We start from the raw sequence: 144,179 nt of genomic DNA on the forward strand, positions 1-144,179 counted from the left end.
TCTACATGTTCAAAAGTGGCAAAGAAGAAATGTTCTTGTATATTGTTACATTACTTATTCAGGGGAAAAAAATCAATGTAGGGCAAATAAAAAAAAATATTGACCTTTAAACACTAAGGTGTAAGAAATGAGTAACATTTCTTTTAAATCATGGTTAAGGATAAACATTTCTTAACTACGATTCAGTAAAAAAAAAAAAAGTTATCTAAATATCATATGCTCTGTTCTTTTCAAAGGGTGGCAATAGTTTCCGGGTCAGTGGTAGGCATTTGTCAAAAAAAAGTATGTTTCAGGTTTTCACTGATGAAACTAAAGTATAGGAATTGATACAAAAACATAGCCTTGTGAGACCATCCTGATCTTGCGAGCTTTCAAGGTGTCACTCGCAGATCAGTCTGGCTACTCTCCGTTAAAGAAAATTTGGAGCAGTTCACCAAACGAACGTCCAATCAGAGTTGGCTTTGAGGCGGGTTGAGGTGTGACGCAACGAGAAGCGTGACAGTTCAGTCTAAAGAACATGGCGGCTTCAGCCGATGAAACTAGCGTTAGCGTGGCTATCAAGCAAGTTTTATCGGAATTACAGAGCATTTCTTCACTGAAAGAAGAGCAAAACACTGCTCTGGAGGCTTTTCTCAGAGGAAAAGATGTTTTTGCTCTTCTCCCGACTGGTTTCGGCAAGAGTTTGATCTATCAATTGGCTCCTCTTTCTATGCTGTGAATCAACCAGAAGGTTCATAAACTTTTATGACCTCCAGTCAGAATCACACGGTTGTGTGACTTCCATCCAGCCAGTTGGTCAATTCACACTATCTTGTTACCTGCATCCTCTCAGACAATCATTACTGGGCCTTCTGTTTTAGGCCCGCCTGTTTGATGTTGTAAACTGTTAATAAAAGGCTTTGCTATGAAGGGATCTGTGTGAGAAGGTGATGGTTTTCCGAGCCAGCATCTTCTCTCCACCCGGCACACGCTGACGTCACAAAACCCTGTCTCTGTGTTGATCATTTCCTTTAAATCTTTTAAACTCAAATTTTTCTGGATTAAAACCCAACAGTTATTATCTAACTTTGGGCCCTGGCTCTCAATGACTGGGGTTTCCCATCTACTCTAGAAAGGGATCGTCTAGGGAAAATGAAACCTGCAATTGGTGTGGAATTGATTCTACTTGACTCATACAACCCCCCTAAGCATTATTACAGATGATGTTCACCCTTTTATAGAATGCCATCATTTGATAGCTGTGGTCCATTTAAGCAATGCAATACACTGCCACCAACAAAGGCTAAATTATTCAAGAATGGTTTTAGAAGCAAAACAATCACAACTCTTTTGGAAAAAGTACCAACACACTTTAAACATATACAAAATAGGTGAAAATATTTCTGGTATATATTCGATTATGTAGGTTAAATCATTAAAGCAAAAACTCTTTGCTATATTTCATTATATATATTCTCATTGTATAAATAATCATATTTTTATGGAAATATCAGTATCGAAATCTATTAATTTTCAATATGCAGCTATTGCTTTGACAGCTTTTGTAGTTGCTTTGACAGCTTTTGTAGTTTAAAGAGAGTCAGTAGAGCAAAGTCCTTTTTTCCCTCCTTACACATTAATGTCCCTTGTCGGATGATTTATTACCAACAATCCTACTCAACACTGACAGCTGGGTGAGAGACTTGTGTGATTCTTGTTGCACATGTGTAACCTGAGGGCACTTACCTTAGGACATTGTTTATTTATTTTTAAACATGAAATGTACCTTCAGCACTCTTTTGTATACTGAATGTTGTACAATACTTTCAGTTCATGCAGCACTGAGCTTATTTGTTGGTTTTCTAAGAGTTCCCCAGCAAGGCCACTAAATGCTGTGTAATGTGCACTTAATATATCCGGAAGTTCAAGTCAAATATAAATAAAAACAACTATTTTCATTTAACATGTGTATTTGCCTATTCTTAGTTTTTCAAAGTGGTGCTCTAAGAATTGATAAATGGTACAGAATAACAAAAACATTTGTTATAGCAGACTCTACATAATCCTCAAGCAAGCAGTTATTAATCCTTATTAACAGAAACTAAAGCAGAGAAAGGACTTACGAACTGCACCATCCTGCTAATTACAGCCTGTCATTCTGTGCAGAAATGCAGCCTGCTTTTTATTGTCACAAACTCACATCTTTCGATATGTCATGCATTTTGAAAAAGTTTTTTTTTTTTTTCATTTATGTGGTTTGTTTTGCAACCACATACCTGACATTCTGCCGTGTTTAGATCCACTGTCCTGGGTCATTGCCTTGAATGTGCAGTTGGCACAACATGATTACAAATAACCTTGTCTTGAGTGACAGCATGTTATTTGATACACCAAGGATGTCAGCAAGGCAACATGAAAAGCACAGAAAGGGTAAAAAACGACTGTTTTATTCTATATAGACAAGCATTTGTACAAAATTACTGCAGTTTTCTGTATATCCTATAGACTTTCAATCAATCCTAAATATACTTTATACAGATTGTCAGAATTTAGAGATTTGATTATGGTTTTTATATGATTTTTTGCTGTTGTCTTGTTAGTTCTATATTCTTACTTCTGCCATTTGTTTTTTTTTTAATTTAGTTTCTCTTTTGTTTTTTAGTTTTTGTCATTTTGTTCTCATCTTTTGTCTCTTTATTATGGTTAAGATTTTTAATTTCTCATGTTTTCCTGTTTCCTCTTTGTTTGTTCTTAAAGCAGATTGATCAGTTAGTGTATTCTGTTCACCTAAATTTTTATTTTTAACAAACTGGACCTCTTTTTCTCTGTACTTAAGCTGCCACTCACCTGTAAGCCTTCCCAGGATTCTTCGTTGTATTTTCCATTCTCAATGGCCACATTTTTGACAATTATATCTCTCATTAAAATATCATCAACTCACCATGTGGCTTCACTTTCATGACAGATGTAGGCAAACCGTACAGATATTTTATTACGAACAACTGATTCTCCTGGTCTCTCTGTCTGGTATTTTAACTGTAAAATCAGAAACTTATGTAAATTGTGAGCAATGCACACTTATATTATGTGATAATGTGCATTCCGTAACATAACCCCCCCACCAAAATTAATCTGCCCCATGTATTATACAGTAAAAGGGAACGTCAAGAGCTAATAAACTCAGCAAAAAACACCGCCCCAAATCCTGCTTTTTCATAGAGGGGTATAAGCAAACAAGCCGTCACTAGGCTTTCTCCAGTGCCAAATAATTCAAAACACATTGCTGTTGCACCCACCACTTTCTCACCCTGTCCTCACATAGCTCCAGGAAGCAACCTTTCAAGCAGTCTTGCCCGTCAGTGATAAGTGCATTGTCACTAACCTCACTGTAGTATAAAAACAGTCTGATGACCTATCTTGCAAAGAACCAAAGAGAGTAGTGTCAACGAAACTGCAGTAATCCTAATGTTAGTCAATGAATATTATTGCCTCCCTCCTGTTCCTTCCTTTTTCTATTTTTAACTAAAGCTCTTTGTGTCATACGATCACAAAGAAGCATTAAAGTCTAATAATGTTTCAGGGAACTCGGTTTGAACCAAGCAAGCAATTAATGTCATTTCCTTGTTTACATGTTCTTTTTTCTACTACACATTTATAAAAATAGCGAATGAAGAATATCATCCAGCAGAGTTGATCTTATTTGAGGAGGCAGATGACGCATGAGAAAGAAAAATTATCTGCAATTTGATTATATGGTTCAAGTAAGAGGGATAAGACTTTCTAGTATGATTAGAGTAATTTCCTTCGGTTAATTTTGATGATTATGATTTGCCCCTAATAGAATTTTCAAATGCTCTATTCAAGTGTTTTAAATTTGATTGGAATGTGACAACCCTCAAACCTGCAAACCTTAAAAACTACCCAGTAGGTTTCCACTCACTGTGAGCTATAATTATAAAAATGTACAGAAATAAGCATTTGAAACTCACCACTCTTAAAGTCAAAAGGAGTTTTCCTTTGCTGAATCTATTGACTGAAATAATTAAATTTTTAATTTGATTTTAATCTACTGCGATGTGTTTAAGAGTCTGAAAAGTTGATGAACTAACAGGTCTGCATTTTAATACCGACCAACATATAGTGACTATTTCAACACAGAGACCAAATGTTCCTGGTGGACATGTGCTCTACTAGCTGGTAATATGAGGGAGGCAGCCTGAAGTGATGCAAAGAGGCCAGTGCAGCAATCAATAATTCTATGTACTGGTCAATAATGACAAATGAGACCTTTTGATAACATTTGTTTTGTTGTTGTTATTATTACATCACATATATAATAACAGTGATTGATGAGTTGAAACTTAAGCACAGTAAAGTTTATCAAAGAACATAGTGCGGATTGTTAAAGACTGCCACCACAATAAGCCTGCGCAACACTAATTATTATCATTCTGCACCAGTCTTAAAAGGTCCCCTAAGTCACTCTGTTGTACACTGTGTGAAACCCAAATATTTGTAACCATGCAAACTAAGCATTCAGACTGTGTTCAGCTATTGATCATGCTGTCACCCAGAAAAAAAGGGGAAAAAAATAAAATAACAAAAAAAAAAATCACACTAGATAGAGTGGGCAACAGTTCTAGGAAATCTTATTTATCTTTTCATGAATAAACATCATATTAATTAAAATAAATAAATGATTTCTAGCAAAACATAATGTACAACGCTTTCCTGGTTTGCTTTTAGTAATTAATTGCTAAAGAGATTTGCTCCACAGCAGTTAATACCTTATGGAGATCTTACTCCTTAGTTGCACTAGATAATTTTTTGATTAAAAAACAGCGAATGTATTCTTTTTCAACAGCTTAACCTCCTGTCTGATGTTGATAACTTTTTCAGCACCCTTAAACTGATTCCCCCATTGGCAAACGGAAAGCACATTTGCAGTTATAAGTCCTTGGTCTAAATAAGTCTCCATGAAAAAATCTATTTCTTAAGAAAGAATCTGAAAATTGCACACACAAAAAAAATGGTTTCACAAGCATTGTAAAGTTATTAAGGATTTTTAGAATGTAATCAGCTTCATTTCAACAACAAATCCAGCAGCTTTAAGCTACACTCCACAAACTGATCTGTAACAATGAATGATTGTTGATTATTTTTGCCTTGATATCATCACCTATAGACCTTAGTGATGGTGTCATCTGTGCTTTAAATACATGTTCAATGATTTGCTCATTTGATACATTATCTAGGTAGTAGTTGCCATTTTGCTGAGAGGAGGGGAACTCATCTATTTTCCACTTGGAGTGTGACTGCATCCGGACATCAATCATAGCCAAGGCTATTGTCTGTGAGTGAACTTGTGTGTGGCGTTTTTTGTGTGTTGTTGCAATCTTATCAGCCCCCTACATCATAATATGGGCCAAAGCACATCCGTGAGTGTTAATGCACTTCTACCCGACTCCCTGGGACCTCTTTCCTTCCATTCAATGCTTACTCCAAAGCACAGTTAAAATACCGCCTTCATGTGTGTGTACATGCAAGTGTGTCGCTAACTTTTTCTATGATGATATCACATCTGTGTCTGACATCTGTGTAATGGCAGTCTCCAGGCAGTGGGGAGTGAGTGAGGCTCAGGGTGACACGGTGTCAGATATTTTATGGAAAGATCCCCACAAACAAAGAGAGATAGCGACAGGCGGGGGAAGGGGTTTCGATGTCAGTGCATGAGCCAATGAGTAAGAAAAAAGCAACAGGAAGATTGCATCCATACACGTTACGCTATGATTGGCAGATACATTTTTTTTTCCTACACTTAAAATCTCACTTGTACTGTGATGTTGGTCCTTTTTACATTTGCAACATTATAATGCACAACTGTGCTGTCACTGCAGTTAAACAGTATAGAGCCCTAAGTGGTTGCCATAAGCTAATATAACTAGGAGTTCATAATAGCACCAGATAATCAACTGGAAATACCAATTTGCAAATGCAATAGTCAAAAGATGATATCTTCATTGATGGGAAGATTATTTAAGTTTTTGCTCATTTGTGTTAAAATAATACAGGAGCTTCAGACATCAGGGAATAGGCCGACCTTGATAGATTTCATCTATATAGTGTTGGAATCTCATTATGGCACCTCGCATTTTAAAATTTAAAAAAATGGATTTTATATTATCCAACAGTGCTTTGCCCTTCAAATGATTTAACATGACAACTCCTGTAGCATTTATTCATCATGAAATTGTGAACAACTTTTGATAATCTGAACCCTTTTTGATAAATTTAATCCTTAATGTACTGTACTGTAGCTGAATGGCTACAACTAAGATACTGCTATATTGCTGTACATAGATGTAGCTGAATGGCTGGATATAAGTCTTGTATTTTTAGACCTCACTGATGGACGGGGAGCGCATTTTTAAGGGGTCTGCAAGTGATCAAAAATGGTAACTTGCCCTATAAATTGTTAAGAGACTACACCTATTAATATATCCAAAATCCAAAGAATAATGGTTAGGCTAACAGAAATGTAGACCGAGGTTGTTTGAAGGTAAGTTGTTATCCTAAGAATGAATTTCTGTTCAGCACCATTGTAACTTCCATATCCATGGCCAACCTGATGTTTATATTTTCACAATTTCCAAATGTGGGGTAAATAGTCTTGTCCCTAAGCAGGAATGTGCAACATGCCAGCTAAAGGTCGTAAGCAAAATAATAAGTGAGCCCATTTCTTGACTGGCACTATAAGATATATATAATTGAATAATTTATTTGAAGCATATTTGGTTAGAACTCACTATTTATGTATATTTTTACTTGGTTTTTTTCATGATATTTTGACTTGGTCATTTCCAAAGGATAACTCATCACTCAAAGGCCACGACTCCATTTCTTTGTGAATAAAACTGACAGATGGAGGACAACTCTTGCGTTGTGCTGCATAATAAAGAGTGTGTACTTGAATGTTTGGGTATGTGTGCTTGAGTCGGTGGGAGGAATGAAGAGTATTAATAAAACAGAAAAAAGTGTATGGCCAAGTACATCTGAATGTCTTGATGTTAGTTAGACAGATGTGTTCCTTAGCTATAAGCTTATTTCTGTAATTAACATCTATAACCTCTGTAGTATATAACAGAGAGCATAATGTACATGTTGTGAAAGTAGGTGTCTTTGACATGAAGCCAAACACTTGACTGATGCTTCGCTTGTACTCACTGCTTGGAGAATGCATGCGGCCCTCCACTTGTCTTCAATGCAATTAGGTTAAATAATGATACCACATAAATTCCCAGAGCAGGAAAAAGACTCCCCTGCCCTTGTCGTCCACTGATATATGGTTAAGTCCTTCATGAATGGAGGCTGTGCACAAGTTTGTATCAGAACAGAGGAAAAAATTATCAAAACGAAGAGCTGAGAAAATTACATTACAAAATGAATTGCATATATCAGCAAAAAATCATAATGAGTCACTTTCATTTCGTACGGCTTTTCAAACTCTACATACATATTGCATACACATATACTTCAACCATGGTGCATGGATTTAGTTTTACTATTGTATTGAGAATTATGACAAGATATTGTCGAGGTGGTAGTTGGTTGAGGACCCAAATACAGAGATGAGTTTTGCTGATTTAATGAAACGGCAACCGAAACAAAATCCAGGAACCAAAATCCAGGAGACCAATAACCAGGATAAGTCAGAGGAAAACACACATGGGCAGCCAAGTAACAACAAGAACCCAGCAAAGATTAACTTTGGTTTATATAATGTATATAATAATATGTGGTGTATATAAGGGACAAAGAAACAATGGGAGGACTAATTATCTGATAGGGAGCAGGTGTAGAAAAGGAGTTATGAGAAGGAGATAAGGCAAAGGAGCCCGGCACATGTTGGCAACAGAGAGCAACCCAACAACAAAAAGACTGCTTAAATATAACACAAAGTGGAAAAGAAACCAATGAACAAGGAAACAGAATAGCATAAATCAAAGTGGAACTGAAAACTTGACAAGAAACTCAAACAGAAGTCGACAAGGGGAAAACCATCACAGATATGGCAAAAGAAAACATTCAAATCTCACGTTGTTTAATATATTTTGTCCCATCTGAAAATTTTAGATTAAGTTCAAATCATAGTCTTTCCCAGCTACTTCAAGTTTTCACTTTGTCCTAAAAAAAACAAACAATGGTACTCATTTTCACTATGCAGATGACACCCTGCTGTATAAAGCTAAACACTACAATTTCACTATCCTTTCTTTGGGATCACTTCTGTGAAATTAAATGCTTGTTATCCTTTCCAAACTTAACAATACAATAATTTCCTCTTTTTGACCTGATGTACACTTTAACAAAATATAAGTGTTAAATAATTAGAGTTGATCATTTCTCTCCAGTCTTGGGGTCTTTCACTGTAGCCATTTAAAATTTTAAGCTGACTACGTAAATCCTCACCATCTTTGGCATTATCCTTGAGGACAGGTATATTTGTGCAGACTTGAAGAAGATCAAGGCCATGTAAGTACTGAGGACACCCTATACTTGAAAATAATTACATCGCTTTCTAGGTTTTGTTAGCTTAAATTGACATTTAATCAAAACATAATGGTTAACAGCTCTTACATCAACCAAACACTACTGATACCGATCAAGACTTCAACAATCTCAAGACCATTTTACCAAACATCCCATACTAGTAGAGCCAGAAAAAGTTCATTTTAGAGGTCAGTTCTTCAAACAAGTTGCTATAAAATCAAAGCTATACTGACCCAAAGACGAACAAAATAAAGACTAGTATTAGTTTGCAATAAACCGTCTGGTTTATTCCTCAGTTATTCATTGTTCCTCTCTTACCAGAGCTCCTCGTCTCCCACCCTGTTGCCGTAGCCTATTGTTATTTTTATATTCCTTTTCTGTACAATACATTTTGTTTGATTCAGCTTTTCCTGAGAGTCCTCCATGTATGCAGGTCAGAAGATTAGACAAAACAATGACACCTCTGTGGAACATTTCCTTGATATTATTTAGTTTTTTTTTTTTTTTTTGTATGCAGTTCACACAGGATGGTCAAGATCTGAGCCTATTTGGTGAGTTAGTCCAGTGAGCTTTGTTTGTCTGCCTGCCTGTTTATGACCTGTTTCTCCTCCGCAATTCTCTGAGCCTGCCAAACCCTAAATGGACCTGATTGTTTGGGTTACCTGGATCTCTGACCTTTTTTGTGCCCTGACCCTGCCTCTAGATTTTGCCTTGGATTTTCCTGATACCTGGATTACTGGCTCTGACCTTGTGCATGCCCCTGGACCACTGCTTATCTGCCTGTCCGATTAGCTGGATCCCTGATTGTGCCCCGATCGGATTCCAGATCAAGAAGATTATCACTAGAGACATAACCTGTCAGCAGGAACTTTGGCATTACCTTACAAGTTGATTACCGGATTGTGAGAAGGTAATCTCTTGTCTCTGTTGAACTTTCCCCTAGTCTCTACCTGGTCACTAACCATCCATCTCCTCTCCCAGAGGTTCCTGTCTCCAACGCTGGTGATTATTCTCCAAACTACTGCTGTACACTCAAATAAAGTGTTTAAGTCTATCTGTTGTCTTTGGGTCCTTTGGTTCAATTTGTGACAAGGAGATCACATACAAATGGCATATATCTGGAAATGTGAATAACTATGCAAATAAATCTGATTAAAAAAAAATTTAAAAAATCAGAATTGAGCTTTAGGGCATGCAGTGTGAATGTAGCCTTATCTTCCCTTGGAAATCATTTTCCAAATGTCAATTTATCATATATTCTATGACAAAATGTTTTCTCTTGAAACTTTTACTTTTAAAGCCCTCAATAACTTGGAAAATGTTTTCCTTACTTCTGACTTCACACCTTGTCTTCCATTCATCCCAAGCATTCTGTCTCCTTGACAACCGAAAGGCCCGCACCCTTCTCCTGTACTCACCTCAGAATTTCTCTCCCAAAATATCTGCTCAGCTCTGTCATAAAACCCCCTCATTTAGAGTTGCTTATCATGTTTAATTTATGTATTAACCCCTAATTGGGTTTTTCTTTTGTTTTATTGTGTTTTTCTCTGATTGTGATGATTAACTCCTGTACTGTTCCTCTATCTTTTCTTGTACAATAAGCTTTAATTAACTCAACTTACATCTCTTTATCACTTTAAAACAGTGTATACACTTTTGTAGAATGTTCATCACAAATGTAAGAGAAAAATTACAATTATCCTCTTTGCATTTGGAAAATAAAAGAACACACAGCTCCTACTTGTAATTTAGGTGGAATATATTAAACTTCATGATATGCTGGATAGGCTCCTGCAATCACGTTATAAAAGAATGTGTTGGGTAACAAATGTAAACGTTTGTAAATTTCACGTAGTTTGTTGTTTGACAAACAAAAGAAAAGGTTGGAAAAATTCAGACTGTTTTTTTCAAAAAAATTGTAACTTTTGTATTTGAAAAAGAAAAATCAACTTACTGGTTTATTCTGTATTTTGTTTCTCTATTTACACTTGCCACAGTCTTAAATGTTGCCTTTGTAAAATTCTAAATAATGATCCCATAACCTGCATCTATTTACACCAGTAAAAACAAAATATTAATTTTGGAAAGTAAGAATCGTTAGGGTTATGACGTTTGACTAATGATTATTTCTGCTGCTTTGCTTGCAGAAGGGTACTTACAATTTAAAGAACCCCCTACTGAAAGGATATCAATATATAGGGATTCAAAAAATAAAACAAACAAAGAAACAAAAAGATAGCAGGAAAGAGACATAGAGGACAAGGAGAGGAGGTAGATAGAGTAGATGCTGTGATGAGGTCGGTTGCCGTGGCAACTAGGGGAGCTAGCCAATGATATATACTGTCCCCCATGAGAGAAGAAGAAGGGAGAGCAAGTTGAAGACGGTAGAGAGAAGGAAAAGAAACAAAGGGACTTAGTGGTCCTGATTAAGTACAGAGAGCAGAATATTTGAACAGGCAAAAAATAAAAAAAATAAAAAACTGAACGGAGAACACAACACATAAAAGGAGAGTCTCACAACGACTGAGCAGGTCTGCCATTACTGGGACAGAAAAGAGGAAAAAATGGATTAAAGAAGTCATGATCTCTTTACTTTATTTTCTAGACCATTCATGTGATACAAGCCCATGCTGCCCTGGCTCATCCCTATTATGACAGATCAGCTTAGCAAGACAGCATAAAATGAGTTGCAGGTTAATACCCTTGCTCTGTACAAGCATGCTGTGGCTTACATAAACTGACATGTGAGCATACGTGGATGTAGGCATGCATGGTAGGATTACGCAGATGCCTTCTAATTAGCAGTTTGCTCCAAGCAACAATATTAAAAGGCTGCCTTAGAGACACCTTGCACCAAATTTAGTCTCCAACAAATAGCAACATCCAAGCCGCGTATTGTTTTGAAGCTTATTGATAATAACCATAAACATTTGTTTGGGCCTCTGTCAAATCCTTAGTCATAAGTGACACCATCATTGTCACATTAACCATTTTCTCCTTTCTGTTATGGCTTTATTTATGGCACTGTTACATATTTTGCCTTTACATCTCGGACACATTCACTGGATATAGAAGATGAGAGGGTTAGATTTTATTTCAAGGTAATTGCATGTTATCAGATGCATTTAAGTGTGCCATCTGGAGTTGAAAAGAGGAGAGCTCTGACAGAAGATGACAAAGGCATTTTAATACATAATTCCTCTGACCTTACACTGCCCTCACTTGTTTATTTCTTGCCTTATCATGCACGCATCGCCTGCATTTCCAGAGCTTGCCCTGCAGAACAGTAAATAAATTTAAAAATATATATTTTATGATTAATTTGGATGATTCAGTAACCTTTTATAATCACAGATTATCATAAATCTGTGAATTAGAATATCATGGCAAATTCTGTGTACTTTGGTAACTTCAAGTGCTGTTTCTTTTTATTCATTAATCAAATGAAAATGTGGTTTTCAATTAAAATTAAAAGCTATTAGGACAGTGGTCTTACTTTCCAAGAAAGATGAACTGGCACAAGCGTTGTGAATTTACAAACTCCTAAAAAAAAAAAAAAAAAAAAAAAATAAAAAAATAATCTTAACAGGAGCAAGCAGCTGTGTTTGCCTCAAAACAGAAATATTTTGGACCAATGAAATGCAATGACGTATATGAGGTCAACGCATCAACCAGAGTCAGAAGGCTGATGCAAAATAAAAATAGCTGTGCCAGTGTTACATGTTACACCCATTTATTTCTTTTTCAAAAGCCAAAAGGACATGATTTTTGCCTTTGTGAATGGAAATATGGTTGGGTGTTTCCCCCAACTGGATTTCCTGGCTGCCTTTTCATCCTTTTTGTAAAAGAGAATTACCCACTGGTGCATTGCCCAGGAATCAAACAAGGACGACCCCTGTGGCATGCGAGAATTCTACCAATCAGACAACATCCAGGATTCACCGTTCATCTCGCTGATTGTCTGGGAAGGTTTATTTTCAACAAGGTAGTTTGACAAACTCTTTACACAGTCAATGCATCCAAAGTCTTCCCAACTCTCCACAGAGAATGCTAGTCTACTTATCCCTTTCTTATCATGGAAGCATATTTGTGTGTATAAATACCTGCCTATCAACATGCCCAAGAACCCCTTTTTGTCTGCAACAATGTTCTTCTGTAATTAATCACTGCAGATTAGCACTCAACTGTCCTTTCTAAACAGTTCTCAGATTATATTCCACCATTCTAACTCCAAGCTGCATTACTGGTTCGGTAACGTGAGAAATCAAGGGGATCAATTCCCGCAGCCCTCTTAAATTACCTGATCCCATGCCACTCAGCAGCCTACCGCCTACATATTCCCGCAGCCATCAGCTCCTGAGTCATTAAGAAAATACCATCTAGAACAGCCAGAGGGTGTCATTTTGACCCCCCGGTAACACAGCATTTAAACATATAGAGTTGCCATTTTAAAGAAAAATTTTTTTGGACTTGAAACTTTTCTTGAAATGTTTTGGTTGCAAAAAATGTACAAAAAAAGAAGATTATGCTACAGTGACGAGACAGAATACTGCATGCAAAATTGTTACTGGAGACTGTGGATGAAAAAATAAAAAAATAAATAAAAATCATTGGTCAAAAACAAATTGTTAAAAGATAAATTAGCCTAATGTAGGTCTTAAATGTTCATTTAAAAAATTTATTATTTAGTCGACTAAAGCAAGTTTTAATCAGTTTGTTCAAGTATTCACTAACTGATTCAGATAAATGGTTATGGAAACACATGAAGATATATGGCCTAATCCTTATATTCAGCAGTATACACTTTGGTTATAAACTGACCAAAGACTACATGCTGTAACTGAATTCATTCATTTGTAGTTTTATTTTTTGCACAGCTGCATTTGATACCGCAGTCTTCTCATGCATGATGAGCCCGCTTGAAGGTGGTGGCTGTGATGGTGAACCACACTGCGTCATTCTGCATTAATGCAGCTCTAGTAGAGAACCCGTGTATTAAGTGCTATGATGTTTGGCAGTAGAATAAAAAGTGAAAAGAGACACTTTTTTTGCTCTAGCTGTCATATTTCGCTCTACAACTCATAGCCCAGCAATGCTGGTGTTGTGATGCTGCAGCTGGTCTCAGCATTTTACATTGTTTTCATTTGAGTAAAAATGAGCCCTCTGGATGTAAAAAGGATGACAGTGTTTTTATTCTGTCACATACATACCAAACATCTGAAATTGCCAAAAATATACCAAACATCATAAAGTGCCTAAAATGGTAATAAAAAAAAAAGAAATCTGACACAGAGTTACTTTAAGGAGAGTTGCAGCAATTTCTAACTGCAAACCGTCAAGCTCCAAGTGAAGCATGTCTTCAAACTCTACTGCACATGGTTCAAGAGATTTAACAACATTTAAACACTTCTAAGGACTACTTCATAATCAATCTGTTACTCTCCTGATGTGGACAACCTTCCGTTTGTCTGATTGTTTTGCGTAACAGTCTCCCACCTTATAAATTGTATTAACACAAGAATTGTAACAGTTGTAGTTCGTGCCCTGGCTATGTCTCACTGTATGAATTTGGCTGCTGTCCAAGCCTCATAAATTCTCCTTAAACAACTAATGGGCTTTCATTTTGCTAAACTTCATATTAATGTTATCGCGAACTATTGTGGCTTACCCTTCCTTATGGTGAATGTCAGTTATCAAAGACTACACTAGGTTTGCATTACCATGATGGTGATGAGTTGACCTTATGACATGTAAATTTATCAAAATCATTCAAAGCTGACATGCTTCGATCTTACCATACAACTACCACTATGTTCCATTAACCTTATATTAGTTAATCCTTACATTAGTTGGCTGGCACTTCCTGTTTTGACTCAACTCTAAGAGAAAAGTTTCACTTCATAACGCTTGGCACCTTTGTCCTCTTTAGCATATGTCCCAGTAAACAAGGGAAATAACTTAGGAGTTTTTAAAAGGCATGTGAATGAACATATGGCATGTAAGAGTCAGCCTATATGAATATATATATAAATATATATTTATTATCTGAATGGGCACTATTACTATGAGAGGACATGACAGGTGATATTATTGTTCATGTACAGTTCACCCCCAAGCAAATGTGTCCAAAGAGAAAAATAACTAACAAAAAACACTAACAAAGCCTTATTTACAGTATCTTTTTTGGCAAAATTTCACCTGGGGCTATTACCTACAAAGAAAACAAAAAACATATATTTAAAATGTTTTCTTAGATAAAGATATTACAAGGAGAAATGTATTGTTAAAGATTAATTTGTTTTTATTTTATCTTTTGTTTTAAATAAATGTTGCATCTGTTCACTCAAAATGGATATTCTTATGCTGACATACGGTGACCAGAGTGGCTCCAGCATCACCTTATATCGTAATGCTGTAGGTTGTGTGAGAAATGCTGGGGGCTTTGGGAGAGACACCTCCTCGCTGATTGTTAGATAAAATGGGAAATTGTGCCAAAGCTCTCTGCCTTTCAGTGGGGTCTCCCCTGAATGGCCAGAATGTAAAGGCCTGATAGAAGGTGAGATCTTCCTCTGTAATTTGTGATTGTGTCAATTATATTGTTAAACATGAATGGAATAGATAGTTTTGTCCTTTGTGTACACCATTTGAGAAACAATACCTCCTCAGATTTGGACCGGATAAAAAAAAGGGTTAAATAACAGAATCTCAGTTTGACATCAAAAACCTGGTTTTGATGGAGCATTCAATATTTATAGAACTTATTTAAATCCATCCTTAAGTAGGATTTACAATCCAACTAAACATTGGTATAAAGGTCACAGCTTTTGGTACCTACCTTTACACAGTTTTCCTGCATGATAAAAGCACGCAACATCTCAAAAGTGAAAAAGTGTCAAACTTAACAAAATCAGTGAGTCAAGCATTTAGCAAATTGAGCAGACATATAACAATATTCCACAATAGCCTCCAAGATGTGGCGTATCAATGAGCTCACTGTATTATGAGCTGACATAAGATATAACATACCTATAACAAACCTTTAAGAAAAAAGGGGAAAAAAAGGAGAATAATCTGGACAACAAGAAACATGTGGAAATGTCTGGTAAGTTTCTGCAAGGATTTCTAACAAAATTTCTAAAAAAAAACATTAAAATACTCTCCATTTCCATCTGTTTGTTTTTCCCTCTTGAAGACAATCGCTTCTAGGCACAGAGTGACATGATTTATCATTTAATGACTATTCAGGTTTGGCTCATTTAACTCCTCATCTGTATGGAAAACCTCTTGGTTAGGTATATCGCTGCTCATATAATCCATCATCCGTGACCTGAAAGATACGCGCCCATTTCTGTGCAGCGCCGGGCAGCTTTGGGCCATGCCGGAAATGTAAACGTGTTTAAATCCTTAAGATCATCCACAGAATATATAATTAATTCTTCTAATACCATATACTATATTGACATTTGGACGGTATATTCCCTGCTGTTTTCCCCAATACCACAGATGAAATTTGTATATGGCTTATCAGAAAGGTGAGGGTGTATTTGCATAATGGGTTGGATTTGCATTATGGAGCTTCAGGAATTGCTGTTTTAGAGCAAATTATTAAAGAAATGCAAACCTTAGAACCTTAGACTTTATGACCAACAAAGGGACCAGAAAATTGGTGGCTAACTTTCTAAAACTAAAACAACTTTTGGATCTATGGTTTTCTAAAACAAAAAAATATCTATATATAGACATTGTTGTTATGCATATAATATATGAGCATGAATACTCATTATTAAAAATAGACTATGGCCACACTAGATGAAGTTTGAAGTATGCAAAATCTGGAGAAATGGGTACTTGGGCCCTGTGTTGTAAAAGAGATTTTGAAAGCGAGAGGGCCAAACCCTTTTTTTTCTAATAGCACTGATAAAAAGAAAAGGTTATAAAACTGCAACAAGAAATTCTTTTGAATTCACAAATATAGAGTAAAATATTAATTATTTCCATATTTAAACCTATAAATAAGTGTGTATTCTTGAGCACAGGCCCTGAAGCCTACTTACTTTAACCTTATTTACACCGTGAAAAATAATAATAATTAGCTATGGAAATAACATTTCTTAAGAGAGAAGATCATACAAAATACACATGAAAATACATGAGAACAACTATAGGGGAATAAGTAAAAATGAATTAAATTACAAGGATAAAGAAAATAAAAATAAAGTTTTTTTTTAGAAATGAATATTTTGATGGCTCATAGCATATTTCCCTTATTGTTTTATATGTTTTTATTGTTTTGTTATACTTATCTGAAAAACATTTAAAAATATTATTTAATGTGTGGCGAATTTCCATTTACACTAATGGATATTTGAAAATCAAATGGGCCAACTTAAAATGTCAATGTAGAATCTGTGTAATAATTAAAATGTTTTAATGTTATTAATCATGACAACCAATTGTGTTCTGTAAGACTAGAACACTTTTCATTATAGACTCAGTAAATACACAGTTATTTTCTGCTTAATTTAACAAAATACATGTACTTCAAATGTGGTTATTTTCTTTAAAATGTATAGATTGATTTGATTTGTAGTTTAAATTGGGTCTCTTTAACTTTTGGAAGAAAAGGGCTCTATAATACATTCCAAGTGAATGCTACTGAGAGACACTGAAAAATTTTTTTTTCTATACAGTACAAGGTCATTTTTTGAATAATTGAATAGGATAAGTTTTACTGAGAGATTAACTATAAAACCATACATTTATTAACAACAACGTGTCCTATATATTGCCATTTAATTTTGGAAGCTTAGAAAAATTTGTAGAATAAGTGATAAGTGATCTCATTTAATTGAATTTAAGGTTTGAGGAATGGCTTTGCATATTTCATCATATTTTGATTCAGTACATCTATCTAAGTTTATATTTATTTAGGTTGAATAACCTAAAAATAACTAAAAATTACCATTAACACCCAATAAATCTTTAACAGAAGTTAATCTGTTGCACACCAATCTTACCTTTTGTTGCCAATTGTCAACAGAAAATTTTGGAGAAAAATTATTGACTGAATATCAATTTAGAAAAAAATAATCTTTTTATGAGTTGTAAATGATTTACAAGGGACCTTTATTCTCATCAAGACGAAACATCAGGGCACAGGAACTGGATCATCAACATATTTCTGCATTTTGCTCAAAATGTCAGATAAGCAACACATGTGAAGTCCACTTTGATGCATGTTTTGCCTAAGTGTTCATCAAGGGAGTATTGGGAGGCAGGGCAAATTACAGCTATGGAGATTTGGGAAACATTACTCAATAAGAATAGGCAATTCAACTACCCAAGCGCAGAAGTGTGGGTATTGGGGATATGTTTTGGACATAATCTTGTATGATAAAAACAAACAGGTAACAAATTGGTGGCTACTTATTGACAATACAAAACAAACAAACAAAAAAGATTGATAACTGTTACAGTACCACCCCCTAAAGTTCAGCTGTGAAGGAAATGTGGGTTTGATTTAAACTCACAATATGGTCAAATCCACTTCAGTATAAAAGATCTGGATCACACATGCAACTGCTAGCTTTTTTCAAGAAATCTTTTTTTGGGACTAAATTCAGGGTTCCTACAGCATAAGGCAAGTTAAATTCAATACTTTTTAAGACTTTTTAATGCCACTTGAAATAAAAATTTAAGACCAAATTCACAAGAAACAAAAGAAAAACCTGCTTGCGACAACTTAACCCAAAGGTTTATTTGAACATAAACCACTGCACTAATGTTTCAAATTTTGAAAGACTTCCCATACATGAAGAAATCTAAAAACACACAAATGACAGATATATTTTTACAATTATTTAACTGAATTCACAAACTTTGTTTTAGAAGGGAAAACAAATCAGCTTTAAAGCCACAACATAACCAGTGCTAATTCTTTTTTTCAGCTATTTTTCTTTGTATCCTTTTCTTAGTATGTTTCATTTGGTGATAAGTGGAGGCACTGCAGAGACAAGGGTGGAACAAAACTGAGAAATACCGGCTGTTTCTCGGCAACTCAATTTTGACGCTTTGTGTTTTGCGCTTCGCATGTGCGACTCCACTGCCTTAATTCCCATCGTTCCTTGCTTGAATCGCATCTTGCACTAAATACACTGTGCCTCATGTATGTTCCCTGGTACTGGTTTTAGCCATGGAGAAAACTCTTGGCTGGAGCCAATTTTCGTTACATTTACACTTGAAAAAAGAAATTGTCAATTTTAACGTTTTATTTAGATAACAAAAATAAATTGTAATAAAAATAATCCTATTTATGATGTTTTAAAAATTAAGACCTACGAAAGACTGATTTAAGACATTTTAATACCAATTAAGGCCTTAGTTTTATTTTGAAGAATTCAATGCCTTTGAAGGAACCGGGGGGAACCCTGTAAATGCAGTTTTACTCACGCCTTTTGTGAGTAAAACTGCATATCAAAGGAAATTAATAGCCTCTCCCACACCTGCATGGATGTTATGAACATCTTAAAGAAAACCTAATAGCTAAGTTTTCTGAAATCAAAGTGTTTGAACTGTGGCAGATTTAACAAGCAACGAATCCTGGCAATTTCTACCTTTTTTTGGTCTTAGTTTTTGTCATAAATCATTATCAAATACGATGAAAAACTCCAGTTTTGGACAAACCATCCAAGCTTTTAGATCTCTGTGAAGAGGGTCAGTTTGCTCCTCTCGCCTGCTGTCTGATAATCCTTCTCACTGTTTTCACTATAGTTCTTATTTGAAAAATCCCCAGCTAAATATTCAGCTATTGCAATTACATTTAAATTGGTGTTACATACATCATTACTCTATGGCAAATTTCCTAAATGCCTTAAGATTGTCCTTTACCTTCTTTCTATATTTATTTTAACTTCAAATATTAAACTGTACAAAGCTGTACCCATTATTATCCATTCACTTGTTAAAGTACTTGCTCAGAATTTATCAAAAAAAACAAACAAAAAAGAACAAAAAATACTATTTTTATGCTTTAGCTAAGATTTTCTGATTTCCATCTCCTGCCTTGCTCCATCCTTCATTTCTTCTTTCATGGAACCGCTAGTGCAATTTCCACCCCTGCCTCCGAGGTCAAGACTTCTCCCCTCCCGATAGATCACACCATGGAATTATAAAGACAGTGTCACAACCTTCCTCGAAGCCAAACCGTCAACTGTTAAAAGAAATATTAGCTGGAAGACCTCAAACAAAATGCTGGCTGCCCTTGGCAGCACGGTAAACAGGTAATATCCCCCATTTAAAGAGAGCCCTATGGTATAACAAAGCTCTCTGAGCAACTGCCCCTCACCACCCAGACTTCTTAAATACATCCCTGCGGTGATTGCTTGATGCAAATGCAGAGCTCCATGCTCATATCACTTTGGTTTCCATTACACTGAGCAAAGATTGGTTGGCTTGTCGGAATGGGAAATCGGCCTTTAATCATTTATGATGGCCGTGTCTAAGTTGGGTATGCCCTGAAGTGGTCTGTCTCCTCTTTTTCCATCCTCTGATGCAGACTTTCTGCCTCGATCTACATCAGTCACTGTCTCTGCCTTTTTGTCTTTTCCCGTTTCTCACAGTTTACCTCATTCCTAAGGGGAAAAGAAGGATCCCTGTGTGAACCTACCAAACAACCATGTGTTCAATTCTTAAGGGGAGCAGAATAATGTTTGAGCCGTGCCATGTCAACATGACTGTCAAAAAGAAAGTGATTTGTAAACGCCTTGACGGTCAAACTTGGGGATGTGGAACCAGTGAATGTATTTGATATACTCCTTATGAGCAATCGAAGAAGAAAGCTTTAAGGCATTTTCACTTTGGTTTTGTAAATGTTACAATCAGGTGTGAGCATGCTAAGCCTATTCAGTGAGAAGCTCTCTGCTTTCCTCTCAAGCCAAAATCAAAGCAGGTGGGAAAGCTGAGATTGCATGTCGAGCTTTTTAGATATCACAAGCAATAGCTCCCTTTATGAAAACGGGCGGGGGAAGAAAACACACATATCTGTTCCCTTTTCTCTCCTTCCCTCCATACACACACAAATATTCCTGTAATAATTACTTCAGTCTTTGACATTATTTTGCATGCTATTTGAAATTATATTCCTCTTGCCAAGTCACACTGTTGTTTGACAGTTTTCTTTTTCTACATCTTTTTGTCTTTTCAATATTAAATTTAATTTTATTTTTGGTAAACACTGGAGCCCCCATCTTCTTTAACATGATGGCATTTACATTTTAGTGTTTTATCTTCTGTCTTCAGAAGCAGCAGTGCCACAGACAGTATGCCAGAAATGGATATCCTTGTGTGGCTGGAAAGCATAGATACTCTGCAAGCCTGTGTAAATTTGAATGCCAGATCTTAAGTTTTTCTAAGGATTTAGAATTAGATATATACTGATGCTTAAAAGTTTGTGATTCATTTGGAATTTACACAGTCATTACTTCTGAAAGTGAAAAAATATAAAATGAATCAGTAAGAAAGTTACTCAGTACAGCAAATCAAGAAAGGCAAAAGAATGCACATTTTTTACTGCCAAATTTATTTAGAAAAAAGGCCAAATTGGATCATAGAGGTTTGAAATAATGGGTTACTACTATATATGCCTAACGTTTCCACTTTCTAAACTTCAGCCAGTTCCTTGTTTCCTGCCATTCATTGCTTGACAAACTGATTACCGGTGAACGAGGTCAAACGCATCTGGAAAGGATTTCCTAAAAAAACATGGGTTTGAAGATTTTTTTCTTTAGACAGACAAAGTAAGATGTTGCAATAACATCACATTCATGCTATGAGTTAGTAAACAACTATGATTAGCATAGGAATCTTGAGACCAGCAAGTAGCATAAGTGATGTTTGGAAAAAAGCAACCTCAAGTAACACATTTCTTAGTATTTCATTATTTATGTGCAAATTTATATGACATACATTAACTTGTAGGTGACTGATTTGATGAGAAGTAAATCAAAGAGTGTTATCTACGTAGAGTATTATCTGTGGTGGAATATTTTTTATATTATGCTGTAAAACCAAGACAGCTTAACTAAGTACAACTAAGAGAGCATTTCTGGGAAAAAATGTGCAGCACACAGGTGGCCAAACATAGTGTTTTTGGTATGATAATCATTGGCAGCATACATTAGCTGCTTGGAGGTCTGAAACATACATGTTTGCCAAATATTGTACATACAACCCCTTGACTTCAGAAAACCAGGCTTTCAGACCGTTATTGAGCAGCAGCTTGCCAGTAAAATTAATATTTCCATTCCATAAAGTGCAGCAGTGGTCAAATGTAAACAATGTGGGAGAAAAAAAAAACATGGTGCAAAAGGCGTTGTTATGAATGTTCAGAGCATTGAAGAAAAATATATATGGTGCAAATATGCAGTATTTTGGTTTGTTGTTATCAGTGTGATGCAGAGTCTGTGACTTGACTTTAGAGTTTTTTTTTCTTTTTCCAACAGTTCAGCTGTGCGATGGCAGTGGAGAAAAAGCTGTTGCAGGATCTGCTGGACTTGCATCGAATGCTGTGAAGCCTCTTCCCAGAGGGCAGCAGGGAGAACAGTCCATGTGGGGTGTGAGGGGGTCATTGATGATGTTAGGGGCTCAGGACACACACTGCTGGGATAAAATGTCTTTAATGGAGGGAAGAGGAGCCCGGTGATCCTCTCTGCTGTTCTCACCTATCTTCTCACTTCGCTCTCTATCTACAGTGTATCCCTTTCAACAAAATATATTTCAAGTTTGTTACCATTAAACTGGGTATGATTCTTATTGATTCTAAACTAATGTCTTGTTTAAGTTTTCTGCAGTGTAGTATATGAAGAGACTGCAGAATCATTAAGTTTGTCTAGGTGTTAGAGGGGAAAGAGCAGTGGGAGGGCATGGGAGTAAATTAAACCAAAAAATAGATACTTTTGGTTAGCTGGGAAAGTCTACGGTAGGAACAAGTGAGACAATGGGCAAAAAAAGAAAACGTCCTGTTCAGGATAGAGCCTGGGGTCAATAAAGTACAGTCTTGTTTGGAAGAACGAGTAGTGTTGCAAGTTTTATGAGCATACCAACCCCCCCGTCATCAGGGGGTGGCTTCTCAAAACGGAAGGAAAACAACTAATCACTAATTGAGGAAAGCAGTAAACACCATGTACGGTACACACAGGCTGTCCAAAGGGAATCCCTTTGCTGTGAATTGGCTTGACTTTTGTATGCATTTAATGTGTTCAAGTGCATTTATTTATTTGTTTTTGTCCCATGCTGACCAAAAAATGCTACATTACAATATAATGCAAGTAAAATGTAGTCTTTCCTACTCCACTTATTCTTATTCTTATGGTCCAAGCTGCTTTTCGTAAAAAAAAGAACCCTCACTCATAAAAAACATACCTAATATTAATGCCAGTTTTTCCAGAGAAGAATTCTTACCCTTAGCATTTGAAAAGGCAGCTTATTTGTGGACTTTTCGGGGTAAAGCCAGCTGAATGATTACACCAAGATCCAATTTAAATCCTGTGTTTTCGGCTTGATGTGTGAAGATTGTAAAACACAGCAAAGATAGCTCCATACAAGAATCTCCAAAGGCATTTATATGTTCATCAAGATGCAGAAACTTCTTCACTAGGTTTCACGCTTTATGCTAGACATAATATTCTTTTTTTTCTGCAAGCAAACCCTCTAAAATGGTTTTCATTATGTGTGCAACTATTTGAAGATTCTAACCTAAAGAATGAAATCTAGAATTTATTTCAGTGACAGACTCTAGGTTGTTATACATAATGTAACTTTTTGTAATGTTTCCCTTTGCTTGGTATGTACTTTCAAACTTTTTTCTTTGTTTATTATTCTTTTCAAGGTCATATTTCAGAGTAAGGACTTGCCAAACTTTACCCATTTGAAGCTGCTGAAGGGGTGATGGGACTGACCCTTGAGGCATTTTTTGGGTAAGTACTATAGGATCATATGTGCAAGGGATGCTTTTGAAGTGCCCTTTGTTCTTATCAAAGCAAAAAGCTGTTTTTTTTTGTTGCTTTTTTAACTTTAGCAGTGTTAGACTCTATGGCTTTGTGATGTAATGGTGGTGGACAAAAACTTATACAGTTTGTAGTCCTCACAGTTCCATCTTTGCCTTTGGCAGACAATAAGGTTGTTTTAGCATCCTCAATCAATTACCTTTAGCATTTCCCATAGCAGTTCATAGAATTTTTATGTGGCAGGGTGATGAAGTCATCCTACCAATACCATGTCCCCGGATCCAATTCGGACCTACAACAGTCAAAAATCCATAAGCCCAAATAACTGAAAGGAGTAGTATGGGATTGCAGAACAAGTATGTTGTCGCGTGATACTAAGAGGAGACAACTGGAACAGCAGTAGGGGTCCAAAAGCATTACAAGAGCAGATGCACTTTATTATCTTCCAGTTTCAGTCTGACCAGACACTTATGTAGCTAAGCAGAATGTGATTTAGATAATACCATTCAGAGGATGGTGCTAAACCACTTTGCTGGTATCTGAAGCACAGAAGAGATAAAAAAAGCTTGCAAAAGGATTGCAACATAAACTCACAAACCTCACATATTGTTGGTGGGGTGATGGTGACCAAGGTGGGGCTTTGTACTCTAAACAGCGCATTGCTGGTTCAAGACCACGCTTCATCCGTCTCAGTGGTTGATTCAGCCATGTGAATGTGTGCATTAACCAATGAATGACTCATTTTAGTTTTAAAGGGCTTTGGGGACTTGATGAAGTGCTGTATAAGTGCACGCCATATTATTTGTTCGTTAAATAAATACTGAATTGTCGACTACATCCCTTTGATTCTCTAATGGAAGCACATGCTGTGTAAGCAGACAAGGCCTGTAATCACTTAAGAAATAGGCTAGTAGGCTGTGTTAGTAGTACACCATTTGAAAGTAATGGCTTTCTGCTAGATAACCGTCATATCAGCAGCATTTCATAATGTTTTGTAGACTTTAGGATGGACATTGGATTGCATTAAGTCTTGTATTCTGAAATCTTTTTTTTTTTTATAATTAAAGCAATCAATTTACTGAGATGCACCTATACATGAATAGGGTTGTGCACAACATGCTTGTGGGTAAAAGTGTATTTGATTGTTTGGGTAACAAAATAAAGGAGTATTTAATCTATCTGTCATTTTTGTGCCAAAGCAATAAAAGCTGCTGAGACACAGCTTCAGGTCAGCCGAGCTTTGTTGGGGGGATTAGTTGCCTGTTGGCAAAGTCAAAGCCTCAGAATCACTTCACCCCCCTCAGGCTTTTTTGTTGCTGCACCGCTAAAACAGACACAGCAGCAAGCAGACGGCATGCCCATTTTGTTCAGGACCATTTCCTCTTTCTCAGCTCAGTAGTACTTGCTTACTATTCCTGCTGCATGTAGAGCTACCAACCCAATATATATATTCATGTTTACAGCTTCTATTATATGCTAAATAGGTTTTCTAAACTTACTTTTTTAAACCAATAAACTGCCGAGTTTTCAAATAAGCTGACCCCCTAAAGTTTGAAATTGCATATCTTACATACAACTCCATAATTAAAATAAAACAGCCAGCTGAAAGTGACTTGCTGCATTTGGCGGCCATGCCAACAACTTAAAATGCTGGTAACTGGGAAAACCACATGAAATAAAACTAAAATTTGTGTCTAAATGTGTTAAATTAACTTCTTAAATAAACATACATCACTATGAGAAGTCAAAGTTCAGCATGAGGTAACAAAAAGCAGCATGGAAAACCACATGTGCATTTGTTCTAGTAAAGGTTTGTCTGCACGTCGAATAGCATCAGGATCTTGTCAATTAACTAGCAAAAACAATCCCTCACTGCCAGTGGGGGTTTAGCAGACAATGAAGGCAGAGCCAGTTGAAGGGAAATTGGATGTGCAGATAGGCTGCATGATGATGTTCAGGTGCAGCACTAAAATGCTCATTAATTCCTGGTACCTGGAGCTAAAAAGCATTCCTGATGAGGCCGATATTTGAGGATTTTGTATAAAAATGTCCTTACTTAAAAACAGAAGGACTGTAATCTCTGCATGAGTGTTCTATTTGTACATAACGATAAAAGTAGTGGAGAAAGACAAGGGGTAAAGCAGCAATGATTGTTTTTTTTTGTCTTTTTTTCAAGTAAAAAGAAAATGTAAGGCCAAATATTCACACTGACGAATACAAAGATCTTTTGAGTGTAAAATTTAATAAGTTTTACATGGGGTTAAATGGATATGGATGCTTGTGTTATTTCATACTGTAAAGCATGTCAAATACAAATCTTGTCCAACAATACAATTTTTGGAAAAAGAGAAACTTTCACTGCTCTTTCCAATGATGTTAAAAAGAAGGACGAATTCAAGACTTCAAGTTTTGACGGTTTTAGCATAAGGGGTTCCCAGAACTAAATCCTCCTTCTGCACCTTAGAAAACCCTCCACAGTAGAAGTACTCAACAACAGGTGCCAAATTCCAATGCAGCATATCACTATGCACCAAAATAAATAAAAGTGTGCATTAGTACTATTAAGAACTTATTTGAAATCCTGAAAATGTGTATTTTTTTTTGTGTGTGTTTATACTTGCACTAAATGTTTTATTTTCAAGCCCCTTTAGAAATTCTTATGGCTCAATTTCACCTGCCTGAACTCGATCTGATCTGTCAAAGTACTATGAAGGTCTTGGTGAAATTCACTCTTTCCAACCTCGATAGTTTGAGAAAAATTATCAAACCATGAATTCTACTCCCCAACAAGAAGTTGTCAATGAGGGGTTGACATTTCCCCTGCACTTTTTCAAAGTTCCGTTTTTGTCCGCTGCACTTTTTACTGTCCAAAAACAATGATATGTTACACTATACCGATACTCGTGGAGCACTAGGACCCAGCGAAAAACTGCAGCTCAAGCTGAAGCCCATTTCCCTGAATCTAGATTGCTTCCAAGCTCCTGATTGGCCCTCCGTCTTTTCTTGTGTGATTGGGTGTCACCGCTGTCACTCCTGAGAGGCCTACTTTACAAACATATGATGCGCCACTGACTCGCGTCTGTGATTGGATGGTCACAGTGCAGAGAAAGTTGAGGAAGCAAACACAGAAGATCTACAAGAGTGATATAAAAACTTTTTTGCATCCTCCGACTTCTGAAATAAATTTTTTTTCCATGTGTGGGGTGATCCTAAACTGAGCACTTCATGTAATGCTAGATTGTGGTGCACAGTGGCCCCTATTGCAACTGTTAAAAGTGCCCTCTATGTGGGGGTCAGTAGTGCCTCCTCCATTTCCTCTCTCCATATTGTTCAAAATGCTACATTACGCCTTTTCACCGAGTAGTCTTGCCATCATCATACTTCTCTGAGCTTCTACATCTTTATACACCTACTCACTCTCAGATCAGCTGCTCCTAAGAGAGCATAAAACTAAGCGGAAGCTCAGAGGGGACCTTGTTTCGCCCCACAGCTCCAACCTTCTAGAACGACTTGCCTCAGCACATCAGGCAGGCCTCTTCTCTGTCTGTTTGTAAATCTCTTGTCAAAAACCTTCCTTTTCTCTTTGGCTTTTGACACCTAGCAAGACAGTGGGCTTTAATTTACCCTTTCATTCCTGTTATCCCATTTTATTGCTTTGATTGTGTTGATGTTTATGTTTTTATGTTTAAACTGTTTTGTCTTTTATCATTGATATTTTATTTGTTTTTCTGTACAGCATTTTTTGGTTGTTTTATAAGTGCTTAAATATATTATGGTTTAGATAAAAGCCCCTAAATATCCGCTTTTAGGTTTATAACACAATCATAATTGTTTACTGGATTATGGTAGCAATAGCACATGCAAGGATGAAAATGATAAGCAGTTATGTTTAAGAGATACATTTCTTGCAAACTCAAACATGATGGTTCCTCTGAAAACATTACACCTTATTGCTTCCTTGCACACTGAAAGCAGTCTGCAGTCAGGAAGGGCCACTGTGGCACTTGTTGAATAAACAAATCAAAAAATGCATCAACAAATACACTCCTCAGTGTCAGGACCTTACAGCACTTTAGCCTCTTTGCTAAATCTGACTATGAGTGTCACAACTATAAAACCGTTTCTAAAATTTAACCACAACTGCATCGTGTCCTCTAATACAGGGAAGGTATTGCTTAAGTCACTGAAAAGAAAAGAAAATACAATAAAACATGATCTTTAATGGCTTTAAAATAGAATATAGGTAAAATAGCAAACAAAAAGAAATGGACACATTTTTTTATGGCATTTCCAGCCCAAACAGCCCAAGGCATGAGACAGTGCTTCAGGGAAACTGGGTTTGGTTGGTCCCCTGACAACATGCTACCATTTCAAATATGTGATGCTACAACCAGGTAAGGTGTTTCATTCAGAGTGCACCTGTTTCACTCAAAACATTCAAAGCTACCTCTACATGAAATCTGAAGCAACAGCGTTGGAACATGGTGTCCAGGAAAAGAAAGAGGGAAGACGTCCTTTCAGCAGTTGTTCTATTAATCCTTGCTCCTTTATTCAGGATATACTCAACCGAGGGAAACACAGCCACCCCTCTCTGTACAACACTATTGTCCAGCTCATTCTGTGGGACCTTTACAGAACTCTTTGGATCTACTTTGAGCACCCAAGGTGACAGAATTTATCACCTGGATGATAATTTCAGCCACTCACTAATCATGATCTGGTGTGAGTTCTAAGTAAGGCAGAAACCATTAACTTTGCAGCTTTTTATTTATTTATTTTTAGCAATATTTTGGATTACCAATAATACTGTTGATGAACTCCAATTAATGTCTAATAATAATTAGTTCATTGGAAAAAAGAAATCCAGACTTTTCAACTCATCAATATGAGACACAAAGTTCCAAAGAGATATTCACATGAAAATGATTAACAAATTCAGTTGTGTGAAGGACTTTATTAGCCAAAGCTAACTTTTTTCAAATGTTGTCAAAGGATCGAAATTACCTCTTTAGATGCAAAAGCATAAGAATGGAACAAAAAACAATCCCTGTCTTTCTGTATACCCCTCTCCAGTCAGGAGATAAACTGAAAATATTTGAGAATCTGCTCTTATCGAAGTTGTAATTTCTTAAAACTTTATGAAAGCAAGACATAAAGGTTTTAGGGAGGATACCAAAAAGCTGAATCCAAAACTGATGAACAGTGATGATCTAGAAATAAGTAAAAATATCTTAAATTAAATATATTTTGCCTTAATTTTATTAATCTTAAAAAAACATAATTAGACAATATGCATGTAAAATTAGTAAATGCATTTGTTTTTGTCTTATTTATTAATCCTATTTAATTATTTTTTCTTATTTTGAAAGTTGTCTTGTGCCATTGGCAAAGTGTGTTATTTTTCTTCCCCTATTTTAGAAAAAACTAACTTATTTTAAGAAAGAAAATACCTATTCAAGTCTTAATTTTTTGCACTGAAAGTGCAGGAATGCTCAAAATGTTAGCTGACTGGTTGTGTTTTACTAGGCACAAAAATTAACTGAATGAACCAACTTGATTGCGTAGGCGAACTAGCAAGGTTCCTGGAAAAATAATTATATTCCAGGCAAGGCTAGAATCTCTGAAAGGTGAGAAAAAGATTTTTCATTTAAGAAATAAAAGTTTGATACAGTACACACTTTGAAAAGGGTTGACATAAAGACGGGTTAGGATTATTTCTAAGGTTCCTGTACAGTAAGTGTTTGTTAAATCCTTATAATATTTGGCTGTTAAGTGTCAAAACTCATGATGTCCCAAATCTTTTCTTAATTAATCTAATTACTGTAGGACAAAAATTAGGAATGAAATGAGAGCATAGCCAGAGTGGATACTTCTTAATAGTGAGATATGTCTCGCTGTGCATTTAGAAAGGCCTTGATCTAAAAAACAGTGTAATATTTTGATATGACTGGAGCCAGAAATAACTCCTCATTTACAAATGTATATGATGTGGCAGGCTGTCTGTAAAAAATGCCTCTTTATCTGCAATTCAGGGCCAACTACATGGAGAAGCAAGCCGGAACGGTAAGCACTGCCATCTGTAACATGAGCCATCTCTTTGGTGTGAGTAAGATGATAATTTCTGCAAAAATAGTTGTCATGTCTCATAGTTATTTGATACATATACATTATGAAGTGTTTTTAGTGAACTATTTTTCTGGGAGGTGTAAAGACAAAGCTTTCATTTACAGAACACTGCATATAACCAAAAGCACATAGATCTCCTAATTATTGATTGAGTGGGATCATCATGTTCTAGTGTTACTTTTCCCTAGGAACTAAAGTTTATTTTTTATTTTTTTCCAGCTTTTATTGTCATTACACTGTCACAAGTACAGAACTATGAAAATCACTCTCGGCATTTATGCATCCGCTCGCCATTGTGCAGCGCCTGGGGAGCAGTGTGGGGTTAAGTGTCCTGCTCAGGGTACCGGAGTGGCAGTCTGTGGTGTTTGGGCTCGAACTCAGAACCTCAGGATTTCAAGCACAATGCCCTCATCACTAAGCCGTCACTCCCCAAAAGATTGAATAGTTTTGATCTAAAACTTTCAAGTGTCTAGTAAGAAAGATTAAATAAAGGGATTTTTTTTTTTTCATCAAAAGGGCTCTAAACATACAAATAAAAACAAAAATAAATGTCCAAGGATTAATTGTATTAGTAAAACCACCCAAATATGCCGGACTACAAATTATGTATGGTTTTATTTTGTGTTGAATTTAAATGTAAAAATGTAAAAGTTGTTGAAAATATATTAACATGGGTTAACATAAAGTAAAGCATTACAACAGGTCAGCGAGCAATGCAACTATGAACAAATGTGATACAAACATTCAGGCATAGCATCCATATTGACATATTTATTTCCCTCCCCTAGTATGTAACCAACCCCTGTGAAGTGGCGCAGTGCTGCTTTTACTGCTCTATTTCAATTGCCAGCCAGAGCAGTAATTTACCTTTTGTAATCCCCAAACAAACAGGAATCTGATGGTGATCTTTCTCCTTATTTTTGACAGGTGGTTCAGTTCCATCTGACTCATCTGTGATTATTTCTTTTATGTCTCCCATTGCTGCTTCACAGAGTATCATACTTTTTTTTCTTGCACTTTTTTCTATTTTTATTGCTCGTAAAACCTCCCGTGTGCTTTAGATCTAGACAGGAGATCACTATAATGCATTGTTAACCCTGCTGATATTTGTTGCAGTGAGTTACCACACTTGAGATTGCCACCCTGATGCCCTTCTACTGTGAATTTTTGGATAACTTCAGCTAAGTTTTCTCCTGACATTTGTTCAAAAGAGCTACTTGCCAAACAGTGGATATATAAGCTCAAAATTCTTCTCACAACACATTACTTATACATTTCAGAGAATAAACTAAAACTTTCTTATTATGCATAGCTTCATTAAACAGTTAAAGGCTTCTGCCGGTTTGCATTTTTGGTAAAGGCTTCGCCAGTTAAAATACCAGATACTGCTAACTTTTATTCAGGTAGTTACGCAAATATGTTACAAGAGTAATTAATAGAGTTATGTTGCCTATTCCTAAAATATGATTCTTCATACAAGCAAAGAAAATTTGAAAACAAAATAGGATTCAGTGTAACTTCTGAGCTCTTTGTACAATGAAATATTTAGGTAGAATTAATTTCTAGGTTCCACGTTCTTGAAGGGAATGCCTATTAAATGCATGCGAGAAGGTTACTGTGCCCGAATTTCCGTCCTAATTCATAAATCCCCGAAATCACTATACAAAGCTGGGACTGTATAGCAAACTCGGATAACTTACATTCATTGGGAGAGATGATCACTTTGCTATTGTGCACGTAACTCCTCCTCCACCGCACAGTGCCTTTACCATCTTTGTTATTAGTCGCTGCTGTAGGGTAGCGACAGCCTATGACGACAAATACCATAATGCTTTAAGGGGGAAATATTCCAGGAAATATCTGCCTCTTCTGAGGCCTTTCTTTTCTTCTCATTGTTGGGAGCTGGAGTAATACCACCTTCCTCCAGCAGAGTCCGCCGTGGATCCTCCTCTGCCTAGCCTCCTGCACAGCTGAGGCTCATTCCTTCATCAGAGGATCCACACTATATAAGCTGTCTTCAGACCTTGCCTCAATGTCGCAGTGTTGAATTCAGTTGGTTAGCACTGAAGCCAAGATCCTTCTGAGCACTTTGTTGACCTTGAATCCAGACTGGATTCTAACTCTTTTTGTCTCTACTTTCAGGAAACCTGTTTTTCTCTTGTGAAGCTCTGGAAGAGCTTAACCTGCCGAGTCTGCCCTCTGAGCCAAACCAGAAGACTCCTCTCTGGATTTCCATGCAGCTCTGGACCAAGAGCTGGAGACTCAAAACCAAGGTCTGCCCTCTTTCTAGAAGTAAGACGCTGAAGCAGCTAACGGACTCTGCAGAACAAACATTCTCTGGACCCAACAGTTCTCCTCCCAAAGCTAAACCAAGAACCCTCAAGGTACAAACCTGAATCTCTCAGAGTCAAACTCTTTTGATGCTACGCTAACTGAACTCTCTCCCACACAGACTCCAGTGAACCTGCCCCCCAGGCCTGAACCAGAACCTGTGATTACTCTGTGCTTGTGAAACAATAAACTTGTTAAACCTTTCACTTCAGTTTCCTTTTCGTGGGTTCTGCATACTTGGGTCTCTCTTGTGAACCCATCATGACACTCATACAGTTCTTAGGCACTTTTTCTCTTATGACTCTTGCCATTTTCAAAGAACCGCTGTGAGAAAGGCAAGCTTCAATGACTGTCAAAAACCGTAGCTCACCACACATGTACGCCCTTTAAGTGCGCATGCGGAAAAAAGCTAATTGGACAAGCACGTAGGACCACTTATTTAGATGATCCTTCCTGAAAAAAAAGATTGTCCTCTATACCTTTAAACTTAATTGTAGATACAATGAATCTTCTATACTTGGAGGAGATTTTCAAAACTGCATGGAATAAGAAAATGACCTCTATTGAATGCAGACTGAAAGGTAATTTTTTTTGTTTTATCACTTCAAACTTTTTCTATTCACCATAGAGAAAAGCAGTTCCATATTATTTTACATCTATTTAAGTATGTCATCTGAGCATTTGAAACTTAGCAAGAGCAGTTATTTGCCTCCTTTTCACCCAGATATTGTCAAACTTAGACTTTTCCTCCAAAAGTCATTTTACCTTTTTCTGCAGAACAAGGTTTATTAACCCTGTATGATTCCTTGAAACTATATTAACAAATTGGGACTTATAGAATGTCTTAATGGTTATCTTAATGGTTATAGTTTACCTCAATTTGATGGAGGTAAACTATAACCTTTTATGCAGCCATCAATGAGTCATTCTTCTTCTCTATCACCACCTTGTACAGTAGCAGGCACTCAAAATGGCCCTTCCCAGTCAAATGCCAGGCAAATGGCAGCCCACTTCCCTCCAACTCCCAGCAGAAGGCAAATTTTTTTTCTCTGACTCCACCCTTTCACTAAATTACAGGGTCTGCCTAGGAGATTTGGCTTCTCTTTAGATCTTAATGTCCACAAATCATGACATAAAAAAATATTTTAGTACAAATCTTGATGTTTAAAAATTAATCGTAAGGGACCAGCCATTGCACCATCAAGAAAAGTGGGGAAATTTTGAATGGCTACTACTGTATACTGCCACCACAAGTTGACAAGGGCAGGCTTCATTGTATCAACATGTTGCTCAGCAGTGAGGGGGATTCGCTGAAATCTTCCTTCTTTTCAGGAACTGTATACCTCTAGAATCCAGAGGCAAGCTTGTAAGGTTGCAGCTGACACAAACTGTTTCAGACTCTCCCCTCGGGCTAAAGGCTGTGGTCAATCAGAACCAGAAACCCCTGCCACAAAAACAGTTTCTTCCCATCTGCTACTGTAGTAACCTCATTAACAAGGTCTCAGGCCTATCCCTAACCCAACAAAAAACTGACATCCCAGCAAATATGTTTAAGCATAATATTTACTCTAATTTCACACTGTTATGGTGCTCTTCCTGCACAACTTTTATTTAAATATGTGTTTGCTTTTCCACGTTGAGCGCATGATGACCAAAGCAAAATCCTTGTACATCTAAACCCTTCTTTAAAATAAAGCAATTCCTGATTTCTTATTTTAGTGAACATAGACTTTATTAAAGCTACTATTTTTGTAGTCTTATTTTATAGTTTTAAAAGGCTTCCTATTTATGGATTTTATCTCATGATTGCAGTATTACGGTCCGTGGTGGTTTCAACAGTGCAACACAAACAGGTGCAGATAAAAAATAATAAGGCATTTATCTACCAAGTTGCCTAATAAGTGCCAATTTACATGCATGGATGAAAATATCACATGCAATTGGCAGGAATTTTGCAGATGATAAAATAAGATTATCTGTGTAATTGGTAGCAGGTGAAAATGTTGGAGGATCATCTTATCTAAATGAGCATTTTCTGTGTGTTACTTCATGTCATCTTGAAAACTTTGGGTAGTCAGAGTGAGTTTACTTTGCAGCATTACTGTCTTCATACAGACAGACCTGGTATTCTTTCAGAAATTGAAAAAAAGAGAATAATCTCTTGACTTGAAGGCACAGATACAATGGAGTATGCATGATCTGGTTTATGGTATACTAGTATGAAAAAGTCACAGTTTCAAAACTCCTGAAGTTTTCCATTATACCATCCCCATTTTTTTTGACTATAAATCTTGTCAGAGTTGCTGCTCAGGTTGTGAGCAGTTGTAACAGCACCACCCTTTTCTACACCTCCCTGTAGCAGCAGGTTGTATGATGGAAGAAGGTGGGGAATCTCACTTACTTTTCCTCTGTTTTTGCCCCTTTATAGCGGAAGGCATGAGACATGGGCATCATTGCGCTGCGAAACACATTATAGCCAGCTCTATAGGAAATTAATAAGCATAAATGTGCACTTAGAGAGGAGTGAGAGCCTGGAACTCACAGAAATTTGGGCATGTGTTGTGGCCTGAGCAAATCACGCCCTCATTTACGCAGTACAAGAATTACACTGAGTGGTGTCATTATACCTACAGTGCTCACATAACGTACCATTGAAAGGAGATAGGACAGAGATTATTTGGAATGTATCTTACAGTGACTTGTGTAATTGTTTGTTTCATATGCAACCTGGAAATTTATTTGTTTTATTTATTTATTTTATCTAAAAGTCACCATAGAGAAGCATTTTATTTTTATTTGAGCAAACTAACTTTTAGTTCAAAGAACCTCTAAACAAGGTAAAAGAGACCCTAAAAAGTTTGTCTGATATGCATTTACGGTTTTTATTTTCAGGGAACATAAAAGTCCTTTAAAGGTCTTTGATTTACACACTTAATGTCATTAAAGCCAAATGATTACTGTAATAAATGTACCTGTAAAGGAGCAAAAAAAGATAATTAAAACTCTGTAAATAGCACTCTATGCTACAGAAACAGCTAATTTCGACCGTAAACCCCAAAACTCTATTTGGTCAATAAATCCTTAGAAAACAACAATAACAAAAAAACGTACTGATTCTGTTGATTCAGATTAATTCAAAGAACTGCTGCTCTCATAAACTGTAATGTGTTCTTCTTGGCTGCTTTAATGGAACACACCACTTCTGTCCTTTCCTCCTAGAAATTGAATGAAATCTTAAGTATTTGAGACAGACATGTCAATTGGACAGCAGCTGGTGTTATTTTGCTTTTGAACTGCTGTCCAGTCCTTAAGGAGAGAGAAAGTGAGAGTTTTGAATGACCACCAGTGGGGCTCATTAACAACGACTACAGGTTTCCTTTCTTATCATTTAGGAAAAGTGAAGGTTAAATATGTGTTTTGAGTTTTTATTTTAAAATTTGCCCCAGTCAAATTCCAGACATTTTTTCAATTTGTGGTAAACTGGAACAGAAGTAATAAAAAAGGCACACAGAAAATTAGACATGTTATCACCATTCCTGGCTGTCAATATTGAACTTCACTGCCTCCTACTAATGAGAATTCCTCCCAATGACAGGGTTTGAGAATCTCTTAGTAGGTCCTCCTCAGCTTAAAATAAAACTTGATCAGATTATCTCTGCCCACTGTTTTGTTTTGTGACTTTGTTCCTCTAACTGTTTCAGAAGTTGCACTGTGGGGGAAGATTGTTTTAGTGTTTTGTGGATCCAGATTCAAAATGTAGGTTAATACCTATCAGATCAGTGATCAATCACCAACCTCCAAAATACCATCTTATTGTCTCACATTTAGTGACACCTTTCTGCAACCTGTAAGACTGGATTACCTTGTATTTTAAGATGGCCTATGAAACATGGTAATTTCAGACCAAACAGTAGTCATGATGCAACCTACAGACACAAAAGAAATACAGAAATAACTTTGAAAAAAAAAACAACTTACAAATCAAAGATCAGGAAAACACAGAATATCAAAAATCAAACTGTAACTGAAAACTTAAAAAGAAACATAAACAGAAGTCCACAAAGGGCACAATCATGACAAGGAAGTATTGTGGCAAGCTACTGTATGGACACCTTTTCACTGGCATTTCTAGTTTGCTTCTGCCACCAAGCTACTTCTGCAACTTAGTTCTGTTTAAATACGGTGAGCTATTATTTACATTGCATAGAGGTGGTTCTAAAATGGGCACTTTCTTATTTATCTTTCATTAAATAAGTTCATCTATCAATTTCTTACACTGCTACGACATTTAAAAAGAATATTCAGGTGAAATAGCCTAGTGTTAATATGACAAAAATATTTTTGTACTTTGATGGCAGTAGACAGGAACACCTTGAACAACCTGAAAACTTTGGATGATAATCAATACATAGGTTGCTACAAAGAAGCTGTTGTGTGGTGATAAACAAATTCAGCAATTTGGTTTAAATGAAGACAATGAACCAAGGCAGTGTCTAAATGATTTGCGCAATAGTGCTGCAGTGGTGGTAACATAGCTACAGGCCTATAGTTGCATCGGCGTTTAACTACCAAGTTCTTAGTCTGCTATTTTACAAATATTTTTTTATTAAAATTTAATAAATATTTTTTTAAGTTAAGTGTTAAGGAGGTGAATCTTGTTTTAAATATTTTAGTAACCTGCTGCTGCAGGGAATACTTGGTTAAGGTATCTGCGTGAAGCGGCCACAGTTGTTTTCAGATTTTTAAGTGGGGCAGGGGCCAGCTCATTCAGGAGAAGACCACGTGACTCTCTGACTTTATTTAGCCCAATACAGAGTTGTTGTTTCCAGCCACAAGTTACAGTAGCAGCCATTCAAAATGTCCCTTTCCAGTCAAACGGCAGCCGAATTGCAGCCCACTTCCCTGCAGCTCCCTACAAAATCGCCTCCAGCTTCCAGCCACTGGCCTTCTCCTGGGCATGCATGTTTTTTTTACTCTGACTCCCCACTTTCACTGAATTACAGAGTCTGACCAGGAGATGAGGCTTCTCTTTAGTACAAAGATTGATTTAAAAAGGAATTGTAGGAGACCAGTCAAGGGCCCATCAAGGAAAGTAGGGATATTATGAATCGCTACTACTCTAGGACACAAACTGTTGCATCCTCTGCTTTCACATGCACCATCCTTAGGATGATTTTAAAGAACTTTTGAAACCTTGAGTGCCAGCATTTAAATGGTCATATCTTCTTCAATCGTTTTTGGATTTCCACAAGTTTGAAGTAATTGCAAAGTAGGAAATCAACAAAGATCTTTAAACAAATTAAAGTGACTCCAGACAGACTTGTTCATGATTTTGCCACTACCTGAATAATGAATTCACCACTGGATAACACAAAAATATTTCCACTTACCCATCAATAAAAGAGGTCATCATGGTAATAAAGGCTGCTCTGTACAAAACCTATTTTTATTTAAAGATATACATGGTGGCTACTTTTCCTCTTGATTTGATGATGTGATTACATTTCTACGGATAGATGTAGGTCAAGAAAGTAACAAATTCCCTTCCATAGCACCCCTAAACTTACAGGAATTGGTGATATGGAACATCACACCAGAACATCTACTATGGAAGACACCACTGTCTAAACTGGTATACTGAAATGATGTATCCAGATGCAACCCCACCAAGAAAAAACAAAACAGTTGCCCAAGGAATTTTTAACAAAAAAAAAATTTCTTGCTAGAAGGTGTCTCTTCTATTACCATTTTTGACACTCTACATATGTTAATAGGAACACACAATATTTCCTCACTCCTGTCATTGAACCTTTGCATCTCTTTTGCCCCAGTGACTGCAGACATTTTTGCACTTTGCACCTGACCTTAAAAACATCTTTAAATATACACCTGTATGAAATCTTCCTCGGGTTTGATACATTTCTTTTTTTCCTCCCAGTATTGTTCTGCATATTCATAAAAGCAAACACAGGCCTGCTCCACAAGAATCATACCCAAACAACTGACAAACCCTGGACATGAGCAGACGGCTTATGTGATGCAAACACAGTAAGATGACATCAAAGAGCCACCTATGGGTTACAGAGGTAGGTGAAGCTATATCGTTATTGTTAAAAAAAGATGCAGCCGCAATTACACACTAAAGCATGAAACTTTCATTGTTCAATTGTTACATTCTGCAGTGTACTTTCAAAAGTTGTTCCCGATGCTCTCCCAAAACATCATACTCATTTGGATAAATGGCTTAAAAAACAAAATACCCTTGCAGTTACACTTAATTGCATCTCCATCTGGATCAGATAACAGTCAGGGGGAGGCAACATAAGTCCTTGCATGCCACAGTCCTGATGCTTTTCCACACGTCCCTGCTCCAACACACCAAAACCCAATTTATGTTGGATGGCCAGGCCTCTGCTGAACCTGCTGACATGCTGAGGATATAATTTAGCCTTTGCAGAGATGCATGCAAAAGCTGTAAACCATGAGACTGGAGAATCAATATTGTCTACCACTGCACTAAATGGGCTTTGCCTTGTATTTTGCATGTCACACATGCCAGCCGGTTAGTCTGTCAGCTTTGCACACGCTATTGAATTTTCAAATGTTTTTTTATGCTCAAATCTGTATTAGACACAGTTCTAAGTCATTGTTTTTTAAAAGAAAATAGAAAGACTGTCAGATATGGCTAAGCTGGTGAAAGTTAAGTAACATTAATTAGTCTTGATTTATGTTGAACATACGTGATATATGTCTTCATTCATTGCATTGTGTCCTTAAATTTACCTCACTTGTATAAATCCAGGTAATATATTTTGGGTCTTTAGAAACTCCTTTTTATAGTTCTTCAGACTATATCTATTGAGTGGAACTGGTTTGTTGCTTTATGAGTTGAGAGAAACTTCACTTAAAACTTTGGACAATTTTTTAGTAGGGCCTTTTTCCACAATAGGGGCATCAAGTCCCCCAAAGACTTGACAAGACTACATCCCCACGCTGGCATAAATAAAGGTCAGTGCAGCTAGAGAAAGCAGTAGAGGTCCAGGACAGCCTGATAAGAGGACAGCAATGGGCCCTCAGAAGGAAGGTAAAGGTCACATTTGTACTATTAAGAACTTGGCTGGGTTACAGTGGTAGCAATCATTCTCATGAGAAAATAAGCCCAGTGCACGCAGGTCTGATGCAGGAGTTTATTTGTTTTGTTTGCTCTGTAAAGAATGATGACATGACTTGTGTGGAGGTTTTTTTAATGTGGATATAGTTTTTCTTTATGTATTTCTCCCTCTTGTTTTTTGCTTTGTTTTTTTAGACGGAGATGGTATGAGTGAAGAAAGCAAAAAAAAAAATATATATATATTTTTCCCTGTCTCTTCCATGCATGCTGTTTTTGGTAATCTATCTGAAACCGAACAGAATGGCTGTACTCAAATGAATTAATTATGGTGTAGAAATGACTCATCTGCTTTGAAACATGTAGTCAGTAAAGGGCAGCTCAAGTAGAGAAATAACTGAACTAAACAGGCATGTTTGGAGATTTTGGTAAGAAATCATTATTTAGGTTGAAGGCTAAAGTGATTTATAGATTTATTTAGCTATTGCTAAGCTACTCAGCTTACAAAACATTGTATCAGACAAAAGTTTAGAACCTAAAAGTGAAAACAATGTTTAAATTATGATTCCAGTTTTTAAGGGATACTGTTTTTGTATCTACAGTAGTAACCATTCAAAATTTCCCCAATTTCCTTGATGGACCCTTGGCTGGTCCCCTACAATTCCTTTTTAAACATCAATCCTTGTATTATATATTCTTATATGATTTGTGGACATTAGGATCTAAAGTGAAGCATTATCTCCTGGTCAATGAAAGGATGGAGTCAGAACAAAAAAAAATATCCAAGAGGGGGTAACTCTGGTAGCTGGAAGTTGGAATGGATTTTACTGGTAGTTAGAGGGAAGTGGGCTGCCATTCAGCTGGCGTTTAACTGGGAAGGGTCGTTTTGAATGGCTGCTACTGTACTCAGGATATTTTTAGAATTTTTGGTGATCTCAAACTATAAATTATGGCAAGAAATGGATGGATATCTAAAGTTTTAAAGTATTTTTACAACACTGCGATTATTGATAATTGTACGTCTTATTCTATACTAATTTTTTTTTTTTTTCAGTATCTGTGTGGTTGAATATGACCTTTGTACAAAATAAAGCTACACCTGAATTGAGGAGCAATCTAAGGAAGGAAATAAAAATAACAAGCTAAAATAAGCACTGCTCTTTATTTTTTTTTTTTTTTTGTTATGTCTTTTTCTTGATAGAAAAACACAATCTTGTACCCACAGAGAGTTACTTATCCCTGCAAAGGTCTTCTAAGGATGAATCTAATTGCTGGTTGGCCATCTTTACTCAGAACAAGACAGTGGCATAAAATATTAACAGAAGCTCTTGGGACACAGGAAAACAGCATGACAGCCAGAGAGGTTTATAATTAAGCAAGCAAGGATTTAAGAAAAACCCCACCCCCCACCATCTCTCTCAGTTCTACACTTTCGCTCTCTTCTTATAGACACACTGGAGTTGGAGAGTGTATAAAAATCAAATCATAGCTGGTGTGGCTGAAAAACCCTAACTGTACAGTCAAGAGTCATTAACGCTCTCGCACCTCTTTGTGCGTCAAGCCCCCAGCCTGCACAGACACAATAAAGGTCAAGGGTCATAAATTTTTTGAATGTTGTCCTTGCCGACAGCTTAATGCTGCTGGGTGTCCTTTGTGTTCGCTGGGCTGTTTCGGGTAAAGGATGTGGTGGCAGGGGACCTCCTTCAGCTTTTCCTTTGGAGGAAACGACCCGTGCAGTCCACAGAGTTTATTCAACTTAAAGGCTGTCACAATTTCTAGGTGTTTGGGTTTTCTTTTTGTTTTCGTCCCAACAGGTCTTTCTTTTTTCAAATTTCTTTTTTTTTGGTCTTTAATTCTTTAAACGTCTAAGTTGTAGAAGTTTTCCTGTATGTAGTGTTAAGTCAATTACAAATATACAGTAAGAGTTCATTAATATCTAACAGATGAGATGTTTTAAAGTTGTTTGCGTGTTCAAAATACCATGTAGACGATTGTTTTTTGTCATTATCATCTCTCCAAGGATTCATCTGTTTGACCACCCATTTAATTTATTTATTCTATTATCAAGTACAAAGCTACATATCAGTCTTGGATTTGAGTCCTTCAAATGAAACATGACAAACAAGAAGGTCTTTATACAAATCTTTTATTGTGCTTAATATACTATTTGTCATATATCCATTATTTCAGACACACAACCTTTTTTACTGATGTAGGCCTACACAATAATTATTTTTGTACTGTAGCACATGGAGATATATTAAAGATATTTCCACAATGTCAGAAGAAAAGCATATATATTAGAAATTGAAATTATTTGCTTGTGAAGATACATTTTTGAAATAATTTATTGATTGATAGTAAACTCGACAGGCATTTATTTATTTATTTATTTAACAGTGTCCTTTCTGGCAACGTAGCAATAAGAATAATAGTCTTGATGCCAAAAAAGAGCCCAGCAGATTTTGCTGTCACAAGTGGAGCAGTACGGCTATTGCCATAGTGTTCCGCTTGATGCATATAGTTTTATCATAAAAAATGATGCAAGGGGTATTACAGATTATATGGACACTGCAATGTAAGTAGAACAGGAAGGAAAAACAGGAAAAAATGAGAAAAGATTAAAGAAAGAGGAGATAAAAGGGAGATAATGATAAAACATCTTCAGTCTGCTTCATCACCTGCAAAGAGATGTAAAAAGAACAGCACAACCAACAGATACAGATAAGAGATACAATAAAGTACCACCTTGGTACTATCGCTGAAGTATAAGTAGTATTATCTAATCTGCCATGTATACTGTGGTAGCTGAGAAGATAAGAATATGGGCTTTCCGTATAGAAGTGGATCTCTAAGTACCTGGAGCCAAACACCTGTAATTGTTTGTGAGAGTGCACTTGTGCATGTAAAGTTTATCCAAAGAAAAAATGCTCAATAGTGGTTGTGAAGAGCCGAAGACGCGCCCCTCCCAAGTACCAAGGTGAGCAAGGGGACTAAAAGCCCCAGACGCCCAGAGGGACCCCAGGAAATCCGCCCCCCCACCAAGGGAGGAGGAAAGATGACCCCGAGGAATCCCCCAGACATCGCAATGCCGTTACCCCCAGGCGCTGCGGGGATGAGTCCGTGGGCTCCGCCGGCAGCCAGCCAACCCGAAGTGGATCCGGCCACGGGTCACAGGGACCCGAGGCCCTGCAGAGCAGACGCCAGGAATAAGCCAGTACCCGCCCGGGCATCCACCCTGAAACGCCAAGCACCACCAGTGCACCAGCGAACCCAGGTGCCAGCCAGGCATTTAAAAAGCCTCACTAATCAGTCAAGATGTACAGGTTTGTAGGAGAGTTGCGGTCACTTGGATAGAGTTTGGATATATTCTAAGAATAGATTGGTTGGAAAAACACCAATCTAGTTGGATAAAACTATTTTAGTTAGATTAAACAATGTAATAATTAAAATCTTGAGCAAACCGCTGGACATAGTTGTAACCTTAGTGTTCATTATTATTGCTGTCAGTTAAATGTTAACCATGTTGGTGGTGTCAGCTGTAAGACTTTTTAGTGTTTTAAATAAGTTTGGTTTTGGTCCTAGTTTTATCATTTGGATTAGGTTGCTGTATAGTAGCTCTATGAGTACAGTGAACCCTAATCTCTCATTAACTGATGTATTTAAAGTTGAGAGGTCAGTAAGGCAGGGTTGTTTTCTCTCTGCCTTGCTGTATGCATTAGTAGCAGAGCCTCTTAGCTGTCTTATCAAGTTTAACATAACTATCACGCAGGTTTCTATGCCGGGTAAGTGCAACAGTTTAATATTCCAATAAGCAGATGATATCACTGTTTTCATTGCTAATTTAGAAAGTGTAAATAAGGTGCTAGATCATGTGAGAAGGTATGGTGGTGCCTCAGGGGCTAAAATTAACATTAACAAATCAAAGATAATGGCTTTGGGCAGTGCATGCCTTAATCCAGATGACACTGAACTTATGGTAAAAGAAGGTTTGATTAAAATCTTGGGCATTCACCTAGGAAAGGATGAAGGGATGGCAAGCACAACCACATGCGCGCGGAGCATAGTAAACTTCTGGAACTTTCGTAATTTGGTGCTCAAGGGTAAAGTTTCGGTCCTGAATAGTCTCATTTACTCCAAATGTAATTATCTGTTTAGGGTCATAAGGTGTCCAGAATGGGTTTTGAAGGATTTGAAGGCTATGACCAGGAGGTTTCTATGGAAGGGTGGGAATCCAAAGCTCTCATTACCTACACTTTGCAGTATTATGGGCATGGAGGGTTGAAACTGGTGGACCTTGAGGTCAGGAGGAAAGTTTGCCTCATTAATGTTGTTCAAAGGTTAATATAAAAGAAACAATATCATGTCTGGAAAGGCTTCCTTTTCACATATATTCCATAAGCTAGTGTTAAAGAAAAATGATTATTTTTTAGACTTTATTACAGTTAATCTTATGGCATGTGTAAACACTCTCACTTGAACATATTTCTTATTTTGAACAAGTTTGTGAAGATAACCTTTCCTTGAACCAGATTACTAAATTTAAGTTTGTTCCTGAAAATTTATGGTGAGGCCCCCCGCATTCCACAAGCTGTCTGTGAAAGCTTATCTTGTGTTTTATGACCCTAAGAATATGTTTGCAGTAAATAAGGGGAAGCCCTAGCAGTGTCAGAGATGGCGTTTGGTTGGAGGACCGAGGGCCAGCCCCTTTTTGAATGGATTAGATACAAGAGGATAAAGCTTTCTAAATAGAAGAAAAAGATCAGATTTGCCCTTGCAACTCTCCAAAGATGTCTCTGTACTCTTTGCTTTCTTTCCTCCTATGTCAGGTAATGGAATGTATGTCTCTGTTGTTCTGCAGTTTCTGGTGTAGGTTTGTGCATTGTCTTATTTCTAAAGTGTATGCATTGTCTTATATTGGATTAAACTCTGTAATTCTGTGACGTCAACACGCAATGTTGGTTTTATTACCAAACGCAGCTCGCCGAGTGGACCTGGGGAAGGGAAGAATCAGAAGCCAATCTTTTTCCAAAGTTAACTATGTTAGAATATTTTCTTCCTTTACAATTGGGGGCTCGTGCCGGTTCTGGAATCTCGGCGCGCGGCTGTTTGGTCCTGATTGATCCGTTTCGGCCCGACGCTTCGGTGTGGTAAGACAGTATTTGATTATTTTTTAGTTGTCTGAAGCGCCATGTGGTCGGACCGGGGCTGATTTGCTGTGTGCGGCCTCACAGAATTCAGATGCTGCAGAGGTAGATAAAATCCCTTCTAAAAGAGTCAGTTGTTTAAGGATTTGAATAAATACACATTACAGGGAACTGTGGCTAGTTCAAACAGAGCCTTTACGTTAACTCTGACTTAAGCTGGGTTTTTTAAAAGAAGGTTTTATTGATTGAATAATTAATTAATTAATTGATTAATTAATAAAGATTAATTTATTCTTTTTACCCTGAGGAGCAATGCCTGGGCCTCTAGAAAAAGTATTTTCGAAATTTGTGTATTGGTTAGTTTTGGCTTGTATCAGCCGGAGATTTCGACTCATCTCCAGTGGACTTATAATTATTTGGGTTAATTGGATCGAGTTGTATCACTCATGGAAAAGGACTAATAGCAGGTTAATTGGACCGAGTTGTATCACTCGTGGAAAATAAAGGACTAATAGCAGGTTGGATCACCTTTCTTTGGCACCCTTAAGCGGGTTGCTTATAGTATAAAGGACTAAAATAAATTATTTGATTTAATACGGGTTCAATCGCTCTCCCCAGCTGAAAAAGAAAAAAACCTTTTGTCACTGGGCGGATTGAGTGATCGAATAAACTAAATTGAGGCTTATTTTCGCCTCGAGCTTGACCCAGCTCTGAAGTGTAGGACTGAGAAGTTGAAATGAGAATAAAAGGGATTTGTAAAATTGAAATTGGACAATTAAAAGATGCGTCATACATTCTTTTAGCCGGCTCCTGACGTTTTCTTTTCTTTTTTTTCTGTCTTTTCTTGACTGAACTACAACGTTGTCTGTGTTTCTGTGTTTTGTATGTTTCTTTGTGTTTGTGGCTGTGTGTCTGTCTTCCCCCGTTATACTGTAGCCTATGTCCCACCGCGCGCTGCTGTCTATTCGTCTGTCTGTGTCTGAATTGTGCTGAGATTGTGCGGAAGTGATTTGTGTTTCAAGATTGTGTTCTGAAATATTGTTAAATATTTTTGCTGGATGTTGTATTACTAACTTTCTGTTAAAATGTGCTTCTGTGGGACAGCGGTGTCTCCGTTTTGGATGCAAGTTTTGTTTCACAGCGGGGGGACTGATTGACCCCCCTTATTTGCATTTTGGGAGTGCTTCAGTTCTGTGCTATTTCCAGCTCACGCTTTCAGGATTCTTGGATTTTGATGTGAATTGCTTTAGGACTGTGTTTTGTGTTGAAATGAAAAGTACAAAATAACAGATTTACAGATGTTTTTACTTTCTCAGCGGGTGAAATGTGTTGCATCAGTTCCAGGCTTGAGCACTGGAATGATCCAATTGTTTATTATAATACTGTAACATTGACAATCACTTAAATTTCTAGGTTTCCTGACAGGATGGAACACCCTCACTGATTGTAAGAGAACAAAAATGAGAACATATGGATGTTTTTCTGCGTAACAGTGTTTTCTACACTGTTAATGTGGGACATGTTGAAACGCTAATGAATGACTTTGTTTCTTGTAGGACGATCTTCGTGTGCAGCCCATTTCGCATATTACATGACCACATGAACGGTTTTTGGGTTTTCCTACAGGGGGTATAGGTAGCCATTTAATAACAGTGGGCTATCACGAAATACGGTTGTGTGTATAATTTGGAGTTTTTAAAAAGGTTCACTCAAAACTGAACAATATTAGAACTATTGGATAATAATGTCTTTTTATTATTTTTTTCAACCATGGTGTTATAATATTTGTGTTTAAGACTTTTACAGGATGAATTTTGGTTTGAAATCTGGGGTAACATCCTGCATCTTTCTTACAATGTGTTGATGAGTCTGCTTGAGTGTGAATGAGAGTGAATGTGTAGGCAGATGGCCTTTGATGGGTTTTAGGATGCTCTATGTAAATATGACCTCAGTTTAGTGTGTAGCTGTGTGATATTTTTCTTATTTTAAACTATTTAGGTACACTGAAGGTTTTGTTTCATAAATATGTTTTTATTACTGCTTTAAGGGACAATTTTAAGGTAATGACGATTTCATATTTTGGTGTCACAATCTGGTTGAAGCTGAATCTTCTGCTTGTGCAGTGAAATTAATATGAAACGAGAATTCAGCCTTGGCTTAAAGCAGATAGATGTAGTTATTAGGAAATTGTGTTATCCACTTTGACTAACAACACTAACAAACTAACCTAAATTCTAACTAAATAAACTTGGTTTATATTTCATATGGGTGACTGATTGGACATGTTGAAATTTTAGCATAATGGGGGTAAGTTCTTCCATTTTTGTTTTTCCACCTCTAAATTGTTTTTCTTTTGGAAATAAGAAAACACAGGGGGATGTTATAAAGATAAGACATTACAGATGGAACTTTGAAATTTACATAATCTCAGTCTAGTTTGAATACTAGATGGAAGATTTGGAGAAATGGTGGAACATCTTATGATATTTTGGTTTTTCAGCAAATTATTATATAAAAGTGACATAGATTCCAAATTGTTTTCAAAATGAGAATTTTATTATATCAACAGGGGGAGAAGCTGAAGTAGACCCTAATTCCTGGTAAATTTTTGGATATGGTTAATGGTAAATTAGTTAATCAATAATTTTGATTTTTTCGATTCAACAATAGTGAATTATGGATTTCTTTAATGTAGAGTCATATGGCCTTCCTGCTTTACTACAATATGGTGTATGTGATATAGAAGCTTCTACTAAATTAGATTTGATCATCTCAAATTGAACGGTTTCAAATAACATCTATGCCATGTCTATTTACATTTAAAATTGTTGATAGATTTCTGAATCACTGCTGACTTTGATAATATACAGTTGGGTGTAAATTGTTAATTTTGAGGAAAATTTTGGTTAAAACTGCTATGAAATTCAGATAAAATGTAAAGGATTTCTGAAATTTTGAAATAGGACTTTGTCTTGAAGCGTGGGACAATGATAAGGATGTTTGGTATTTAGTAGAACAATATGCAATTCATAATTATTTGACCAAGGGCAATTCCATCACAACTTTTATAAGTATCAGTACTTGGACATTCTAGAGTTTGTTCTAATTCTTTAATGAGTTTGTGAGGTTGTGATTTTAGAATTTGTAGTTGATATTTGGCACAAGCAGAGTGAATGTCATCGAGGTGTTGACGTTTATTGATTTTGAACAGTAAGTGTCATTATTTTCTTAATTCTGGCACATCCGATCGTGGACTATTTTAACAAATTTCTATCTATTCTTTTTGCAGTTCAGGATTTGGGGCAGTTGGCCGTTTGTGCTATAACAACAACAAATCTAGCGCCACACGGGAGGAGGCATCACAAGATAAATTTTATTTATAGTAGTGAAAGTAACAAAATGTGGCAAATATAAGTTTTGCTTTTTAATTACTTTGTATTATTTTTTCTCTGGCAGTTCTCCTTCCTTCTGACTTGATGGCAATCTTGGGGGAAGGGTCTTTTGAGCTCAGAGATCATGGGAAGATGTATTTGAAGGGATCTTCTTGATTACCGCATCAGGCCGCTGTTGTTGCTGAACAAAGACATGATGATGCTGAACTGTGCCCATCTTCTGCTGGACTGCTGTATGAAAGCCAAACGCTGTTGAGCGATTACGAAGGTCAGTGAAGGCGAACTGTTACCTGGCAACAGATGTCTCCTTTGACTGTTGCTTTTCATGCCTGGCTGAAAACAAAAGGGACTCAGGCGTTATCTGTGGGAGTCTTCTATGGCTGGAAATCAGCAGTGAGTCGGGACCACAAAGATCATAGACAAACCCGGACAGGGGCTTCAGTAGATGACTGGTCTGCTGGTTTCTATGTCCTGCTCTGTCGACCACGAAAGGCTGACCAAAGTTCATCAAAGCGGGACTGTATCCAGATGTTTCTGCACTGCTGGAATGACTGCTTCTCTAGACACGTTCTGATTCAGCAGATACAGAATTGGGGCATGGCAAGTCGCTCAGCGGTGGTCCTGTTGTGTGTTCTCATGTTTGATCCTGGATTCTCACCTCTGATCATGTGACCTGGGCGCCAAGGCCCACTCCTGGGGTTCCCTTCAGTCTGCAGGTTGGAGACGAAATGGGTGCCAACACAACTTGGTAGTGGTGAATAAGTTCTTTTCTTTAAATTTTTGTAGTGTGTGATGCCATTGTTCTCTTCTTATTTTAGATATAGCACTGAGGCGCCCTGTTTTCTTCACGTCCTGCAGCCCTGCAGTGTAATTCTAGGTGTTGAGGACAACCCCATCTCCTGGGGTCAGAGGTTTTACGATGCAGTTAGGGGTTGGTGTGCACCAACTGTTACGACACTGCATTCCTCCATGATTCACTCTGTTTGTCTCACAAAATGCTAGTGTGTTTTTTTTCCTTTCCTGCCTGAAAAGAATGGGCAGGGACTAACGATTGCAATTACATTCTTTTTTAACTATAGCTGAATTGCATTGTGTGTTACGCTTCATCTACTAAGGAAGATGATCAAAATTTTTATTTGCATAGTACAGTGGCTACCATTCAGTAAAACTAAATTTAAATTTAAATGGAATTTGAAATTAAGGTGTTAAAGTGGATTGGGTGTCTATAGACTGACTTACTGAGCAAATGACACCAAGTTCTGTGTTGATTTCATAAATTTAATCAAACATTAAATTCTTTGCTTGAGGTGTGCAGATTGTAACAGTAACTGGGACACCATGTTTGAATTGCATCCAACTGTGTTACATGAGGCTAAAGTTAGTGGTGATAGCGGATTTCATCTCAATGAGTTGTATAGGATTTTTATTGTATTCTATGACAGAACATTTGTTCTGTTATAGAAACAGGGGGACATGAATGGAATTGATCTGATAGGCAAATTTTTAGTTTCGATCTCTGCATTTACTTTTCGGAAAAAGAGGTTATTGAAGTTAAATCAAAATACATTAAATGTTTTACGGTGTATTACCAGCATTAAAGATGAGCTAACTATTTGGATATGAAATAAGTAAAATGTATAAATTGAATATACTAAACAAAATATTGACTATCAAATAATTTACATAAAATAGTGTTCTTAAACTAAGGAAGGTGATCATTGGATTGTTGTATCTCTATTCATGTTTTAAAATAAGTTGTTTAACTAAGACATCCAGGAAGGTCTAAACTAAAGATTTACATCATTTAATAAATTTAGCTGTATTGAATCTCTCTCCAAAACTGAAAAGGCATTGATAATTGATAAACAATATAAAAAGGGTAATACATTATTCAATTAAATATTTTATAAATAGGTTTTCAAATGAATAAATGGATCAAAGGTAAAAATGGTTGAAATTTTTGGGATTTAAAATATGATTGGAATAAAGTAGGTCATTTTTGATATTTAGTGACTCATGTAAAGCAGGCTGATCATTCTTTAAGGTTTTAAAAAATAGAAAATATGATGATTGAAATTAAATTGGTCTAAATTGGAAATTTACAAATTAACAGTTATGGAACTGCTTCTAAAATACAGTTAAGTTTTGGGTTTAACATGATAGGAAACTTTCGTTTCTCATGTAGGCCTTATATAAAAAGAGGGTCAAAGGATTGATAAAATACAACTCCAAAGTAGCAGATTTATAATACAAAAGGAAGACAGTGAAGCTGTCATAAAGTGTAGGATCAATCATTAACCAATCAACAGGGTTCTCTCCATATGAGCTCCAGACAGGACGGATGTTTCCAGGACCTGCTACCCGCATTCCAGGATGGAAAGGTAAGCTTGCACATTTATCTCATAAAGATTTCTTCAATGAGTTACAGGTCCTGGCAGCAGAATTTACAAAATACCAGACGTCACAGGAACGTCCAGGCTCGGGATCAGTTCGGGGAATCGACTGGGTGCGCCTGATGGTCATCAAAAGAAAGTGGTCTGAACCTCGCTTCGCCAGACCATACCGAGTCGTGGAGAGTACATCTCATGCTGTCCGTCTACAAGAGAGAAGGAGACACGTGGTTCCATTGGAGTCAGCTGAGGAGCCACAACGCACGCTGCAGGGCATACAGGAGAATCTACAGTCTCAACCTGCGGTCGAGGAGTGTCTGAGGGCCATCACAGCGCGGAGGAGGATCTGCATTTCCGGGCAGAAGTCTGCCAAAACCACTTCATTTTCCTGAATTACAAGGCTTAAAAGGCCCAGACAGGCACAATAATCCTGTTCCGGTGTCCTTCCATTGAGAAAAGGAGATTGCACCCTCTCCTTAAACTCACTGTTAAATTGGCATAATACTCCAATTTTCAGTGAGCAACGGACACTCAGGTGGAAAACCTGAGGTTTACAACCGAGGAGGAACACGTGAAGGATCCAGCTACAAGATCATCATTAACTTATCTTCTTTTTATTGCGTGTTTTCGTTTTTGCGAACTCTTCAAGAACATTCGTTTCTTTTTGCGCGTATTTTTGGATCGTTTCCTGACGAAGAATTCATATTCATTTTTGAAAGACTATCGAAGGAGCATAGAGACGAACTCTAACTTCTTATTATTGAATTGTGAAAAAAAAAAAAAAAAAAACTATTTTGTAATTTTTATGTGTTTATGCTATTTTGTAATTTTTATGTGTTTATGATGTATTTCTTGATGTTGTTATTGTTTTTTATTGACAAATTGTAGTTTTTGTGGTGAATATTGTCTTTTAAGTCTGCTGAGCATTTTTTAGTAATTTTGAGATATCTTACTTTTATTTTTTATTTTTTATTTCATATTCTGGGCTGATATTCCTATTGTGTGTTTGCTTCTCTTTCAGATAACTGAGTTTTATGATTTTTCATATTTGATAAGTGAAATGTATTTTTAGTTTAGTTTTTACTGGTTAAAATTTTGTGGTTCATCAGGTGAGTATTAAATTGTTGGACAGCGCAAGATACATTTGATAAGTTTAGATTATGGAGTTCAGCTTTAGACACATGGCCTGGCAGGGGACCTAGGAGGTGCTGTTTAAAAAAGGGGACTGTTATAAAATTGGGCTAATGTTTTAGTTTTTTAGTATACTAAATAATTTTTTGGTTCCTCTATTAGAAGGCTTAATCATTTTATTTGTGAGGTCTGTATGTCTCAGACCTCAAAACGGGGACTGTTAAAGAAAAATGATTATTTTTTAGACTTTATTACAGTTAATCTTATGGCATGTGTAAACACTCTCACTTGAACATATTTCTTATTTTGAACAAGTTTGTGAAGATAACCTTTCCTTGAACCAGATTACTAAATTTAAGTTTGTTCCTGAAAATTTATGGTGAGGCCCCCCGCATTCCACAAGCTGTCTGTGAAAGCTTATCTTGTGTTTTATGACCCTAAGAATTCTAGATGCCAGGACAAGCTTTCCGCCTTTTCTTGTTAAAACAAAGAAGCAAATGACCCCAGATGTTTGCAGTAAATAAGGGGAAGCCCTAGCAGTGTCAGAGATGGCGTTTGGTTGGAGGACCGAGGGCCAGCCCCTTTTTGAATGGATTAGATACAAGAGGATAAAGCTTTCTAAATAGAAGAAAAAGATCAGATTTGCCCTTGCAACTCTCCAAAGATGTCTCTGTACTCTTTGCTTTCTTTCCTCCTATGTCAGGTAATGGAATGTATGTCTCTGTTGTTCTGCAGTTTCTGGTGTAGGTTTGTGCATTGTCTTATTTCTAAAGTGTATGCATTGTCTTATATTGGATTAAACTCTGTAATTCTGTGACGTCAACACGCAATGTTGGTTTTATTACCAAACGCAGCTCGCCGAGTGGACCTGGGGAAGGGAAGAATCAGAAGCCAATCTTTTTCCAAAGTTAACTATGTTAGAATATTTTCTTCCTTTACACTAGGTAATTGTGGTCTATACTCACTTTTCATGTATCTTAAATGGCTTAAGCTTGACTCCATTCCAGGTTTTTATCAGGATGTCCTGGTCGCCTGGTCTGATTTTCTTGAAGAGGTTAACGTTGAGGTGCTTTATAGGGAGCAGGTTCTGAATATGCCGCTGTTTTTAAAGAAATATATCGCTAGGTTAAATAAGTCTTTCCTGCACTTCCCCATTCTCAGGGAGGCAGGTTTGAATCAAGTCAGGGACATGCTATATGTATATGAGGTCATTCCAGGTCTCCTCCCTCTACAGGCAGTTGGCTTTGCTGTCCTAGAGGTGAATTATTCCTTTCCAAGAAGTAAGATCAAAAACATGTATTCTGAGTTGGTTGAGTCAATTCCGTCAGAATGGCTCTCCTGAGCAAAAAAAGGAGAGTATGAAGCAGGAAATCTTTCCTATGATCTGTGTAAGCCTCACATGGTTAAAATTGAGAGACTATAAGACCAGTCTGTGTGTTTGTTACTGAATAGAGCACAAACTCCCAAACTACCGGTTATGGAGATGTGGACCAAGCGTTGGCCAGTCCTCGAGTTAATATCTGGTGAAATTTAAACATCAAATATAACTGCCATAGACAGGATTATCTAGACTTTGGGATTAGACACCACAGGATTTTTTACTAATGACATTATTCATCAAATAGTTAAATCTGCAAACAGAAACTGTGATCTTTGTAATACTCATTCAGAAACACTCATTCATATGTTTTTTAGAATGCCCCTGTTTGGTTAATTTCTTTTCTTTTCTGAAAAAGCTTATCATCACTCATTGGTCTGTTAAAAGTTAACTCAGAAACTGGGATATTTTATTTGTTTTGGGGAATATTTTCAACATTCATTGTTGAAATAAACCTCTGTTGGATTTTGTTTTGAGCCATGCTAGAACAGCTATTTGGAAGAGAGGGAATTTCATGCACTTTGAAAATAAACAGATTAGTGTGGAGAGCATTTTTAAGAGTATTCTGTATAGTAATGTGTATAGTCTGTTTATTCTTCTGCCTGTATCTGAGTTTGAGAATTATTTTGTATCTGATTGTTCTTTCTTTTCTGTTTCCAATGATTCCTTGGTTGTTGATTTTCTGTAATATGTATCCATGTGTAACCATGTGTTTATTTTTTGTGCTTTGTTTTATTTAATGTGATTGTGTTGTTTTTTTTTTTTACTTTTGATAATAAAAAAAATAAATAAAAATAAAGGTTGATGGTTCAAGACCCACCTTAAGCTTTTGAAAGTTGCGATTATACTTAAGTATTTTGGCTAATGGGACTAATTTGTATGGGTTAGCCCTAGTAAAATATAGATTGGGTAAAAACACTGCTAAATTAGATTGGTTGAATACATAACTTCCAACCCAATTAAAACCAAAAATGGTGGAAACCTATAATGTTTGAATAAAAATTACACATTTCATTTTGCTCATCAATGCCCAATTTGCACAAACATTTTCACTGTCTGCTTGAGTTTATTTCACCAAAGTGGCAGAAAAAACGTGTACCTAAAACTGTTGTTCTCTTCTAAGACATTTTACACAAAAAAAGATTTTATTATACACACCAATCATTAACAATTTCAAATGAACTTAAATGGCAAAAAAATATCACAGATTATGTTACTAACAGTATTTATGCACTCCACTAGTAGGTGGTGACATGTTCACATGAAGCTTCATGAGCTGTGGGGATCGTTGAAGCAGCTTGGCCAAATGGTTCAAATGCCTCATGAGGCCTCATCTCACCATCGCTAGAAATATCTAACACTAACAAAACTGACAGACAGGACTCTAACAGAAGGCAAACAGGGAACAAACAATGATCTGGCCATAATAGCTGGAAATGAGCCCAATATAAGGGAAAGCGGCAGATGGATGAGATGAGTGATAATTAGGAGCTGGACAGAGTTAAGCAGGTGAAAGGCATGAGTAATTAAGGTGAACTATCAGGGCAGATCATGACATGCTCAGAGATGTCAGTGAGAAGATTCTGTGCCAACTCAGGAGAAAAAGACTTGTGTCAGACACCAACCCAGAAACATATATATAAGGTTACTTTAAGTGTTTATATTTTTAAAACTTTTGACTGTTGAATAAATAATCACAGTTAAAGTTTGTTTACTTTCAGAAGTCCATAAGCACATTGACCCTACCATAGTGTTGTATGCACTCACAATCTTGCTCAAAGCTTTGGAATATTTAATCACTTATACTTGGATCATCAAACGCCCACTTTTACCCATTGTTCTGCTTTAACTGGTGAACATCTTAACTGGTGACTATCATATAAATGCTCCTCCTGGTTTAGTTTCTAAAGCAATAAAGCTTCTTTAATGCATTTTCTACTGGAAAAAATGTCTATGTCCTTCCTCATTTGGGGAAAAATACTGTAGATTCATTTGCTCATAGAGAAAAAGGATTTATCATTGTTTATTTTTTAGATGTTTGATTCTTGCTTTAGTTTTGTACCATTCAGACTTCCTTGAAATTAGTATATGCATAATAATTAGGTGCCCTGTGAATTATTTTGTTGTGATTTTTCTATCTATACCAAAGAGGCATACTTTATTATTCAAATGATAAGACATCTTTGATTAAACTGTCATCTGAAGGCAGGGCCATGTTTCCCTTTCCTCCTCTTGTTTTAATGTGGGAACCTAATTCACGTTTACTTAATAATTGTCTTGGTTATAGATTATGATGTGATACATTTACACTATATTTCTATTTTCACATAAATTATCTGTTTCTGTTGTAAAATATTTCATTAGAATTAAGTCATACATGACTTGGCTCAGTGGTTTTAAATGTTTGAGTGAATTCCTTTTTGTATTGACAGACAGGGTCCAAGTTCGGGAAAAAAAGTCATGACAGGATTCCTGTCATTGGTGGGAGTTAGGACAGGGGAGGTTTAAGTGGGAAAGATTCTCAGAGAGGTGCACCTGTCATATTATCAACTATGTTGTCAGGTTAGTTACATTGATCACATTCATAAACACTTTTTTTTTTTTGTATGTGATTCAAAATTTGTTAAATTTAGATCTAAATATTCATATTACCATGGGTGACATGTTATGGAGATAATTTGCAGATTGTAGCTGATTTGAAAGTATTACAATTTTATTGATTGAATCCTACCTCCACCAAAATGAGAAGCTGTGATTGTTTGGAGTGACTCTAGTTGTGCCTGTTCATGGTTTCATCAGCAAAACTGTTGATGAATCCACAATGTCAGTGAAGAACAACCATCATTTATGATGATGTTTTCAGTCCAGTCCTGAGATGTTACACTGGCTATATTTAAGGATAGATGAGGATAAAGTTTAAAGTCTTGATGGTGGTCTCTACAGATCTGAATGGTTTTGGACCTAAATACACCCCTAACCTCTTGTCCCGATATGAAGCCACCAGATTGCTCACGTCATCTGGATCAGGTCTTTTATCAGTTTCCAGTCAGAACCAGACCTGGAGAAGCTGCATTCAGCTTATGCACTCCACGTATCTGGAAAGATCCAGATCAGCTGAAACACTGTTTATTTCCATCCAGAATGAAGACTCACCTGCTCTCAGCTGCATTGAAATAGTTTTTATTTAGAATCCAAAACTGTCCAGCCTCCAAGGCTAGTGTTAGTAAGATTTCTTCTTTGGTTTTCAATTTTAAATCATGTTTTTATGCTTTTACGTTTTAATGCTTTCTTCTCTTCTGCATCACACTAATATTTTACTTGATGTAAAAATTGTGGACATTATAAATACTATACAAATTAAGCTGCCTTGCTAACTTTCCTAAAATGTATTTCTTGAGTTTAAACAGAACCTGCGACTGGAAACAATTTGCCAGAGGTCAATAATCTGGTAAACTACCCCCTTAAACAGGCCCTAATCCACCTACTAGAGCCGAATTACTTGATATGCAGGATGACCTTAACAAATTTAGTCTGTCCACCCTGGCCTGTCAAGTGAGTCAGATATGACTTGGCAGAGTTGTGCAGTCCTGATATCCAATCCTATGGTAGCCCATAGGTTACCAGCTAAGCTGTGGTAATATTTGCATGTATACTGTTTTATAACTACTGACAGTTCTGTTCCAGAATGAAAAAATAAAAAATAAATCTTAACCAATTTTGGGCAGAGGGATCCCAAATCAACTTGCAGTTGTGAGATGCCCAGAAAAAACCCCAGCAGAACAGTTGCCCAATGCTGCTGAAGCACCATGGATGTATGAACAGGAGCTGGGGTCCTCCCTGACGGGTATCTGCCTTTGGCTCTGACCCATTTTCAACAGAGGAAGACAAATGTCATGCTGAGCAGCTAGTTGGAGAGGCGTTTCAAGACATCTCCGCTTTTTGGAGAAGTTAACAATGACTACACAATGTTTCATAAATTTAATTGCTCAATTGATAGTAATAAACGAGAAGCTTGATTAAAAATTGCATATTTTAATATCGAAACTACAAGTGTAACAATTATAAAAATGCATTTACTTTAAGTAACTGCTCTGAATTATCTGAAAAACTGATACTTTTATAAAAGCATCATGTTAAAAATTGTTACTGAATGCCTTTTTAACTTGTAATATTGAAGTCCTGAAAAAAGTGCTTCACGCTGAAACATTAGATGCTGAATCATAAAACTTAATTCTTTTAGAATATATAAAACAACAAAAACTTTAATATTGGACTGTATGGAAAAAAACAAACAAACATTTGTTGTCACAGACAACCATTATGGCAGCAATAACTTCTCCAGGGCAGGCAGTGCCTCAGAGAATCCAGCCAACTCATGGATGCTGCCTTCCAAGTCCACAGCACAACACTTTGGGCAATGGCTGTTGTTCCACTCCACAATGCCAATACCTGACCAGGCTTCTGCAGCAGGTTTCAAATGTGGGCATATCTACAGGACCTTTAGATTAAAAGGATAAAGAAGCTGAATTTTGCTTACAAGTTGTAAGTAGAGCGTTGGCAGCTGGTTAATATGCAGGGGACTACCAGTACACAGAATACTTCTGCAGATAATGTACCACAAAGAAAATTACAGAAAGGACAATGTGTAATTTAGCAAGAAGTAAAAGTTTTCTTTCATCAACTCTAAGTTTTTATTGTGGTGCCACTTGAACTTTTGAATCTAAACAGATGTTTATTTTCAAAGTCAGGTAACTGTTTTTATTACTGTTCTCATTGATATAACACATGCAACACATATATATATATATACATATATAAGTCATAATGTAACTTTTTAAATTACATAATCAAAGTCATGTAACCTCACACTGCAGCTCTCAATTTATTGAAATATTGATTTTAATATGTGCTACTTTGTGCTACTTATGTATGAAATGTGATTTATAATTAAAACTTCCTTAGTTCATACACTTTTGAAGTAAATAAAACAAGCACAACACAATCAGAAAAGGGTCAAATAAATATAAACATAAAGAAAGTAAAATCATTAATCAGTGCCCTCCTCCTGTAACAACACCACCTATCCTGAGAAATATTGCCTCCATGATGTTTTGAAATGTTTTGCATTCTAACTTTGATCGATTTATAAGTACAGAGTATTTATACTGCCAAAACCCAAGAGCACAAAATTTCAATTTGAGAAAAGAATTTAATCTTCTTGCACTCAAAACTGGTAATGCTCACACTCAAAACATATGCTTTCTCTCAAATATATTCTCTTCTGCATCAAATCTTTGTTTCTGCTCTGACTTAATGCTTCTTCCACAGATATTTTCTCCTCTTCCTTGCCTCCTCCTCTTTGCACACAAACCACTCTGCTTGAGTCTTAGCTACGCTTGTAGGCCTGTAGGCTCTGCTTGCGCATTTTTTTGCTCACTCTCAGATTGCAATCGGATCGTCGCCTAGCAACCTTTTCAGCCAATAGAATGACAGCCTGAGACAGGGCGCGTTAACTCTGAATGCGCTTTTGGTACTATACCCGTCAGAAGAGCGTGAGCTGAAACAGCTTTGTGGCCATTCATAACTCGATTCAGTAAAGTTCAGTAGCTATGGATAACCTAAATGATTATCAAGCAATTTGAAACAGTGATTAGGTACATGAGCGTAGAACTGGCATTATTAGAACAGAAGTAAACCAAACAGAACATCAACAGCCAGTGTACGGATCCAAATTATTATGGAGCTATAGCCATCTCTTGAGATACTTTGTCCGCTTATGGGAAACATTTACGTTTTAACTTGTTAGTGAGAGATGGATGTTTTAAAATGTTGGATGCAGCAGGGTAATAAGTAAAAGCTGTATTATGATATGAAAGCAGGTATTGATTTATTTGAATTTTACTATCATGTTTACTGAACGACCTTCTGCACTCCTTAATGACAAGAGAGAAGTAAACCTAGCTTCGAATTCAAATGGAAACGGAAGAAGATTGACTTGGTTGACAGTTGATCTGCCTGATAAAAAGCAGAGAAACGGCAAAGCAAACTGAAAATATCTTCCAAGTTGCTGCCCCCCCAGCTTAAAAACAAGCAGAGCTGTTCCAGCAGACAGTTTCTCAAATAGAGTTCTAATTTTTATGACTTATCAAAGAGAGTCATTCCCAAACATTTGCGTTGTCAGCTGTGCCTATAGGTGAAAACATTAGTGATTAACAAATACGTGGACTAGGTTATGAAATATTGTTTAGCTAATTTAGTTACATAAGTGAACAAACTTACAGTGTGAATTTGAGATTTATTTGCACCAGTCAAGATGACCATAATAGTGCCTGTTAAAAACATGAAAAGATCATCTCTGATGGGTGTAGTTGTACCACAGGCACACTCAGAGTTAAACAAGCGCACCTTTCTAAAGCTGTCGTTCTATTGGCTGAAAGGTTGCTACGCGACGATCCGACTGCAATGTCAGAGCAAGCAAAAGAAAAAAATCTGCAAGCAGAGGTTTGCCTACAGGTTTGCGAGCGTATCTGAGATTGGAGCACAGAGTGGTTTTTGTGCTAAGAAAAGGAGGCAAGCGAGAGGGGAAAATATATGAGCATGAGCATCTAAGAGCAGAAACAAAGATTTGATGAACAAGAGAATATATTTGAGAGAAAGCATATGTGTTAAGTGTGAGCATTACAAGTTTTGAGTGCAAGAAGATTAAACTCTTTCTCAAATTGAAATTTTTGGCAGTAAAAATCCTCCATATATAAGCAATAGCTTATTTTGCTGTGTATTAACGTTGCTAACAAAATTAAACTTACCACATAAATAGCATAACTTAAGTCAGGGAATTAATTGCGCAATGGTTTGAATATAAAAATGTACATACCAGAAACTGTTCTGGGGAAGACGTATTGCCTGAGGCAGCTCACGGTGTGCATTGCTAGGAGCGGCCTGCGGCATCTTCAAGCAAACTTTACGTCAAGCAGATCATATCCGGGTCATTCAACTTGCTTGAGCTCAAAAATAAAATAAAAAAGGATAACGAGCATTATTCATTTTCGATTTTATGCACAAAATCGGAAAACGGCTCATTAGTTTTTTTCTGTTTTGACAACAAGTGTATTTTTGCATTTCTCATTTTTAGTTCTAATTTGAAAAACGAAATAACAGATGATACACGGACTCTATATGTCACAATTGAAGATATGGCTGGGATTTAGTAATGTTTTTTGCTAAATTAATAGTATTACATATATTCTGGATACATATTCTAATCTTTATTTTGTGATGACATGCTCAAAATAAATTAAAAAAACAGCAGTATAGAAACACATATTATTAAACACCCATCTCTACAATTCAGTTAGTATTCCAGGTAAAACAAGAACTTACCTCAATTTAAAGGTATACTACTGTATGCAACCGGTGTTGATTTTCCAGCGAGGCTCCCCCCAGAGGGCGAAAGTAAAAGTGCACTGTCGTAAATATGCACAGCTTTTCTCCTGGTTTCTCCGTTAAGCCAGGCGCGGTTGTTTTGAGCTTAGCAGACAGGTGAACGCAACGAATGACTAATACAGTGAAAGTATGAACATGCACACAGAGAGAGAGAAACCATTCCAATGTTACTTACAATCGCATCAGCAGAAACGCGAGGTCCGCGTCAGCCTTGCAGCCTTCTTTTTATTTTAGCTCTCGCCATTCGGAAAAAGCTTGCCCGATGTTCACCCGTGTACGACTCCTCTCTCTGTCCGGAGCCCTTTTCCTCTTTCTTGCCTGCTCCGACATGGGCTTTCGCTGTTTTCACGCTGGTTCCGCCATGATAACTGCACAAAGATCGCCACTGTGCTAGCAAAGAGCATGCTTTTAACTGGGGGCGTGTAGCAGTTTTCGCTGTAAAGCAAGACCGACTCTCGCGAGACTTCTGAGCCTGTGGGTGCGGGCCGAGGGCTCCTGCTATTGCAATTTCCCCCACAGACCACCAGGGCGGCCGAGAATACCTTTGTTCAACCTGAAATGACTCATTTAATCATCCAAAACGTTATGGAACACATTAATTAACTGAAAAATGTTGCATAGTGTGCCTTTAAGCTTTTTGTGTTAAAGTAAAAATGACCCACAAATAAAACATTTCAAAGTTCTTTGTAAGATATATATCCAATATTTTCAGTGATATTTTTAATTTTTTAAGGGTGCCTTTTTATTAAATATATCTGTGTTTTTGACACGTATGGATAGTACATGTGCAGTCTTCTAAAAAATGTCCTTATGGATTCATAATGAACAAGATTGTGGATCGATAGGGCATTATTTGGCATAAAAATCTAAGCACAGACATTCCAAAAGAGGTTAAATATAACATTTTATATCGTACTGAATGTCACTTTGGATTGCATGTTTAGCTCTACAGTATCCCCTTGCTCAACACGTAAAAGGAACTATTATCATTTTGTTTCTGTTGTCTGAGTGCAGATTATGCCTTTAAACTCTTCTGCCAACAGGCTTGCTGCCTCTTACAAAGTTTATGACTTATTTGAAATGAGAAATCAATCCTGCAGAAAGAAGGCAAAAAAATTAGTATTGTGCTGTATGTTCAGCCTGCAGGGCACAGAGCAGTCAAACACAACATATTAGCTTGTCAAAGTGGATAAAGTAATTTGTTTTCTTTTATTACAAGATTAAAAGCCTTGCAGTCAAGCTGTGCTACACCTGCTAATGCGTTCATGTAGTCTTTTTTTGTTTTCCAGATAATTGTTGAGAATACATTACGACTTTTAAACTTGTTTTGTAGCACTTTGAGATTTGAAATCAAATGTAAAGTGCATGATAAATAAAATTCATTATTATTATTATTATTATTACGATATGTTCTATTGTTTTATATGCTGATGCATGCACATACTTTTGTGCCTACTGTCTGGTGTTTATTCATTATTGTTCGCTTCTCCAACTGTACGCATGATTGATAGCATACTTATTATACATACAGAGAGAAAGTGAAATCTATTTTCACCCATTATGGAAGTGTAATGAAACTATATCTCCACAGGCTTTGCACACAGTTTTCTACAACTTCTCAAAGGAAAAAACATTGAAAAATAACTAAAATGTATGTGTTGCGGAGATGTGCATATTCTGCATATTTAGAGGAACTCTGCAATATCTGTTAGTATTCCAGGCAATATTTCCCCCACCTAAACACTCTCTGAATACAATTCAGCTTAATGGTGCAAGGAAAAAAAAGATCAAAGGTTCTTTCAGATATTGAATGGTAAATAAATGTTGTTAAATGTCCTCCAGAGAATTTACCTCAAGTCTGCACAAATATGTGGCTCAGATCTTTTTTGATAAACTGTTATATATTTTTTAACTTAAAGGCAGATATTTACAACCTAAAAAAATAGGCAAACAGTTGTTGTTTTTTTTATTCTGACTGAACTTTTATTAAACTTTTTTGCTTCATGTGAGTCTGGATAAACTTTTTCTGTATGCAATTTGTCAAAATCACAGTGTCATACTAAGAACACAGTATATTTTCTTTGTATTTAATAAAGTTATACTTTACAGGGTGTAATTCAATTATGTTTTCTTTAGAACTGATAATAAGACCTCTGGGACTGCCGCTTCATAGGTTTAAATATTTTTTTTGGCTTAGTTGGAAGACTCATTTTCACCTAACCTTTAAGTTCATGGCTGTTATCTAGTGATAGTACAACAATATTCTTAGATAATGGATTGTATCAGTCCCTTCTGCAGCAAGGTAGCCTTATAAATGTAATGTTGCCAGGCTTATAAGATCCTACATTTTTTTCTTAAAAGTATATTGCTTGTTATTACGTTCAAGCACTTTAATTGTAGTTACATCAGATCACCAGACAGTTCAGGTCTTCTATGTTAGGTCATTGTTGCTGAGCCAATTGGCAAAGTAATGTTTTATAGCAAAACATTTTAAAGAGGATTCCCAGCTATATATACAGTCTGCTATTCTGCGAGATTAAGATTCCTCATGCAGGAAATGTGAATTTAACATCCCTTTTATGTCAGTATACACATTTTGTAACAAAGATTAAGTAGCAGCCATTCAAAATTGCTCTTCCCAATCAAACGCCAGACGAATAGCAGCCCACTCCCCTGCAACTCCTAGCAAAATCCCCTCCATGAACTCAACATATTTTTTTACTCTGCCTCCACCCTGTCATTGAATTACAGGGTCTGACCAGGAGATAACGCTTCTCTTTAGATCTTAATGTCCAAAAATCATGGCAAAAAGAATATTTTAGTACAAAGATTGATGTTTAAAAGGGAATTTTAGGGGGCCAGCCAAGGGCTCATTAAGAAAAGTGGGGAAATTTTGAATGGCTACTACTGTATAGCTCATTACTGAACTGAACCTGAAATAACATCAAACTGAATGTAAACAGCTCAGGTACAGAAAAAATAAACTGAAGTCTACGGTCAGTGTTGGGAAAGTTCTCTTTCTACGTGAACTAGTTCAAAGTTCAGTTCACACATTTTAAAATGAACTAGTTCAGTTCATAGTTCACAATTCCAAAAAACGAACTAGTTCATAGTTCTTTTTTTTCATTTTTTTTTCATATATTGCTCAATTACACCATAGCCTACTGTAGAACCACAGACAGCAATTATTTTATCAGTTGTAACACTGAAACTGTGCGTCAGATTTCATCTTCCTATCCAGTTTTGAATCCTTATCCAACCAGGGTTTACATTAGCATTGAGGGGACAGCATTTCCCCATTGTTGCTTTAATGCTTTGTTGCTGTCCATTCACTTCACACTAGTAGCAGCTGCAGCTTTCACCCCTACAGTATATTCTCAAAAACATCAGGAAAAATGTGCTGCTTGAATGGTCTTTTTTATGAGTAATTATTAAAAGAAAAATAGGAAAGTAGTCTTTAAGGTGCAAATGTTTTTTTTTTTATAATTTTTTCCATTTGAAATTCCATTTCAATACATACTAAAAAGGAATCCTGGAAAATTATACCAGGCAGGTTTAACAAACAAGTTACATGGATAGTAAAACCCTCAAGAAAAGGGGTCTTCTTTTCCAGACCCCTAACCCCCCTAACTATATATATTGTATGAAATAGTGTCCTATAGTCACTCTATTACAGATGGAGTAATGTAAAGAAATTAATTTCTCCCTGGGATTATTAAAGTTTTTCTGATTCTGATTCCTGGTTGATGGGACAGGTGTTGTGAAGGAAACGGTGCCCAGCTTGAAAGAGCTCCTGTGTGTCGCTGAATGTGTGCATTGATGACTGAAAGACATCTTTTGTCTCCATTTATCTGTTTACTACAGTGTGTTGATTTCATGTTAATGAGTATTTAAAGACATTTCAATTAGTGGGGGGAAAAAATGCAGGGGGGGAATATAAAAATATCAACTAACCATGCAGACCCTCATGCAGTACCTCCGCAGACCCCCTAGGGGTCGCGGATTCCCTGTTGAAGACCTCCGCTCAAGAAGATTTTACTAACACAAACTGAGGGACCAGGCTGAGGTAGAAATTTAAGGTTACTGAAGTGCGGATTTTTTTACTGAAAGCCGGCAGGCAAACTTGTTGCCATCATCCTCACCGACCACCTGGTCATAAACCTGTTTTAAGTCGCCTCCATGCTGCTGTTAACCTGACAACAGCCAGATGCATGTCTCGCTGGGCGGAGCGCGACATGCATCTGGCTGTTGTCAGGTTATGCTGCTGTAGTTTCCACGCTGCATTTTGTTTTGATGACGCACGCGGCTGTAGGCTACGACGCTGGTAGCTGCTGTTGCCAGATTGGGTGTTTTTCCTGCTACATATTAAGGCCTGTTTACGGTGTGATTTAGCCGGGGTTTCGCCTGGAGGACTCTATAGAAATCTGGCAACCTATTGAACGGAGTTGAACTGAGAGAGCGTGCCGTTCACAGACGCCAGAATGAACGAGTTCACAATAACGTTCACCAGGCAATAATGCAGTACGTTCAGTTCACGTTCGCCCAAAATATGAACGAGTTCATGAACTTTCGTTCAATGAACGCGTTCAGGCACAACACTGTCTACGGTATACCTACAGTAGCTGCCACCAGCTTACAACCACTTCCATAACATCGTATAGCATATATGACTCACTCTGACCCCAGGGGTATCTCTTAAAGGGATACTTCAGGTTTCTGGGCATGAAGTTGTTTGAAATGTTCATCTGTAGCTGAGATATCACAGTGTCCCTACCGATACCGAGCATCCTGCTCTGAGAAATGACCAAATTTATACTGGAGAAAAAGCAGTTCCAGTACAGGGACACAATCATAGGTTATAGGTCATTCCTATTATTTTAAATCCTGCAGCGCTATGTCAGACCTTAAAATCAATTAACACAATTTATTGGCCACTATCATTCCGTTGCATAGGTGCCAAAGACACTTCCAGAGGAGAGAAGAAAACCAAACAGAACATCAACAGCTGGTGGACGGATCCAATATGGACAAGAGAGGGAAGGAGACCAAGTGCTGTTGATGGTTTTAATGACAAAGGCACAGAAAATTGATGGATCCGGCATGAGGAAAACAGAACACTGGAGGCAAGACACCAAACACAAAGTATTTAAACTTCTGTGGTAAACATTTTATGTATACACTTGATATGGAGATTTGTCGCAAGCAATAAGAAAAATTCTCATATGTACCCGGTGAACCAAAGTACCGAACAGGTACACAAAACACGTGTTCTCTCCATACAGGCAACTGGTGATTTATTTTTATTGACTGAAACATGATTTGTATACAGTTACAAGGCTACTTAAAATACAGCAATGGGTGTGATTTTATTGAAATGCATTATCAGAAGCATCCAAATTCATGACATCATTGGACTTTACCAAACTAATAGAAGGCAAAGTAATAAATTCAGTAAACATATTTTATAAAGACAAACATTATGGAGTTCAACAAACAAATGTTTGAAATCCTATATTATCTAAGAAACAGAGATAGTTGGACTCGTTGAAGTCAGACTGTAAAAACAAACTGCAATTTTTCTCTATTTGTAAACAAAATGTGCATTACTTATTTCCTTTCAAAAACAGCTTTGTGAGAGAGCACAGCTGTTTTGAGATGATCTTTATGAGAGAAATCTATGAGATGTTTATTTCACGGACCATGAAATAAAAGTTATGGAGTCATTTATATGGCATTGGTGCCAGTGGTGGTTACCCATTTGAACAATATGTGAATTTGTCCTTGGCAGGACTAGGAAGGGCAATTTGTCCTTGGCAGGACTAGGAAGAGTGAGGCACAAGTACCTTATAAAATGTTAGTTTACTAATCTGTCATTCCCTGATCAACATTGCTTAAGCTTTCATACATGTGCAGTAAATAAGGAGTAGGCTTCTTCTATTTGGTGCCAAAAATAGGGAGATTAGACGGCAAGTGTGACCAATCAAACTGTGTCCGCATGAAATTTGTGAAATTGACTGTACAGTAGTATAAAAGAAAAGTGTCAAAATATGCTGCTTAGGGTTTTAATTTGTTTGCAAATCCATGTAGGGGGGTAGGCAGCTCTTAGGGGGTGTCATTGTTTTTGAATTATAACAAAGCTCATAAATAATTTTTCTTTAATTAGTTTTAAGAAAAAAAAAATTCTCTGAGTCCATTTTTTTCTTGTTAACTGGGGATGTTTTGCATTCAGTCACACTCTCTGTGTGGGTGTTCCCACTTAAACTTTGTGTTCACACAAAGTCATAGTGTTCTCGCCAAACTTTCCCCAAAGTTCTGACCCACTTTATGACTTCTCTTCACACACTGGTAAACATATTTATAAACATCCAAACTTTTGTATAATCAGCTCCCCAAGTTCCTACCGCTTAAGGTCATTTGCTTGGTTGCCGATCTCATCTTTATCTTGTAGAACAAAGCAGTTAAGAGGGACTGATTAGGTCTCTTGTTTCGCTGTGTATGTGCGCGTGTGTGTCCTCATCTGTTTTTGTGGACGGGAGCCTTCAAAACTTTTCATCTTTTTAGTTGTCTGATGTGAATGTTCCTTCTCATGGACCTTTGAGCCTTGGGTTTATGTCAGCCTTGGACCAAAAACATGAAATTTGCATTCTTTAATTAACATCCAAGCATTTACTGGTTGTTGTAATTCCACAGTCAAGCTGACACTACTTTTGGAATCATACAAAAAGAAAAGAAACAACCCTGAAGGGGATTTTCTGTTTAAAACTGCAAAGAGCTGAATTTGATTGGCTGACATTTGGCAATATGAGCTAAAAGAAGCTGTATTGAAAAAAAAAAACATGTCAGCGATGTCTTGCCTTAAGGTTTTTATTTCTAATGGTCTCTTAAAAATAATATAATGGACTTGTACTAAATTTGATACAAAATGAGAGAAAAGCATCACATAGGGTCTTAGTAAGGCTTGTAATGCTAAACAATGTATGGTGTTAATCCTTAGAAGACACAAAAGAATGGGGGTTGTGAATTTATGATTTAATTTTCCAAGCTAAAATAAACAGTAAGTGTTTCAGTCACTCCCAGAAACTTAAATTTCAAGCTTTAATACAGAAGCTCATTGTTAGGAATCCTGTCTGTGTGGTTTGTGTTTGTCTTCCTTCCTCCAAAAGCCGGCGCCTGGTTCTGGTTGGCCTCCTCACACACACGGATGGTTACCTCAATAACGGAGTACTCTTAAGCTGCTGACTGCCACTACCTCGACGCCAGAGTGTTTGCCAGTTTTGGGTACTCTAGCCAAGCTGAGTTTTGCTGAGTCAATCTGAGTTTTTGTCTATCTGAGTTTTAATCTTGCTGTTTTTGTCTTTGCCTCTTGGCAGGAAGTCATCCTGCAAACTGGATTTTTTCTGACCTTCTCTCCCCTGGAAGGATCTTCTGAGAACCAAACTGAGCTGAGGATTCAAGTTTGTGCTTTGGATCAACCTTTTCCCCCAAGGATCATTTGAGGCTTCTCTCTGAGCAGGGGATTCATCTCCACAATAACCCATTCAAGTACCGCAGGAAATCTAAGTGGCAGTCAGCGCCTCCGTTCACCAAGGAACAACTGCAATCTGGGTAACCTTTCCGCCCTCCCTGTCCGCCCTCCATCAAACAAGACATTCTCTGGAACATCCCCCACCGACTGGATTCAATAAGAGACACCTTTTTCTGGAAACGTGAGTCTGCAACCAATTCCTCCTCTTCAAGTCAAAGAAACTAATTTCCCACTGAGCCTGAACTAACCTTCAACTAACCTAATCTTCCCCTCACTTTCCAGTTCTGGTTCGACAGTGTTCAGAGCAGCACTGGACTCATCTCATCATTATAAATAAACCTGTTAAACTTTTCCCTGGCCTCTCTGTTTGGTTTTCTGCATGTGGGTCAGACAACTAGATAAAATCATGACACTCATGGTGTTAACAAACAGAACCACAAGCCAAATAGTGCATCCAATATTTGACTTGCATTCAAAGTAATTCTCCATCCAATCCATCCATGTCACAAGGGGCTATGGTGCCAGTCTAACAGATTTTGGTTAAAACCAAGCAGTCTACATCTTAAAGTTGTGTTTTGCTGTGTGTGTGCATGTTTCTCTCTCTGATCCCATCTCCATTTATTCCTGCCTTCCTGTGAGTCACTTGCAATCCTTAGAGCTTAAACTAGTCAAGTGCCACTCAATTGGGTCTGTTGGTCGGTCATCTTGTTCAGTTTATGACCCAAGAAATTTTCTTGACCCTGTTTTGGTGCAGTCTGACATCTTGTGGTTCCTGGCACTGTGGTTACCATCCTAGCTGTAAATGTACAAGAATTATCCTGACTTGTATTGTTGTGTTTATGGCATGGTTGTTAACTATGGATTATCTGTCTTATCTGCTAAGCTATCGGTTGCCTTGATAACAGAAGCCTTGCATCCACAAACCAACACTCTTTTCCACACATTTCTAAGTATTTCTGTGCTTGTAACTGTTAATTAATTGAATTAAGTTAGACCTAATTTATTTTAAGGATTATTAGGTTTAATAAAAATGCAAATTTTATTTGTGGCTGTCCGTGATTATCCTGTAGCCAGGACTCTCTAAAGCCTGAATCAACTTCCTTTGGTTGATTAAAGAAATATTTAAAAATAACCTCTGATTACAGTTATTATTACTTTAATAATCCAGCATGCAAAATAGCACAAAAGCCTTGTTATGCAAATGAGGAGGTGATCTTATAGGGACAGCTTTTGCCTACTTATTAGTTAGACTGCATATAATCTTCATGCTACCAGGGCAGCCACATTCACAACAGAGGTGGCTATCCTAGCATAGGGTTATCAGTGAGCTGACTGAGGCATTGAGCAGCTTTATTAGAAAATATTGATGGAACTTCTAAGATAATTTGTTTATACTCTGAGAGATGTATTTCAGTTACCAGAACACATGGAAAACTTTGGTCATACATTACTCTCAATCATCCCGTGCAAAAACCACATGTGGAGCGTGCGTTCAGCGTGATAAGCAAATTCAGTTTCTATTTATTTATAACAACCTTTCGGAAATTAAGAATTACTTTTTAAAGGAATGACTAAAGTATACCATTAAATTTATAACTGACTTTGTCGGTTACAAGACAAAATAAATCTTATTGTTTTCATGTGGTATCATGTGTGAGAATGTTAGTTTAAAATTAGCATAAAAGGTAACTTTGATTACATTAAAGCTATGTTTTCAACAAATAAACAGCTCTGTGTTCTTTTTTTAAGTCTGACAAAAATGCTTCAATATGTTCTTTGATTCCCACACATCTTAAGAAATGTCCTGCTGCAGCTCTAAAACATTCAATGATTTATTTAATAACCACCTGCTGAGGGGTCCATCCCAGTCTTATTCTATACAAATTGTGCTGGTATTGGAAAATTGGCTCCCAAAAAATCATCTGCTTGCAAAGAGCAGCTTCAGAGTCAATCTTCAGAATGTGTTATAATGTGTCTAGATGTATAAGTATAAAAAAGGCAGAGGTCGGAAATAACATAACATGCTGTAAATAGTTACAATAAAGTTTGCAGATTATAACAGGATTGTAAGGGAATACATTAAAATGATGCAAGATACAATACCAGAAATTTTAAGTGGGAAAAAATTCCCTCTTTCTCCATCTAAGAGGTATGCCTATTTTGCCCCCTACATGCTCTGTGATGACTGTTTTCTGTTAGCTAATAAAGTTCTACTTTGGCATTGTTGTATTTGGTTCTAAACATGGCACAACATTCAGGTGTTGTTAAACTGTGGTATAAAGATTATGTGCCATTTCTCTGTGTGCTGTTTTTCTGCATTACTTTGTGTCACCTAGATGTCTTTTTAGTTATGATGGTCCAGATATTATTACACACAGACTTTCTCCTTTTTCTGTTGTTGAGGTCATGCCCTCTTTGTGCCCACAATGAAGATTTTTTTTTGTCTTTTACTTGACTGAAGAGTCACTGCAGTTGAGTTTCATATTTGTAAAAAGAAATCACTCTGCACATAGATATTTGAATCTGCATCTTTCACTTATAAATTTGCAAGGTCGTGTTATTATAGACTAAACATTGTTGAAGGAACACACTCAAGGTCCCCCTTTGAAGATTATCATTTTGCCAGCATACAAAGTTGGACATGTTTTATGAAATCCAAACCTTCTGAAGATCAGGCCTATATGGCCAATGTGAGAATTTTACATTTATTGCGGTATTAATTTCATAGCTGTTTCTTTAAGCTTACCAATATAGTAATGTATACTATCATTTCTCATATAATTTTTTTTTTTTTTTTGGACATGCTTCAATCATATAGATCATAAGAAAAGCCTGTGAAATATACCCCCTTGCATTTATCCTCACGATTGGATCCTGTCAAATTCTGAGATCGCCATTCTGGGTATCAGAATGGTATCCCAAGAACAAGATAATGGAGAAAGAATGGAAATCAGCAGCTGGATCATGGGTAATGATGATGCAGTATAAAAAGACCATTGCTCCTCAAGGACTACAGAGACTTAAGCCTTGATGGGTTTGTAACAAATTGAAAACTATTTTTGCATTTATTTGCTCTGATTTTATCAATTCGTTTCTATTATCTTGCTCCTCTATAATGTTTTAATCCTCAACCTATGTTGAAACTATTTCAAGCAGTATGTTTGTTATGTCAGCCTTTGCCCTGATGAAAGATTCATCTGAGCCCATTATTACGCATGCTGAAGGGTTACTGAAGTTGCTCTGAGCAAGCAGATGCAGGATGGAAAAAAAAAAAATAAAATAAAATAAAAAAATATTTTCCAATACCTGCACGACTAGGGATGAGGATAGACCCCTTAGCAGGTGCTTATGGAATAAATTATTGACTGAATGAGGAATTCTATATGTGCAAGAATAAGACGACATACTGTTTTGTAGTATTTTCTTTAGAGAGCTGGAAATTACCACAGAGCGGTTTACTTTTTGAGAACTTGGCACTAATTTTTACATGTGTTGAGTTAGGAACTATCCCCATCTTGGGTTAACATTCTTACACATGATACCACAGGAGAACAATAAGCTTCATCTGGTATTATAAACCACTAACTCAACAATGAAGTTAATGGTATACTTCTGTCATGGTTCAACAAAAGTTAAACATGATTATTTCCCCACATTTGGTTGGAATGAGAAGGAGACAGACTTTCCTGCTAAATGTGCTTTCCCAAAGCAGGGGCTACATAAAAAAAATAACCAAAGTTGTCGATGTGCGCAGGTAGCAGAAACAAGTTCTGTCAGAGCTTCCATGCAACCAATTATTCAGGAATTCTATCACCGTTTTCAATAAAGTGGCTAAATGTCTCAGTCGGGTAACTGATAACCTCATGTTAGGTAGCCATCTAAGTTGCTGCTGTGGTCAGCCTGGTAGCATATATATTCTCTGCAGTCTGACCAACCGACAAGCAAAAGCTTTCCCCTTAAGATCAAACGCTCCTCCTTTTTGTAATGAAGCAGAAATGCATACCGCAATGTAAAAACGAACAGGAAAAATAAAATAAGTTGAAACAAATAAATGAGTAAATAAAATAATGTAAAATAATAAAGGCCAAAAAAGTAAAACAAATAATCACAATCAATACTTATGCTATTAAATAACTAAGATATTCTTAATTATTAATAGTTATCCATTTTTCCGTCACGCTTGATCCCAGCAGGGGTGCTGGTGCCTATCTCCAGCTGTCAATGAGTGAGAGGTGGAGTACTCCCTGAACAGGTCGCCAGTCTATCTCAGGGCGTGTGTTGAATGGTTGTTTGTCCCTTACACCTAAGGAGAATTTATAGAATAATTTTAACCTAACAGTCATGTTTTTTGACTGTGTAAGGAAGCTGGAGTACCCGGAGAGAACCCACACATGCACAGGCAGAACATGCAAACTTCATGCAGAAGGTTAATGGGAATCAAACCCAGAACCTTTTCGCTGACTACCCACTGTGACACTGAACATCTGATTAATAACTAAACAATCTAAAATAAATGAATACATTTATTTCTAATTGTTTAATTCATTTAATGTTTACATTGCTTAATTTGAATTTAAATTTGACTGATAGTTATGCCTTGGAATTAAAAATGTACTATTTGTGCTTTTAAAACATCCTCCTTCGTGGGTAATTTAGAATTATTTGCAAAGATTTGGAGTTAATCCTCCTACTAATTAAATAGAATAAGGTGATGTAGTTATTTAAAACTTAAAAATTATTTTGTCACTGTGTAACAAGATGAGTACATGTGCTCTCATATGCATAAAAATAAAGATATAAATAATAAATCAATTCTAGTTCGATGATTGCTATGCAAACACTTTTAACGAATATCTGTATTAAGTGAAATCTTAATAAAATGAAACACATCGAAAAAAAGTTAGCATTAAAAACATACAGGAACCGTGCAAATGTTGAATCCATATTTGCTCATCCTTCATTTTTATTCTTTGATGATTATAGCCTGTGGGTTCTGACCTTTGTTTGTTCCCATTTTTCACTCATGTTCACTCCCATGCTCTACCATTAAAAGCATGCCAATATGACTGTATATATTCCCACGAAGCTTATTATCATCATTTGTCTTCTGGGGTTCAGCTTCTGGGCTGAATCCTACTCTGTATTGTCCAATATAATCAGTACAAGCAGATGTGATAAAATAAGGAATGCATTTCCATTGGGCAACAATTTGGTTAAGCAAATAACTTCCAGAGGAGACTCATTTGCATAAGTTTTAATTTTAAATAGTCACAAGGGAATATAAATGCATTATTGCAGTGGCAATGAAAGGAGCGATAAAAGGCATCTTTTCATTTCTGCAAATTTAATCTGATTTGCATCATAATTGTAATACCTCAGACCTTGTACATGTCTTTTAGAGAGGGCAAGCACGGTGAACCGAAGCTGCAGATGGGAGCAGGTAGCGGAGGTTGACACTGAAGGATCAGTCCGGGAGTGCTTGGTTCTAACCATAGCGTGGGGCCATCAGGCTATGGAGAGATGGACGCAGCTCCCTAAATCCCCGACAGCTAGATGGCCAGATAGATCTCGGTTCTCAGAGAGCAAGACACGCCCACCTTCAGTGCTCCAGAAGAAAAAGAAAAACTTTCCCCACAAGTGTTCTGACAATAGCTCTTACAGTAGTGGACTGCAATACATGGAATAAAAGGACTTCCTGTACATGTATTTAATAACAATCCTGCATTGACTAAAGACCAAAAACATACCTGATAAGAGAAAAAGCTGCAGCTTTTCTTTTATAACATCATAGAAGCATGGAAACTTAGAAACTCTCAAAGCTAATTAGATAAGTACAAAGTTATGTGGCTGTCTTTGCCTGCCACTTATAAAGCATCTGACACAGTCCTGTGAAAAAGAAACTACTTTCAGACATTTTCTCTTTCTGCATTTCTGGCTAAAAGTTTCTGATCAAAACTAAAAATATTCAAAAGAAAACCTGAATAAATATAAGAGCTTTATAAAGCAATTGTCCCCATTAAATATAGAGTTGCTTTCTAACAATAATAACCAGATAAATTACTTTGTATGGTACCACATTTGAGGGTTTTCAAGTCAAAGGAATTTGACCAAATTTAAGAAAGGGCTTTGAATAGACCAATCAAAAATCTTTTTTTTTTTTTTTTTTTTTTTTGGGGATTTGGTTCATATAGGCATTTAGTGAAGTACAAGTCATGTGATCTTAAAACCACATTTCCTAATATGCATGTTTTTGCCAAAATTATTTGCTCATCTTGACTTGCATATAAGATACAAAACCTCCTATTCTTATCTACAGTCTTGATTTTTTAATGCTGCAGATTGTGTATGTTGGTTTGAGCTCTTCTAAAATAAAAAAATAAAAAAATAAAAAATTTTCCTAAGGTTTACAAGTGTGTTGATGGAAATTATCCTCTGAAAACCCACCCGATCGTGGGCAACCATTTTTATAGCGTTTACAACTAATAACTCAGAATGCACTAAAATTACAACGGTAACATTTTTACCAATATAGACATGTCAGACATCAGTGGAAAGCTTAGATTCGCCACAATTCAACCACAAAGTACATTTTATGGACATAGTGAGCACCAAAGCACAATTTACACAGATGTAGCAGCATGTCAAAATGTAAACATTACACAAAGCAGCCTCAACAACACACCTTTGAAGGCATCCTGAATCCAGTCTTCAATTGCTTATACTCCATTCGTCCATAAGGGTCTGCAGATTATAAGTAATCTGGGATATTCATAATAAAATAGAAATTATTCCATGATCAGAAAATCGCCACATAGATGTTTTTTTTTTTACATTTGAAAAGAGATGGTCATGGCTAATACTTAGCATCTTGCTATTAAGACTTATTTCCTCAAAAATGTGTCTGCAATATTTCTTTACATCGTCTTCTTACCTACAAGACAAAAGTGTCTCCATCTTTGTATGACTCGATTTGAGACAGGCAGTGTTGGGAAAGTTCTCTTTCTACGTGAACTAGTTCAAAGTTCAGTTCACACATTTTAAAATGAACTAGTTCAGTTCATAGTTCACAATTCCAAAAAACGAACTAGTTCATAGTTCTTTTTTTTTCATATATTGCTCAATTACACCATAGCCTACTGTAGAACCACAGACAGCAATTATTTTATCAGTTGTAACTCTGAAACTGGGCGTCAGATTTCATCTTCATATCCAGTTTTGAATCCTTATCCAACCAGGGTTTACATTAGCATTGAGGGGACAGCATTTCCCCATTGTTACTTTAACGCTTTGTTGCTGTCCATTCACTTCACACTAGTAGCAGCTGCAGCTTTCACCCCTACAGTATATTCTCAAAAACATCAGGAAAAATATGCTGCTTGAATGGTCTTTAGAGTAATTATTAAAAGAAAAATAGGAAAGTAGTCTTTAAGGTGCTTTTCTTTTTTTTTATTTTAATAATTTTTTCCATTTGAAATTCCATTTCAATACATACTAAAAAGGAATACTGGAATCCTGGAAAATTATACCAGGCAGGTTTAACAAACAAGTTACATGGATAGTAAAACCCTCAAGAACAGGGGTCTTCTATGTTTTCCAGACCAAGGACCCCCAAACTGATGGCGAGATGGAGCGGGGACCCCCTAACTATATATATTGTATGAAATTGTGTCCTATAGTCACTCTTTTACAGATGGAGTAATGTAAAGAAATTAATTTCTCCCTGGGATTATTAAAGTTTTTCTGATTCTGATTCCTGGTTGATGGGACAGGTGTTGTGAAGGAAACGGTGCCCAGCTTGAAAGAGCTCCTGTGTGTCGCTGAATGTGTGCATTGATGACTGAAAGACATCTTTTGTCTCCATTTATCTGTTTACTACAGTGTGTTGATTTCATGTTAATGAGTATTTAAAGACATTTCAATTAGTGGGGAAAAAAATGCAGGGGGGGAATATAAAAATATCAACTAACCATGCAGACCCTCATGCAGTACCTCCGTAGACCCCCTAGGGGTCGCGGATCCCCCGTTGAAGACCTCCGCTCAAGAAGATTTTACTAACACAAACTAAGGGACCAGGCTGAGGTAGGAATTTAAGGTTACTGAAGTGCGGACTTTTTTACTGAAAGCCGGCGGGCAAACTTGTTGCCATCATCCTCACCGACCACCTGGTCATAAAACTGTTTTAAGTCGCCTCCATGCTGCTGTGGCTTCCACGGTGGATTTTGTTTTGATGACGCACGCGGCTGTAGGCTACGACACTGGTAGCTGGTGTTGCCAGATTGGGTGTTTTTCCCGCTACATATTAAGGCCTGTTTACGGTGTGATTTAGCCGGGGTTTCGCCTGGAGGGCTCTATAGAAATCTGGCAACCTATTGAACGGAGTTGAACTGAGAGAGCATGCCGTTCACAGACACCAGAATGAACGCGTTCACAATAACGTTCATCAGGCAATAATACAGTACGTTCAGTTCACGTTCGCCCAAAATATGAACGAGTTCATGAACTTTCGTTCAATGAACGCGTTCAGGCACAACACTGGAGACAGGTGATGAAGTATCACAAGCGCTCCTTGCCTGTCAATCAATGACGCATCGAGTGGAGCGATATTAAGCCTCATTGAGTCCTGCTGTTATTAGTTAGGACCATGTAGCCAGTGAAATAAGGTTTCAAACAAGGATAGATATGGCTGGGTTGCATAAAACAGAGCCATGTTACCAGCTCACTTACTGCTTACTGCACTTACTAGAGTGAAGTATACTGCTGAGACTGGACTAGTGCACACAGTTCGAAGCAGATTACTAACAAAGCTCTGATATTTTTGAAGTTTGGATGCTGATTTTGTTTTATTAAAATGCCTAAGGCAGAAAAAAAAAAAAAAAACGAAAACAAAATACAGCTCAGAAAAGGCACTGTGACTTACTTTAGCTTGAAAAGCAGCAGATTCACTATTTTATATAGACTATTACGTTATTTTAGGTTTATAAATGTTACATAATCAGAAACACTTTATTAATCCCAGAGGGAAATTACTTTTGTTACATGCTACAGGTACAGTTTAATATATATATATATATATATATATATATATATATATATATATATATATATATATATATATATATATATATATACACACAACCAACCACATTTTCTTCTATACACTAATTCTGAAAAAAGTGGAAAAATACTTGCTTTGTCAAAGGTTTTGTGGCAATCAAAATGTTTCTGTGTTGTTCTATGGGTCAAATAACTAAGTAAAAGCATTTGGCACATTTAGAGAGGTTTAGAGACGCTGGTTACACCAAAAGTTCAAAGCCCCACAGCTCTGAAACTGATGAAGCTAGAGGTACAAAGTTTTATGCATTTGTGGTTGACATGATGTAGAACAAATGTAATACTATGAGACATGGCTATTCTCAAGCATGTCTTTATTACTACTGTTCAAAAAAGACCTATTATTTTTGAGAATAAAAATAAAAAGTTTGAGTCATGTTTGAACTGATGTAGCTTAAGCCGTGTTTTACTCACACTATTGTTATTTATATATTTAGAAACTAGAACTTGTTTGCTTTTAAATGATATATCACACATGTAATGTGGGCTTACAATTCCTTGCATATTTGCTTTTCCATTTGGTTATGCAAAATAGGAAAGGATTACTTCAAATTGGGTGGGTGTTTTATTGACCATTCTTTCTAAAGCAAATTTATGGGGTCATTTACAGTTTTTGGATAAGTGCCCCTGGTTCTCACTCTCTGCCATGACCAATCCCAAAGGTGTTCCATCTGGAGATCAGCCCAGTTAATCTCATCTACCCAAAACTCTTTCATCCATGTCCAATTTTACACATTGGACATCTCCACATTGATAAAAATGTTTTTTTCTTTTTTTGCAGCACTACATTGATTTAGGATCACGAACAATAATCAATTTCTCGTTAATCTTACTCTGCAGGCACACTTCTTGGTCTAATACAGTATATCAGTACTTCTAGACAAATCATAATTTCTTTTCACCTATTTGGGCAGCTCACTTTACTAAAAACAGGCGGTCGAGAAAAGGCCTCCTTAATAATTGGCTTATACTTTGATGATATGGTCCATCTTCTCATTAATCTTCCTTTGACCAGCTTCCATTGTAGCTGCTCTCATTGACATTTCTTATGTATTCTTTATTTTCCAACAGGGAAAAAGGTTCAAATTTGAGGAAAAAAAGTCATATTTGACCTACATATGCATTATCTTTGATTTCATCATCGATGGTGATCTGTTATCCAGAGACAGAGTGAGACCTGGTTTGGAGCACAGGTTTTCCCTCGGCTATTGCTATTCTTGTCTTGTCTACAAAAACAGGAGCCACTCTGGATAGAGCCTATTCCCAGAAGGGGATTGAAAATTTCAGCTTGAAGGCACTACCTTGAGCAGTGTATGAGTACGTGGATGTGTAAAGTAGCTTGCTGATACTTTTCCCTCATTTCACAGTGTGATCCAGATACATAAGGATGAGTACTGTACTATCTGCAAAACAGGGCAGGCCTTTCCCAGTTTTCTGACTGATATTTGTCATGAGTCAATTAAAAAACAGTAGCAGTTTACAATTCAAGGCATCCTTCAGTGTCATATTACATGGTATCTTGTTAAAGAATGACACCCAATTCTATTTGATGCTTAGTCTAATCATGTGTTGTTGTCTTACCAGCATAAATTAAGATATGACTAAGACTGTAAACGAATAGCAATTGCCATTTGAGAAAACCTTTTTTTTTTATCTCTTTTTGAACATCTAACATTTTGTATTGTTTTGCTACCTGTAACTCGTTTCTTTAGTTCATGAAAATGTATTCATATGTTTATCTAGCCATCCTTGTCTTCCTGTTTATGTGGCATATAAATAGTAAATGAGCCAGAGGCCCAAGACTCTCAGCCAATCTTCGTAATGGGAAAGACAAGCAGTTGATTTTCATATTAAAAGAACATCAACAATTTCTTCCCATCACTTTGCTGTAAAACAAAAGATTAATATTTTAGAGGAGTATATTTTTGCCATAAGGTGTAAGAAATTAGATGCTGTTGACCTGCTTTTTCCCAAGAAGCATTTTTTTAAGAGAGTGGAATTGAAATGACTTGAGAATGTGTAATTCATGTAAGACACGCATCCTTGTTTTCCTGAGCCTTGAGATGGTGACAATGACTGTACAATTTTTAACCTATTCATACCTGAGCTCAAGGCAGCAATTATAAACTTAAAATTAAAAAAACTGACAAAAAAAACACAGAAGGAGAACTGAATTATATCATAGCTTGTCACATTTCATTGAGACAGTACTGTAAGAGTTGTTTCCCAGAGGTCACTGTTCGTAATAAGCACCAAAAATGTTCAGCATATTGTGATAAAGTTAACTATTTTAAGACAATGAAAGACCTGAAATATTTCAGTTAGTGTGAAATGAATCTAAAATATATGAATGTTCAAGTTTTATCATTACATTATGGAAAAAAGCTCATAAAAATCCAAAATTCCTATCTCACAAAATTAGCATATCTTGAAAAAAGGTCTCAAAACAAGCTATGCACCTAATCATCTGAATCAAGAAATTGACTCTAAACACCTGCAAAAGATTTCTGATGCCTCTAAAACTCCCAGCCTGGTTCGTCACTCAAAACCACAATCATGGGTAAGACTGTCGACCTGACTGCTGTCCAGGAGGCCATCATTGGCACCCTCAAGCAAGAGGGTATGACGCAGAAAGATATTTCTGAACGAATACTGTAGGTTGTTCCCAGAGTGCTGTATCAAGGCACCTCAGTGGGAAGTCTGTGGGAAGGAAAACGTGTGGCATAAAACACTGCACAACGAGAAGAGTTGACCGGATCCTGAGGAAGCTTGTGGAGAAGAGCTGATTCCAGACCTTGGGGGACCTACAGAAGCAGTGGACTGAGTCTGGATTAGAAACGTCCAGAGCCACCATGCACAGGCGTGTGCAGGAAATGGGCTACAGGTGACGCATTCCCCAGATCAAGCCACTTTTGAACCAGAAACAGTGGCAGAGGCGCTTGATCTGGCCTACAGAGAAGCAGCACTGGACTGTTACTCAGTAGTCCAAAGTACTTTTTTTCAGATGAAAGCAAATTTTGCATGTCATTAGGAAAAAGGTGCCAGAGTCTGGAGGAAGACTCGGGAGAAGGAAATGCCAAAATACCAGAAATCCAGTGTCAAATACCCACAGTAAGTGATTGTTTGGGTTGCCATGTCAGCTGCTAGTGTTGGTCCACTATGTTTTATCAAGGGCAAGGTCAATGCAGCTAGCTATTAGGGGTGCAATCACATCCATCATGGCGATTCGATTCAGTATTGATTTCCTGACCCAACGATTTGATTATTTTCGATGCTCAAGAATACACCGCAATACGATTCAATTTGATTAATTTTCTTTTTTTTTTAAAACCTTACAGGCTAGACAATGTTTCAAATTTGAAATAAAGCAATGAAAGCTGTAATATCGTTATGCTTTTTGTTTTGGAAACAAGAGCAAATAACAGAAGTAGAAAAGTTGCACTCCACCTATTCCTATTAAATCCTCATTTACTTAAAAATAATAATACCCATGCGTTATAGATTCTGAAAGGCTTTGCATCAAAAAATACTGCACTGTTGTATTCCAAAATTATCCGCATTAAGACAATAAAAGACCTGAAATATTTCAGTTAGTGTGCAATCAATCTAAAATATATGAGTGTTCAAGTTTTATCATTACATTATGGAAAATAATGAGCTTTATCACAATATGCTAATATTTTGAGAGGGACCTGTAACTGGGGCCACCATGTTTCAACTTTCATAGGATACCATCAACATGCCAACTGGTGGTTTGGAAAGTAAACCTGAAATGTCATGTTTCTGGACAATGATTGTCACAAGTACATCAGATGATGCTTTGTTCAACAGAAATTCCAGGTAGGTTTAATATGGAATAACATAAGTGGGGATAGAATCTAACAGCATCTTATATGTATGGTGAGGAAATTTGACACTGTGGGCCATTTACTCTTTTAATGTCAAAACCTTTCACACATGCATTGTCATGATCATGGCACGGGTGACTGGATTACTGGTTAATTTCATCCACCTGCCGAGCTCCACCCAGTTTTCGTTATTTGTCATTATTTTCATTATTTGTCTAACCTGTCTTCGGCCTTCCATTGGATTCTGCCAGCTCACGACCTTGGATCTGTCTCCCAACCCCTGCTTGGATTTCCCTACGGTACCTCTTTGGATCTCAGATCGATTGGCCTGGACTTTTGCTTCCTCATCAATACCGGCTTCCTGCTTTTCCTTTTCTGCTCTTCCTCGATTGCCGGCTTCTGCTTGTCGGCCAGCTCTGCAGCACCTTTGGCTTCGACTCCTGGAACTCTCTAGGCGGTGTCCATCGCATGCTGTGGAAAATCATCAGCTGGATTCCACTCCTTCTTGTGGGCTCAGACTGAACTTTATAATTAGGTTAGTGACTCACATGCTCACTACCATTCCCCATCAGACTTACATGATCTCTAACCTTGGTTTTTCCCTCTACAGATATTTGAGCCAACTAGTCCTAACTGCTGAGCCACAGATCTCCATGCAGTCAAATACTTTTTATAAATAACTTCAGTCTGTTTGCCTGAATTCTGCATCCAATGTTTTGGGTCTTGATATGCATTGTATTTTGAAATCCTTCAATTTCATTTCATGTTAACTACAAATCTTAATACTGGGTCTCAAATTTTGTTTTTTTCTTTTTTTCAAGAACACTGGTTCTATGTTTTAAAGTGCCTATGTTGTTAGACACACGGTTTTAACATGAAAAAAAAAAATACAATGCTTATAAATCACGTTTCTGCTTGATTATTTCGTTCTTGTCAATGAATCCCAGTGCAGCAGTGCAAACAGACCATACTTCTTCATCACTTTCTTACTTTCAGCTTAACAGCATTATTGACCAAAGAGCAAAAAATGAAAAAGAAAAGAAAAAGTGTTGAAAAATACCAAAGGTTTGAGTTCCTGTCTCCTAGTTGTAAAGTATGTGGCCATGTTACAGCAGAAAAACTTTCCAGAGTAAACTGCTGTTGGCAGTGAAGCTCTCTTAATGGACAGATATCTGCAGGGATCCCGTTTGAAACCCCACTGCTTTTGCTGTTTTATTGGACACAGCTTCAGCAATTACATTTTACTCATGGGACTGGACCTTTATAGGAAAATAATATACAGCATACATACAGGTGCTGGTCATAAAATTAGAATATCATGAAAAAGTAGATTGATTTCAGTAATTCCATTTAAAAAGTGAAACTTGTATATTATATTCATACATTACATACAAACTCATATATTTCAGATGTTTATTTGGTTTAATTTTGATGATTACAAATGACAACAAATGAAAATCTCAAATTCATCATATCAGAAAATTAGAATATTGTGAAAAGGTTCAAATTTGATGGCCCCTGGTGCCACACTCTAATCAGCTAATTAACTCAAACCACCTGCAAAAGCCTTTAAATGGTCTTTCAGCCTAGTTCTATAGGCTACACAATCATGGGGAAGACTGCTGACTTGACAGTTGTCCAAAAGACGACCATCGACACCTTGCACAAGGAGGGCAAGACACAAAAGGTCATCGCTAAAGAGGCTGGCTGTTCACAGAGCTCAGTGTCCAAGCACATTAATAGAGAGGCGAAGGGAAGGAAAAGATGTGGTCGAAAAAAGTGTACAAGCAAGAGAGATAACCGCACCCTGGAGAGGATTGTGAAACAAAACCCATTCAAAAATGTGGGGGAGATTCACAAAGAGTGGACTGCAGCTGGAGTGAGTGCTTCAAGAACCACCACACACAGACGTATGAAAGACATGGGTTTCTGCTGTCGCATTCCTTGTGTCAAGCCACTCTTGAACCACAGACAGCGTCAGAAGCGTCTTGCCTGGGCTAAAGAGAAACAGGACTGGACTGCTGGTGAGTGGTCCAAAGTCATGTTCTCTGATGAAAGTAAATTTTGCATTTCCTTTGGAAATCAAGGTCCCAGAGTCTGGAGGAAAAGAAGAGAGGCACTTCATCCACGTTGCTTGAAGTCCAGTGTAAAGTTTCCACAGTCAGTGATGGTTTGGGGTGCCATGTCATCTGCTGGTGTTGGTCCATTGTGTTTTCTGAGGTCCAGGGTCAACGCAGCCACATACCAGGAAGTTTTAGAGCACTTCATGCTTCCTGCAGCTGACCAACTTTTTGGAGATGCAGATTTCATTTTCCAACAGGACTTGGCACCTGCACACAGTGCCAAAGCTACCAGTACCTGGTTGAAGGACCATGGTATCCCTGTTCTTAATTGGCCAGCAAACTCTCCTGACCTTAACCCCATAGAAAATCTATGGGGTATTGTGAAGAAGAAGATGCAATACACCAGACCCAACAATTCAGAAGAGCTAAAAGCCACTATTAGAGCAACCTGGGCTATCATAACACCTGAGCAGTGCCACAGACTGATCGACTCCATGCCACGCCGCATTGCTGCAGTAATACAGGCCAAAGGAGGCCCAACTAAATACTGAGTGCTGTACATGCTCATACTTTTCATGTTCATACTTTTCAGTTGGCCAACATTTCTATAAATCCTTTGTTTTTATTGGTCTTCAGTAATATTCTAATTTTCTGATATGATGAATTTGAGATTTTCATTTGTTGTCATTTGTAATCATCAAAATTAAACAAAATAAACATCTGAAATATATGAGTTTGTATGTAATGTATGAATATAATATACAAGTTTCACTTTTTAAATGGAATTACTGAAATCAATCTACTTTTTCATGATATTCTAATTTTATGACCAGCACCTGTAGGTCGATAGATGATGTTTCGGCCATCCAACAAATGACAGGTTTCAAACAACAAGCAGCCAAATTATCTCTACACATGTATAACACCACAGGCTTTTATCTTACAATGGCTTGAAAAATGTAAGCTGCGCAGTTTGCCTTGACACAACTGCTGTTGTCAAGCAGTAAGTTGAAGCTGATATCATCTGGCAGAAAAAAAAATGTTAAGCTTGGAAAAATGTTTCTGAAATGAGTCAATAGGAAGAAAAAAAAGTCCACTAAAAGAGATGAAATGTGGAATGTAGTGTTTGTGTGTTATGATAAAGTAGAAGCAGCAGGGGAGATGGATGAGGGAGGGCAGAGTCAGCCTCAGCATGGAGTGACGCACATCTAATGATGTAACTTGCTTGCAGCGGTAGCTTCAGGAGGCAAAGAGAGGTCTTAGTCTCTAAATCCCTAACTGTGTTTGAAGTACTAATGTCTACATGTGATTCTGTAAAAACATTACTTGTGAGTCATGGGAGTTGTGTAGTGTGCAAAAGCTAAGTGGAAGGATCTGGCAAACCTAGCTTTACTGGTTGTCATTGTAACATGTTTGTCAGGTTATGAAATTGACTTCTCTGGCTTTTCAAATCACTATGAATGCTGCTTGACTGTTTTGTAATGTCCAAGAATTATTTGCCATTTTAGAACATATATTGCCACAAAGCTGACCAACAGATCTCTATAGCCTACTGTGCCATTTTCTGTTTTGAATTGTAAGTACTCCTAATTCTCTTTGTCTATTTTCAGGGGACTTTCTTTGATCAACCTAATGCATGAGCCATGGGAAAATCTAACATTTAGCAGATATTTCTACCATTTCCTCAATTTTATTTTATTTTTGTTTTGTGTGTGTGAGATTTGGTTTCTTTCTGCTGCACATGTTCTGAGTAGACTTGAAATGTGTTTGTGTTGTTGAAAGTGTGCTACTTTAGCCCAGTGGTATCTGTGCTCCCGTGGTACATGAAACTTTTAACCATTTATTCATTAGATTTCTTAAAATTTAATAAATCCCTGTTTGTTCCGATGGATGTTGGAATCTTCACCTACTTGAGGCACCAAGGCAGGCCACTACTTGTTTTACTGATAAATGCCAGGTTTGCATTGCCACTTTAGGGTGCTGTTGCTAGCCTTACATTTTGCCAATAAATAACATGGCAAGCAACAGCAATTCACATGATGGGCAAGGGGCAACCACTTCATAGAATGTGTTGCTTGTTGGTTTCACCTCAACTTGGTGGACCTGGATTTAAAGAGTGAATGGCGGTGCTTTATTTACAGTTCTTTCAAAATCCTGCATAAACAAAACTGGAATTATCCCTGGGTCTACCAGATCCTTCAGAGATGCTAGAGTCCAGGAAGTACAGCTGGACCATGGCAGCGTTCCACAGAGCTTTTTTCTAGCACCCAAAACTATACTGCTTTGGGAACATATCACCTGAACATAGGTAGGCTTTTTTTTTACTTATTCACTTATGAGTAAAGACATAATGTCCTCAGTCCTCCATAATTAGACTGGAATGTAAAACCTATGTTTTACATTCCAGTCTAAAAGGAGTTAAATAGCCCACAATCAGTTATGTTAATGATGTAGAAATTATTTTAGTAACCAAAATAAATCTTTTTTTTAATTAAGTAATCTTTGATCACTCTGTTCATTCTGAAGGTCAGAGCTTATTCGGTATTTGACATAAGAAAACTATCATCAGTAATTTTCCATTGCCACTTTAAAGGAATATCCTTTAAGAATATCTTGAGTCACCCCAGTAGAATACAAGTTACTACTTGTGTGGCAAACAGAAACAACACAAAAGGTAACATGTCTCCTAATCTCTGTCTTAAATATGTAAACATTCACATGTGGCTACTGTAGCTGATGTTTTGTTTTTTGGACTGTGGTATTTTTTTGTAGGAGTTATAAGTGTTTTTAGAGTACAAGGGGAAAAAAAACATAAAAAATAATTGCTTCGCTAGTGGAAATATAGGACATTTTGGTAAAGCCTATCACAGCCACTTACACCATTTGGCTCTTCAAGAGGGGAAAAGACCCAGGTGCATCTTTGCCGGTGGCAATCCTGCACACCGTTATTGAGAATAATTCTTTTCAATATTTGCTTTCTGTACAACAGTGTTGACCAACTTTAGCTGCTGATGTGAAAAATCAGAAACTTCTATTAATTTTCTGTTAAGTGTTTAGAGACTTAGCTGTCTGACATAATACCAGACTGAGCTGCAGCTATCTGGCTGCAAGTTGCATACAAAGCAGACTTCGAAATAGTCCTCTCTGGGAAAGCAAAGAGTGGAGATTTCCATTTCTCCATCACCAGCAGGTTGCTTTGACTTAACTGTCCAAAAACATGACTGTTAGATTAATTGGCTTGTGTAAATTATCTTTAGGTATGAGTGTGTGCATGGATGTGTCTCTGTGTGTTGCCATGCGACAGACTGATGAACTGTCCAGAGTGTACCCCCCCTCTCACCCATAGAGTGCCGGGGATAGGCTTTAGCCCCACAGCGACCCTAACAGGACTAAGTGGGAGAAGGTGGATGGATGCACTTCTAATCAGGATTTTTATCATTAAATGTTAACTGTTTACCTCATTCACCATTGTTGGTGTTTATGTTTCTCAGCTGGCCAATATGTGTGACTCACAGCACATGCTGGCCCACCAGATACTTCTGTAGAGGAGACAATTTCGGACTGCTTTATGATTGATTTCTGTGATTTTAAAGAGGAAAATCTCTGAAAACTCCTGAAATACAGACATTTTATAAAAGGCCCAAACGGAGAGAGAAAGAATTTGTAGTGCCATTCTTTGGGTCACCTTGACCTAATGATAGCCCACCTCATTCCTACAAGCCGATATTACAGATATGTAAGCCTGATGTGAAGATGTCAGGGTAAACTTCAGTGCACTGATCCAACTCTGTGCATTTGTTTGAACTGATCATCTAGTGATCTGGTACAGCCAGAACAATCTGGAGCCTAATGCTCCAAAAATGGATATGGTCATGGACATTAGGAAGAACAAAACCCCACCTTCCTCAATAATACTGTGCAGCTGTGGTCACTAATGTGGACTGCTTCTTTGACACTATCATCCCTTTGCATTTAAAGTGGAAAAACAAAACTAAAAGGAAGCTACCTCACCAAGAAGGCACAGTAGAGGGTTTATGTTGTGCAAGAGCAGAACGAGTCAAAAGACAACAATGGTTAATCTCTACCCTCACAGAGTCTACCTCTTCTCCTTGATAACCATCTGGTACACTACTACCACCGCCAGAGACAAGAGTACTCTGTTCACAAACCTTCAGTCTGGACAAAATGTTCTTTTTTTTTTGCTGGACAAAAAAAATAAAAAATTGTTATTGGTAAAAGTCTCAAAGATATCCCTAGAATCTATCACAAATGCCCTTTCTCTGCAAAAGTCAAACTATACACCTCTCCCCACATAACACTCCTTTACAACTACCATTTGTTTATATCACATTATTCTTGTGAGACAAACAGACAAGGGTTAGTGTAAAACACTACTTGACATAGTTTTTTTTTTTATATATTCTGATTTTTGTTTTCTTCTTTTCCCACAATTATAGGCATATAGGCAAATCCAACATCTATGTAACCCTTCCTTTGGACCAATAAATCATTCTTCCTGAAAAATATGTAGTGATCATCGAGTATCATCTGGAAAAACTGCAGGAGATACAGTACATCTTTTTATCGATGGAGAACTTAAATATTTTAACTGACTGATGGGCAGAGCCGATGGTACAGACAAGTTTCTATGTACAGCATTAGTATTTGCATTATTTTTTTCCCTCAGCTTCAAAGCCATACAAGATGTTTAAGGAAATCTAACTATTAGAAGACCTTGTAGAGTTGTGTGACATAAGGTTTCCCCAACAAATAGCATTAAAGTTATATTGTTGCATTATGGTTTCACACAAGCAAAACATGCTGATTATATATGCAGAATGCTTTTAAACCCCAGAATGTATGTTTTTCAAATATCTTTCAGACATTTCTGCTGAGATTTCTCCTGCTGAATTGAAATTTGCCATATACATCTTTACTTGATTGATCTAGTCTAGGTCTGGTAGCACTTTGTGTTATCTTGGCACATTTTTTGGTATAACCATTTTCTTGTGTTGATTCAAAATGAAAGGGGTGTTTGCAGGGGGAGATACCAATGAAAAGTCTAAAATAACCCTGCACTTGTTTTTCTGGCGTGTGATTTAGTAACCATTCTTTTATTAATGTTCTGTGAGGAGGCATTTTGAAACTAGGATAAAAAACAAACTTGGTTGCATTTAAGTTAGAAGTCACACAGGGATGGAATGGAAAAGTTATAAAACAGGAAGAGGGTGATCAGAATAGTCAGAGAGGAGGATTTGCTAAAGGCTTTCAGTCAAAATCTAAAGGTAAACCCTTTCAATCTCAGGACTTTGCCCTAAAAGCTGTTGGGTTTGGCACATTTTAGGGGTTAGATTAAAAAGAGGGCCTGACTAGAGGAAGCCATTCTGCCTACACATGTCTATTATTTGACTTGGCTCATTATTCTTCAGCTTTGAAAACCAAAGCAAGGCAAAACCTCTGGTACTGTTCACAAAAGCAGATAATTTATGTCCAACGTCTATCCTTAAACAATATGAAATACAACTGGAAATTTATTTCAGATGACTGATCAATATATATTTATTTATTCTGAAAAGTCACAACTGAATAGGGTATTTTCTCTTTATTCTGGAGAAAGAAATACTCATGGGCAAAGTAATGAACAACATCTATTCATAAAGTGATTTTGAACTGTGAATGAAAGATGCTGTAGCTGGATATTCTCTCAAGGACACATGAAGGGTAAGTAAAATTGTTGTGTTAGACATGTCTGTCGCCCCCCTTTTACACAATTACTTCTCCATTTTCTAGCTGTTGCTAGGATACACAAATCCAATAGTTTCACGAGGTCATCTTGCACATGTCTTACAGAAACAAATGGAACGAGGGCTACTAAATCAAAACTCCTTATGACAACCCTTATCACAGGGTTTTATTGAATATATGTTAATCCCTAGTTGTCACAGTCAAGGTAATTGTCTGGTAGGAGTTTTGCAAGTAGTAGGAGAGTAAATAGTAGGGGTGAAAAGGTGCTTGAAAGATTCTCAGAACAAAACATTTCTTTTTGTAATCATACCTCGAATTCACAGAAATTTACATTTTAATGTTACTTAGAGTGAACTAAATTTGAAAAGTTTTAATCAACAAAAAAGTGTTAGTCTTTCTTTACTGTAAAATGTTAAAATTTTAAAATAGTAAGATTTCAATCAGTTTGTTTGTTTTCTCAGTAGTCGGGGTCTGAGAAGGAGCTATAAACACTTTCTGTTTTACTTGTTATTGCTATCAGAGTAACCTTAATGTAGAATTTGTTTAACGTATTTATGCATCCAAAGACAAATTATCAGTTTATTATAGCTCATGATTGTGCTTTTATAAACTTGTATGCTATTGTCACTTTTGCATTAATGATTTAGGTTAGCAATGAAAAAAAAGCACATGCAAAGTGTAAGGTAGAAACTATTAGATGTTGGATGGAGTTTAAAATAACAAAAGAACAAAATCTACCCACACCTCAGACCTGTTACAGAATATTTTTCTGCCCCTGGAAATTACTGGGTACCTTATGTAACTTAGCACTAGTATAATGCAACCTCTTACGTATGAGGTGTCTTCTCAGAAGTAGCCAGATACTATAATTTCCCATATTCACTAGGTACTTTATGGGGTGTTCAAAGTCAGTCCTTAAAGCCTGGTGTTCTTCATGTTTTACACATTTCCCCACTTTAACACCTCTCTGCCAGTTACTCAACCATCAGTAATAATCAGACATGTAGCTGGATTACTGTACAATAGTCTTCAAAGGCCATTGTCCCGCATATTTTTTTTTTTTTTTAACAAAGAAGGCCAGTGGCTGGAAGTTGGAGGGGATTTTGCAGGGAGTTGCAGGGAAGTGGCCAACCTGGGAAGGGCCATTCAAAATGGCCCTTCCCAGTTAAACTGGGAATGCCAAGAGTGTAAATAATTTGCTGACTAAAAAGAGTTCCCTCTTTTTCTTTATTATTCAACCTTGAGTCTGGCACTCACAATATTGGCAGTGTTCTTTGTAGTGTATTGAAACACTAATCTCCAATTGAAGAACTTCTTTTATAAACCTAAAACTTTATAGAATTTGCGAAGCAGATCTAATAACCAGGAGCACACAAATGTGTCTGTAAAGTGAAGAAATGTTTTTAAATAAATATGCAGAAACTTATGCTGATCATCAAAACATGCAGACTACTGGGAGAAGGATATGCAGGTGCAATAACTAAACAATGCAATTCATCAAACCTTAAACATATTGTACTTTCCATTTCTGCATCTATATTCAGCATGTTCGAAGTTCAGGTACAAATTCAAACACTTTTTGGACCGTCTATCAGAAAATGCAACTGGTCATTTTGGTGAGATAAAGGCAAAGTAAAATGTCTTACAGGAGGCAGAAAAAATGCCATGTGCATGTAAAAAGTTATGGAATGGAAAATAGAAACAGCGTGCCTCTGCTGCCATGTTATTTTGGAGTAAACCTCCTTGCTATGCTGCATTTTGTTTAGGCTCTCAGGAATAGATCATTGTACACTTGCAATCAGTGGTGTCTTTCAGAGTAGCTTTTCTCAAGTGCTATCCAGTGGTGCTCGATTAATTTGAAAGGTGGGGCACCATAGGGGTTTTGCATTGGCTTGCATTTTTTTGAACATACTTATAATGAAAATTATGCGATTGAACAGAAATGTAGGCATTCATAAATCTGTCTACTGGCGAACCAACTCTTTCCCCATTTAAAAGACGGCATCCTTCCTTGTTTGTCCCACAGAGTCAACTTATAGTCAATGTGTCCTGCCTTTTTTTTTAGTAATGTCACACATAATGAGTTTCCCCCCCTATTCTCCTCTGCCTCTACCTTCTTCACATATCAAGGATTCTTTGCATCTCCTCATATCTGTGGTCACCTTGAAGCTTTTAGAATGTTGAAAAATATCCACCCTGCTCTCCCAAACTCTAGTAACAGTACATTGCCAATGCAAAGTCCTTATATAAATAGGGTCATCCACATCCCCGAGCACCTATATTCAAATCTTAGATTATCTGGAACATGCCCAGTATTTGCAACTGCAATGTTTTTTTGTCTCCTCCAAATGTTGCTCTCCTTGTTTGCATTTTTTGTGAATCAGTGAATAACATTTCTGTGTTATTGCTGAATTTCTGGGTCCTCAGTGTAAACCTTAGTGCAACACCCTCCTCACATTTTGGACTTTGTGTGCTTAATACCTCTGACTTTACTTACAGATTTATGTGCCAGATTACAATCAATGCATACAGTGGCACTCATGACATCATGCAGGGCTTTCTTTTTTTTTTTTTTATAAAGCCCTACCGTTTAACTGTGTCATCTAGTGCTTCTGTTATGTGCAGGCAATTCCCATTTATACTGGAAAATCATGTTCAATATCAGGAAATATCCACATAAAGATGTGATGCTTGAAGCTGAAGCACTGAAATATGATTGACAGGAAATCAATCATATTTAATCATAAAAAACAGTTTGGCAAGTACAGAAAAACAGAGTTTGCCTTTACAGTAATTTGCTGTAATTCTCAAACATCTAAACAGGTATCGGTGTCTGAAAGAACGTAATGTTCCTCTTAATCATGTTACATTTAATATCAAATTTGATTTTACTTTTTTTTTGGGGAAAAAAAGACAAACAAAAAAAATCAAAGAAAGTAAGGGAAAAGAAAAGGTTCAAAAGGAAGCAGAACCCCATCAGCATTATGAATGTCATACGGCTAACACCCATCATAGGTTATTGTAATTTGCTGTCACAGAATCTATTCTAATCCATCATCTATTTAATTCACCACTGTTGCTTCAGTTTACTTTACCTTGTTTAAGTGTATATAATGTAGAAAAAAACTTAAAGTGGGAGTGGTGGATCATTCATATGGACTTTCCTTGATGACTTTAAATCATTATTTTAACACATATTTGAAGCCCGCTCAAGTTCTTTGTTTTGTTGTTGCAGTTTTTGTAAAATGTTTTGTCTCTCACTTTGGATAGTTTAAGTGAGAACAAAAATGGATCCTAAGTAAGGTGGAAATTATTCTCCTATACTAAATGTCAGCAGAAAGGTTGTACTTGTTAACGGGAGCATATTGGATTAGAATGTATTGTCATGTCCGTCTTGTCATCTGTCTCAAAACCAATTTGCTTTCCACTGACCATCAAATAAGGGCAAACAGAGAACAAGGATTTCTCTGTCAACTGCAAATGAAAGAAAGCAATCATCTTAACTCTCATAAAAGGAACCCTTTCCTTTAGGTGCCCTCTAAAGAGACAGATCTGTGCAGGCATATCTGTTATTACTACTTTGCAGATGTGCATGTATATTGACCTCTTAAAAGCCCACTGGAGCCAGGCATCCTGGGAAATTTCCTCCAAATTGGACTTTAAGTGGACATGAGGGTGGTTAATGAGGTGTTGTTGGGGAGTACAGCACTCGTGCCTTAACAATGAATAGTGAAATAATTTTTCATCACAAAACAATATTTACCCACAGAATTATTCTGCCCTGGTCTTTGTTTTCCATGGAGATAAGGAGGTTGGGTCCCCTGTAAAGTGAACAATGAGAAAGATTGGGAGTGCAACCATTTACTTCCATATGAGATTCAACACCCATTATTTACATTATATGCCAAATCTATAAATTTTTCAATCCACCTCTTTTATATTTAAACATACACTATATAACTATATAGTGTATGTTTAAGGTGTAATGTTGTTCCAGATAAGTGGAACATAGGAACTAAATGCTGTTTCTCCATTTTGGTTCTAGTTCTGAGTACAGAGTAGGCTTGAATTTGAACTTCTAATAAAGCTAATTACTACCAGTCTTGTAGAATAAATATATTGATCAAAGAAAATCGAACAATGTAGCACACTGCATCCCAAGTAACCCAAGTAGATAAAAAATAAAGATACAGATATCTATCAGTCTGTAAATGCTAAAAAGTTTCTTTCCAAGGAATTTAGAGCCTGCAAACTACAGGGAGAACTTAAAACAAATACAACGGGGAGCAAAAGTCAACCTTTTATTGCACCAACAGCTGGAAAACACATTTTTTCTTTGTATAGGCAATATTATTCAGCTTTTGATTATGAAAAGTTGTAGAAACACATTAAAATTAAAATGTTTTTCATACTGTGGTTTTGAAGTGACCCTAATTCAGAGGCGATGAAGACCAGAGCATAGTAAGGACAACAGAGTCCCAGTCAAAAACAGGGGGGAGAAAAAAATTATGTGACATAGAATGAAAACCAAATAACCAAATACAGTAGCAGCATTCAAATGGCCCTTCTCAGTCAAACCCCAGCCGAATGGCAGCCCACTTCCCTGCGACTCCCAGCAAAATACCATCCAACTTCCAGCTACTGGAGTGACCCTCTCCTTCTGACTATCTCCTTCTTCTCTTTAGATGTTAAGGTCCACAAATAATGACAGAAAGAATATTTTAGTACAAAGACTGATGTTTTAAAAGGAATTGTAGGGGACCAGCCAAGGGCCCATCAAGGAAATTGGAGACATTTTGAATGGCTGCTACTGTATTTTTTATATGTAACAGGCAGTTTGATTACTGCATGCTAGATAGGCAGATTAAAAAACACCTGGAGAAGCCCAGAAGCTGTGGATAACAACTGACAGCATTAGGACAAAACCTACAACACAGAAATAAAATAAATCCTTAAATGCTTCAAAGGGACCAATATAATATAACTACACTCAAAATCTAACAAACCATGAGATCTGGTCCTCTAGCATTGCTTTTTTAATTAAATACTTTGTTCAGTGATACAAATCGGTTCATTAAAAAATCCTGCATAGCCTTATAAAGATTTTTTCACAGTTCTTTAGAAACTTCAACAGAGACATTAGCGGTGTCACATTGAAATTCCATTCAATGTTATTTAACCGTACATTTTTGCATGCAATCTTGTCAGCATTCAATAAAAGCATGGAGGGAGAAAAAGGATGCTTTAACTCAGAATTCAGAGGAGTAGATGTCCAGGCTTGACCACTCGATCAAGCCATAAAAAAATAGGTAGTCCTGCATATAAGGGTGTTGGATGTCATTTTCCTTCCATCAAAGTCTGACATGCTCTTTTGGACTCAATGTCTCCTTACTTTTTCTCCCTTTTCTCCTGTGCATTAAAGTCATTAAAGCCACTCTATCTTTGGTCTCCCAAAGACAGTTGTTTGCTCCAGTCGATGTGCCATTGCAGTCTCAAAAGATGAAATGGGAAACAAAATGTTCCGAATTTTCTTCAGTCATCAATCATATTTCCCCTTATTTCTTAAGTTTCACATCACATATGTCCATCTCTGCCATACATGGAGAGGATTTCAACATGAAAGAAAATAGGAAATATTTTCACTTTTCTGTACTCTTTTACACAGGGACTGTGCTCAGACTATGCCGCTGGGTGCGTTGAAAACTGAAATGGTCATTTTAAGCAAAAGTAATAAGAGGCTTAAACACACACTGATAATATCTACTAAAATAAAATAAAAGTATTCACACCCCAACCTCAAACTTCAATGCATTTGATAGCTTTTCTTTATTAGTGAGAAATTTTAGCACTAAAGTTTATATATACTCAAATTAAAATCTTAAAGACGATCTAAAGCAGCAATTACCTAGCTTTTTTAGCATTCTCTTCTGTGTCCGAAACCACACCTTGAAAAAATGCTCCTTACCCTCAACAAACCTTTATTTTAGCCATATACAAGGCACGAGGTTGAATAAGCAGAACACACATTATCACAACAATTACATTTTGCAGTTAGAATAACAAATAAAAAATAAGACAACCCTTTTATCATTTATGAAAATCAAATTAGAACTGAATTTCATTAATTGTAACAAAAAAAAAAAAAAAAGTTACACACAACATCAGCAACAGCATCATGTGGATTTTCTGGTCCAGCGAGAGAAAGAAAGACAGAGTGGTCAAACTTTAACAGATAATGTTTCATGTTGATTCACGGACTAAAATATGAAAATCCAGCTGTGTTTGTTCTCAATTGTGTTCATGTACCTACTTTAAATCTAATTTAAATCTGGCTCTTATTTTACGCAGCAAAATAAATACCCTAAGAAGTTTAGCTGATTTATGTCTGATGACAAGAGACAGAGAAAACTTTGATTAACAGGCATAGAGTAACAATGGCAGATAGCTAGTGCCGGTCTTGATAAAGCTCTTATTAATCTGATAAATAAAAATGATTTGCTGATTGTTTCAAAGCAGCGACATTAAGTAGATAGACATGCACATGCCAACACACCACGGCCCCCCCACCACCACCAAAACTGATTACAGGTTTCCCTGTTCCTGTCTGAATATTCTCTTTCAAATTGACTGCATCTTAAAAATGGACTGCATATATCTGAATCACATTATCTAATGAAAAGTGTTACAGCTCTGTACGTGAGCATAGTCAAGAAATCATGTCTACCTCCAATTTTCCCACCAGCAGCAGCGAGCAAATGATCTGTAGTCAGTTCAGATTCACTGCACCTTGGGCGACACGGTTTAGATTTGAGGCCATAGAGCAGCTTTGCAATCCAGGTCTTAAAATGTTAACCTCCTCTATAACGCTTCTTAGAATTCAGTGTAGAAAAAGGCTTCTTCTAATTAAATAAATATTTCATGAGAAGCAAGTATTTATTTATTAAAATTATACATTGAATTTAAATTTTTACAAAGTAAATGTTTATTTTTACACGCCGTTATTGTCTGAGAAAACAAAAACAGCAGTTGTTATCAGACCGCTATTACATTTTTCATCTCATGCACTCGCTAGTGGCACCACACTTTGGGCATCCCTGATCTAAACCATAAATTTAACCTAGACGGAGGAGAGAAATATTTTGGATAGTAATACCTAAATGGCGAAAAAATTTTGAGCAAAACAAAAAGGGCTAGGAAGATGCCACATTGGGTAGACTACACAATGAATATGCATCTGGTCTGTGAAGGTGTGCAATGGACAATTTTCACACTGGATCATAGTAGAATTTTTTCATGCCTCCAGCCAGCCTCACCTCTTATTTTGGAATTTAATGCATCCACTTTAGTCTCTCTGTGTCTGACCTCCTGTCTGGCACTTAAAGTTTGTAGAAATTCCCACATTTTGCTTTATAATTGCCAAATAATAGACTTAACCTATATGTCTGATCTGGGATGGTGGAGGGGTCTCCATTATGCCCACAACCATTAAGCCATGGGGAATCACTATGTCAACTACAATAGCATCTATTTTCAAACTGACAGGAAAAAGCAAGGATAACAAAATCTTTGTGAATTGGCCTTGAATGAAGCTTAAGCTGTTGAATGATTGGCAGCTTTATTACACGAATTCACACTGTTACACTGTTACTGCCCAATATGTACTGCACCACTAGCTCATTTGCAACAGGAAATTAACTGCCATTGAGTAATTTAAATATGGTAGCAGAATAATTTATTTTTATCCTTAAATTTCAAGAGCATGGGGTGCTCTTTTTTATGTTGCTTATCTGGCATCAGAGATGCTCAGATTAGTCAAGGGAAATGGGGTTGCACCCCGGTCATCTTCTTTTTAGTTATGTTGTTCTTAATGCACTTTAACTTACTCAATTACAATGAAATGCAAACGTAAAACAAAAATAGGCATTTTCAAATGTTAAAGCTACAGTGTGTAATAATTACAGGGATATACAGTCAGAAATGTAATATATTATACATAACTATGTTATTTATCATCATCTACGAGCTCAGCCTCTTAACCTTAATATTTGCGTTGTCTTAGAATTCGTTATTTATAATTACATAGGAGCGGGTCTCGCAGCCATGGAGGCTGACATCTTTGCGCTACGGCAGCGCAAAGCCAACAAACTAGCGATTGCGAGATCGCCCATTACGCTCGAAAGTAACTACGGCAAGTTGAGAGAGATGAACTGAGACGGTACTGAACAATATACCCTACACAGACTAATGAAATACTATCTGTAAAATTATCTATGTAAACAAACCTCCACTGCATGAAAAGTGGGATTTTCGTCAATATACGGCACTGTAGATTGTCGTGGAACTTCAGGTTAGCGGCAGTTTACGGCAATTTGCAGGCTTCGCCGAAAACTCCCGTAAATTGTCAGAAATTGACGTGGAATTTCTTAGGCAGTGTTCCCCCCATGCCTCCCCCCCATGGAATTCTAGGGGAGGCTTTAACATGTAAATGAACATGCTGTGAGCTATACAAATGCAAACCAGGGTTGCAGGGGGGGTTTTACCCCAAGTGACATCTTTCTGGGTAAGAAAATCTCTGATACAAAGAGATCAGGTATAGCCTCTTACATTTTAGCTTGAATTGATTTATTTAATTAAAGTATAGAGACCAAAACAGATCTTTAGCTGACAGAGCAATACATTTAGAGCAGTAATAATTTTTTTTTTTAATTTGCATTTAAGATAAAAAATAAAATGTTGTCTGTCAATATGCTCAATTCACAATTACTTAAGTGGAAAAGTTTCAAGAAATGATCCTGAGATGATTCACTTATAACATGGCGCATTATCCTGTTGGAAGTAGCCATCAGAAGATTGGTACACTGTGGTCATAAGGACATAGGTCAGCATGCTAAATTGGTATTAAGTAGCCCAAAGTGTGGCAATAAATATCCCCCAAATAGATGGTAGAAATAGATCAGGCTCAGTATAGCCTAATTATAGACTCTTACATTTTAGCTTGAATTTATTTATTTTATTAAAGTACGCTAGATTACTGTGTATGCAAATGTTATGTAAAAAAAATACACAAAATAATTTACTTCAAAAATTAGTTTTAATCAGAATCAGTTGGCTGTAATTGTTAATTTTTTTTTTCAGATTTCCACTTTTTTTTTTTTTGTTATTGAATATATAAGAAAACAATAACAATCTCAAATAACAAGTCAATAACAAATATTTCAATACAAGAAGAAATATCACAACTGCTTTTGAAAAATAAAATTAAATGCACAGGCTGGAACAAAGTATAAAATAAAATAAAATAAATAAAAATAAATAAAATAATAATAGTAGTTAAAGTAAATTAATCAGTGGGGACTACCAACTGAAATTCTTCAATTAACTCAAACAATTTAATTACATTTAAATTCTGCATCTTTCTCAGACATCTTTTGAAAAGGGAAAGTTCATTTTTGAGAGCAGAGATTGAGAGGGAGCATTTTGCATAGCGACATTTATGAATATAATACTTTGTTACAATTATTAGAATATTGATTAAAAATTCCAAATTTTTTTTCTTTAATGGATAAACCGAATTGAATGTTTTGCCAGGAAATAAAATCTAAATTTATTGTTTTAGAAGACAGAAAGGTTTGAAGTTGATCCCATAAGTTTAATACTTCTTTACATTCATAAAAAAGATGTTTAGTTTTTTCCAATTGAGTTGTACAAAAGCCACAATTCTCAACATTAAACTTAAATCTCTCTCTTAAAAACTCATTTGAAGGATATATGTTATTTATTATTTTAAATTGTAATTCTTTATATTTAGGAGGAATTGGGAATTTCAAATAATTTGTCCTAATTTTGACTATCATAGATTTCTTAAAATTTTGTAAGAGAGCTGTGCTTTTTGTTCTTCCTGGGTACATATTATTTATAGAATATTGATTCAAAAACTTGTTGTTGCATTTATTATCTCTAATGTCCACCTGCTCAAATTCAATCTTATGGAGACAAACAATTGCAATTGCAAACAATTTATAAGTGCATTACCGCCACCTTCCAGAATGGAGCGACGCAAGCTCTTCTCGCGAGTCCTTCCGTATAACAATGTCGTCGTATGTGATTGGAGGAGCCTGATGAGCCTTCGGCCCCATCGTCCAATCACGTGTGAGCTTTTGTGCACTACGACTACTCGCGAGACCAGCATATTAGCAGACATGTTTGTGTTACTATACTCAGAAGAACTTCATCTCCAGTTACCGTGTTTGTATTTTGTTGTTACGTGAACAATGGCTGCACGACGTCTCGCGTTCAACTCGCCTCCAACTGCTCTTACCCCCAGATTCCACTTACTCCGTCAGCGCTCCGCTCCGCTCCGCTGACGTACGTCGTGCGGAGCGCTTGTCTTTCATGAAAATCAATGAGAGCTTTTCCACATCCACCGCTACTCCTCCGCACGTCTCCGTCCACGTACGTCTTCTCCGTCCGTCACCGACAAATTACGGAGCCGAGCTATTTTTTGCTCCGCTCCGGTCCGGCCAGGTCAAGATCCGCAATTGCAATCGCACCAAACAGGAAAAAGAACATCGACAAATTCCGGTTCGTCAAATTAAAATATAGCAGCAACAGATTGGTGACTAGAAATTATAGCACAATTCTTATATATATCTAAAAAAAAAAACTAACACCGTTTATTTAAATGATTGGATCCAAACTATTGGTTATTCACCAACGAGGAAGCAGATTTCTCATCTCCATCAAAATATTTATTTTATACCGAGGGACTTAAACTTTAATCAAATCCATTCAAAAGAAACTTCTTATTACAGGAATGAAAAGAGATGCTGAGTTTGGAAGTAGTGAACAAGTTCATTAAAAAAAAGCAGTTTTGAATTATCCTTATCTCTGTTACAAAAATCTACAAATATATATATATATATATATATATATATATATATATATATATTTGGGCAGAAACTGAACATATGCTGGATGATGGTGGGATTTTTTTAATATGTCATATTAAATTAAGCGCTCACAGGGTTCATACAGGAATGAGTGACTCTAATTTAATGCTATTTTAATGCTATTTGAAATGATTTTAATGCCATCAACAAGAACCATGTACACAAGTTATTAGTGTACATGAAATATGAAGGATCTGTAAGCAGAGTTCCATGACTCCTGTATGTATGTAAACACACACACATATATACGTATATATATATCCTCTAGCTTTTTCTCCGCCTCGAGCTTCCTTTCCGAACATACGGCTTTATAAACAGTTCCACGCAAATTAATAGCGATATAATATATCTGACGAAATTGTTTTTAGAAGCATTTTTATTAAAGAATCATAAATGCAACGATAAACATATTTAATTAATTTTAGTGCCAATTAAGGCCTTGATTAAAAAAGAATTATGAATTGTAATTATTTTTAATGATCCGCGGAAACCCTTGTTCATCTGGCGCATGCCCTCTACGATCTCCAAGAAACTCAGAGCGGAGGGGACGGAGCAACAGCGGCGGCTGTAGGCTTTGCTTTGTGCAGGCGGTCTGTAGCGCAGCGGGGCGGAGCGGAGCGGAGCGCAAACGGAGTATGTGGGATTTCGGGGTTAGTCCACAACTTTCGGCCAGCCCACAGACTGACGAGAAGAAACTGTTGATTGCTATCAGCGGACTGTCTCGTCAGCTTGCCCAACATACTGCCGACATGAATGAGCGCCTCACTCAGCTGGAGAATTCGATGCACTCCAGGTTGCCGTCCATAGAGGACAAGATGGCGGCTCTGCAGTCGAGCAACTTTGCGGGATATACGAACTCGAGGAAGAGAAGACGGGTGCACAACGCCACGCTAGCGGTAAATATATGTTCGATTACTGGTAGCTATGCTAAAAGCAGCCTAGCTTAGCTAGGCAAGCTAAAGACAGCCTAGCCTAGCTAGGTAAGCTAAAAGCAGCCTAGCCTAAAGCTTTATTAAAGTGTATTTTTTGTGATTCACAGGAAGCAGTATGCCGTCTTAACAACTCGGAGACTAATTGCAGGCGCTATGAACCGGAGCAGGGGTAGGATTTAAAGAATATGCTTTCATTCTGCGGTAAAAGGACATGGATACGGATAGATACCGATCATAGCTGTACTTTTTTTTTTTTTTCACAGACTACAGTTGCCTCACAATGAGGCGGTGACCTCCTATTTGCTCGGATTTGCTTGATGTTGATAAAGACGACATTGTGTGTAAGTGACTTGTTTTAATGTTTTCTCCTTCCTTGTTACTGTGACTTGCGTTAGATTTTTTTTTTTTTATTCATACCACTCTCATTTAATTGTTTTCCAGCTGCCTGTAAGACATATTATGAGACGGTATGCAGGAGCTTCAGATACACGCTGCTAGCCAACACGCTGCGTGCGGAGGCTGCCAGGCTATCTGCTCGGAGTCGGGCCAGAAGAAAGAGGGTAAGACTTTATTTGGTGACTATTTTTCAGGTGCATTGATAGATGTGTTTTGTCCATATGCAGTGCGCTGATTCATTGTTTTTTTTTTCAGCTGCTGAAGGCGAGGCAGAGTGTGCTGGCAGATGAGGAAGTGGAACTCTGGAAGTCCGCCACCGTCGACCTCATGTCCGACGAAGAAGATGGCGTCGTCGGCGGTGTCTCTGGATGGATTGTACGGTCGCCGCCATTTCGTAGGCCGGATCTCACTGAACTCTGTGTTAAGCTGCAGTCCCGGCTAGAAGCGATGCCGAAGTACAGGGCCACGCACAGTAGGCGTCTGCACATCGGACCTGCCTCGGAGGGAATGCTGCCTGTTACCTCCAACCCCGAGGAAGCAAACGGACCGTTCACGGAGTTGTAATTTTTAGATACGCATGTGTTTGGATATGCGTTGTATATAGTTGTGTGTGTGTTTTAATAAAGGTCTTTCTTTGCATAAACAGCTTCCTGGCAAATCTTCATTTCCTGTTTAAATTCATTCATGTCCTTGATGGTAGCATAATAATTGTGTAGTAGTGTAGGATAACAGGTACGTTTCCGACAATTTGTGGCACGACAAACGCGGACAAGCACGGGTTGCAAATTGTCGGAAACTGACGAAAATCAGGCAGATCTGCGGGAGTTTACGGGGGTTTACGGGGACGAAAATCTCACTTTTCATGCAGTGCTCATCACTTGAGAAGGTAGGTGATGCGGACGTCGTGGAAGACATTTTGTCCCGTAACGCTTGCCGTACTGTTGGGGGGGAGAAGCGGTGGGGAGAGATGTTCATGTTGCTGCGGTCTGCAGTCTGGACGTTAGATGTCGCTGAAAATTACACACTGTAGCTTTAAGACAAAATAAAGGCTGCTGGGAGAAAATATGGATAGAAAAAAGCAATGTTGGTCCTTTTTCATAAATTCAGTGGCAATCCATATGCATTTCTGGTTGTGCATGTGCAAAAGAGCTAATAGTACAACTCTGGCTCTGGTAGAAACTAGATTCTGTGTCCTATCCATAATCTGTTCATGCAGCAATTGAGCATAGACTCTTGCTGATTTTAAAATGTACCAGATCTGCTTCATTCTTTCTGTGTTTGACTCCTTATCTTGTTTATTTAGAAATCCTAAATATACTCTTTTTGATCTGTGATTAATCAAAACCTGAGACAATTAGTATTTTTAGACAACAACATGGGGCTCTTCATCATGCTAAAAAAGCTATGACCTACTGGGAATAGCTAAAGACCAGAATGCCTTCTAATGGAGATGGAGATCAAACTGCACATGAGGCTTTAAGCTCCAATTGAGAACCTTAATTAGACAGATCACTGACAGCAAAATACTTGAGACTAGGCTGAAGATTCAACTCTAGCTGGCCAAACAAAATGCAGCAAGAGCTGTAACATCATCCTATAGTTCTGGAAATATTGATGTCATGAGATGGTCCAGTCAAAATTCAGACAGTTGAGAATCTGTTGTAAAACTGGATTTTTTTTTTTCCCAGTATGACTGAATTTGAGCAGTTTTAAAAAAATTATTTCAGTGTTCAGAGTAACAAAATGTGGTAAAAGCACCCTATGATGCTTGCAGGTGTAAATTGGGAGACAAGTGGTTCTGACATTTATTTACAGGGACCTATTCCAACTACATACCAGTTTTATTTACATTTTCCATTTTAAAGAAATTATGTCTTTATATCATTCCACTCATGAGAGTTGATTACCTCTTTGGCAGTTGCATAAAACTTCAATAAAAATAAGAGGTTGTAGTTTGACAAAATGTGAAAGAAGTCAAAGAATAGAAATATTTCACTGTAATATTTTACTGTAACAATGCAATTGTAATGCACAAGCTGAGGTATTTCCTTATGCAAAGTATCATCCAAAAGCACCTGAATGGACTTCCTTACAGACTCACTCACTCTTGAAGCCTCCCAATTAGTTTGGCTGCAGCTCAACAACCCATAATGCGTGGACTGACCCTGAGGGCTGAAGCGCCCTTTCTTTCTCAGTAGTGGGGCCTGTTTCCCACCGTCTGAGCTGAACTTTGAAGCTGCAAGACTTCACAGGGTGGAAAGAGTAACTTCAGAGGTTGGGGATGATTGCCTAAGATCTATGCACAGTTTGATACTGCCACACAAATGGGGCATATGTTTGTGAATTTAGACCTCACACCCTGTTGAGGGCCAGAAATACATAGTGACAAATTTAAATCATGTGTTAAATTTTATGAGAAAAATACCATATATGTGAATATTTGAACATACATATAGTTTCATGTGGGAAAATGTATTGCTTATAACCAAAGGACCTAATCATAGAATCCAGATGGATTTTCAGCTTTTAAAAGATATAAGTTATTGTCTTTTAGGATTCTGTTTAAAACCTGTAACTCTGATTTCTGCAATAGAGAGATATATGTTTTTCAATATTTATTTATTTTAATTTGGATGATTGTGGCTTACATCTAATGGATGCCCAGAGTTTCTCTGAAAATGTAGAATAATGTCAAAAATATTATTGATATTGGAAAGAATCTAATTGTTGATCTAACAGTTACTGAATTTACCCACAAGGAGGGCAAGAAGAAAAACCTATTTGAAAATAAGGTGGCTGTTTGCAGAGTAATTCTTCCTGATGTCCATTCAAATATTCATAAAAAAAGAACAGATGATGACTAAACCAGTAGTAAAAACTTCATAGAAATATAAAACAAACTAAAAAAATAAAATAAAAAATACTGCATGTTACATTAGACTGTGTAGATCTTCCTTATAATACTTTACTAACCTAAAGTCAGATTAATAGAGCTCACTGCCGTCACTGAATTACTGATTTTATTTTATATTAATTATTGAATTATAAACAGTTTTAATAAAATTTAAAAGATCTTTTGTTCAACCCATTTGGTAACAGATTGTAATTTCCTTTTAATGGTCCTGCTAAGTTCATCTATAATAAATGCAGATAAATATATATATATATATATATATATATATATATATATATATATATATATATATATATATATATATATATATATTTGAGTTATCTGCATAAATCATAATTTTTTGCTCTCTTTAATATTAAAGATAAATAACGAGTAAAAAGGCTATACGAAATGGAGCGAGCCGTCTTCCATCCACGTTACTTTTCCTTTTGCATAACAAACATCAGAAAATACATTTTCTTTTCTATTTGTTAGATAACTTTTTTAGTAACAAATGAAAATATCAAATGCCACAGAAGAGTCTAACATGCCTGTCACTGTTATTTTATTATCCTTCATTTCTGTAATCCAGTCATAAATTAGTCATAAAAGTAAGAGCTGTGCCACTGGAATTCCCATCTTCTGCAAACGTCAGTAATCTGCAAGTAGAGTAGAGTATTGGGTCAGATAACATTGAATTTTTTCACTGACTACATTTTCAATTATTGTACTTAAACAAAGGGAGTTTGCTGATTGGACTGATTACCCAGAGAATGTCAGTCTCTTGTTTTTTACAGCAATGGTCCAATTTTAGCTTCTTTCCATTTTTTCTGGACATTCAAGGCAGATTAGTCTTTGGTCTAAAATATTACAAACAGCAGAGCAAAAATCCTCCGGCACTAGTTTAAGAAATTGGGGCTGAGTTTATTAATGCCAGAAAGTTTAACTTTACAGTTTCAATTCATTTTCAATCACCAAACATGTAAAATTATTTTATTTTTTGAGATAATATTTTCTGTTGTTTGATGACAAATGCTATCATATATTTTAGGAATATATATGATAGAAAACTGGGTCAATAAATCGATTTTATATTTACAGACCTATATCTTTAGGTATCGTTCTAAATAAAGACTGCAAATAAAACCAAGCAACTCTTATGGTATTCCACATTTTCTTTTGATCATTTTTACTACCTATTCACAATTTATTTCATCCTCATGATGCAATTCTTAACAAAAGATGATCAAACAAAGGAAAGTCCATTCAAGCATTTGAATGGAATTTGCAAAGTGTGCGTAGAGGCCCATCGCTCGGAGAAAAATCCTGGACATTGGCTACTACTGCTTTATGTTATGTGTAAAACCTTTCTTAAGGCAGAAAAATTCTAAAAGGCTTACCTAGATTTAGGTGAAAGATTAAAATGTACTGTTACTTAGTGGTCCACAGTAATCTCTTTAAATAAAAGAGAAATAAACTGTACACAGAAAGGCCTCAACATCTGCAATTCAATAAAGGTTCTTAATTATTCATTTAGAATAGAATAGAATAAAACATTTATTTTCCCACAATAGGGAAATTGTGGAGGTACAGCAGCAAAGTGTTATAGTAGAAGTGGTCACAGTAGAAGTGGACCTTAGAAAAGTATATAAAAATAACCGAAAATAAAATAAAACAAATAGTGTATTGTACTTTACAATGTTTTTACAATATGATACTCTGTATCTGGAGAATAAAAAAATCTATAACAGCTGTGGACGTGTTTACAGTAATGGATATGTGATAAATAGCATGTATAAATAGATAAATAGAATGTTACAAATTATTGAGGTTGTTGGGAACAGTGATGGTTATAAAGTCTCACAGCTGCTTGGAGGAAGGGTCTGTGATAACGCTCCCTGGTGCATGTATGGTGCAGCAGTCTGTCACTGAAGAAGCTTTCCAGTTTCCAGTAACATAGGATGGGAGAAAGTATTCAACAGAGAAGGTGATTTAGTTAGGGTCCTTTTCTTTCCAACCTCCTGCACTGAGTCCAGAGGGCATCCAATTACAGAACTGGCCTTCCTGATGAGCTCATCCAGTTGCTTCCTCTCAGCTACAGATAAGCCACTGCTCCAACAGACAGCTCCATAGAAGGTGGCTGATGCCACAAAAGAGTCATAGAAGTTCCTTAGGAACGTCCCCAGCAGGTAGAGTCTGCTCTGATCTTTCTTGTAGAAAGCCTGAGTGTTGTGAGTCCAGTCCTGTCCAGTGTGAGGAGACAAGATTGCTATGCTAGACTAAGTTTAAGAAGAAACAATTTTAGAGTATACTCGCTTTAAGAGGCAAAATCTATTTAATTAATGTTTCTACCAACTTGGCAACTCCTATCTAGATCAAATTAGTCTGGGATTGAATGGATGTGTTCAATGTTTTCTTTGTTCTGCTTGATGAAGGGGGTGTGCTAATTTGGGAATTATACAACTATAAGCTTTAACAGGTCTCAGTAACTCAACTGGCTAAAAGAGGAATAGAAACTGCTGAAATCTATGTTACTATATTAAGTGTTAAGACATTTTTGTATCATTTTGTATATGAACACTATTTTATTATAAAATGCTACAAAGTTGTAACATAAAAAGAGAAGAAGAGAAGGATCTTTCACTACTATTTCATCAACAATCTCTCTAGGTCACCCAAAGGCTTTAGTTCCTCTTTCACTAAAGAATTAGGATTAGAAAACTATAATGTCGAATTTGTTAGTTTTTTACAGGACAAATCATTTTTCTCTTGATTTCAAACAATGCTTTTGATCATTATACAAATCAAAGACCTTAATGACCTAAATTTTCTGTTTTTATTCACAGGTCACTGGATTTCCCTATAGATTTCCCTTGTAAATAAGGATTTCTGACATGTTTATGTGAAAAAAGTCCTATCTGATTAAAGCAGGAGGTCAAAGTTCCAGTACTAGCCAGATTAAGCCAAGTCATGTTGACATTTGTAATAGTAGAAGAAACAAAAAAATACTTTTGCATATTAACTGGTCTTGAATTTCAAATTAAACCTTCAGCGGTGAAATATCTAAAGATATTTAACAATTTGCTGCTCTAGAGCACACTATTTTGTGCCTGCTTTTAAATAAAGTGGCTATAGCTCTGATAAAGTCAGTCATGGAAATCATTCCAATGGTAAGAAGCCAAAAAAGCCATCAAAGCACTATTTTTTTCTGTAACTTACACCTTGCGCATCTCCTCTCCTGTTGTTTAACTCAGGGTCTGAGCCATTAAAATGACTGGGAAAGATACAAACAATGCAGGGAAGATAATACAGAGAGTCTTTATTCCTGTCATGATCTGTTTGTTCGATTTTTGAGCTCCTATTAAGTGCTAATCTCCTGAGATAAAACTACTTCACAACACAAAAACAAAATTGCAAATTTAACAGGGCCTTCACTATTTACTCCCTTGAGTTGTTTTAGAATTGTTTTTTCACAATGTAACCATGCCTTTTTATTTTATTTTTTTTTTACATTATATGCCATTACATATTCAAAAGCAAATCAACAAGTAAATACAAAAAATAAATATATGTATATATAGTCGGGAGGGGTTAAGGGGTAAATTTCTAACAATCTTACGTCTTTCTTTTCTACGATAGCCCTGGATTTACTGTAGCTTTAGCCAAATTCATAATTAATGTTGAACAGTTTACAGTATTTGTCCCTATAAAAGTAAAGAATCCTCAAACCTAGATAGGACACCATAGTTGATATGTTAAAGTTGAGAGTGTCTTGTATTCAGACTAAACTTGCTTTACAAAATAAGAATAGAATAGAGTAGAAAATCCCTTTATTGTCCCATAATGTGGATTATGCGTTATTATCACTGAGTTTTTTTAGATCCAACCATTTTAAAAAGTCAATAAGTAGTAAATAACTCATGCATTAAGACTAGAGCTACAGTTTGTTGAACTTTTGGTAGTTGTGGAGAATAAGACAAGCTTAAAAAGAAGTAAATAAGGCTCTATGATTGTTTTAAATAAGTTTAAAGAACAAAAACAACAAAAAGAAAAAAAAAAAAAAACATTTCCAACCTTCTTGTGTATATATTTACCCTTGGTAGTAAGAACTTTACTCAACTAAAGGAGTTGAGTAACGTTCTTACCTACTTACTTGAGATAAAGGGGCAGGAATACCTTCTAAAAACACTACAGCAAAAATATTTGACAATGTGTTCCTTTCTTTTACTGGATTGCTCTAAACACTTTAAAGCAGCGTTTCTATTGTCTCCTGTCACAGTTTTGTTCAGGCTTGCCTTGGAGTGGTTTCAGAGTCATTTGTTGCAGTCTGTTTGTATATTTTCCTTCTTTTGCAGTATTTGAACCTCAGCACTGTGTTTTGCTGAAAGCTGCTGATTGTTCTTTGCACAGGGTCATGGAGGTAAGTCACAGAAGAAGCAGAATTACATTATAGCTTATTTGGAGGCCATAAGGTTTCTCGGGAGCCATCCATCAAATGTTTGAGGGGTTTTTGGAGCCCATAAAGAAAGGTGATTCTGCAAACACTGCATAGCGTGCTCAGGTAAATTCCGCTGAGCAAATCAAGAATAGATCCCAAATCCTCAGCCCAGTGGAAACGGACATGGCCAGAAGGCAGGAGAGGTGGATCAAATAATAAGACTACTTCTTTAAGATGCAAGTACAGCTTTTTGCGATAAAAAACAACCTTGAAAGCATTTTCTAACTTCTAGAGTTTTAAAATATGTAATGTTAGTTCTTTAGAGCTTGCAACACTGCTTTAAAAAAATGGTGATTCGAAAATAAGAGTTTAGTTTTTCTTGCTTTAAATATGATGACTTTAAATTTGAATTTATATTTCAGATTTGATAAAGTGTTTCTCTACAAATTAACAGATGTCATAATGTGTCTGTAAAGTGAACATATACACAGGGAAGTGTAAGGCTAAGCACTAGCAAACCAACTTAAGAAGAATGATATAAATGGGATAAAATGCCATATTAAGACATTTAATGACTTAAATATCAGAACAGACTTATATTACGTTTGTCACTTTTTTAAAATAACCAAACAATTTCATGGTTTCTCTGCCAATATTGTATTTGATTCATGTATTCTTACAAATATATTAAAGCGGAGCTTGAATAAATCACTACAGGAGAAGCGGACAGCCTGAAAAAATTGGGATTTGCTTTAGAGTGCATTCCAGGCTCCGTTGTTGCCAATTTACTTTAGCACTTTTTAAAACATTTTTTCCTCATACTAAACTCTCCTTACTTGCATAGTTCCACCCTTTAATGCCAAACTTCTTTACCATCTATCATTTAACGCTTATTATTTTTCACTCTATGCATAATTATTTATTTCACTTACGCTACTAAATAACTGATCATTTGATATTCTGGGAAAAAAATTGAGGAATAATATTTATGTACATTTATATATATATTGTTTTTATTGAATATTGATATCCAATCAGGTTGAATACACTACATGATGTAAAATGTGCACAATAGCATTTTACACAGTTGTCTAACTATAGAAATGTTTCATCATATGTTTTCTTAGTGGATTTGCATGCGTTGCCACACTTTCTATTCAATACCTTTTAAAAATTATAGAGACAGGCTTTTAGAGAGTCATGACCCGGGTGAAAAGAGTGGTGCCTTGGGTATGTACAGGTGCTGGTCATAAAATTAGAATATCATGAAAAAGTAGATTGATTTCAGTAATTCCATTTAAAAAGTGAAACTTGTATATTATATTCATACATTACATACAAACTCATATATTTCAGATGTTTATTTTGTTTAATTTTGATGATTACAAATGACAACAAATGAAAATCTCAAATTCATCATATCAGAAAATTAGAATATTGTGAAAAGGTTCAAAATTGATGGCCCCTGGTGCCACACTCTAATCAGCTAATTAACTCAAACCACCTGCAAAAGCCTTTAAATGGTCTTTCAGTCTAGTTCTATAGGCTACACAATCATGGGGAAGACTGCTGACTTGACAGTTGTCCAAAAGACGACCATCGACCCCTTGCACAAGGAGGGCAAGACACAATAGGTCATCGCTAAAGAGGCTGGCTGTTCACAGAGCTCAGTGTCCAAGCACATTAATAGAGAGGCGAAGGGAAGGAAAAGATGTGGTCGAAAAAAGTGTACAAGCAAGAGAGATAACCGCACCCTGGAGAGGATTGTGAAACAAAACCCATTCAAAAATGTGGGGGAGATTCACAAAGAGTGGACTGCAGCTGGAGTGAGTGCTTCAAGAACCACCACACACAGACGTATGAAAGACATGGGTTTCTGCTGTCGCATTCCTTGTGTCAAGCCACTCTTGAACCACAGACAGCGTCAGAAGCGTCTTGCCTGGGCTAAAGAGAAACAGGACTGGACTGCTGGTGAGTGGTCCAAAGTCATGTTCTCTGATGAAAGTAAATTTTGCATTTCCTTTGGAAATCAAGGTCCCAGAGTCTGGAGGAAAAGAAGAGAGGCACTTCATCCACGTTGCTTGAAGTCCAGTGTAAAGTTTCCACAGTCAGTGATGGTTTGGGGTGCCATGTCATCTGCTGGTGTTGGTCCATTGTGTTTTCTGAGGTCCAGGGTCAACGCAGCCACATACCAGGAAGTTTTAGAGCACTTCATGCTTCCTGCAGCTGACCAACTTTTTGGAGATGCAGATTTCATTTTCCAACAGGACTTGGCACCTGCACACAGTGCCAAAGCTACCAGTACCTGGTTGAAGGACCATGGTATCCATGTTCTTAATTGGCCAGCAAACTCTCCTGACCTTAACCCCATAGAAAATCTATGGGGTATTGTGAAGAAGAAGATGCAATACACCAGACCCAACAATTCAGAAGAGCTAAAAGCCACTATTAGAGCAACCTGGGCTATCATAACACCTGAGCAGTGCCACAGACTGATCGACTCCATGCCACGCCGCATTGCTGCAGTAATACAGGCCAAAGGAGGCCCAACTAAATACTGAGTGCTGTACATGCTCATACTTTTCATGTTCATACTTTTCAGTTGGCCAACATTTCTATAAATCCTTTGTTTTTATTGGTCTTCAGTAATATTCTAATTTTCTGATATGATGAATTTTGGATTTTCATTTGTTGTCATTTGTAATCATCAAAATTAAACAAAATAAACATCTGAAATATATGAGTTTGTATGTAATGTATGCATATAATATACAAGTTTCACTTTTTAAATGGAATTACTGAAATCAATCTACTTTTTCATGATATTCTAATTTTATGACCAGCACCTGTAGGTGCTTATTAATTATGGGGCTTTTCCACGACTGCGCTTACCTTTCGAGACGCCGTTGGAGCCATCCACCCTGGCAAGTCAGTCATGAGTGGGCTAATGGCACTGCATGATACATAGGAGTCGGCAGCGTTTCGCACTTTGGGCTGTTTTATGCCTTCGGATGGTTTTACATCATGTCCGGGTGTGAGGCGCCAGTTTAGCACATTTACAACTATTATCCCCTTCATCTCAATAAAAGTTTCAATTACGAGACGTAGATGGGATCTGATAAATGGGCCATGCTGCTGAAATACTGTACTCATATACAGCCAAAGGGAGAAAGGCAGAGAAGGCAAAGCAGGAGAAGCGATTCATATGGAATGAGGGCACGGTTGTGACTACAGGGTGGCTTTTGTTCATTAGGATAATCTCTGCTAGTCCTGAGAAACGTGTATGCTAAAAGCATTTGCTGTCTGGGATTAGCAATTATTGTCATATTTTGTCCTTTGTATTGGCACAAGCAGTTTTGATGTTAGTTATTAAAGTCATATCACCATTGTCAAAGCTAAAATAATGATAGATGTATGTGCTTTTGCTGTCTTATTTACAATGGGACATTTATCTTTAATCAGAATATATAAAATTCAGAGAAGCATTCCATGATCTAAAGTGTATTTCTTTCTGATAACACACAAGACAATAAGACAAAAGTTGCCAACTTACCAGGTCATTTTATGCAATAACTTGATTTCACATTTTATTATATTCCAACCCTTTTATTTTTGCAAATGTTTTTGACAGACCAACATGTGTATTAAACAGTCATGATACTTTCCATTTGAAAATATAATTTATTGATGCCAAAAGTGGAAATCTATGTTGTAAGGAGTAAAAAACAAAAAAAAAAAACAAAAAAAAAAAACATATTGATACTAGTAAGCAGGAAGGATCAACTGTAGTGGTATGCCTTGTATGTTCCTTTAAAGTTTTTCATAAATAGATGTTAGAAAACTTTGAGATTATCAGGATTTCTGTTCTGAGCCATAGCATCCCCATAGCAGGATGCTGCCACTATTATGTTGAGATGTTGAATCATTTATTTATTCTCCCCCCAAAGCGCTTTGCATGTTAGACAAAAAAAATTTTTTTTCTTTCTGACTTTTCCTTTATACATGACAGATGCGTATTTATGCACTTCATCCAAAGTTACAATGAGCATTTATTTTATAGGCTCTTTTTGCCCAGCCTATTAGTTTATCAAAGGATGTTGGCAGTTTTGACATAAATTTCTTTCCATTTTGAACAATGGATTAAAGGGAGGTTTCCAAAGTTTTTACAAATAAGGAAAATGTTAAATATCATCTAACTATCAAAATTCTACACATATTCATTCTGACACAGCCTCCAAGCTGCTGCTTTCTATTTTTTTTTTTAACAATACTGTATATTAATAGGTTGTGCCCCAGAGGCATGTGATCATGCTGAAACTTAGTTTGGGGAACTGGAGAGTAAGGGGAACAAAAATAAATGTTAGATTTTTCTGATTTTTGATACCAAAACATTTTGATAATGTATATAATCTTCAGTCGAATAAATATACAGTACTTTGTTTTGGCATATCACATGAAATACAATCAAAATATATGTTACGCCCCCAAGGTCTAGGGGTTCTTGGGAGGTAACATAAAAATTTGTCCAGAGCAAATAAGTGGAATGTAAAAATGATTTATTCCAAAAGATGGTTAAACAGAACCAAAACACAATACAGCTAACCCAATTAAAACAAAAGAAAAGGGCAAACAAAATCAAGAATGGTTGAGAGCAAATTAAATTACAAATTGCCCAAACCAGTCAGACTAAGTTTAACACAAAACAACCCAAAAGAAAAGACAAAGGGAGCACCAAACCTCCCAAACACAAGCTTCTAGCTTGAACAAAGGCTACCTAAAGCAAATTCAGAAAAAAATATAGAAGCTAGGTCAGGCAGTTCTAAGTACCCAAAACAGTTGGAAACCAAAGCTGGGGGAACAGCTTAACAAAACCTTCCTACTAGCTGTCCCCAAACTGAAAGCTTTGGAGCCTTTAATAAGGTGCAGGTGGGCCTCATCAACATCCTGATTGGCTTGACAATCTTCTGCTGGTCCAATCATGTCACTGCTCCTCTGCAGCCTTCAGGCAGCCAACAAGAAAGATTTCTGTCAGAGCTGAACCTGCATAAGAAAACAAGCCTGCACAGTCTTAAAAGGCCAGGGGCCATAACAATACATCATAGAGTGTGGATGCAATTTGACAAAATTTGTAAAGTATTAAATTGCATGAAAACTTGCACAGTACTCTTAAAATACGTAGAACATGAACAAAAAATTTTGATTTTTCCCATTAGCATGAGATGATACTTGAACTAAGAATGAATATTAGCCAGGAGTTTAACTTTAAAGCATGAGTTTTTGATCCAGTGTAATAAAGTAAACATAGTTTCAATTCAATTGTGTTTATTTATATAGCGCCAAGTCACAACACATGTCATCTCAAGGCACTTCACAGAGACAATTGAACCAGATCATACAGTTAGATTGGTTCAAAGTTTTCTATCTAAGGAAAACCAGTTGATTGCATCGACTCTTTGACTCGAAGGCAATCCCTCATACCAAGCATGCTTGTAGTGACAGTGGAGAGGAAAAACTCCCTTTTAACAGGAAGAAATGTCCAGGAGAACAATGTTCAGTGTGGGCGTCCATATGCTGAGGCCGACTAGGGTTCAAGGAGATAGAAGTGGACAAAGAAAAAGAAGCAGAGATACAAAAGGCAACTGTCAACCAACTCCACTGGCCGTCCAGGTACATAGCAGCCAGGCAGACGAGCTCCAAGCAAGCTCACATTTTTGACAATGAAGGAGAGCATATACAGTTATTCACAGTCAGAGAAACAGGACAACCCTGAAAATAGGCCAAGCTCCACATCTAAAAATGTAGGCATTGATGATAGAAGCACAGCTGACATCTCTTTCCAGGATGGTTCCACAGCCGAACAGGAAAAAAACAGGATGAAGGTACTATGATAAGAAACAGAAGAGAGAATTATGTTAAAGATTAAATTATTAAATACTGCAGAATGGGAGAATAGAGATAGAATAATGGAAAGGGGTTCCTGTGTCCTCAAGGAGTCTAAGCCTATAGCAGCACAAATGCAGAAAATAGCTCAGTATTTTGTATGAGATACAGCAAAGGTAGACCCACACTGTGGCCAAGGTAGAACCAAGCTAGTTTCTTTAGATATTTGTATTAAACTTTGAATGAGAAAATAGTTAAGAAGTTCTTGGAGGCATTTCATCATATAGTAAAATTTTATCAGCCCCCCATTTTCTCAAAGAAAATAACATATTAAAAGAAAAAGCACACTATAGCTCTGGTCTACATCACAAACAAGTCACAATAAATATTATTTCAACATCAAGACTCTTAAAGGTAACTTATTAATCCCCCACAAAGAGATTTACTTATAAAAAATGCAGAAATCTCTTCACAAGCCAAAATCTTTAGATCAAACAAACATGCAGATATCAGTGTTGCATTTGACACTGATGAGATTGCTCAGTAGGTCAAGACTGACTGTCACTGATAGGTGTAGAATATTAACCGAATTTTAAGCAGTAAATAATACATAACCACAGCTAGACAAGAATATTGCCAAAACAGCAGATCTAAAATTATCTAAAATTTAAATAAATTAGATTTTGCTAACAAATTCTTATACAATATTCAAATAGAATATTTAGGGTTGACTGAAAAAATTTAAGTTACCTTGAATTTCTTCAGCCAGCTTTATTCAGTTTCTGAAAACACTTGTTCTTAGAAACTCTGAAATATCTAAAACCTTGTGAGGAGACATAAACTTTCATATATTTCTTTTAAAGAAAATAGCCTTGAACAATCTTTATTTCGCAGACAAAGTGGAAAAACATTTCCCAGCTTGTCAAACTTGTTGAGGAGTTATTTTTCTTCTAGAAACTCTCAAATAAGCACTTGTTTAAAACTGACCAATAGTCTTCATTTAATAACTTGAGTGCTGCTCTCCATCGCTATGTCAGATCTGAAATAATCTTTGTGGAATTCAAGTTCTCAGTCAACCTTGTGATATTAAGAGATCTGCCAGAAACAGTAGTCAAGTGTCCAATGGAAATTTTTGGCTTTTACTTCTTAAAAAAAGTCTTTCTTTTCAAAATTGTTGAATTTGAAAGATTATTATTATTTGGCACAATTCACTTAAAAAATCACAGTGAATTGCAGTTCAGCTGCACTAATGTCTCTTTTTGTATGACTTTCCCATTTTTTCTTTTCTAAATGCCCTTTTCACAAATTTATGAAAGCGGACCAAGATTATTTCCCCCCAAAATAATATATAGCTTATGGTCTTAGAGCAGAGTAAAATTTGCGTGACATCATTGAAATGTACTGCATACCCCGTCATATGATAGAAATAAAGCTGTAATAATAATAATAATAATAATAATAATAATAATAATAATAATAATAATAATAATAAATTATGCTTATTTCTTTTTTTGTAATCAAGCCTTGACCACAATGCCATCTTGTAGATGCACATTGATTTGTGTGTAATCCAGCTGCCACACACTAAACAGGGGTAACATTACGATTACTGGCAGGTGGAAAGTAGAACCATCTCCTTATCCAACCTGGTAGTTTGTTGGGTATATTACAGTATATAGAATATATTTTGTCCTTCTCTACTGGGTAACATACCTCTTAGGCCAAATTTCCACAGCTTCAGAACACAATTTTAATTTGTTATGCCACATTTGTACCACTGTTCCACTGTTTATGTTTTTTTTTCTAAATACAGTCAGTGTTTTCTTTTTTTTCTTTTACATCAATAGTTTATATTTTGTCCTCATGCGCCATTGTTTAAAAGTTAGAGCCCAACGTTAATTGTGAAAACTTTTACCTAGTCCACTGGCAGTTTTAAACAAACCCTGCACTGGTGGGAAAAATATATTGAAGCACATTATTAATAGATACATGACTTAATATCCAGCAAAATGTGAAACATGCAAAACAATCCTTTACAGTTGTAAAGACTTGTTCTCTGCAGTGCACCTTCTCATGCAGTTCTTCAGGAGAAATATGAATCTAAAGCCTATCTTTCTGGATAAGGAGTTCCAGCTTAGCTGTCGTTCACCACACGGTGGGCACCAAGGTCCTATAAGGGAGGACACAATTCAGGTTTATTAAAAAGACGGTGGCCCCTTTTTAACACTGGTGCTAAAGGATTTCTACTGCTCTGAAGCGCAGTGACATCCCTGTAGTCTTAATTCAAAGAGGGAACAGCAACAGGAGGGTGGCTGCCCTTGAAGAAAGGGAGAAATTGAGGTAAAAAAATTTAGCTAAAGCAAGCAGGAATTTGAAAATTACAAAATTTACATACAGATACAACTGTTTTAAAAATATCATTCTAATTTTTAAATTTCAACCTGCAAAGTCTGGAAATAAAAAAATATTGGGGCTAGTTGTAGCAAATGTTTCACTTCAAATAAAACACAATGACAGATTTAACAAACTACACTATATTGCCAAAAGTATTTGCTCACCCATCCAAATTATTGGAATCAGGTGTTCCAATCACTTCCATGGCCACAGGTGTATAAATTCAAGCACCTAGGCATGCAGACTGTTTTTACAAACATTTGTGAAAGAATGGGTCGCTCTCAGGAGCTCAGTGAATTCCAGCGTGGAACTGTGATAGGATGCCACCTGTGCAACAAATCCAGTCGTGAAATTTCCTCGCTCCTAAATATTCCACAGTCAACTGTCAGCTGTATTATAAGAAAATGGAAGTGTTTGGGAACGACAGCAACTCAGCCACGAAGTGGTAGGCCATGTAAACTGACGGAGCGGGGTCAGCGGATGCTGACGCGCATAGTGCGAAGAGGTCGCCAACTTTCTGCAGAGTCAATCACTACAGACCTCCAAACTTCATGTGGCCTTCAGATTAGCTCAAGAACAGTGCCGCAGAGAGCTTCATGGAATGGGTTTCCATGGTCGAGCAGCTGCATCCAAGCCATACATCACCAAGTGCAATGCAAAGCGTCGGATGCGGTGGTGTAAAGCACGCCGCCACTGGACTCTAGAGCAGTGGAGACGCGTTCTCTGGAGTGACGAATCGCGCTTCTCCATCTGGCAATCTGATGGACGGGTCTGGGTTTGGCGGTTGCCAGGAGAACGGTACTTGTCTGACTGCATTGTGCCAAGTGTAAAGTTTGGTGGAGGGGGGATTATGGTGTGAGGTTGTTTTTCAGGAGCTGGGCTTGGCCCCTTAGTTCCAGTGAAAGGAACTCTGAATGCTTCAGCATCCCAAGACATTTTGGACAATTCCATGCTCCCAACTTTGTGGGAACAGTTTGGAGCTGGCCCCTTCCTCTTCCAACATGACTGTGCACCAGTGCACAAAGCAAGGTCCATAAAGACATGGATGACAGAGTCTGGTGTGGATGAACTTGACTGGCCTGCACAGAGTCCTGACCTCAACCCGATAGAACACCTTTGGGATGAATTAGAGCGGAGACTGAGAGCCAGGCCTTCTCGTCCAACATCAGTGTGCGACCTCACAAATGCGCTTCTGGAAGAATGGTCAAAAATTCCCATAAACACACTCCTAAACCTTGTGGACAGCCTTCCCAGAAGAGTTGAAGCTGTTCTAGCTGCAAAGGGTGGACCGACGTCATATTGAACCCTATGGATTAGGAACGGGATGTCACTTAAGCTCATATGTGAGTCAAGGCAGGTGAGCAAATACTTTTGGCAATATAGTGTATGTGAGTAAAAATGTACTCCAAAAGGTTTTGTTGGCTCCAGTCAACAAGTTGCTTCTATCTGTTTGCAAGTTTCCTATGATCATTTACTTCATCCATATTCTCATTAACTCTAGTCTGTTTCTCTGTCCCTTTCCAAGAAACATCAGCCCCACAGCATGATGCTGCCACCACCATGTTTGTCGAAAGCTATAATTTAGATTTTTTTTTTTTTCCACTGAAGGGTTAACATATATATACAAAGTTACTGCCACAATAATGTTTAATCACTGAGTGATAGCGGTTCATAGCACTTTTATTTACTTGCTGCTTCAAGTCCCACATGTTCACATTAAGTGGGTTTCCTAACCGTTGCTGCTTTTTAGCTTTCTGCACAACGTTGCCGAAAACAGTCAACACCCTATAATCTGTAGAATTTTGTTAAAATATAATAGCAGAAAATTCTGAGATGATGCATTCATCAATGCTTCCGTCAAACACTTAGTGGAATGTATCTATGTTATATTTACACTGTCGGTTAGAAATCAGAGCTGATGAGCAATTTAAAACATGCAAGGAATTGCAAATGAGACCAGTCTGTGTGTGTGCTCTTGTTTTCAATACATTGTGGGGCCCATTTTCAGGGAAAATGGCACATTGTAGGTACTGACTGCTCCTTGTGGGGCCCAATGCTGTTTTTGGATCAGGGGTCCTGTTTAGGACTAAGGTGTGAATTGAGTTTAGGATGGGATCAGGGTTAGGTACAGTATGAACACATAAGGGTTAGTGTGAGGGTCACGTTTAGGCTGTAGAAATCAATGGAAGTCAAAGGAAAGGCCCTGCAAACATAGTGAGACAAGTTTCTGTGTGTGTGCATTGAAGGAGTTGCTTTTACAGTCATGCCCATGCAGGCGCAGAAGAAATTATTCAGTGCGAGTTGTTGATGTCTGTGATAATTGCATGTTGCTATGGCTACAGCGCAGCTGAGTATATGGCCTTCTCTCAGAGTGGACATGGGAGGGAGGGGAGACAGCGGAGGTGAGATTAGAACACAGAAGGACACAGGGAAACTTTGCACAGCTGTCTCTGTGATGCATGCTATCAGGGTCGCTGCCCTTGGACAAGTAGCTATATAATATGTGACTCTGAGATTGCACATTATTTCATGCTTTCTTAATGTGGTATGCATCACATGCTGATATGTGGGCTACTCAAGCAATATGTAACACAACAAAATTGACCAACAATTTTAGAACAGCTGCCTCTGTCTGACTACCTTTCTATAACCAATACAGCTGTTTATTGCTGTACTTTCCAATTACATTATTGAATAAGGTGGATTATACATATTTAACCTAATTCTGAAAAATAGATAGCATTAGAAATAAATTAATCTTTTAGTTGACTTGAATCTGGGCTAAATTCTGTGTAATTATGACATACACTACTAGAATTCCATGGAAGGACACCAATGAATGTATTTCCAAGAAAAAGCTTTAACATAATGATAATTGTCATCATGATATAAAAAAAAATGAAAATCATCAAGAGACATAAAAAAATTATCTTTGTTTTTTTCCAGGCCTGTTTAATTATTGAGAAAAATAAAGTCAACACTATGGATCAACACTCTGCAACAACCTTTTCATATTCTTGTCAGAACTTTTTCTTATTTTTTCATATTGTGGGCTCCTACAAACACAGCACAGAAGATTCAACAAATGTTCTTAACTTCAAATAACTGCCTAAATTACCCTCATGAATGTGATGCATTCCACCTGTGCGTAAGCAAGACGGTGCTTGTTCACAGAAATCGCATTGAAGACAAAGAAGACAGACTTCACCAGTTTGAAGATTTAGGTTCTACTGCCTGAGAGCTGAGCAACAGAATAAAAGGACCAGTAAAAGCAAGCAGTGTTCAACAAATAACGAGAGCTGTAAATGACAAGGTTTCACTGTGACAGAAGCACACATAAATTAAAATAATAATGAAAATGAATATTATTTGATCCAAAAATTATGTCAACAACATGTCAACCTAATGCAAAAGACTTTGTTAAATTGCTGACTGAGGCTCATAAGATATTCATCAACATTTCTCTTGGTCATTGTTGCTAGGATATAAAGATAACACTGAAAATCCACCAATCACCCTAAAATAATGCATGTAGCTTTGATCTTTGCAATCAAGTCACAATTACAACATTTGGTAAGATGACTAGACCATTTCTGCGAACATCCAAAATAGTCTTTTAACTAGAACACAATTTTGAGAGTTAAATGTTTTATATCTCCAATATTATGAAGCAGAAAAAGAATTTGAGCATGTTGTTTATAGGAAACCAGATAGGCCTGATTTTGTCAACAAATATCTTACTTTTTTAATTCCAATGTCAAGTTAATTTTCCAAGAGCTATTACAGACAACATAAATGTGAAAGATGGAAAGCTCAAAGGACTACTTTACTCAAAAGAATTCAGGCATAGAACATTCAAAAAGTACTGAAATCTGAGCTGATTAGATTAAGACTTACTGCCCCAAACAAAACCTTTTAAAACATAATTGATATTACAATATAGAGTCAGCGGAAGGACAAAAAGTAAGTCAAGTTTTAAAGAAAGAAAATAAATAAATATTTCTTCATGTAATAGTCACATTTATTATTACATACCTAAATTATATTTCAGGTTTTTCTTTTATTTAAAAAAAAAAAAAATTATAATAATACTGTCATGATTTTCTTAAGAGATCAGACCCTCATGCAGTAAACCACTCAGAGAACCAGGTAAAAGTTTTAACAGGTTTATTGATAAGGTCAGCGGGGGTTAGATTCATAAAACCCAGTGTGCTGGTGAACCGGAACTGGAAGAGGGAAGGGAAGCATCAGCGGTTAGTTCAGGATCCGTGGGAACTTTGAGCAATGGCTGGAGAAACAGAGAAAACGGGACTCACTTTAGTGGAGAAGACTTTCTTCCCAGAATCCAGTAAGTGTGGGTTTATCCAGAGGTAAAGACTCGTTGGAGGGCAACCAGGTTTAGACTTGGTTGGATCCGGAGGAGCTATTGAGCGGACTGTCACTTGGAAATCCAGTAGGACTTGAACAGAACTTGTGAAGGTTAATCCCCCTGCTCAGTGTGAGACTCAAACAATCCTTCCAGGGGAAGAAGGCCAAACCTCCAGCTTGCAGGAAGGCTTCCTGCCAAAAAGGCAAAGACAAAAAGCAAGGTAAGGCTCAGTGAAAACAAAGACTAAGTTAGACTCAGCTAAACTCAGTTTGGCTAGAGTACCCAAAACTGGCAAACACTCTGGCGTTGAGGTAGTGACAGTCCACCGCTCAAATAGTCCTCAGTAATGAGCCAACCAGCCGCAGGTGTGTGGGAGTACCAACAAGAACAGGGCGCCACCTGGTGGTGAAGGGAGAGAACAACACAAAAAACACAACCCACACAAAACTGGATTACTAACAAATACCTCGGTATGCCCAGATTCACTTAATTTTCAAATTTATATCCAATATTCCTTTTAGTTTTAACACTATTATTTAAACATTTTACACAATCTGTCTTATGCATCATGAAACTTATCCTAATCAACTTAAAATCTTTGCATGACAAAGAAAAAAACAAAGCTTCAGCGTGCTAACAACATTTAAGCTAGATTAACTTACTTTTCCACCACATGTGAAAATACAATTCAAGTCTAGTGTTTCAAATAGCTATAGAAATAAAGATATTTTTAATGCATATTTGTTAAAAATACAACTTCTTCTCTGACCTCGCCAAATACTTCTTGTTAAGTCTGATACTTTATTTGAAGTTTTTACACCAAAAGTCATAGCTTTTATATTCATAGCTTGCATAGCAATCCTAGCGAGTGCCTGCACTTGCACATACATGCTTTTTAAAGGTGACTGAAAAATCTCAAACTGACCAAAAAAAAAAAAAAAAGTTACACTGTTAAGAAAGAAAACAGACATTGTTCCATCTACTGATCTACATCTGTCACTTAAATAATAATCGTTAATTTGTAAAAATAAAAGTGATCCTTGGCACTCTTGGTTGTTTACCTTAGAACAATATTGCAAACTTAAGGATGAAATGAAGCTAACAGAAAGAATGATTGATACGTAGAGTAATGTTTAATTGCTGTAAGGAGGATGATAATTATTACTTCTATGCCTTTATTTCAAATAATATTCTCTCATTTCTTTATTTTTAATACTAAATACTAGTTAGCGCTTACATTTTGTATGAAAACAATACTCTTTATGTTTAGCTAAATTATATTTAAAAATTATGGCTACTCTTTTATTATAGTTGTGTAAGCCTGTTACTTTTCTAAATAGGTAAAAAGTAGCTGGCAAAGACATAAATATCCAAGATCAATCAATTGACCCCAAATAAGAATCCAAGACAGAAGCAGCAATGCAGAAAAACAAATGGAACATAACTGTAAATTAAAGAAAATTAAAAAGGATAGTTAATAAGAATCTGAGCACTTTTGTTAGTTTAGGATGCATCAGTAGGCTCTTCTCTTGACTCAGGCAGTAAATTAAGGGGAAGAGCCCATTTTCCTCTGTGGTAGCCTTAACAAGAAAGCTCTCATGCATGGAACTGAGTGTCTTGATGGGGTTTTTCAGCCTCAAACTGTCAAAACACTGAGGGGTGGCAGACATGGAGGGGCAAACTATTTGTACATCGTAAATTGAACCAGGAGGAAAGGTAAAGCACGTGTGGGGAAAAATACCTGTCACCTTCTCAAAAAGAAGAATATTTTTGATGCTTCTCATATGCTCATACAGACATACCTAAATACAAAGCGTATCAGTCTGGAGAGGAGCAGGTAGAGCAAGATTGCAAATATGAGATCAGCGCAGGACTAAAAGATTCAACGGAAAGAGCCAAATAATTACAGATGTGAAGCAAAAACTCTTTATTTTTAATAAAAGCTCTTACAGCAGCCAGCTGTTGAAATTTTGTTGAATATATATTTAGTTCATTTGGGACATGGAAAAGGGCATGATTCAACCATTGCTTTGCTGCAATCTTGATTGTTATCGTTACAGAAAAGCACTGTTGCATTGTGGGTCATTTGTCTTGAGTTCGAGCCTTTCTTACGTTCTGTTTAATTCAGTTGAGGTTGGAGTGGCTTGGCCCCTGGGTGGCCCCTAGGTGTGGTAAACAGGTTTAACAATCTAAGCCAAGTTTTAAACTCATTAACAAACACATGCGCAAACACATGCACCCAAAGATGGTTAGAGATTGCCTTACTTATACTATTTGTAATGGTTTGATATACTTGTTTACACATACAGTGAGATCAACCTCTATTCTGTCGCTAAAGTATCTGCTATTGTCCTGGTACAGTAGAGTATAATACAGGGAGGTGGTGTAGCATTATAGACAATAAACTCTCTGTGCACTGCAGAGGGTTGCAATAATTCACAATCAAGTTTCTAACTTAAATGAAATTGTTTATTTTATTTTTGTTAGATGGAAATCTGATGGTACATTTTGGATATGTTGTTGGATCCAACATTGAAATAGGTGCATACAGTCTATGGATATTTTCCAGGTACACACATGTAAAATTGAGCTCTAATATCTAATGGCATAAAAGAACTTGAAGTGCCTGAGGCTGCTTCTTAGCAGTTTGGAGCAATTCCACAATGGGGAGTTCAGAAAGGTCTCTTTGGGGATATTTTTCTTACGTATTTGGCACTAAAGGACAAAAGTTATTTCAATTATATTCAGTTCTTTTTTTTTAGTATTACCAGGCGCAATTACCTTATGTTTTATTAATTCAGATTTTTCAATTCTTTTCCTTGGTTTTACCTATTCAAAATTGCCATTTAAGTAGCTCATAAGCTGAATTGCATGGGTAGTCTTTTGGTTCATAAATCAACATGGTTATAAGATTAACCTATAGCACAAATGATTGATGTGATTTTGAAAGTTTGGAAATTGTCCACCAAATTGTGTTTGTTTCTACCATGTCGTCCGGTGGCAATAGATTTCTCCTTCAGCTGGGAACTAGAGACTAAAACCTGCATGGGCTCATTTGGGTGGAATATCAATTCAATGCTCAAATGCATTTCTGAAAGGGGAGGCAATTAATGGGCTAATTATCAGCACTGTGGAGAACATTCTAATCACTAGAAAAGAGCTCAAGTGAAATAATGTTGTCGACACTGGCTGAGTTGTGTGCCAAGGAGGGAAAGTCTAACACTGCTGCAGCCAGGACATGACCTTCTGCCTAAAACTTTGTGACATGCCTCAGGAACGTCAAAAGTAGTTCATAGTTGCAGACTTTGAGTGTAAAGTAGTGTAAAAATAGTGTAAAGTTCAAAAAAAAAAATTGAGGAATTTCATACCTTCTAATATTTTAGAAAAAATTGTGACTTGAACAAATTATGCATTGGTTTTGTAAAATTTTCTTTACTATTCACAAATTGGTACTTCTCGGTTTAGCTAAGAAAACAATGACATAGATTGCAGTTTTGACTGCACTGTTTGATAAGTACGACCTCATCAACCCTACACCACAAACCAGGAAGCACCTGGGCAAGCCGGCCCCACCTCAAATAAGACACCAAAACAAGACCCAAGCCAACCCCCACTACATCATAGTCACACCCCAATCAATGCCAGACATCGTCCAATCCAACAAAAATGCAACTACTTGACAAAACAAGAGTAGAAATTATAATTTTTTTTTTTAACCACAGCTCTGTTCTTCAGACCCTGAGGTTTCAACTGTGCTTCTACTGCAGAACAACTTACGGACTAATATTCATCCTTCGCTATTTGCTTTGATCATCACAGAATGGCTTTACCTATCCTTCAGCACATAAGGATCACTTACGCACGATAGATTGTTCAAACTGCAGTATGCAGGTTGCATTAAGATTTAAATGTGATTAGAAATAAATAATAAATAAATAAAGGGACCTCAGCTGCAAAGGTGATGTTGGGTACTAATGTGATAATGTTACATTTTGGATCAAACCATCTTCATATCTTATATTGGTCTAGTGAAAGTCCAGCCTGAAATTACATTGAGAATCAAGAATTTACATGAGTATTAAAGGAATAGTACACCCAAAACATGATTAGCCTTCATTTTCTACTCACCCCCATGCTGAACAACACTCTGGAGTACTTTTTTGATATCTCAAATGCATCTGGAGATCTGGGAGGCTTCTTGCTGTCTGCTGACATTCAAATAATGGAGGTGCCCAGCGCCCGAGGCAGAAAGGTCCATAAAAGTCCACAAAAAACGTTTCAATATTCCTCCATACTGCTCGTCCAATGTATTCCAAGTTTCCAGAGTGGGTAGCATCCAGAATTTTCTCGAAACGAAGTCATTTAGAATGTTTTTAGAGCATAAACAGTAGTGTATAGGATTTCCTGAAAGCGCGCACATGCGCGATCACGACGCTACGGAAGCCGGCAGACCAAACCAGCGCATTCAGCTCGGCAAAGAACTCATGCTCTTCCTCAACATTGAAGTCCTCAGACATTTTTCTTTCGTTGTTTCTTTCTTTGCACAGGTAAACGGCACATTTCTTCTTCTACGCTTGCATTATTGGAAGAGCAGACGCTGAATGCGCACTTTCATCTGGTTTGGTCTGCCGGCTTCCGTAGCGTCGTGATCGCGCAGGTGCGCGCTTTCAGGAAATCCTATACACTACTGTTTATGCTCTAAAAACATTCTAAATGACTTTGTTTCGAGTAAATTCTGGATGCTACCCACTCAGGACACTTCGAATACATTGGACGACCATTATGGAGGAATATTGACACGTTTTTTGTGGACTTTTATGGACCTTTCTGCCTCGGGCGCCATAGACCTCCATTATTTGAATGTCAGCAGACAGCAAGAAGCCTCCCAGATCTCCAGATGCATTTGAGATATCAAAAAAGTACTCCAGGGTGTTGTTCAGCATGGGGGTGAGTAGAAAATGAAGGCTAATCATGTTTTGGGTGTACTATTCCTTTAAGACATCTCCTTCCCACCTGATTTACATTGACCGATTTGGCAAAAAAGACTTGACTGATCTCCAAATACCCTAAAGTATTGCAGCAGCTTTGAGACAAAATGTGGCCCAAGAAAATTGACTTAATACAGATGATCACCACACAAACATGGGCCGTTTTACTCTCTCTTTTTATGCTGTATATTGTCAAGGGCTATCATAATAAATAATTTTTTCTACTTTTGACACTTAGTTTTTTTGTATGTTTTTACTCCTATCAATGTAAAACTGCTGAAAGGAAAACAGATGTGTTGGAAGGAAAAGTTATGCATTGATCAGTTGAAAAAAAAATGAATAAAAAATGTATTTGATGTATGGTAGCAGAAAATGTCATAAATGATAGTTTCTCATTTGGATCAAAACTGATTTTGGCGGTGATTACCATTTAGTTCATGGACTCAGAGTAACAGCACCCAGTATCTCTCATTAACTGTGCCCATCTCTTTTGATCTTCCTCCAGATAATTCTGAGGCAAGGTGAAAAGTTTACTTCGAGGAGGAGACTGCATCTATTAAAGCTTTAATGAAAGCACTTGACCATTTCTGGGATAAGACCAGCGGCAAACAGAATAAAATAATATGAACCTGAAGGGAAAAAGGAAAGTTTTACTTCCCAGTAGGATTAGTTCCAGTTGAAGGCTGTGGAATATGTATTGAGGCCTTATGAAAATTGGTCTCATGAGAACAAACAATGAATAATTACATGTTTAAAGCCTGAAGCAATGTAGTTATGTATTTATATATGTTGTCCATTAAATAGCTGGTTTTATGTGGCCACATTGGGAGATATTAACCAAGCTCTTGGCAGTATAACCCATTCAATTCAGCTTTATATTGAGTTAAGCTTCACACATTTGAGGGTTTGTCTATAACTCACCTCCATTGATAGCTACACATAAGACTTAGAAAATGGCTAAATATAGGACTGCTTTACTACAGGATGTTATGTTAATTTTTTTTTTTTTTGCAAACAACAATAGCTAGAAGTCAGATGTCAGCATCAATTTCTTCATTATCTCTTTATACCCCCTTTGTCAGTAACTCATTGCAATTCCTTGGTATTGCGTTATCTGTTCAAACACAATGTACAGCATTTAATGTGTTGGAAAATTGAGACTTATTTCAAATGAGTTTTCCCCTACTCCCCAATCCAAGTCAGAATCAGTACAGACAACATACTCAAGACTTGTTTAATGGACATTGTTGCTAATTAAAGGCATGTCTTCCTTTAAGTAGAGTAATACGGTATCAGTTATTGTGACAATACACTTTGCTGGCTCTTTTTATAATATGTGTTACATAAAACAAGGATGCTAACGTCATTTTTGCTACATCTGTTGTATAATGCAGTTTAACTTTTTTATATTGCCTGTCAAAAATATTTACACTCCTCACAGATTTTAATACTTTGTTTTATGCATGTAAAATTACAGTAACTTTAAATATTCCATTGCCATGTTTTGTCATAATTATTAGCTGGACAGAAGCCATTCGATTTTTTGCTAATATTTCTACAAGCCATGCCGTATAGACCATAAAAATGCAGAAGAAGGGAATTTTGATCAGGTAAGAACAAAAAAGGAAAGGACAATTCTAGAAATGCAAAGGCTTTAAGGTGGAGTTAGGATCACAATGTGGGGTAGGATTTCTAAGAAAACAGTTTTTAAATGCATGGACTGGAGAATATGAAAGCTGGAAACTTGTAGAATATTTCCTGTAACGTGTCTTTAATGAGGACATTCCACTACACCCCACCCCCCAAAAAAAAAAAAAAAGAAGCCCTTTCAGGCTGACGGAATTTATCTCAGTTCCATGTCTGCATTTTTTTTTTCCTTCAGTATCCAACAGTTTAATCGCACTAACAAACCGTGGTAAGCATTCTACATTCCCACACCCATCCTTCTCCACCACCCCCTCATTTTCCTCTTTTGACAGATCCAGGCTTCATCAGCTTAAAATTTTTGCAGATAATTAAGCACTGGGGACACAATAATGTAGACAGGTATGCAAGTGCCTTTGAGTTAATTGACTAATTGAAAGAGGGTAAAGGTACAGAATGATGTTATCTGCTTGGTTACCCATACTTTGTAGCTGGGGATGTCCTCAAGGGGAACATCATTTATCTTTTGACAGGACATGTGCTGACCTGTTGTGCTGCAGAGAAGTAAACAAATGTCAGAAACATTGAATAATCAGACATTAATCCACTAAATCCTAATGCCTGGTATATAAAATAATACAATTAAATACTCAGTTAATGTAGCTGAGTGTGTGCTCTATGAAGAAAATCCATGCTATACATTAGCTTATGTTTCTTTGTAGGAATTAAACTTCTATATAAACAAGGGTAAGGCATTTTTTTAAAACAAAGTTCAAGAAAAAAAATCCCACCTCCTCTTTTGTTTTCTTTTTTTCATACTTGTCATAGGCTAGTCATTTCAGCTATTTCTTAGGCTTTGGGACTCAACAATGAACGCCATAACCCACAAATAAAGAACACATGGAGCAGTAAAACACTAATGTATAGACTTTATGTTTAAAACCATTCAATAAGAAGCAAAGGAAACTAAAACATCTATTACACAATAGGACCCCTTTCCAACTAGCCGGCAAACCGGATTAAACCTGAGCAAAATGAGCTTTTAGTGCTTTTAGTGAAGTGGGAATTGCTCACTGACGCTCGTCCAACCGGGTCAAACGACTCGGCAAGCGACCCACATTAAAATTGCCTCTCCTCTGATCGGCAAAACGTACGGACGTCAACACACTGCACCATTCGCTTCTGATCCAACAAGCCGAAACAACTCTGTTTACATTCCATAAAGATGGCGCAGCATTGGTGATAGGGATTCAGACGGATAATAGAGCAGAATAATAAAAAGATACTAACTACCCCCTAGCTCCCATCCATGTTAATCTCTATTTTTTACTTCCCTTATTTCGGTTACTGTCATTAGCGCTCGCTTCCCCAGCATGATGCCATCATCAGACATGCAGTGGTGGGGGACAGTGGCTATGCAGCTTGCCAGCAGGGGGTTAGACTCTGGTTTTCGGTCGAATAGGAAAAGGGCCAAAAGCTGATTTTTTGTGGATCAACCCAGTTTTGAAAAACCCTGGTTTTCAATGGGAAAGCTGCTAAATCTCAATAACCTCATAAGGTCAGAGTTTGTGACTAGACAATAAAGAGGAGTCTGGGCAACAAAAGCAGAGTTCAAAAGCCACTTGCTTGAGCTCTGTAGAAAATAATGATCTGAAGCACAACAGCACATGTATAACAACATGATTTAAAACTACATAAAAATTAAAGGTTTTGGAAGGTTTTACTTAAAGTCTGAGCTTGTATCATAGCTGCTGCAGCTGGTCATCCCAAACGCTTGATGGTAACTGCAAATGCTAAAAGTCACAAAACCTGATAAACTATTTCCATATTTATCAGGTGCCCTGATAACATATAATTTTTTTTTTTATTTGGTCATTTTAAAATTGTATTTTGTGGTCATAAATGGTCATGTAAGCTAAAATTAGATAACAGTTTTGGTTTCTGTTTAGTTAAAAAACAAAAAGGATAAAATTGAAAATACTTTAAGCACCATCATTTTTGATGAACAGCTTTTGTATTTTTTTTTATTTTATTTTTTTTTTTGTAGAAACTACATCAAACTATTTCCAGAGCAATGGAAGCAAGACTGGCTCAGCACACACATCCTATGGATCATTATTTAGTGCATGTCACTGATTACTCTGTAATGCCCACATCGACAGAGTCCTGATTGTGTTTTGCTCTGAATACAGAATCGCATTTCAGTGGCATACCCTGTGATAAAGTACTTTTCCGTGTCAGGATCGATAAATTTCTGCCAATAAATCTTGCCCATGAAATATGTCTGCCTTTTCTTATGTTTTTATTAGAACTAAGGCCAATAGTGAAGTCTGCTGCTGCACTTTATAGATTCAATGCATAAGTTATGCACAAACAGTGACAAAAAATATGAAAAAAACCCAAACGTATTTAAAAGTAAATTAAATTCTTCTGACAGTATTTATGTCTGATTTTGGAAAAAGAAAAATAAGCATGCTATTTGCCTCTTAGTTTAAACAGCAGTTGGATGCTAATTTAGCTTGACATGCGCTCCGTGTTGTCTCCTAATGCTTAGTAATATTGATTGTGAATTTTTAATAAGCCCAGATAAGAACAGTGTAAACAAACACAGTTTTCAACAGTCAAAATACAATTACAAGTCCATCATGTAGCCTTATTCTTTATTTGTTTCCATCTACAAATCCCCAAGTCATTAGAAGACTGTAGGGATAGGGGGAAAGATGCACTTTGTTTGACTAAAGTCTCTATCAGGGCTGCATATGAATAAGTCCCTTTCTATCCTGATCAGCATGCCACTTGAACGCCCCCATTGCCGTCTCATCAGCATTCAGACAAAGTGAGTCAGACACTTCCTTGTGAAGAAAACTCTCTGTAACACTTAATGTCATTAAAAACCTCACATCTGACTCAGAGTGGATGTTTGCACAATGAGTCGCTGCTCTAAAATTTGTTTAATTTGAAATCTTATTACATCTCTGCCTCAATGCTGACATATTAGCGGGGCTGCATAGTATTTGGGATTGCATAAACACTTAATTGTCATATTGTTGGCATGTTGACATATTGTTTATCCTTTCTGCATAAGCATTAGCCACCACTTCTCAGCAGGAAGTGTGCACTCTTAATTTCAGGTTGAGCATTGATTTTTAAACAGCGGAAATACAATGTACACATTGTAATGTTGGCTTCCCACTGCGGCCCATTCTCTATTTCTGAATAAGAAGAGCTTGTCTAATAAATGTATAAACGTTGCATTTTAACACAGTTGGATAGTAATAAATCTGGCTAGCCAGGATTTTAACCTCTATAATTCCCTCTATTTAAGAAAGGACTAGCCTTGTTTACAGGAAATATGTAAAATGTGAATAATTCTAAAAAAAATATGAATGCCTTGAATTTTTTTAGCACTTATCAATATAAATAATATAGATTTACACACCATTGCACAAGATTTTAAATCGATGTTAGATAGTATATGTATAAAACGTCACTTCATCTATATCTTTGAATAACAGTTTTACCCTGAAAAGGAATTTCTATATGCCCCTTTGATCTTAAACCTCTAATTAAAGTTATTGTTTTTAATCAACCCATGAATATTTTCATTTCTGTTAAAATAAAATTTTTCTACTGAGTATTTTTAAAAGGAAAGTTTAGTACAAGTATTTTTTTTTGTAGCTTACTACAACACAATTTTGTTTTTCATGCAAAAAGTGTGTTGGAAAAATATTTCACTTTTCACTTGAACACACAATCTTCACAGATTAAACATGGACGAGGAAGCATCATGCTAGGGAGGGGGGAACCCCTCCCCACAATATTGTGACAAATCAGAGCAAAAGTAGGAAAAATAATCAGCAAAGAGCTAACTAAGAAAAAGAGCAAAATGCAAGTATTTCTAATAAATAAATAAAGTGATTTTGATATAATTTTAAAATGTCCAAGTTGTAGATATAAAGAAACCACTCATGTTAGAAATAACCGTTTTCGAGGACACTGTAGCCTTATGTTTAAACTCAATTTATAATCCCAGAGGGACTGCATCTGCATTTCAGCACAGCTAATTTATATACAGCCTTTGTTTGGCTACTTCCAGGCCTTTGTTATGCGTGTGAGCCAATAACATGCGTGCTTCAAGTAAGCATATGGCTAATTTCGCAAATGGGCTACAAAATTTTATTTAATGCAAACCATATTATTAATTTGTGTCCAAAACATAGGTATCAACTCAAATTTGTTTCAACTTAGATAACTGTTAGGCACAAGCACATACTTATCTTTGTGATAAACAACGCACTTCCGCAATAGGAGCATTTTTATGGTCTTCAGAACATTTTTGGGTTTAGCCTAACCCTACTTTTTGTAATTACTTCTTTGAAATGTGCTCTTTTGGCTCTGTAGACATGCATTTTTTTCCACAATTCCTTACAAGTAAATTTCTTCTCTGTGAGATCAATAAACTCAATCAGTCAATCATTCAATGACAACATTTTTTTCCACAAACACCTGCTGACTAGCCCACCCTGGTCTCAGGGAGTAAAGTATGCTGGTCATGGAGAATTGATGGGCAAATCATGCCTTTTCTCTTTCAGCCAAGGGAAACCAATGAAGGTCAAAAGCTTTAAAGGCTACACATTTTCTATGGATAAACAGTGTGCTAAAGGGGAGCTCTGCACAACCAAGTAACACAAAGAAGAGAAACTCATGTTATAGTGAAGCCTAAGATTACATACCTGAATCTGTGAATGATGACGACCAAGGTTAAAAATTTTTACAGTATAAAAGAGCAAGAGAAAACTCACAAGAAATCAGTCGCTGTATCATACAGAATGATGCAGGATAACAAGCCCTGCTTGTTAAAAGCATTGATGCAGATAGAAATAAACTGTCCACTTGAGGCTTCATGAAATTCATCTGTAGTGAATGATTTAATACCTTCATAGAGAAGGTGCTTTTTGTTCTCTTACTCCTCTACCACCATTCATTTAGAGATATCTGCCACATGTGCACTGCTGTTACAAACTATATCTGCCTTTAGGATGCACAAAATAACATCAAGTAATGAGTGCCCTTATTTGCTGCTTTAACAGATCACTCTGCTTTTCTAAAATATGCATATTTGCATCCTCTCCACCTAGAATTTGACTCTGCACTGAAATGTTGAGGAGTCAAAGCAAAAATGTCAGTCGGGCAGCAGCAGGTGTTATTTTGCTTTTTGCTTCGCTGTCCACAGTCTTAACAGACAGACAAAGAGTATTTTGATTGACAGCCTGTGCAGCTCTGATAATGTCTGCAGCTCTGCTCTCTTTACATTTAAAATGTTTTAGAGTCTCTTTTTAACTAAACCTCAGTCTAAAATACTACTCCTGTCTATTGTGTTTTTTTGTTCCTGCATTCCTCAAACTGTTTCAGAAGGTGTGCTTTGTAGTTGCAATATTTAAATATTTTATGTATAACTACTACTGTATCTACTACTTTAGAACAAAATAATCATATATGTATATGACAAATTATTATCAACATGTTTTGGATATTTAGTGACCACAAGTTAGTATTTTGAGCACACAATAGAGTATTTTAGGGAAACAAATTACAAAATATGCACACACAACTTGTTTTCTCTCATTGCCATTCCCTGGACTCCGTGTTATATACTTATACAGTTTTGTAGATTCCCCTCCTTACAAAATCCACAAAATCCACACAAAATAATCATATATGTATATGACAAATTATTATCAAAACATATTGTTCAACATGTTTTGGATATTTAGTGACCACAAGTTAGTATTTTGAGCACACAATAGAGTATTTTAGGGAAACAAATTACAATATATGCACACACAACTTGTTTTCTCTCATTGCCATTCCCCGGGACTCCGTGTTATATACTTATACAGTTTTGTAGATTCCCCTCCTTACAAAATCCACAAAATCCACACAAAATAATCATATATGTATATGACAAATTATTATCAAAACATATTGTTCAACATGTTTTGGATATTTAGTGACCACAAGTTAGTATTTTGAGCACACAATAGAGTATTTTAGGGAAACAAATTACAAAATATGCACACACAACTTGTTTTCTCTCATTGCCATTCCCTGGACTCCGTGTTATATACTTATACAGTTTTGTAGATTCCCCTCCTTACAAAATCCACAAAATCCACACAAAATAATCATATATGTATATGACAAATTATTATCAAAACATATTGTTCAACATGTTTTGGATATTTAGTGACCACAAGTTAGTATTTTGAGCACACAATAGAGTATTTTAGGGAAACAAATTACAATATATGCACACACAACTTGTTTTCTCTCATTGCCATTCCCCGGGACTCCGTGTTATATACTTATACAGTTTTGTAGATTCCCCTCCTTACAAAATCCACACAAATAAAAAAACAAAAAACAAAAAAAAAACCCTCATAAATATTGTTATCAGCGAAGGCAATAATTTAGTTTAAACCACAGTCTGAGATTTGAAGCAATATCTATTCATATATTTTGGGCTTTCCAGGCATAATTAGTACCTTATATTTTATTCACATTCACTGCTCCTTAACTAAATAAAATATATTATGTGGACTTTTTTTTAGATTCTCCTTCTTTTATTAAATATCTTCAATTTCTTTTTAGCTGCATGTCTGCTCTTTTTAATGTTGATGCAGGATGCTGATGAAAGCCTTGTATTTCAGAAGGTAAAGGTTAAACATTATAGCTGTTAACTGGACCTTGCCTGATTTAACAGCATTGTTATATTTCATCTTTATTTTCTGCTCTGTTCTTTTTACACCTGCTGGTTTACACCCGGTGCACATTTAACACAGACACACAAACGGCCACACTTTTTTTTAAGTAAAGAAAATATCAATGCTGAGAATATAATTTTCTATTAAATTCCATTCATGCATTGACTCGTCTCAGCAATGTTAACCTTTATTTTGCAACAGGAACAGTATTCTCTTTCTGTTGAAAAAACAACGCTATATATGTTTTTTCCAGGAGAAGTTTTGAATATGGTCATCTACAAATGGTTTTATTATGTTAATTTTTGTTGGTGATAAATGTCCACTTTGAAAATTTTTATTTAATTTCCGTTGCCATGGTGGATCGTGTTTTCTGCGATTTACTAATGAGGGTTTCTTCTTATGCTCATTGTTACCCAGAACCCAAACTGACTTAACCTGGAGTCAAGTTAGCTACTATATTTGATAACACCTTTTCTGAAACCAGAAAATCCTAAATATCAAAAAGCCCCATTAGTTCACTCAGAATATCTGCCCCTCTACTCAGAATAAGTTAATTCCTCTTTCTGCAACCGGGCTCTCCACATAAACACATTTGGTTGCAAACCCTTTTTTGCAACCAAGGAATATAAATAACTTGCCGTTCACCTGGACAGAAAACTTCACTTGACTTGACGCAACTGTGAAGCCGTCTACAAGAAAGTACAGAGCAGACTGTACTTCCTAAGAATAATACTGTAGGTCCTTTGGTATTTTTTTGATGCTGCATATCTTCCATAAGTCTGTTAAAGAGAGTGGGATCTCTTTCTCCATCATCTACTGGGCTAACAGCATCAGAGCAACTGGCTTAAAAAACGTCCAAAAGCTAATAAAGAAGGCCAGTTCTGTTGTAGGAACTCTTCTAGAACAGGCATCCCCAACCTTGGTCCTCGAGGCCCGCTGTCCTGCAGGTTTCCCTGCTTTAGCACAGCTGATTATAATGATAGCAGTAGACCAAAAGCCTATTAATCAGCTCTCAATTAAAATCAGCTGTGCTGGAGCAAGGGAAACCTCTAAAACCTGCAGGACAGCGGGCCTCTAGGACCGAGGTTGGGGATGCCTGGACTAGAACCTCTGGAGTTACTCTAGAATTCTTCATATGTGAACAAGATAATGGGCAACAGTGAGCATCCTCTTCAGAAGATTGTCTTCAGTAAGAGGCTTCTCCAGACTTGGTGCAAGGCAGATTGCTAATGAAGATCCTTCTTGCCCAAAGGAATCAATACCTATTATTAATATTAAAAAAAATTCCCATGAGTTAAAGCAACTGTTAATTTGAACAAAATATTTTTGAGAAGAATTTATCTTTGTTTAGCTGCTAATTGCTTAAACTGGTAGCTTCAAACAGTTCCATTTAAGACCACCACACTGAATAAATCTGGAATAAATCTGGACTAAAACAAATAAATAAATATTACAAAGAAATTAAAATAATTTGATGTGATTTGGATATCAAAATGCCTATTTGGTTTTTCAGACTGGAATGAAAGTCAGAGGGAATCATTTTTTCTTATTATTACTGTATAGTTAAGTGCCACATTGTTTAAGGTGTTTATGTAAATATTTTCTCCGTGACAGAATCCTACTATCTGAAAACGTATTGTTCTAATGTTTGCTTATGAGGCCTAAAAAGTAACAAACAAACAACCTCATCTTTTTAAAAACAATCTTTGAAAGAGGCTTGTTGCTATACATTAATATATCTCCAACTATGTGACCCATAGAATTAATCTCATTTGTACAATTTAGCATATTAAGCCCAGGCTCCAGGCAAGCCCACAACAACAGGGGCAACACTTGTGAAAAAGAGGAAGTGATTTCAAGATTAAAGACAAAGGAAAGAAGTGTTGTGATTCTCTCTGTGACAATAGCCACAATTAATTCAGCTCATAATGAAATCCTGATTGACAGAATGCACAAACAAGCTGCCCTACTTGCTTGGCTTTGAACTGCTTAGAACTTCATTCTGAAATGGACAAGCCTTCGGTGACATTTCCCACATCTGTTTTTCTCTCAATCTTATCAAGCACTTTGACATTTTAATATTTACAGTCTTACTGATTCTTGGGCAGATTCTTTTTGAAGAAACAAAATAAATACTGTATAATATATATTCAAAGAATAAATTGTGTTTCTAATAATAAGAATGACTTTTGAATTAGAAATTTCAATCATGGACATGAAAGGCAGCTTGTTCAAGTCAGCCCTTCTGGATTTTGTAATGCTGGCCTTTTGGCCATTTCTATAAGTTGAGGAAACATTTGAGTCTCCCCTTGTTGCTTTTTGCCTAAGGCTCTCTAACAGTCTCGCTGAGAATACTTGGGCAGCGCTGACATTTTCAAAAGTGTCTAAAAACCCAACCTTGCTTTCAACTATTAAACAATAATACTGTGTATAAAATGTCTTTGTACCTTTTCCTTTTCCTGCTGATAAACCCAAACTTGCCCGCTGAGGGACAATAAAGAATATTTCAATTATATTGTAATGCTTCAGGTTTTGTATTCCTGGCTCTTTTTTATCTAAACTTTTTGGTTTGGCCCATAAAGATATGATATATTTATGTGACTGAAATGCATCTTTACTTTCCCCTTTTTCATTTCAAGCTATATTAATAGAAATGCATTTTTTTTAAAGAAATAAAGTCAAAGCTCCAAGATAAACCCAATCACCACCTCTTTATATACCAGCTTTATGACACAAAAGGAACAGTAGATGAATACTAGAACAAATATTTTTTTTTTCATTATTTTTAAAGCCGTAACGATTAATTAAATTGTTATTCCTCTGTCACTGATATAATCAAAAACTGATTTAGTGATCAAATATTGGCTAACTGGCATATACAATCTAAAACATACATTTGCTTAAATAACTCACTCAGGGCAGCAATTTAAATGAAACTGAATAAAAATGCATACATTTAACAAGATGGCAAATGACCATATTTGTCATCTAAGAATATAAAACAATAAAATTGTTTGGCACTTTAAAAACAACTTTTCATTTCAATAGTAACATGCCTTTTATAATGAAAAAGTCTCTTGAAATTTAAGATACAACGTGCACAATTTTCTGTGCTACTTTGCAACTTGTATGACTGCAACGGCTGCTGGTACTGTGATAATGTAAAATTATTTATTTTTTTATATTGAGAAAATAAAACTATTTTTTTACTCCACATGTCATGATGGGTTCTCAAATGGAGACCCAGTTATGCAGAACACCACTGACACAAGGATGGAAAGTTTAACAGTTTATTAAAGCACTACACACAGAATGTACTGATTCAGGTTCTGGTCTGGGTTCTGGTTCACCGGAGTCTGCGAGGGAGACAGCACAGTTAGTGACTGCTGACAGGGTTTGATTTCCACAGGTTCACTGATTGTACCTTGTGGGTTCTTGTGGTTTACTTTGGGAGAGTCACTGTTGGTTCTGGAGAAGAGTTTATCAGCAGAGTCCGTTTGCCGCTTCAGCGTCTCACGTCTAGCTTGAGCAGACCTTGGCTTAGGTTTCCCAGCTCTAGTCCAGAGCTGCTTGGAGGTTCTCTGAGAATCTTCAGGGTTTGGCTCTGAGGGTCGGCTCGCTAGGTTAGCTCTTCCTGAGCTTTCACAGAGGAGGCACGGGTTTCCTAGAAACACAGAGACAGTGGTTAGAATCCAACCTGGATTCAAAGTCATGGAAATACAACAACGATCTAGGCTTTAGCGCTGACCAACTGGAACAACACTGCGGCGTTGAGGCAAGGTCTGAAGACAGCTTATATAGTGGATCCTCTGATGATCTAGATGAGCAGCAGCTGTGCAGGAGGCTCCCTCAGAGGATCCACGGCAGACTCTGCTGGAAAAAGATGGGATTTTCTCCAGCTCCCAACACCACATCTATCCTTTGCTACACAAGTTTACACAAACGACTTTCTGTGTTACAGGCAAATTATATTATGTTAACTTTGTATGTACTTCTTTTATGCATGAAATAAGTTAATGTAGTTAAAAGAAAGATTGGCATATTTTAGTTATTTTACCCAGTTACTCAATTAATCATCTAAGGAATTTTCTATCGTAGAAATAATAATTAGCTGTGGTCCTGAAACAAGTATTTTATCAGATCGTAATACCAAGGTGGGAATAAATTAATTTAAGCTCATTCCCAAACACATTAAGTTCACAAAATGCACATAAACTTTGGTCTTTAAATACTCCTTCAATTCTGCCTTCATCAACCGCCAAGGGAAAACTGCCAGTGTCTAACAGTGCACATTGCAACTTTTATCACCTTTTCAGATTTATTTTCCAGATAACTTAATTTAAAACATGACTTAAATCAATGCCAGCTGGAATTTCACTAAGTTTTTCTCATGACCTATTGACATCTATCCAGGAGTCTTTGTCAGTTCTGATGGCTTGCACTAAAGCAGTCTGTAGTTGCTGATGTTTTAAAGCAGCAGTGAGGTCCATCCTCAATCTATCTTCCAAACTGGGTCGGTTCTCGGGGAAATCTCCAATCAGTCTAAGAAAGACACATTTTCTGATCTACATCCTGAGAAATTTTGCTTACTTCCTGAGAAGGATGATTCTCTGAGTTTGGATTGGTTTCCTCTGGAAAGAGGTGAACCAAAATGGAGCTTTATCCTGATAGGATCTGAGAAGATTCCGGGGGCTTACCACGTGGACCTTCCCTTTCCACTAAGTCTAATAAGGAAGGTGTGGAAGGTAAGTAATGCTGATTAGGGCTTTGGGTCAGGTTTTCCTGGAGGATCTTCATGTTCAGATGGGGGTTGAGAGGGGTTGGTGATCTGACTAACCATTTCTGCCAACAACCTGCGGAGTGTTCTAGCTTCTCACTCTGATCTTTAACATTTAACTCACTCTTAAGCTTCTTCTGGTCAGACAGTGTGTTATATCGGCTCATCTCTAATCTGTCCCTTGTTTGTAACCCACTCTTCATCTATTTTATGAACTTCTCCAATCCTGAAAACGTATCTTTTCTTGTGGGCCAGTATTACGACTGTGGGATCCTTTTTATATCTAGATACTTCCTGATTCAGATATATATCTGCCTCTTCTGAGGCCTTTCTTTTCTTCTCATAGATTTCATAGAAACTTTTGCTCTTACAACTCTCAGCCATTTTCAAAAATCTGCGGTGCGAAAGGTGAGCTTCAATGACTGTCTGAAACCATAGCTCACCACAGATATACGCCTTAATGTGCGCATGTACAGAAAAAGATAGCTAACAGGTCAAACACGTAGGATGGCCTTACGTGAACATATCACTAGAATGATTGACTATTAGGGGGACCAGTTATTTAGATGATCCACCTGGAAGTAAAATACTGTCCTCTATACCTTTAATTGTTAGTTTAAAGTGAAGACGTGTAAAAAAATGTTCATGTTTCATTGTGAAACTCCATTACTTATTTTTATGAAAGGATTATTCAGAAAAATAATATTTCATATGGTACCTTAACATTTAAAAGAGGGGCCTCCATGTTGGTTTGACCTAATTTTGAAGCAATGCATGCACTTTATTTTTGTAACCTACATAAAACCCTCTCAGGAGATGATTCAGTTTGTATATTGACTGATATGTATGACAACCAGAGAATAAAATGATGCACCATAATCTTATTTTAAGACTTGCGTTACACTGAGGGTTTACAAGTGGTTTACAGGGTTTAGTGTTGAATTTTATTTCTGTCATGTAAAGCCTTTTCACCAGGGTCCAGGGGCATGACTTTGAGGTTGGTATAAAGCTCTCGTTGCATGTGCCTTGTGGTTTTTGTTCAGTATATTTCTAAAGCCTCTTGCAAATGTGATTATTTGCAGACCAAATATGATTACTGGGAGAATGTGAACTTCTATCTTGCTTGAGGAAGTGCTGAATCATCTGTAATTGGATGTTTTTACTCCCAGGATTTATGAATAAATTCGCCTCAATGTACTCCCAGAATGAGGTTAAGAGAGAAAGAGAGAGAGCTCACACTTGTATGGTTTACTTTTGTTAACTATGCCAGCAGGAATATGAAAAAGTCCCCCGTTTCCTAAATTTCAGTAAATGTTTATCATTGACATTAATGTTCTCTTTAGTGCTGCAGAGAATAGATTGGGCTTTAACCAAATAAATGCCGTACGGTCACTAAAAACTTTGTAACAAAGCCAATACCATCAATATTTTTTGCTTTCTTACTTTTCTGAAATGTTCCCTGTTCAACATGTCCATAGATCCAAACTTAAAGGTTGAGATGAGGTTATAAGCTGTTTATAGCTGAGTACGTTTAGAAAAACACTTCCAAAGCCTTGGTTTGTTCATTTGAAAACAGATCACAAATTACATTAAATCTATAGCCAGATGAGAAGAGCTTTGAACTGTTTGGCCTGTATGTAAAATCCCATGTTGGGTGGAAAACTATCATCATACTGTACATAATCTTGGATGCGTATTGGTAGAGATGCGAAAAGAGTTTTCCCGCTGCAACTTGTTTCCTGCAAATAGCAGTGTAAAATGCCACATTTGAAATAAGCCTATAGTTTGTTTTTTCAAACTGGGTTCAAATTGTTTACAGATACAATTTATTAATTAATTCATTATTGGTTAATTCAGGGGTGTCAAACTCATTTTCACTGAGGGCCACATCAGCGTAATTGCTGTCCTTAAAGGGCCAGATGTAACTTATAAATGTAACTAAATGTAATTGAATGTAATGTAAAATAAATGTAACGACTCCTTAATGTTAAATAACTCATTATTTATTATAACTTATTCAAGTGACAATTACAGTTGCATAGAAAACATATGCTTGCTTGTTACTCTAACACACACGTGTCACACAGCCGCTTCCTACCTAGTCCTCCTCATCGGTCTCTCCCCCTCCGCCCGAATCACTATCATCGATATTTTGAAGCATTTCTAAAACCTGTTTCACTGTTAGGTTCCTTCTGAACGCCACTTTTTCCATATTAGCCAAAAAGTTCTAGGTAGAATGTTGGTTGCTAGGCAACGGTACCAATCGTCAATCAACCGCGGGAAGAATTTACAATGCAACTAATAGAGCCGTCAAAATGGCGGTTGTGGGGGATCGAGGTAGAATTAACCATATTTATTTTTTACGTTTTAATTGTATAAAAAAAAAAAAAGTGAAAATGAAGGAAATTTAGAATCAGGAAAATTGAGTTAACATGAGCAACATAAATGTAATATTAAATATAGTTCTTTCCCTTTAAAATCTCAGAACCATCAAAATGACGGCTGTGGGAGTTCTAGCGGGCCACATAAAATGACGTGGCGGGCCACATCTGGCCCGCGGGCCTTGAGTTTGACACGTGGGTTAATTAATAAATTCATGATATATTATAATGCATGAAGTTGTACAGGTACATGCAGGGCTGGGCTATATGGCTGGGCTATATGGCTGAGAAATGTGCAAATCAAAATATAAGACTTTCATATCATTTATAATTATTGATTGTTTTTTTTTTACCTATTTAAAATTAAAAACTATACTTATACTTTTAAACGCCACTATATGGTCCATTTGCCGATTTAATGCGTAATTAAAAAAACTATTTCCGAATTTGAGAGGACCATGGCAACATACACTACCGTTCAAAAGTTTGGGGTCACATTGAAATGTCATTATTTTTGAAGGAAAAGCACTGTACTTTTCAATGAAGATAACTTTAAACTAGTCTTAACTTTATAGAAATACATTGCTAATGTGGTAAATGACTATTCTAGGTGCAAATGTCTGGTTTTTGGTGCAATATCTACATAGGTGTATAGAGGCCCATTTCCAGAAACTATCACTCCAGTGTTCTAATGGTACAATGTGTTTGCTCATTGGCTCAGAAGGCTAATTGATGATTAGAAAACCCTTGTAAAATCATGTTCACACATCTGAAAACAGTTTAGCTCGTTACAGAAGCTACAAAACTGACCCTTTGAGCAGATTGAGTTTCTGGAGCATCACATTTGTGTGGTCAATTAAACGCTCAAAATGGCCAGAAAAAGAGAACTATCATCTGAAACTTGACAGTCTATTCTTGTTCTTAGAAATGAAGGCTATTCCATGTAAAAAAATTGCTAAGAAATGGAAGATTTCCTACAACGGTGTGTACTACTCCCTTCAGAGGACAGCACAAACATGCTCTAACCAGAGTAGAAAAAGAAGTAGGAGGCCGCGTTTCACAACTGAGCAAGAAGATAAGTACATTAGAGTCTCTAGTTTGAGAAACAGACGCCTCACAGGTCCCCAAATGGCATCTTCATTAAATAGTACCCGCAAAACACCAGTGTCAACATCCACAGTGAAGAGACGGCTGCAGGATTCTGGGCTTCAGGGCAGAGTGGCAAAGAAAAAGCCATATCTGAGACTGGCGAATAAAAGAAAAAGATTAGGATGGGCAAAAGAACACAGACATTGGACAGAGGAAGACTGGAAAAAAAGTGTTGTGGACGGATGAATCCAAGTTTGAGGTGTTTGGATCAGAAAGAAGAACGTTTGTGAGACGCAGAACAAATGAAAAGATGCTGGAAGAATGCCTGACGCCATCTGTTAAGCATGGTGCAGGTAATGTGATGGTCTGGGGTTGCTTTGGTGCTGGTAAGGTGGGAGATTTGTACAGGATAAAAGGGATTCTGAATAGGGAAGGCTCCATTTTGCAACGCCATGCCATACCCAGTGGACAGCACTTGATTGGAGCCAATTTCATCCTACAACAGGACAATGATCCTAAACACACCTCCAAATTGAGCAAGAATTATTTAGAGCAGAAGCAGGCAGCTGGTATTCTATCGGTAAAGGAGTAGCCAGCGCAGTCACCAGATCTGAACCCTATTGAGCTGTTGTGGGAGCAGCTTGACCGTATGGTACGCAAGAAGTGCCCATCCAACCAATCCAACTTGTGGGAGCCGCTTCTGGAAGTGTGGGGTGCAATTTCTCCACATTACCTCAACGAATTAACACCTAGAATGCCAAAGGTATGCAATGCTGTAATTGTTGCAAATGGAGGATTCTTTGACAAAAGCAAAGTTTGATGTAAAAAAATCTTATTTCAAATACAAAACATTATTTCTAACCTTGTTAATGTCTTGACTCTATTTTCTATTTATTTCACAACATATGGTGATGAATAAGTGTGACTTTTCAGGAAAACACACAATTTTTTTGGTGACCCCAAAACTTTTGAATGGTAGTGTACATCCTTAAATCCGATGGATGGATAGAAAGAGGATTTGGTTTTTGCTACTTCCAACAAAGAGAAAGAACAGACATCTTCTCCCACCTTTTCTGTCAGGGTCATAGTGGGAAGGTGCCTATCTCCAACAGTCATTGGGGGAGAGGTCCGGTGCAACCTGGACAGGTCACCAGTCTGTTGCAGGGCAACACATCGACACACAGAGACACACAACCATGTAAAGTCATGTGTTTGGACTGTGGAAGGAAGCCGAAGTACCCAGAGAGAACCCACACATGTCCTTGGAAAACATTTAAAGTCCATGTAGAAAGACCCTGGGCAAAGAACCCAGAACCTTCTTTCTGCAAGGCAATAGTGCAGCTCAAGCATATTTGTAAATTTCAACATTTTCATTCAGACAATCATGAGATAAGGCTGGGAACTGAATGAAGGACAAATAAAGCAGTAGTAGTGAGGGTAAAATAGCTTTGATTAAAACATTATGTTAAAGTGAGGAGGATTTGTCCCCTTGGAAGTAAAGGCTGTAGCGCCCCGGGGGCCTCCTCATCGGTTCTTTTCCTGGGAGCAAGTTATTTACTACTCTTAACTCAAACTGGGTAAAACCATATAAAAAAGAACTATAAAAACAGGAGTAAAAAAGTAACAGAGTTTATTCCAGATCAGGTCGTTACAGGACAGAGAAAAATGCTTAGAGCTATGCACAGCTGTGGTCTCAAAAATCACGTCCGCAAGCGTCCGGCAAAGTTTGAGCCCCGAACAACGTCATCTCCTGCTTCTTATACCTTCTGAGTCTGTGTTGCATCATGTGGATGCTTAGTTGTCCGTATCAGAAACTGACACGCCATCCATGTCTTGAACTCCATGCAGGTTGCCTCTCTGTCTCAGGGTTACAGATACAGTAGCTCTCCTATCAGTCCGGCTCCAAGATGTGCACATATCCTGTGTATTCTTAGAGACACGAAGGCTGTCCTGATTAGATGACCTCCGTATACACCGCGACATCCACAATGTGAAGGAAGGCCTTCTGCTCTGTCT

The sequence above is a fragment of the Cyprinodon tularosa genome, unplaced genomic scaffold (assembly GCF_016077235.1).
Source record: "Cyprinodon tularosa strain WSP-4 unplaced genomic scaffold, ASM1607723v1 ctg1, whole genome shotgun sequence".
NCBI classification, from domain to species: Eukaryota; Metazoa; Chordata; class Actinopteri; order Cyprinodontiformes; family Cyprinodontidae; genus Cyprinodon; species Cyprinodon tularosa.